At 39.0% G+C, this 144,179-nt stretch overlaps 3 protein-coding genes across 8 annotated transcripts; 2 read left to right on the forward strand and 1 right to left on the reverse strand.

Annotated features, from left to right (window-relative positions):
* Positions 1-332: 332 nt before the first annotated feature.
* On the reverse strand, positions 333-17,868 carry LOC306805054 (mitochondrial import inner membrane translocase subunit Tim23). The gene is made up of 7 exons (XM_079312373.1): positions 17,710-17,868; positions 17,224-17,282; positions 14,137-14,230; positions 13,823-13,907; positions 11,606-11,664; positions 8,909-9,019; positions 333-903 (listed from the first exon to the last, which is right to left on the reverse strand). Exons 1-7 carry the CDS (start codon positions 17,804-17,806, stop codon positions 788-790), a joined length of 621 nt encoding a protein of 206 aa, XP_079168499.1. The 5' UTR covers positions 17,807-17,868; the 3' UTR covers positions 333-787.
* Positions 17,869-17,995: 127 nt separating this feature from the next.
* On the forward strand, positions 17,996-78,660 carry PARG (poly(ADP-ribose) glycohydrolase). 3 transcript variants are annotated; one of them, XM_079312342.1, is made up of 18 exons: positions 17,996-18,269; positions 21,366-21,432; positions 23,813-24,793; positions 25,773-25,959; positions 27,042-27,164; positions 27,884-27,967; positions 29,056-29,130; positions 43,845-43,937; positions 45,971-46,128; positions 56,873-56,952; positions 59,368-59,428; positions 60,074-60,149; positions 62,326-62,473; positions 67,446-67,524; positions 68,319-68,427; positions 71,081-71,186; positions 74,357-74,485; positions 75,245-78,660. In XM_079312342.1, the coding sequence occupies exons 1-18, from the start codon at positions 18,134-18,136 to the stop codon at positions 75,409-75,411; spliced, it is 2,859 nt and encodes a 952-aa protein (XP_079168468.1). In that variant the 5' UTR covers positions 17,996-18,133; the 3' UTR covers positions 75,412-78,660. The 3 variants fall into 3 exon arrangements, with proteins under 3 accessions (XP_079168468.1, XP_079168469.1, XP_079168470.1); XM_079312343.1 differs by having other exon boundaries at positions 25,776-25,959; XM_079312344.1 differs by having other exon boundaries at positions 18,227-18,269; positions 23,768-24,793.
* A 13,469-nt stretch (positions 78,661-92,129) lies between these two features.
* On the forward strand, positions 92,130-140,131 carry OGDHL (oxoglutarate dehydrogenase L). 4 transcript variants are annotated; one of them, XM_079312569.1, is made up of 23 exons: positions 92,130-92,218; positions 96,487-96,721; positions 102,629-102,802; positions 106,015-106,117; positions 109,327-109,442; positions 111,155-111,309; positions 113,896-114,042; positions 114,630-114,720; positions 115,229-115,408; positions 115,777-115,905; positions 116,271-116,450; positions 116,723-116,875; positions 117,619-117,721; positions 118,313-118,441; positions 120,395-120,545; positions 122,570-122,697; positions 128,928-129,106; positions 132,720-132,791; positions 133,594-133,719; positions 134,329-134,401; positions 136,437-136,600; positions 137,154-137,308; positions 139,877-140,131. In XM_079312569.1, the coding sequence occupies exons 2-23, from the start codon at positions 96,515-96,517 to the stop codon at positions 139,998-140,000; spliced, it is 3,039 nt and encodes a 1,012-aa protein (XP_079168695.1). In that variant the 5' UTR covers positions 92,130-92,218; positions 96,487-96,514; the 3' UTR covers positions 140,001-140,131. The 4 variants fall into 4 exon arrangements, with proteins under 4 accessions (XP_079168695.1, XP_079168698.1, XP_079168697.1 ...); XM_079312572.1 differs by lacking the exon at positions 92,130-92,218 and adding an exon at positions 92,736-92,772; XM_079312571.1 differs by lacking the exon at positions 92,130-92,218 and adding an exon at positions 94,901-95,008.
* The last annotated feature ends 4,048 nt before the right edge of the window (positions 140,132-144,179 follow it).

A 144,179-nucleotide genomic window follows, 5' to 3' on the forward strand; every position in this document is an offset into this window, starting at 1 on the left:
TTGGTTTCTAATTGTTGGCTTAATGAGTTCTGAGATATTGGAGCACCCAAATGTTTTGATAATCCACTGGCCACTGTTCTGCAACAGCAACTGTATTTCATCCATAACCAACCAGGTCCTTATGTGTTAGAGGAAATAAGGGACTGAAGTCAAGCCCTGCTATGCCTTACCATAACCACCCATCAGGAGATAATCAGCCTGCTTGTCCACTTCCCCTCACCCACCAAATCCCCCAGGATTTCATCACACTGGTCCTTTAAAATGAATCCATAAATAGGTCACTGGATACAGCACACTTCTGAGCAGGAAGAGCAAAGGATAGAAATGGTATAGAGCAAGTACCACCCTTTTTATTCTGATGATGTCCCTTTTGCTAGCTTGCGTTGTGCTGCCAAAATAGCAAGCCCTGACTGTGCCATGGCTGCTGGGACTGCAGGGAGTACTCCATGGACACAGACCTTACAGGCACCCAACAAACCTGGCAGCGAGCAGGAGCAGCTATGGGGGCCCAGCACGCCCAGCAGCTCTGACCAGGGCTGCTTGGGGAGCATGGCAGGGAGACTTTGTCTCAGTGGCCACTCTGTTCACTTGCAGGTCCAGCAAATATTGTTGCCTCTCCAGCAATTGGCTGGTGGGAAGGGCCAGTCCAGCTACACGGTGTCAAGAGGTTCCTCCCAGCACAGCTTCCATCAGTTTCACACTAATTGTAAATAAAATAGCAAGGGGCACCAGATAGATCTCACAACTGATTTGATAGGTGACTAAGCAAGCATGTCCTCTGCCCTGCTCACAGGGACTGCTGGGCTAGGGAGCCCTTCATGTGCTCCCAGTTGTTGTACAGGGCGTAGAGGCCAGTCAGCGTCAGACCCGCGATCCCACCTCGTGCTATCCCGCGCACTCCACCTGCAGAAAACAAAGCACATCGCACTCGTTAGTGCTACTTCAGAAATGGTCAGTGAACAGCAACTTCCAAAAAGGTGTTTAATTCAGAGGCATCTTAATGAACACTAGTTTCTTCAGTAACTCTCCAGAAAGAGTCCCTGTGCTTTTTCTACCTTCCTCTCAAATCTGATGCTGGGCTCATGGTCACTCATTCCTGATCCTGACACCAATTCTGCTGGAATGACTTCCTCTCAAACTGTGTTAGCAGTACTGCTTCAGGGAACCACTGTGGAGCACTGGAAGTTAAGATGGCTTTTCCCAAGTCCTTAATCTATTCTATCTGTTCTTATTACATTTGTTTTTACAGTTAGACATGTTCTCCTTCCATCATAAAATCTCCTCCAATTTTCAATTATGATAGTTAGCTCTGGGCAGAAGGAGAAAGGGCAGAAGGGAAATAAGTTAACAAAACAGCAGCTGATATGGACACGACATTGGGCTCCAGAGATTCATTAGGGCCATCATGCAAAACCTATCACTGCTTTTGTGTCTTTGGAATTTTAAAACTTTTTGATTAAAAAAATAGGGAGTAGATGAAAGGGATTAACTGGCAGGTACTTACTATGGTGTACACTGAACAGCTTTCTTTATTGTTTTATTAATAATCAGAATTATCACCTTGCAATGGTAAAAATAGAGTCACAGGTTATTAAAGTTTTAAGGTACTGGTGAGTACCTTAAGGTGTAAGGCAGAAATAGAGGGCAAGTTTGGCTACTGCCTGTAGGTAGTGCCCCTGGCTGGAGCTGAGAGTCAGGTGGCATCTTATCTCTGCTCCATCCACACGAGCACGGGGCTGTACAGGGGCACAAGTAGAGACTTCTGTTGCTTTCACTAAATAGCAAAACACTTCTGTGCCTCGGCAGAGCTCCCAGAATGCACTATAGGTGCACAGAACACCTGGGAGTATGACCCTCAATGCTAGGAAAACTTTGGGGAATTTGATTCTGCAATGTTTATCATTGCAGCTGAACTAAGCTAGATAATGTGTACAGTGTATAGAACAAGGCCAGTTTCTGCTGACAGCAAGATAAAACCCCTGTCTGCTCTATTGGTGAAACCAGTAGTGCAGTTCAAGTTCTCCAAACTTGAAAACAAAATGTATCTCAGTAATCAGAGAGATTGTGGTTTTTTCTTTCCATTATGAGCCATAAAGGTGTCTCACAGAATTGACTTTAGGCTTTTAGTGAGGCAAGAAGCTGTTGCCATCAGCTAGACTGACACTGTTACCTGTGCTGCAAGGTTAAATGGGATTCACTGGAGTTGTTAAACCTCCCTGTACTGCCCAGGCATGCAAATGAAACCAAGAAGCTGCAGAAGTAGGACTTGATATTAGAAGCCATGTCTAGCCATAGTTTCTAGAAATTTCATTGCCAGACAAGCTGTGATAATTTGAGAGTTTTTTAGGGTATAAGGCTGAGTTCTGTTGAGAATTCAGCAGTTCTAAGAAAAGCCCTACTGATATGATCCATGTGCCTAAATCAGCATTTAGGAAAGCAAATGTAAATGTCTGTGTTTGCTAATTGATCCTGAATTTGTTGCACAAAAAACTTTTCATATGAAGGGCTTGCAGCTGGGTACACAAAACTAACCATGCGCAAGCAGTGTCTGGCAAAAAGCCACAGGTGAAATTTAAAGAACACTTTGTGCAAAACAAGTATTTGAGATAATCTGCAAAAATACTGACTCCTCATTCCTATTGGGTTAAATGAATACAACATTAGAGCCCAATTTTCTGCTGTTCATATCAGGATTCCAGAGACCACAGCAGGAACCTCAAAGGGAGCTCATGACCACCAGGTGTACAAGGAAATGTGGAACATCCCACAGAATGCAATGCACTTCAGAATTATGACTGTTCCTGTAGTAGGCTCTCTCCTTACCCCAAGTTCAATTCCTCTCCTTTCCCCTTAAAATCCTATTCTTCTTATGCAAGAACATAGCTGAAGGATGATGAAGCCTGGCTCCATATTCTGTGAAGTCAGGGCTGTACAAGAAAAGTGTCATCTTTAATTTGGATTGCTGAGCTGTTTTTTAGCATCTGTGTATGAGGATTTAGACGTGCTGCTCCTACTACAACAAATACTGGTGTTCTCATGTGCTGAGGCAGCAAGGCAAGGATGGCAGCTCTGAACCCACTGGCAAAAGTCAACCACAGGACCTAAAGCCATCTGTAGGCCTGCAGACAACTTAGGGACATTGCTGGAGATGCTTCATAAATAGGGTACTAAACTTGTGCAGTTGGTATAGATACATGACCAAGAGAGAAAATAGCCAAGAAAACACGCAATAAGTGTTTCTATACTAGTATTTCTATACTATGCTTTTGCTACTAAATGTTGGGATTTTTTTTTTTTTCCAGCAGTTGCTCCTGGTTTCTGAATTACCCACAGTAATTACAAAAATAAAAGGGAAAGAAAACTTTCCCTAACTGGTCAGATTTGTGTTTGAGTAAATGTGTCCAGGTCTATGGCAGACTTCAAACAGTAATGCACTTTAGAATGCAGCCCCGTTGCTGGGCAGAAAATCTTAGGGCCTCTTAGAAAATTAATAAAAATAAAAAATAAATTCTCCACTCCCATCCCAGCTGTGTTTGCATGATAGAACATGTTCCCACCCCTCCTCTGCAATCATTCTGTGCAAGCCTTTGATATCAAGTCTGCCCTGACAAGCCCTGCAGAAACATGGCCGTAAGCCCCTAATCTTGCATGTCCCAGTAAGATAAAGGTTCCAGCTGACAGACCCTTCTGGAAGCAGGTATTTTGAGATTAGACACCTTGCACAAGAGTTGAAAACTGCTGTGGCTTCCAAAGATAGATCTGATGCTTTCTAAAGGGGAAGTTAGTTCTCTGGCTTCAGCTGCTGCACCCTTTCACCACCAGTATTGTCCCTCCTCTGTTCATTTTCAATAGGTTCCATCTGTACCATGGCACTGCTCAGCATTGCAGTGCACTGTGCCATGGCACACAGCATCCCAACAGCACAGCACTGCACTCCAGTATGGCAAGAACCACTCCTAACACTAGGCTGCACTTGTCCAGTAAAACCATGAGGACAAAATCTTCCCTTTAGGAACATACTTTCTCTATTTTCAGAATGTTACTCCCAATGTCCTGGGATAGCTTCTGGAAGCAAGAACCATCCAACAGCAAACATTACAAACACATTCACCAAAACCTCAGACCCCCATATGCCAAACAAAAGAAGAAAAAAAGAATCCTTTAAATTGTGATTAGTTTTCTTTCTCCCAATCTCTGATACTCTGAATGAAAACTGCTTTTCTTCCTTACAGGCCTTCAGAAACAAAAATACTTCAAAAAGGTTTAAAGGGCTCAACTCAAGTGTACAAGGCAATCTCAGTTTTGCTCCAGATTCAAGCTCAGTAACCAGACCATCTGAACCACCAAGAAGTCATTTGTTTGAACATCTGTGGGTGGCCTGATGTCATTAGAAAATATCAAGAGTTTCGTCCTGCTGCTCCATGGGGTTCAATTAATGAAATCTTGTAAGCAGTGGGCAAAGTCTTTGGATACAGAAATTACTGAGGAAACTGATAAAGTTCTATTTGGGAACAAGACATATTCCAGAAAAGCATCTTTCATTATCATATTGCTTCAGCTAAGGCAGTATTGTGCTTAGAATACTGAAACATCAAAGCTTAAAAGAGGGAACATTTCCTGTAGTTACTGCAGTATTAAGGTTAAATTCAAAAAACAGTAGGGATATACAATTTAATTTACTGGTTTAGAAGTACTAGAGCTGTTGAAGTTACTTTGTAAAAATTAATAAAATTAGCTGTCTTCTCACTGAGTGAAAGCAGCAACATCTGACAGGACATCAGTCCTCAGGAAACTAAGAAAGCCTCAACAAGCCGTTACCTGTAATGCTGCTTGTACATTGTCCTTACCTCTTCCTTATTTCAGCTTTTTAAAACATTCCTTTCTCTGAACACCATTTGATTGATAATCCTATAGACTTGTTATGTTAAAAGAGGTTCTTGAATTTCTAAAATGCCTGACAGTCCTAAACTTAAGTGATGACAAGCAAGTTCTTTTTTTCAAAATACTGCAAAAAAGTAAGGTATCCCAGGCCTGTACCTGCAGCAGTCCCTCAAAGTTCTTCTTTCCCCCTCCCTAGCAAAGAGAAACAAGAAAACAGCCCTGTCTGACCCAAAGAAAAACATGGGTTGAGCTCAGAAAACAAGCTTTTTACAGCTCAAGAAGTTGTCAACTAACACAGCTGCCATGAACTACCCACTGGATGTCACAAAACTGATCTTTAGCTCCAGCCAGATTTTACTGCTGGCAATAAAACATTTAGTCCTTCCTAATTCATGACATATTGACTTTTCAGGGTTGTGTTCTGAGGTCTTAAAATGACAGCTACTACCTTCAGCTATTGCTAGCATGCAATTCCCTTCTTTTTAGACACACACTATTTTCTGTATCAAATTATGTAACATCTATTGCTCCAAGCCATGAGATGCTGTAGCTAGGATCAGGTTCCTACTGCAAAAAGTAAACAAAGGAATTCAGTTGGCACAAAGAATTAGTTTGCTTTTGTTGCTGTTACCCCTAACCTCCAGAGAGGAAAGAAATTATCCAAGAAAAAGAACATCTACAACCTGTGTAACCCTCAGATAAGAGGTAAAGGTTGGTTAACTTTTCGCTTAGTGAAGTCCGTCAGAAATTCCAGAGAGAAATTAATTGCTGTCACACTGGGTCAGGCCAAAGTCCCACCTAGCACAGTATCTTTTCTTGAGTGATCAATCCTGCATGCTTGAGGAGGAGTATAGGAGCCTCAGCCAGCTGTACCTTGGTGACAACTGGAAACATGCATTTTCATAGTGGGGAGGGTATAAGAGCAAGATAGTGCAAAATGACAATCATTTTTGTTTGGCAGTTTTTTGGTTACTTTTATGACTAATATAAGAAAACCAAATAAAGATGGTCAGTTTAGAAAAGAGGTTGAAAACCTGCAAGGAGGCTAAACAATTGTTTTTTGATATGTTTGTCCTTTGTAACATTTATTAGAAAAAACATCGCGTAACAGATACTAATTGCTGTCTTTGCTTAAAATTGAAGAATAAAGAATGGTATTTTATTAAATGGGAAAGCCATCTTTGTGGACTTAGGATGGTAACAGACCTTTTAGCAAAACCTGAATTGACTGATAACTGTAGCTGTAATGTTTCTACTGCATATGCCACTGGCAGAGGAATCCAAAGGGTTTTCTTCTAACTGTTACCCAAACTGCATGTTCAGTGGTGAACTCCAAAAATTGCTCCTATGAAGTTGTAAGACTGGCATAACAAATTAATATGGACTCTTATTGCTGCATTTGGGCTAAAATCTAGTCAGTAATTGTGGCTTTAAATTTAAATAAATGTGAAAGCTGGAGATCACTTTGGTCAGATGAATCAAGCAGAAATTATTTCAGAACTCCTCACATCAGTTTTCCACTCCCACTCAATAGATGTCTCTTTCCTAAGGCATGCAGTACTGCTGAGATGGAGCACAGCTATCACCTGCTTTTAATGGGGATTGAACTGCTTCAGTCACTTCAGTGGGAAACTTCAATGAGTGATGGCACTGCCACTGAATGCAGAGAGGGGGTTGAATTGCTGAATTGCCACTGTCCTCACTTGCAGAGTTTTCAATCCTCTCTTATCTTCTCCCACACAAGCTGTGTCAAGTAGCTTTACACAACTGCTCACAATCAATGGCTTTAGAACGTGCACGTTCTGTTTGACTGCTGCCATTTTGGTAATGATTAACACTCCTGCAAGGACAAATTGTGAAAACTGGGACCAGTTTGGGGCAACGAATCTCAGCCTTCACAAAGTCTTCCCGCTATTTTTTTTTCTGTCCACTCACCAGATGCTTAATCATAGGTTTCAGAAATTCAAACTAGATTTTGCAGAGTCCACAGAAGTGTTTTTCAGTGCAGCAGAACTGCTGATGTGATTATGTGGTTATGCATGAAATTATAATAAAAGACCTGCCACACATTATCCCATTTCTTCTTAAGTAGTTCCTGATCTCTTTACAAAGCAGGAAAGATGAAAGGGGGAAATCAGTGTTGGAACAGCACTGCCTGCAACTCTGTATCCACCCTTGTGGACTACAGAGCAGCCTTGTTTTGCAATGGAATGTTTCTGTGAGCTTCCTGCTGACACTAATATATGGAGATTTATAACTCAGCGTCCTTGACAGCTTTTATATTTTCCTCTTCTTAATGCCAACATGTCATGACATTCCATGCAATAGAGGTAATTATTACAGTCATAGCCAGATACATGCTAATCCTTTGCATGGTGTAATGGTTTAAATATTCAAGGTTTTAGGTAAATATACACACTACTGCAGTCTAAAGGCAGAACTTGTAAGTTTTACCATAAAGAATAAGAAAGGGTGTTCTGGCATAAGATGACAGGAGAGGCAACTCTCTGCACTATGGCTCATAGGTACAACACACATTTGAAATACAACACTGTAATGAATAGAGATTAACTGACTTAATTTGCCTTTATCAGGGCTGCCATTAGCTCTGTAGATCTTGTGTTACAAAACAAATGTCCCGCTGTACTCTGGTAATAAAAACCTTAGTAGTGTCAGATGACTTGCATGTGACTGGAGCAGTTATCTGTGGTTGCACTGTGCCAAAAAAAGATTATACATATTGCTCTATACTTCTGAAAAGTAAGGGGGATGCTTCTGCTGGAGTATTAGATGATAGCTCTCCTTATTAATAAACTTCTACAGAAAATATTAGGCTTCTATATGCTACCTTTTCCAGCTGTTCTTGGTGTACTGTCATGAAATCCCAAGGAAGAAATAGATTACAGGAGAGCTATGTGTCCTTGCAAAGTTAGGAGTCTCATATTTATGAAGGCTGCTCCAACCAATTATTTTTGGATTCAGGTAGTCTAAGCCATGAGGAAAAGTTATTCAAACTGTTTTGCCCCATACATAAAGCAGGCCTTCAGGAACACTCTTAAGACACTGAGGGTCAGTAAGATATGCAAAAGTACATAGGTTAATTCTTGCATTATCTCCTCCATAAAATGCAGGTGTGTCACGCAGCCAAACATTTACTGAGTTACTTAAAACATTAAACTTTTTTCTATGTCCTTATATCAATCTGTGGCACCCAGCAATCCCCTAAAGAAGATGGTACCTCCAATTGTTAAGCTTGGAAGAAGTGCTGACAGCCATTCTGCTGATGAAACTCAGACCCTCTCTCCTGCAAACAATTCAGTTTGCACCAGCAAACTCACCTTAAATCTATGCTGTTCTCAAATAACCTTGTTTTTGGTTTTGACTGTGAGGCAAAAACAAGAATCCTACCACAAGACAACAGTTCCACGAACACCTAAGTAGCAATTTCATAAATCCATCAATTTCTCTGTGAGCAGGGCTTCTGTAGCTCCAGGTACCACTACCATGTGATTTACTATGGATCACCTGTAGTAAGTTTCATCTTCATGCAATCAAGCTCTATGTTCTGTGTTTTCCATCCCTGTCCCCAGTCACTTTGGAAGGTAGTTCTCATTTACCTGCATCCACTCATAGAGTTGAGAAACAACTAGTTTTATTCCTGGTGTTGCTAAAAACATGGCTAGGAATGAGGTGGGTATGTATTTTATACAGCCTTACCATATATCTGAGGAAATGACTGTTTCTTCAATATGTATGTACAACAGTCATAGCAGCTTTCATGGTTACTATCAGTACTGTGCAGTTGCAAAGAATCAAATTTAATTCAGCTGAATTATTTTTTAGTGCAAGTTTTCCTTAAGTAGCCTCAGTTGGGTGAAAACCACCGTGGGTTAAGGGACATTGAGCTAATAGCCATTTTTACACTGTCAATTTTCAGAGCAGGACAGAATTTAGTAAAAGTAATAAGAATCCTAATAACTAGGATAAGCACAAGAGAAAGAAAAGGAGAAATATTTTGCTACTCTACCAGTGCTTTTGTATAGCATTCCTGTCAAGGTTCCAGCAGCTACGGTGTTCAGGTCATCTTCTGCACCTCGTGTTTTTTCAATGATGACTCCAAATGCACTGTAAAGTAGAGCTGGGGGAAAAAAAAAAAAAATTAGAAAAACTTCTGTGGTCTGAGGCCCAAAGCCTCGAGTCCAGGCTTGGTGTAGCTACTTAGAATATACTTCTGAAGAACAGAACTTCTGCTTATTTGAAGGGAATCCTCTGCAAAATCCCATCTTTGGTGTTTCTTTTCCAAATCTTTGTGTATAGCTATTTCTTCTTTCTTGAGCTATAATTTGGTTATAAAGTAGCATTATTCATGTTATTTTGTGCTATAAAGCACTGACTGAAGTTTAAGCCTATTTTGCTAGTTTGAATTTGTTTGAAAATTCAGGGTTTAAATTTGTACTGGCAGTTTCATACCGTCTTCTGTGGAAAACATAAAACTGAACCCAGCACTTTCTAGGCAGAGAAAATTGCTGTCCATGTGTGACAATGATGAATTGTGAGTTAAGCACAGTATTCAGATCATGCTACCAAGAGCTGGACTACAATAGGCTATGTTTCTTTTAAAAATTACTATTAGAATGCTTGGGATTTGACATTTACAGCTGTTTCACCTCTGCTTGTACATGAAATCTTTATCCCCAGGGGGCCTTTTGATTTGGGATAACTTTAGAGACTGCCCTGGAAAGGACTGGAAAGAGAAATGCATGGGCTTTTTAGCATGGATGCATGAATCATTTATGAATTCTGATGAAAGAAAACACTCCTTCCCCCCCCCCCACTTCCTCTTCACTCCTCATAATTTACACATATTTTATGATAGCAAGGAATGTCATAAATTTGAAGTGATAAAGACAATGCCATTTAATTTGATCTTTGCCCTCCAAGAATTTGAAATCTTTCCTTCTGCTAAAAGGCAGTAAATTCTTCATAAGCAACCATAATAATGTCAATGAGTTAACAGCAGCATCATTCTCCATTCAGCACAGGCAAGGGTATTTTAGCTTGTCTTAGCAGCAAATAGATTAAGAATGAAGGAAGGAAAAGCTGAATTTAACACAATTTTTTGAAACAGTTCCATACAGATGTTGCCTCTGTTCAGGAACAGAATTACAAAAAGTTGTCAGTAGATACAGAATGGCTGCACAAGGTGAAGTAAGATGCAAAAATAATTCAGTTCCTTGAAAGGAATTTCTCTGGTAACTAGGACAAGACAGAGGTCTACCAGAATCCCAAATATAAAGTTCTGCTTAACTCTGTGATTTTGGAGGCCATATTTGTAGAGAAAAATAACAATTTGTTACTGGAATGCACAAACATTTTCTTGAGTAATCTTTCTTCAAACAAAGCCGAAAAAAAACCTGTTAATGTGTCACTTAAACTGAAACCTTGAACTGCAGTGTGTCTGCATCTCAGTTCTCAGACATGTTTTTGTTAGCCTTGGAACAAAAAAAAAAAAAAAAAAAAGAAAAAAATCCAAACAAAAAATAGCCCAGTAAAACTCAGCAGGCAACATTTCTTATAGAAATAAGATTCTTATAAGCATTTCTTATAGAAAAAGTGGCTTTCTTGCTGTAGCTCAGAATCCTACCTCTAACTGTGCCCTCTACACTATGCCTCAAATGCTACTGACTAAATTAAATGACAGCTAATCTGCTCCTCAGAAATAAGACTGAAATAAAATGTCATACATGCAACTTAGCCTATGCTTTGATGCATTTCTCAAAATAATGTAGACTGGGTTATAACATTATCTAGTCTCTGATTTAAATATTGCTAACTTCTATTACAACTTTGTAGGACAACAAAATCCATCATTATTTTTCTTCAAAATAATTTAATCAGTTTTGGATTCCTCCTTTTAAACTTACTGCATCAGTTTTCATTTTTTAAGATTGTGGTGTTCTGGGGGGCAGGTGAAAAATTTGTAATTTCTAGGGTATTAGTTATTTCACTGACTTTTATGAAGTAATCTTGTTTTTCTGAGGCAACTGATGTGATTTTATTTCACAGCCCCATCCCACCCAAACCTCAGTTCATAGAAGTTTTTTCTCATACATCAGGCTATTGGTCAATTTCTTTTCTCTTTTTTTCTAACCCACATTAGTTATGAGCAACATTTAGCTTTAGAGTCAGTGGAATCATGTGTGATTTTTCTAGCTAATGTACCATGATTTAAAGCATAAATCTTTGTACTATCATATTTCTTCTTCTCATGAGCATTTTGTTGACTCTACAGGAAGCAAACATTGGGCAGTTGATCACCTGATCACAGTCTCAATGTAGGCTATTGAAGTTATTTCAGAAATATTAAATTATATGTTTTGTCTTTAGTTGTAATGTAACTGGAAAGCATTAATAAGTACACATCACCTGTAATTTCTAGTTACTTCTGATATAGCTGGAGTTTGTTTATAATACGGTAAAAAAATTTGGTTAAATTAAAGGCTTTTGTCTCCTTATGCTGCAAATTCTATTTTAGCCTTTAATTTCCTTTTTCATGCCTACTGAAATACCCTCAAGCCCCCAAAGAAAAAAAAGCATGCACTTTTTCCTGATGGATTTAATAATGATAATTTAGAGAATACTCTTCTTCACATAATACTCAAATACACTTTCCCAACAATTACATCTTCAAATTGCTTCCCTATTAAGGAATGACTTTACTTACCCAGTGATCCCAGAGTGTTAGCCCATAACGCTCCTTGCCTTGTCACCATATTTAGAATTCTATAAAGGAGTCAAAGATGTATGAAAACCTTTAGCACTCTGTTTACATCAAGGCAATGTTTATGACAGTAGGACTTGTGTGTTTACACTAAATATGTGGTTAATAAAACTGCAATGATGAACTAAAAGCTTCTGAAAGCAAATATTCAGTCCTGTCAAGTCTTAAGAAAACACTTCTCTCTTTTCAAGGCAAACTTGACCCTCCCCAATACTAAAATCTCTTCCCTTCAAATGACTTTCCAACCCAGGTTGTCCTTCCTTACATGGTGACTACACACAGCTCCTGGATTAACCTGATACACTTATGCAGACTTAGCTGAGTAAGAAAGCCTCAGTGCTCCAAGGCCCATATGTCAGGGAGTGTGGGGATGCCTGAGCAAATGGTGTGGGCAACAAAGCAAGTCTGGAAGGAAAGAGACAGTCCCTTACAATCCCCTCCATCCACTCAGCACCCAGCAAAAGGCCAAGAGGTGTGGCTGTGTGTGTGGGTTGTGTGTAGGCTTCCAGACTAGCACTAAAGAGGAGAAAAGAACCTTTAGTGCGCTCTCAGGGAAGCACAATGCCACTTCTTGCTGGCACCAGTTGTTTCCACAATGGTGACAACGGCAGCCAGAAGAAATGACTGATCTTTATCTCCCAGCAGTGTAACACTATCACAGGCATAGTATTGCTCTGGACAGCTGACTACCACTGGAACTTCAGCATTTAATGTCTGCTACTTCCATTGCTTTATGTTCCTTCTGATTTAATTTTCTATTGTTTATCCTTTTTTATAATTTTCATTAGGGCACAGGTCATTACTGAATATGGTTAGGCAATGAACTAAACAATAATGCAACATTTCATTTTGAAACAAGAGGGGAAAAATCTAAGAGGTTAGGGTATTAATAACTTCTCTTTAATTACAACCCCCACTTTTTAACTTTATAATCATCCTGAATTGATAAGAGAAACAGTAATTCTAACAACCATAGCATACTGTGAGGTATTTGGTGACAAGTGAATCACAGCAAAATTAAAATTCAGTAAGAAATCTGTGTACATTAAGGACAAATTTGGAGGAAATCTAGCTAAGCAAGTCTGTTCTCTGCACCTGATGAGGGCAAAACAGAACTTAATGGACTGTTGGAAGGTGGTGACCTTCAGTAGACCTTTGCCTTGCAGAGCCATGATAAAAGCAGCATGTGCACTGACTGCCACCTCCTGGGCTTGACCTGTCAAAGTTTGTGCTTAAAATCAAGGCTTTGTCCAATTCTGCTCATTCAAAACCCTAAAATACAATTCTGTGCATCTAGAGCATGAAAGAGTCAGAATAATAATGGTGAATATTTTGATAAAGGGGATGAATACAGAAAAAAAATTTTTAAAGGAGCAGAGCCAATATAAACGGTACCAGGAAATACTAAATTCCTCTTCTAAAACTCCCTTGTTCCAAAGTATTCCGGGAGTGAAATTTTCCTGTGTTTTCCCTCACTTTTCTGTTCCTCTGGTTTCAAATGTCTCTTTCACTTAGGTTTTCCTATAGCTATGTCTAAGCTACCATGATTTTAAGAAGAGGCATTCTATTGAAATAAATGCTCCTGTCTTTGCTGTGTTCCTTCAATCAGGTAAGGCAAAAACATGGCAATGTCATGGGTGCTCACAGTTGCCACAACCCAGAACAGCTCTCCCTGCAATGCCTGTACCAATGTCATCCCTAATGCAAATCCAGGCAGGCCCAGCTCTGCATTTCAATCTTTTCCTGATTGTGAAAAGCTTGGGAAAGAAGGGACACTTGTGCTCAGATAAATTACAGCAAAAAACAACTCAAAGCAAACATTGCTGCTTCTGGGAATATTTCTACATATAAAAACACTGCTTTGACTTTGAAGTAGATTTTTAGTAAACATCCAAGTAGTAATTAGTTCTTAAATATTTAAGTCACAGGACACACCAATTGTGACTAAATTGTGACTAAAAAGCAAAAAGGTTGAACTGAACATCACTGTAACTAAAAATTTGATCAAGACAAATACTGACTCCCATTTGTCCCCACTAAAGAAAAAAACCACCAAAACATTTATTTTTGCAGTATATTCAGATCTAACCTTGTATAAACTGGAAGAAACAACTCTATCACTAAGAAGTTTTTTTTTTTTTTTTTAGATGGAACACTTACTGTACGTTTCTAGGTTTTGACCATGCCATATTCTGTGTCTCCTTCAAGCCAAGTCTCAAACCATTCAGTGCACCAAATGCTGCCCCTAGTTGGAATAATATCATTTATTACTTCTTAAGAAGCAAAAGAATAAACAATACTAGAAGCAAATACTGAGAATAGAATTCAGTGCACAAACCAAAATCAAATGTCTCTTAACTTAAGACTAGGACAGACAGTGTCTTGCAGAACAAGACATTTACAGTCTCATCAATCACTGTAGTGTATAGGTATTGCCTGGACAGCTGGGAAAAGTAAAATCCACAACCACCTACCTGTCATACAACATCCTCCAATGGTAAAAAAGGCCAGCTCAAATCTGCCTCGAGTTTTGTTGGCTCCTGTGGGCAAGATAAACTCATCTGTGTCCTAGGGGAAAACAAAAACAAATGCTTTTGCATTTTCCAAGTCTGGTTCTAAATGTAAGCCATATTCATTTTTTAATTTAATCAATGCAATAAACTAAAGATGGATGAGTATTTCTGGAAAATTCCTGCCTACAGTAGCACAGAGATGGAATATACTAGGTACATATTATATTAAGCATGAAAAAGGAGTGTAAAAAGTTCAATTGACTGAGTGGTTTTTTCTTCCTCTAGCTGTGCTAGCTTTTCATAAATTACATCAGTCGGCCAAGGAACTAATTTTGTGTGGGTTGTTGGTTGTTTTTAATGACTATTTGCTTAATTATTAGTTACATCTTGCAACAGGGAATAGAAGCCTTCCAAAAACATTCCTGTTGTCTGATTACATAGCACTGTTTCCTCACTGAGCAACCCAGTCCAATACAATAATGCATTAAGTTTCCCATTACTCTGATACTAAATAAAAACTTTTTTTATGAAAAGAGGTATTTCCTCGCACTGAAGTAAGTGACCTATTTTAAGGATGTGAAAAATGCAAAGAATACACTCAAAACTAGAGATGATCAGGCATGAAATATGTGAGCTTGGTTATTTTTTTTGCTTTCTCCCACAGTGGCACGCTTGTGCTCTTATTAATCAGTGGTCTAAAAATCTAGAGAAATGGCCTAGAGAAACTGGTATATGGGTCGAGATAAGGTGTGCCAAGGCACTTCTTCAGGAGGAGACTGTTGTTGATAAGGTGCTAAAGCAGATCTCTGTTAAGCCTCTTCTGTGCTTTCCAGTCACAGTGTTATCCACCCCTACTTACCTGACATGACTCCAACAGCTGCAGGCTCAAGGAAATGCATTCTAAAGGGCTTTACTGGCCCACACTTGACACTGAATGTGAATGGCAACACAGAAAAAAATAGCTCCTGAAATTGTGAGGTGTTATAAATAAAATGAAATTATAATATGGTTTCTATCTCCCCTAGGCAGTTGGAGAAATTCAGTGTTTACAAGAGTTAGTAGTTTCTAACAGTTTTCACTACTGTCCCAAAAGACAGAGATGAAGCAATCCTTGCCTACATAACATCTACGTTTCTAGGGACAACCTCAAAAGCCCATCCTCAAGGCTTCTGCCAAAGGCTGACATGCAAATTTGTAACACCTGTTACCTGCTGCAGGCAACAGCACTGCAGAAAACATCTTGTTCTGTGCCTGCTTTCACCAACCAAAATGTGGGGTTTAAAGCAACAAGTACCAGTGGCCATCTGCTGTTATGGGAAGACCTGAACGAAAATGCAAGATTCCCAACACAAGGCTGACTTTACTGCTGAGTTCTGAAACAGATAGATGGTCTTTAAGCACAAGGAAACCCTCACCTCTCCACATGCCCCTACACGAAAAGCCCAAATTTAAAGGCTAATAATTTAAGTTCTTATATCCCAAAATATTAATTATGTCTTTTTCCTTCAGTATTTAGAATCTTAGGAACATGTGGAGAATGTTTAGTACAACCCTCATTGTTAAAAGAAGGGTCAGTTAGTGCTGGGCACTCAGAGTCATTCCATGTCCTATGATTCCCTAAGGAAGGAGACCTCACAGCTTGTATGGGCAACTTGTTCAGGTAAAAAAGAACAGAATTCCCTTTTATTTCAATGCACTTTGCTATTACTTCAACACACTATTACTAAACATGCAGGGCAGTGAAGTGTTACAACATAGACTGCAGCCTCTAGTGTTACATTAATAGGTATTTTTAGAACTGCATCATGACACTAATGCCACCTTTGCATTTAAAGCAAACGTCCCTTTTGTTTCTAAAATCTATTAGTACACACACACACACTTTGTTCCAAAATCCCTGCTATACCGTTTTTAACACCACCATGTTCTCAGACAAACTGTACTAACTAAACAAAACTACTTTAGAGAGTGCTTTTGAGAAAGTCTGAATAATCTCAGCTTCTTTCTGACCACTCAACAACAGCAGCCACAGTACCGAACCCATTTCCACCAGAGACATAGCCTCAGTTTTCTATCCTCCTAGGAATGTTACATTGTAATCTGGACTACAACAGCTTCTAGGCCCCAGAACTGCAGGCAGAGCTTCCACTTACAAAAGAAACTGACCCAGCCTACCAGGAAACAAGGCACGGAGGTTGGCAGATACTATGCAACCGTTGGCCTTTAAGCACTAATTCTACAAAACTTTATGTTCTCACACAATATGAGCCCTATGTGCAGAAAAATGCTAACTAAATAAAATCACTGACACGCATCCTAATTGGATTAACTTAAACATTTTCTGCTACACTTAATATTTATGAAAAAGGAAAACTTGATTTAAAATTTTTCTTTTCCTTATGATGCCTTGTTTTATATTAACTGATGTTAAGATGAGCAAGTGTGACAGCTACATTACTCTATAGAATAAAATGGGAACTTGTACTTCATGATGGTCTCCCTTCAGCTGGGAAATGACAATGTGATGTGAAATTTGCAGCTGCTGTGATGGCAAAGCCTGTTATCAGGTCTGGAGCTTGGCTGAACACCTCAGTAAACTGATAAAACTTGTCATTGCTCAGAAAACTCATCCATGAAAAAAGGGAAGATATTCTGGCTGCTCTTACTGATAGAAGAGGCTCAATGGAGGTGTGAGCAGTGCCAGAACTTGTGTGTGGTGGTGTTGGGCTGTCTGCTTCAAGGCAGAGAGGGAGATCTCTTTCCAACAGCAGCAGACTTGTACTGACACAACAGCCCTACCTATCCTCTGCATTATCAGTGCCCACTTTCCTCTAGATGTCACAGCACTTCAAGATTTATTAGGAACAATACTTCCTTAGAAACAATACTTAGAAAAAAAATACTTCCTTAGAAACAATGCTTGTTTCTTTCCACGGTTTTTCAGTTCAAAACTTCAGTGCAGAGTGGCCAGCACTGCAGGTTTGAGGTGTTCATGTAGGATCATGTAAACACTGAAATCAACACAATAAATACAAGCCAGCTTCTCACCTGTACTAGGTACTTGGGGTCCAAGTTTAAATACGGTGACAAAGGGCTCATCCCAGTTACTAAAAGGAAAAAAATACAGAACACTTTAACACCAATTTCCGTAGTAACAATTCACATTATGTAAGGCAAAGAGCGGCAGATCTCGTGCGTGGCAGCAAGGAAAATTCTGCCGAGAAGTTAGTTGCCCAGCTCCCTCAAAGGCAGCACGGGCCGGCAGCTCGCCCTTCCCAGGAAGCGAACGGGGGCCCTGGGATGAGGGGAACACGATGTCCCTGACACCAGCCACACGCGGCCCCGCCGAGGCCTGGCAATCCGCGCCCACCCCAGGAGGGCGGGCGGGCGGCCGGGATCGCCTCCCGCGGGCGGCGGCGGAGCCCTCGGGCCGCGCGACCCGGCCACCGCCACCGCCACCGCCACCGGTCCCGCAGCGGCCGGTGCGCGGACACTGCCCCCCGGGCCGGCCCCGCCCGCCGCCCCAGCACTCACGCGGCACCCCGGCCAGGTCGGCGTGCGAGTAGCCGAGCCCGCCGGCGCCGAAGAGGCCGCCGAGCCCGGTGCCCTTGGAGTTCCCGCCGCCCTCCATGGCGGCCCCGCGCCCGCCGGCCTCGCCACCACCAACGGCTGCCGCAAAGCGCCGCCGTAAAGCGCCGCAAAGTGCCGCCCGGCACCGCTGCTTTGCGGGTCGCCATGGCGACGGGGTGAGGCGCGCCGGGCGCCATCTTGCTGCGAGCGCCGGGCCCCGCTGGCCGGACGCCGCTCGCTCCCGGCCCCGCCGCGCCCCCCGCGCCTTGGGAAGAGCCCGGCGTGCGGAACGGAGGATGCGGGCGGGCGCGGTCCTTGCCGCAGCGTCGCGCCGTCCCCGGGGGGCGGGTGCTGGCCGGCCCCGGCGGGCAGGGCGGCCCCGCCGAGGATGAGCGCGGGCTGCGGGAGGGAACCCCCGCAGAAGAGAGCCCGGCCCGGCCCCGGCAGCCCCGGCGGCGGCTCCCAGGGAGAGCGGCAGGAGCGGCCCGGGGGCAGCAGCTCCGCCACCGCCGTGGGGAATAAAGGTTTGTACCGGCCCCGGGGCGGCGGGCGGGTAACGGGACTCGCTGGGTCCGTGCCGCCCCCGCCTCCCGCGGCCTCCCCTTCGCTGTCGGGTGCGGGACTGGCCGGCGGAGCCTGCTCTGGTTCAGCAGCGCTGAGCTGGCCCGGGCCGGGAGCGCTGCTCGGCACCCCCGCCAGCCCGACCCGCCCGCGGTGCGCCTGGGGCTGGGCGAGCGGAGGAGAAGCCCCGGCCGGGCCGGGGGCTCCGAGTGTCCCTGTCCGCCGCCCAGCGCATCTGTGCCGTGCTGCTGCCGGCCTGGGCAGCGCTGCACGGCGGGGCCGCGTGTGCCTGTCCGTGCACGGAGCCTCCCGCAGCTGCCCCTCCTCGCCGGGCTGGAATTGTCTCTAACTTGGCTTCGCGCTGCCAGCGTGTCCCCCGTACCCCAGCCCGGTGGTGTGGTCAGTGCACGCTGCTTCCCCTTGGAGAGGGCTTTGCGTGCAGGATCTTCATACTGCTTTTGTGTTTCCACTAATAGTGCAAATCATTGAAGAGCGAGCGGTGTGAGCCACTAAAGGCTCTCCGCAAGAGAGGGGCAAATACTTATTGCGGGGAGAAAAAGGCTTTTGGCGGGGGTTGTGCCAGGAGTAATGACAGGAGCTCGCAGGAGCACGTGGCTGCCAGCTTGGAGCGCTGCTGGCCCCGCTGGGTGGGGTGGCTTCTCCTCCTGCCGCCTAACAAAGCTGTGTAGACGATGTTCCCTCGTGGCTTCATTAGTTCTGTTTTATATTTGCAACTAAAGCTGTCAAAATAAATTTTTAACGCACCGCTTTTAGGAATATAAAGGAATGCATGGAAAGGGGAAAAGATCCCAAAGAGATTTGCTGTTATCTGCAGCTGATGAGTTAAACCTCACTAACCCCTAACTAAGAGGCAGTTTTGAGTAGATGATAGTTTGGAGTTAGAGGTGTACACTCCTACAGAGTAAATGGGAATCTTCTGAAAATTAGGGTGTTTTCCTCAAAGGTAGATTGTAGGGGATGATTTGTTTAATGGGAATTGTTTGGGGAGCCTTGAGTAGAAATAGAGATTCCATTGGGAAAAAAAAAATGGCAGCAAAGTCTGGTTCTGTTGTTGATGCTGAGAATAAGCATGTCTTGTCTTTTTGTTGGCTCTTGTTTTCTCCACCTTATCTGTAACAAAAAGCCGTGCTGGAAGTATAAAAATGATGTGTGCTGTGTTGGTTGGAGGGCTTATATGGCTGCACAGGTGTTCAGACTAAACTGTTTGTGTTCTGTTCTGGTGCTGCTGCCATCATTTCTATTTATTGTGCTAATGAATAAGTATTTCTTTGTCAGCACAAGTTTACACCTCAAGAGGTAGTCAGCTGCCTTTGAAGAGGTTTATTTGTCCTGTTTTAACACGCCTCTTCAGGTTTTTGTGTTTTGTCTTGTCTTTATTTTTTGTTTGGTATGTTGTTTTTGGGTGGTTTTTTTGTTTTGTTTTTATTTTTTTTCTGTTGGCTATTTATCTGTAGGTAGTTTGGATCAACACTTCAAATGTTAAAAGAAGGTGAAATTTGCTAATCAGAATGACTGCTAGATTTAAATTCAGTGAATCTTTGGAAATAAAAGCATTTTAGTTCATAAAATCTGTCAGTCTGTTTTTTGTGTGTGAGTGGGGTGAAGCTGAGTGTTGGAATGGCTGATGAGGGCCCAGGTACCCTTGTGCTTGTAGCCTACATCCAGCTTGGCACTGCTCCCTGGTAACCCAGTCACATGGTGGCAGTTTTGCACTGTTTTTTGGGCCACTACAGAATAACTGAAAATCATTTTAGTGTTTTCTGGAGATTACTGCTAGTTCTAAAAATTGTGGTATCCTCTGATGAACAGCTGTAAAAAAGTATTCAAGGCCTTGAATGTTAGGGAAACTGTTTATGAAACAATGTATATTAAGTTACCTATGGCCTAAGCTATCTTTGTTACAAGTTACACTACCTCCATTTGCAGAACTCTGCTGAGACTTCCCATGCTCAGGATGAGAAGAACCAGATCTGACTTAGTGGTTTTGAAGTTCTGTAAAACTATTGTTACAAAAGTACTCCAGCTTTTCCTTACCCTGCTGAAAGCAGTGAGCAAACACCTTGCACAGTTAGCAGTGACAGGGGGATGCTTTCTCTTGGCAAATGGAAAGAGGGAATTGAAGCTAGTTGCCAAATTTGTAGAATATCTTTAAATAACAACAACAAAAATGGACACCCCATATACTAATAAAGACTTATTTCCAGTTTTGAAAGAATTACTTTGAATTTTTTCTCCCTATTTTCCCACCAGGTCTTTCCATAATTAGTTTACTTGTTGCTGTTGTATTGAAAGCTTGTCTGAGCTGCAGCAACACATAGATAAGACTGGAATTGTGTTGTTGGTAGTAAACCTGAAGAAATTATGTCCTTCATCTTGTTGCTGTTTAGGAATGTAAGCACTGAAAAGCTGTTCCAGCTGTTCATGGATGGAGGAGAAAGGAAAAAGTCTACTTCTGAGTGTTTGTCACTTCTAGTGTGTGCTATGCTTATATTGAGCCTTATGTTCAAAGTATGCTGCTTACTAATAAAGTTCTTGGATGGGTCCTGAAAGATGCCTTGTTGTTTGTTCTTTTTTTTTGATTTTAAGTTATGCCATGTTGCCTCTTTATTCCAAAATTCAGCAGAAGTTTTTGGGGCTCACTTTAGTGGTGATTAAAGGTAATGACGAAAGCCAGAAAGTTCAAGTTCCTTTGTTTGCTTGTTTATTTGTTTTAATTCTACACATTCACTGTGTATTTTTAACCTTTTACCTATATTTAAAAAAAAAAAGTTGGATGGAACAAATCCCACCACACACCATACCTCAGTTTTATAAAGATTATTACAAAACCCACAGCTGCTGGTTGATACAAATTAAATATTGCATCACGTGTAGTTGTAATACTGCTAGTGTCTGGAAGCACCCTACAGTAGAGATGCTAATGAGGGCTTAATTGGAGGTGTTTTTATCTTCACCCAGTACAAGATATATTTTTTATATACACTGATGTTGCAGTTTTATCATGTTTCATGTAATAACAATGGACTGTGGTTTTTCAGTTTGCAAACAGAGGACAATTACCAGTTGGTTGGAGAATAAAGGATCCAAGACAACGGAGTCCAGAAGGTAAAAAGCACAACATAAAACTGTTCATTAAAAACTTCTGTTCTTTGAGGGGACCTGTGGGAGCTAGAAGTGCAGGTTGCCAATACAGCTGGCTAAATGGTGGCAGCGCCATTTCTGCTGCTCTCCTTACCATGGCGTGTCCTCTTGAGTAACACACAGATACTTTCACTTACAAACAGCTAAACTAGTCCTTCAGCCATCCTCTCTAAACACCCAAGCCCAAACTTACTGCTGACATAGATTCCTGAAGCACCTCACTGTTTAGGTGAATAAATGCTTTGCTCTTGCTAAGCAAAAGATGGGAACCTGGAGCAAGGGAAGGCAAAGTGAGAGTGTTAATTCCAGTGGCAGCCAAACACTGGATCAATTTAGTTGTAATATCAGACTATGTCTTTGGTCAGGTTCTCTTTCATTTTTGTTTGACATAGGGTGCTTACAGTTGCAGATTTGCTCTGAGAGTCCTGTGACCAACTCACTGTTTTATTGTCAATTTACAGACAAAAGTCTGATTTGGTTTATCTCATTGGACTCCAGTTGTTGTTTAAACATTACAGTCAGAATTTACAGGTGCTCAAATGTGCACCGAGGTTTTTCATGAAAGATGTTACAAACTTTTGCTGCTAAATGGTGTCAGGTAATTTTCATCTAATGTAGCCTGTCAGGAGCAGTGATTGCATGACTGCCTTAAAGTCATACTCCAAAGAGTGTAACTGTCTGGTGCAGGGGAATATCAGATAGTATTTTTCTGTCGTTGCAGTTGTAAATGTGCTGGTTTATTTTTCTTTGATATTCACTAATAAATAGAGATCGAAGTCCATAGCAGTGCTAAAAATAGCTGGGAGGACTTGTGGTAATGATTAATACAGAAGTATGCAGGGCTAATTACAGGCTTAGAGGTTCCACTAAATCAAGGATGTTAAGAGGATTCTTAAGGAGGGAATGAATTATTTAATTTTTTTCAAATTCCTGTTAGAGTATTGCTCTTCTAAGCCCTTCTACATCCCAGCTGACAGATTAGAGCCTAGGCAAATTTAAGAGGCAGATTTGTTGTGCAAACATTTCATGTGCCTCTCTATTGCAGTTAACATTCCAATTTTCATTGAAATTTATCTTTGTGTTAGATTTAATTTCTCAAGTTGGCAACAGGTATTGTCAGTACCTTTAATGAGTCATTGAGACGACAGCAGTATCATAACTATTGTTTTTGTTTATCAAAATTTGCAGGAATAAATGCAAGTTAAATTATCATGAAATAAAGCCCTACTTCTGTTTTCAAATAATCATCCTGTCTGTGAAGTTCCAAGCTATCATCTCTCCTTATCCTGAGTGGTCTTTTAGAAGAGGATCTGTTACCATTCATGGAGAAAGCTAATACCTTCAGGAGTCTATAGTCTATTAAAATGTTTAGTGGCTGAATTTAGGATGGTATATTTAGGTGGTAATTGTATATTTTCTTATTTAGTATAAATGGAAAGCTGAGCAGTGATCAGCCATACAGAGTGTAGTATACTCAATTTGCATTGGGAGTGTACAGTGTTGTAACAATACGTTCAGGAAAAGATATTGTTCAAAGTGGTGTATTCACCCAAGACTAGTCAGGTTATTTTTTTTTTTAAATACTGATGTATCCTCTAAGTAATTTTCTTTATCAGTACACTGACACATAAATTAGTATGTAAATATGAAAAGACTGTCTGACATCTGGTCAGAACTCACATTCATTTCCCTGTGTAACCACTAGGATGTGTTTCCATTCTGCCCTGCCTTACATGATGATAAATCAGGTTTTTTTTCTCTTAAAAACCTCCTGATTTAATGTATCTTCTAGTTTTTATTATCAATTTGAAATATATTTTACGCTTGAGCTTTTGTATGGAGTTTTTTTGTGTCATAGGCTGTTTGTAAAAGTAAGGGAGTAATAGGAGACTATGGACTGCTGTGCCCTTTTTTTTGATGAATTTGTAGTTCTGAGGCTATGGCCATAAAACCATTGATATCCCTGCTCATTGTATTTAATGGATAAAAATGAAAGTTATGGAGAACTTTATCACACCTTCCAATTTATTTTTTTTTTATCTGAGAAAATAGCTAAATAATAGCATCATAATGTTTAGATTTTACAATAAGGATAATGAATGACTAGAATCGATTCCTGAGGTAAGCAGGTGATTGATCATCCTTTGGAGCCTTTAAATGGAAATAGTTTATTGTGAGCTACAGTCCCCAGTGCAGTAAAATCTGTTGCTTCTGGTAGTGCTCACTTACGAGTAGAACGAATAAAAATCTATACTTTTTGTTGTTTGTTTATCATTGTTCCTTAAAAAAATATGCACAGAAATTTCATTTGGAAATAAGACATTGTATTCCCTTACTTCCACAGCTTACAAAGCAAAATTAATAACAATACTGAAGCAAATCCTAAGATGACTTCCATTAAAAAAGAGAACTTTTGTGAGCATGATGTGAAAAAACAAGAAAATACTTGTCAGCAAAATTATGCAAAAATATCGGTGGAAGTTGGTGCAAAGCAAGTAAATTTGCCTCAGACAGGCAGCATGTGTAACTGGGAAACTGAGGAAAAAGATGCAGCTTTAGATATAGATCCCGTGCAGGGGCTGCAGTCTGCAGACCTGTTTAAAAATGCCAACATTGATCAGATGAACAAAACTGGCAAGCAGAGAGGCTGTGAAGAAAGCAGTGCCACTTGGACTCAGAGGAAGTTAACAGCAGCAGGCCAGGCTTCAAAAACAGGGAATTCAAAACCTTCTGCAAAAGACGTTGAGACAGATGGACAAGTGGCTTCATGCAATTCACAGAAGCTGAAGAGTTGCAATTCTGTCTGTTTAATGGGTGAGCAAGAGGAAGGGGATGTAGTTCCAGAAAGTCCACTTTCAGATGCTGGTTGTGATGCCTCTATATCTGATCTTGGAGGTCCTGGGAAACTGAGCAAATGTCAGAGCAGTTCAGGGGACTCACCTGCTTTTGAGAAAGAAAGTGAACCAGAATCACCAATGGATGTGGATAATTCTAAAAATAGTTGTCATGGGTCAGAGGCCGATGAAGAAACAAGTCCATTTCTAGATGAACGAGAGGAGGTTAATGTGTCAAAACCCATAAACAAATCTTTTAGACTTCAATATGGGGATGCTGAATTGGAGTCAAGGAAATCACGTTTTTCTGCCAGAGGCTGTGGAAGCTTTGAGGAAGTTGATAATTCTGTTAAAGAGGACAGTCTGCATGCAAAGGCACCTGGGACCTCTCCTGCCCCATCATCAGAATGCAAAGGTGCAAAACAGGGTGTGAAGAGAGACTCCAAAATCACTTCTCACTTCATGAGGATACCTAAAGTTGAAGATAAAAGGTAGTGTTGTGTTTGTCTCTTTATCTGTTCTTTTCATGCTTGGAAATTTCCTCTTTGGTGATAGAATTTCAGAGGCTGGATTGTATAAAGAGCTTTGCAAAATGTATTTTAAAAAACAAAACATCTGATGTAAAATTGAAATAACTTCTTTTTAATGGGGCTCTTTGAAGGATATCTTTGTCCAGAATTCTTAGAATTCTTAGTAGTTTGATGTGTCAAAAATAGTGAATGTGTTTTGCAGAACTGTCAATGCTATTGATGCTTTAATTGAAATAGACATAGAAAAATTCACTTTTGAGAGCAGCTGTAGAGATGTTTGGGTTTTTTTGCTGATGTTTTTGGGTTTGGGTGGGTTTTTTGGTTTGTTTTGTTTGGCTCATAATTTGGAAGAGTGAAGGACTGGTGATTACACTGCAGCAATGGAAACAGGAGCCCTGTGCATGATGCAGGAGTCTGCATGCCAGGTTTTGTGTAAATACAAAAGGATAATCCTTGCTCTGAAGACCTCTGATTTCAGTGGGAGCTGAGAAAGTGAATAAGCATCTAAGGAGTGAACAGAAACAAAAGGACTGTATTTTGATATAAAATGCAATTCTTCGACATAAGTCCTTCAAGTAGGGCAGGAAAGTAGTTTTGCACATCTTTACTGGGGCATTGTCTAATGGATAAACAGATTCTGTTGGGAAGGAGCATGACTCTGCAGAGAAATATCCTGCTTTGCTAACCCACTGCAGTTCTGTGAAGGGTTTAGTCAGCCTGTAGAGATGAGTGTTTTGGTAGACATGGAGCTGTGTGCCCTGGGGAGGGCAAGGTTGGTGGTGGTGGGAGTTCTCCCCAAATGAAGCTTTGGCCTGAGGCTGCAGCAAAGTCTGGCTAATAAACTGACTGCTGTTATTGTAACCCTGGGGTGGAAGTGTGTATATTTACCTGTCCGTTTTTCAGTGGAAATAAAATGTTTCAATGCATTGTATTTTAACAGCAGGAAAGAAAAGTGTGAATTCAAACCCCAGAGGCCAGGAAGGAAGATTGTTAAATACGCACCACCCGCTCTGCCAACCAACAAGAAGTGGTTTGGAACCCCGATGGAGGAGATGAGAAGGACGCCGGCGTGTGGGGCGCGCCTGCCTCACCTGCGGCCCTCGGCCAACCACACGGTGACCGTCAGGGTACGGTAACGCACTGCAGTGCCTCCAGTCACAGTCTGCCCCAGCGCGCAGGACTGTGAAATGACACCTCTCGGTCTTACCCTCTGACATCCTTCTTGTACTGTTTCTTGCCATTCCTTGCAACTGGACTGAGGCAACTGATTTGCCTGAAAATTGGCTATTCTGGTGCATAGAATTAGGATATTAAGATCCAGAAGAAACATAATAATGGTTTTGCTGCCTCTGTCTTGTTAAGGGCAAGTATTTTTGTTTTATGCGGGGTTGTGAGTGCTTCCTTGACCGAGTTGTAAAGTTTGGAAATTTAAATACATCTATAAGTGAAACTGGTACATTTTCATGCTATATTTTCATTTTAATGTGATTATGGTTTGGGTTTGAGACATATAAAAGGCTCAAGATAGTCAAGATATGGAAAAGACAAAGAATGAGGCAGAGTTTTCCTTTAATCCTTTGGAGTAGTTTGCAATCCAATTATTATTGAAACAAAATGTGACTGTAAAACTACGGGGTGATGGATAAATCCCAACCAAAAGAAAGGCATATTGAGTTTAAATACGTATTCCAAGAGACCTAGTGCTGCTAGAGGGCTGAATAGCAAATTAAGTCTTTAAGAATGTGGTGTTCCTTTTTACTTTTCTGATACTCTGTGGAGTAAACTTGAGATATTGCTCTGTCTATGATTCCTCATCCCTTTCAGGATTTGGTTAAAAAATACTATTTCTGCACATGACTATGGTTACATTTGTAACTACGTTTTGAAATACTTACATGAAAATATGTAGATACTTAAATTGATAAATGAGGAAATCTTCAGCTGGTGATTGGATATATAGTAATTTAATATATTATCTTTATTTGAGTGTGTTAAGGTGGCATTCTTTTCAACAAGTATAATGTAAGATTAACAGATGGATTTTTTTTCCGAGTAGCTATCATGTGATCAGTTTGTAGCTTTCCCCTTTCCAAAAAGGATGGCTGTAGATGAGGGCTTTTTAAACTTTATTCTTGCTTACTTTTTCTTCCATTTAAAAACTTGAAAGTAGAGACTGATGTTTTTTTCCCTCTGTCCTTCTGTGTTACAGGTAGATCTCCTAAGGGAAGGAGAAGTACCTAAACCTTTTCCAACTCACTACAAAGATTTGTGGGACAACAAGCATGTTAAAATGCCCTGCTCAGAACAAAATTTATATCCTATAGAGGATGAGGTAAGATTAAGTATTTACAGTTGTGTGGTTAAATAAGTTTGTGTGATCAAATAAGTTTGTTTCCACATAGGTGAGTTTTTAGTTTACTGCATTTGCTCAGTTGTCAGACTGACTATAGAATTAGAAAGTCAAGTCTGAAAAACTGGATTTTGGGGCGTGATGCTTCAGACAGAGCAGACTTTTTTTATCCTGGTAATTATTTTGCTTACCCAATGATTTGATGATGTATATATTTCTGTATTTGTATGGAGTACAAACTTGAACTCCTTATACATGATGTGCTTGTTTACTTATGTATTTATATGTTATGTATTTTGTGTGAAGCAATTTGCAGTTTCAACAGATGTGAATGAATTTGTAAGCACGGTTTGATTATAAAACTGTCAGGTATTGCTGACAGCGAGGTATACTTGACCTTTATTCTGCTAAAACAATTGCAGAGATTATCCCTGCATGGTTTGTTGGTCTGGCATTTCTTGTCACTGCTTGAGAATTAAACATACCCACTGAAATACTTCAGACTAGGGTGAATATAGTCAGCAAGTGTGTCCTATAGTAAAAATTCTATAATGATTATTGATACTCCACTCAGAAACAAATTCTTACAGCCTCTGTTAAATACTCAGTCTTTTCACTTACTAGTTTTACAGGTGATAGTAAATGTGTCTTTATGTTTTGAATAACTTAATTTTACTTTATTTTGGGGTTTTACTTTAAAGAATGGGGATAGAACTGCTGGAAGTCGATGGGAACTAATCCAAACTGCCTTACTTAACAAATTTACCTGCTCACATGATTTGAAGGTAAGCCTGTCAGTTTAAAATCAAGTCTATATGCATATGAATACATTCATTATGTCTGTATACTGCCAGTGATTCTGACTTTGTTCTATTTATTTAATGACTTAGAAAAATAAATTATGAAAAAGTCTCTGCTGCTCAAGGGATTTCCTAAAGAATGAAGGTTCTTAATGAGTACTAAGTGTTACCAGTGAATTTATTCAGATCATTTAAATGAATTGCCATTTTAAAGTCTACCTAAAGTTGTGTTTGCCCAGCAGTATATATTAGTCTGTGGTAAACAGTGTGAGGGTTTTGTGTAGCCAGATGGTCGGGGATGCACAGGTGAGAGAGTTGGAAATAGTAACTCTTCGCATCAGTTCACTCCACTAAAATCACAATTCAAGCTGCTGACAAAAATCTGCAGATTTTGGAGACAAATGCTCTTTTGATAACTCTTACAGTTGTGTTGGCACGTAGTCTTAGAGTAACATGAATATGGAGCTGCTTAGAGTTACTATTATGTTTTTTTTTGGTGAAGAACAATGTAATTTAGGCTATATCTTAAAGACAGGGAAGGAGGAGGATGCAAAAGCCATAGATAAACTTTAAATGAACAAATAGAGCTTCCCCAGCAAAACTGAGACTTCCCTTGATGTTATTTTATTTGGTATTTTTTTCTTGTGAAATTTTTAAGGGTGGTGGTGTTGTAAAGTGTCTATTTAATTTTGCTGTGGCTCTGATTCTTTAAGTTCCTAAACTGGTACAACTTCTGCTATTTTGCTTTTATACCTTAAATACTTTTATTGGTACTGTTAGCAAGAGCAGGCATGGGATGAGAAACATTTATGTTGTTTGGTGGGAGATATGCCTTGCCTTGTTATGTTTTAGGAGAAGAAATCCCCCATAGGCTGAAGCCAAAACAGAGGGCTCAGTATCAAGGATTTGCTCTATATTAATAGAGTAAATTAAGTGTTATGGATTTTGGTAGGCTCTGTGGCAGGTTTTAACCACTAGATGGTGCTGCTGCTTCAACAAGGAAATTTCATAAAATGATTTTTCTTCCATTAGTAATGATCTATAGCCTCTATTTTGTTGTGCTTCTTCCTTAGGAGGCCATATTGAGGTACAATGTTGCTTATTCCAAGAAATGGGACTTCACAGCCCTTACTGACTTCTGTGAAAAGGTAAAACAAGTTAATTTAAAATAGGAAGCAATGTAATACAAAAGTGACTGTTTTACCTATATGTCTCAATGCTTTTGGCTTTATTTCCATTTTTAAGAGTAAATGTTTCCAGTTGTCAGATATCTAAGTGAGCAGCTATTTAGATGGTAGTTTCAGTTGAAACAATAATTATACTTTATAAAGTGGCTAAATTTTAAATTTTATGCATGTAATATGGGTTCTTCAGTAATATCTAAGCCTCCTGAAGGTAAGGTGGTAGAAATGCACTTTTCCTGTTTTGTGGCAACCAGATTTATTAAGAAATTGTATTAATAGTTCCAGTGTAATGAGGTGGTTTTTTTTGGTTTTAAGGAGAGTTGGTCTTTTTTGCCTTTTTTTGTAAAACTTTAATGTTATGTTGCAGTGGTGTTTGTATAGACTGTGCTGTGCTGGCATAGCTGAAGATTTTGCAATTTGGTGAGATGGTGAATTTAAACTATAGAGCCTTTGAAAGACTAGGGTGGGTTTTTTATAGCTTCAAGTATTAGGTATTAGTACTTTGATGGGGAAGATAGAAAAGTAGGTCTCAAATGCAAGCTGGACTACTATTAATGTACATCCTGACTGACAATCAGAAACTATTTTAACTGATGCACAATAAAAGATTAAAAGAGATACAGTAGAAATTGTTGTATTTTTCTTCAACATTTGAGAAGTACTTCTAAAACACACACACTTGTTTTCTTGAGAGGGACTTGCTAAGCTCCGTTGAGACTCAGTGGAGACTAAATTTGATTTGAAGTGAATTTTATTTGTTATGTATGCCAATAGATGTCTGCTTGGGCTGTGTGATCAGAGGAGCTGTTCTGTTCTCTCTGTTGCCTGTCTCCATTGCATGTGGGGAGTGCTCTTTCACAGAATGAATTTGCTTTTGCTTAGAGCACAGTATTGTTACTACTGACAAAAGGCACCTATAAAAATCCCGGTGGTGAGAGCTGCTGTGCCCGCCTATCTTGCAGATTTAGTGCTCCCCTTTCTCATCTCTGGGGTCACTGACATGGCTCCATGGTAGAAGCTGTGGACAGTCTCTGCTCCTATTGACTCTCCTGCTAAGTGAAATTAACTTGGCCTGTTGGTGTGTTACTGAAGAATACATATTTGGAATATTTTAAAGTATGAGTGCTGTTCAGTTAAAAATACGACTCTGGAACGTACCACATTTCTGTCAGATTGCTACAGGCACAACTGAGCTTGTCTTGATGTGTTCACACTGTGCATTTGGGATTTTGGAAATTGTGGGTGATTAGATTGAGAGATCATCAGCCAGGGAGCGTAAGTAATATCAGCTGTCTCCAGAGGAGAGGGAACAATAGGGAAATAAACTAGGGATTGGGCATCAATCTTTCATGAGGATGAAAAGGAAATTTCTGTATCCTGGGAGTGATGGTTTATTTGTGTAGCTCTCAGATGAAGGGAGGAGATCTGTTTCATACACAGATTTTTGTCCAAGTTTAAAGAGTGTGCAGCAGTATTTTAAATAAGAAACGGTGAAGTGCTTGTGACAGAGTCGCCTCTTGTAAACACAGGAGCAAAATCAAGCCCTGTCTCTTTCTTAGTTGAATGTATTGTGTTTAATGAACAGGGCATGTGGAAGGGATAGATTTTTGCAGAGAAATGCTTGAATTTTTGTATTTTAAAGGGATGTGTGAACTTTCCAGGTTTTGTAAATTAACAAGGCATCTTGTTAATTTACAAAAGCTTTCAAACAAGTCTAAGTGAGCAGGTCTTGTGGTGAAAGTTGACATCCTCTGTGGAAATGACCTAAATATGCTGGCTATAGTGAGCTGTAGTGCTTTTGAATTTATTGTATTTGTGAGTTCATGATTAAGGGCTTATCACTGGCCTATGTATTTTCTTGTTTATCCTATGATTTTGAGGGTACAGAGGAGCTGTTTCAGGTTTGCCCAGCCAAGACTGAGGAGGTTGGTTAAAAGGAAGGCTGGCCTGGGTAGTCAGCCCAAAGGGAGTGGCAGCAGCTCAACAGAAGGAGATTCCATGAATATATGTATTAAAAGAAAAATATTAAAGCAGTTTGTGATTGTCAGATATGTATTTATATCATTGGGCACTATTGACTTTCAGTGCCTGCTCAACCAGGGATTTTGCAGTCTGATTTAGAAGGGAGCTGTGTCTGTAAATCTAGTTATGTCTGTTTTGAGGGTTGTTCAGATATTGCTTCAATAGTCTGTGTTGGGTTATATGCTGTTAGTTGTTTTATCTTCTGATTATGGACAGAGCTCACCTCATCTATTAATCTCTTAAATACTGTCATATCAGTCTTCTGCCGGGCTTCCTATTTTAGGTAGTTCCTTGCAAGTTATGCTGTCAAAATACAAAACTATTTTTAAACACTGCTTTATAAGATTTAAGTGAATTTTCTTATAATAACAATAGTTACCAGTTTATTTGACTTAGCTTTATTTTCCCTTAAGATTAAAACACTCTCAGCTATCTTATATAATAGGAAATAAATATCATGTATGTGAGCCAAGATTTTTTTCAGGAACAACACAACCTACAAGTTCTGCAGTTTGGTCAAAGTGTTGTCAGAAGAGGGAGCCCTCACACTTTTCAAAGGATTCTCCTGAATGTCAGTTAATGTGTGAAAGTATAATTCCTCTTTGTACAGTGAAGTAAATTGGGAAGTTTGGATTCTTTTCTTTTCTTTTGACAATTTCATAGAACTTGTACATAGGACATGGAACTTGTTCATAGAACAATGTATATAAAGATCTTGGTGGCTGTTTACTTCAGACATCTGACACTTTTGCTGTTCTCTACAGAATTTCCACAGTCTTATGTTAATTTATTTTGCCATCTGTCTGTTGGTATGGCATGCATACCTAGGATTTCTTCACTCTCTTACTTAGTGGATGAAAGTTATTAGTGCTAATATTTTTTTTTTGAACATGCAAAATTCTTGTCACTTGGAAGTGATCCTTGCATCTCTTTGCCCAGAACTTACTTAGAAGCTAGGAAAGAGTAAACAACAAGTAGAAAAGGAAATGTGAAGAAATCACTATGGATGGAGCAGTATTGGAACCCACAGTGTGTTATAAATCAGCTTTATTTCAGGGAATGATGATGGGCTGGGTATTAATTACATGCTTTTGCTCAGCAGTGCTATGTACTGCAGCAATTTTTATTTTTCTTTCTTCTAGATTTGCCATTCCACTTCCAGGCAAAACCAAGTTATATTTCTTTTTCCCAAGTGTGTGAAATAAAAAGTCAAGTTTGGTCATTCAGGGCTTATGCCTTAGACTGATCTGTGACAACAGCAACTTTATCTAAAGGGAAAAGTAGGGCTGTATTATTTAAGAGAATCGTGTGGTCTGCTGCTTTAGATTGGGCCTTGTGCTGGACATGCTTTGTTTTTATTATATTACTTTAAAGTCTCTTAGAGCTTAAGCATCGTTCTTGTCAATGAGCTCTTCCTCTTATTGTTTGTATCTGTCCTGCCCTTTCAGGAACAGAGGAGTGTTTAAATCTGAAAGTGGCACAGTCTGAAAATTGAGTTTAGGTAAATTTGTATGGCATAGGCAGTGATTGTCTCTGAGCTTCTGCAAGTGGTCTGAAAAATGGATCACAGTACATCCTGCAGGTACATACAGTGAATCCATAACTATATTTTGTTTATTTGGAGTCTTTGTTCGTCTTGGTGGAAAGTTTAGGAAATGGAGAAGATACGGGGAGAGGAGTCAGGTATGGAATAGTTTCCATATGAACAATGTCTAAATAAGTTAGGATCATTTCACCTTTTCATCTTAGTTGAGGAACATGAGTAATGGGTATAACAGTGCTGGCCAAAATAAATATAAGAGTGGGTGAAGAGGAAATTAAATGACTGTCCATTCTTCTAGTACAGGAGTTAAGGGACACCAGATGAGTCTTCTTAGCAGGTAAGGATTTCAACACAAGATGAAAGTAATTATTGAGATACTGAATAGAGGGCTGTGGAACCCCTTGTTCAGAGCTAGAGGATGCTGTGGCCTTCCATCAGGTTTCAAAGGAATTTGGAGAACTTGCTGTTACAAAGATCTCATTGACACTCACGGAGATATTTTGGTGGACTCAGGGCATTTCTGGTACTGATTACAACAAATAGGAAAGTGCTGCTGATTACTTCTGCTTCTTTCTGTTAGACTTCTCTAGGAATCCTTTGCAGGTGTGCTTTCACTGTACTGTTGTTCTGTTGTACATGGAACTATTGTCCATTTTTCTGTTCTTATGGCTTGGTTGGATTGAAGCTGAGAGTTGGGACAAGTGGCCTTGCCATGCAGGGTCTGTTGCTGCATAGTGTGCAGTATGAGATGTTGCTGACAGAAAGGTATGGCATCTATACAATAGACTTTTTTAAGAGGCAAAAATACTAAAAGCCATTGACATTTTAAATGCTCGAATCACTTAAAGCACTTATGCCTTTCAAAATTTGCTTTTCCAGGTCTCTTTAAACCCTTGGTGCCTACTTGACTCAAGTAGGAATACTTAAAGGGGATAAGCTATCAGTATCTTTACAAAGACACTCTCCACTGTGTAATACTCAGTTTCCAGCTGTTAGATTTGCTTCTAGTATAGAAAAAACCATGTCTGTGTCTGCAGTGCCTGTGTATGGGTGCCTTATGGTCTTTGTCTTTTGGGAAAGCTGTTTGAAGACAATCAGTCTATTTAATGGCCAGTACTTGCATATATGCTGTTGATTCCCATGTAAATTCAGCATTCAGGAAATTCTTTTACATTATGAAAGAAGCTGCATAAATTTTACCTTTGGATTTTTCTATGAGATTGAAAGAAAAATTATGATGGTGTCTAAAAAGACCAATCTCTTCCTTCTTTATACTTAATTACAGAAAAGAATGTCCAGCATAAAGGAAGAATTTGCCAGACTGCTTTCTCTGTGTTCTTCTTTCTCCTTTCTAGTCAAGTGTGAGTTCAATGGTTTTAGCCTCAAAACTGACTGTTAGCAGTTGGGGGTTTTTTGTAACACAAATCTCAGCTTATTCTAAAATCTGATTAAAAGTCATGTAGCAAGAAAGCCAAGTCACTTTGTTTTCTCACTTCTAACTGAAGGAATATATTGCTATTTTTCTACACCCTTTAAAAATAGTTGTCTCAGAATTGCAGCTGTTATTAGTTTTGATAAAAGGAGTTCCATTTCTCACTTCTTTCCACCAAAACTTATATCATGGATGCTGCTGCATGCTGGATCCTTTTAGAAGTCCAGAACAGCTGGCATGTGAGACTTTGTTACTGTTGGCTTTTAAATGCAAGTCTCTATTTGTAAGTTTTTAGAACTTCACTTAATGCCGTTTTAAATTTTTCCATAAATGCAATTTAAAAACACATAAACTAAGTAATGAAATAAATATGTAAATAAACTGATTTTTAAATACAACTTTTTCTGTTTTCCACAAATACCACACATCCATATTATATGTGTCTTGGTCTTCCAAAAGTCTGGTTTCCTTTTCTTGCAAAATTGCAGTTAAATCTTGTACTAGAAATTGTTTTTTGTTTTCACAAATCCTTGCCATTTTAACTTTGGCCTAGCAGTATTTATATGGGTATGTGCACACACACTTTCTAAAATACCACTTTCTACTGCAGGTGTTGCATGCAGATTCCAAAATATGAGAGAATATTCCTGAAGTGAGGAGTAATGGAGCTTGTCACAATGAGTTTTGTTAGTCAGTCCTTTGCACTTAAGAATAATTAAAGTAAATAGAAGAATACTAATGTAGTTCACTGGAACACAGAGCACATGTGTGTTGCTGATTGTGGTGCAAACCTGTAAAGCCTGGGATAATATCTATGGAATGTGCTTAATGCATTTTTTGGCCAATGTGTAGTTTCTCATTTAAATGCATGCTACTACCTAACATACTAGCATGTTTGGCCTGAACTTGTTACTTTCAGAAAATGTCAGATACAAGTAATTGAGTTAAGATAGAGCATACTGAATGATAGAGAACTGAGCAAAACAGTCAGACATGCAAATATTGGCAGTGTGTCTGCTTCCTCTCTAAGAAGAATTGGTTGCATTTTGAGATAACTGAATAAAATTAAGAACTTTGTCAATGAAATACTCCAACTGCAGAGTTGCAGACAGTCACAGAACCACACAGCCATTGTTGGTGCATATTTTATCTTTAATAACTTCAAAATTAGCGTAAGAAAAATTTCAAATTACCTGGGTAATTCTGGAAATTATAGTTCCAATATTTTTGCCATTTTTTTAAACTTTTATCTAAAAAAATTACTGTAAATGCAACATCTGAAGATGATGCAAATGCAGTATAATTAAATTGGATTATGGTTGAGCTCTAGATTTTCATTTGAAAAAGACCAAACACAGAACAGTGCTACAGTTAAGCATGTGCATATCCTGGGAAATCTTTGTGTTCTAATAAGGCTTCACCCCACTCCTGTCTCCTTGTAGGTCTTATGAACCATGACAGTCTTTTCTGTTTGTTTTGTTGTTTGAATGACCTGCTTGAAAAAGTGATTGCTGTAATCAGTGAAACTGGAATAGAAGGAATTTTGAAGTACCAAAATTTTCTGGTGACTGGGTTTTTGATAAATAATTTTTATAATTGTCTGGACAGTACTAACAGAAGTGAGCATTGTAGAGAGATGTCAGCACTACAAATGTAGGCTTTTAAGCAAGAAACAGAATGTCCCAAGGCTGAAAATAGCCTATCCATTGCTCCTTGTTGGATTTTACTTTAGTCCAGATGTTTTCAAGCAATTTTCATTACATCAGATTACCTTTTTAAAATCTAAACTGAAAAGGTCTTTTGAGTGTGCAATGAAGGGTTTTCTTTTCACAGCAGCAGAAAGGAATTTATTCCCATATTGAACAAAAGGTGAGCTTTCCTGTGGTGGGGGGAATATGCATCTTGTATACATTCAAAAACATTAGAAACTAAACATTTTGGAGAAAGAGCATTGAATTACAGACTTATTCTTAGTTTTCTGTACTGTCTTGGCAGAACAGTCAAGTATTTTTAAGTGGTGTTTTATAAGCACTGTTGCAGTGACTGTTGAGTTGGAATTGTCAGAGAAGGGATAACTGCACATAGCAGGTGCAGAGATATAACTATACTGTGTCCTAAGTGCTCCTGGATACTCAATACTTTCATAGTACCAAGTTCTTTCATACACAAAGTTCTGTGTAAAGACACACTCTGAGAGTCTCTTTCATAGTTTTTCACTGTATTGAAAACATTTCTGTTTGAAAAACAAAAGAAAAAAGCCCTAGTAAATATAAAATTCCGGCTTTAAAGGTTACCTTCTGATATTTGGCATCAGAGGACTGTTGAATAAATTTCTTTACTTCCATTTGATTATGTGTAATTCATCATTTATCTGCTCACCTATGTATCCAAAATAACTAAGAGAAGCTTTTTTTTTTGTTGTTGTGGGGAGGGTCTTTCCTTAGCTGCTTAGTGCTTCTGGATATTTTAAAAATATTTTATTTATAATGTATTGAGCTGTTAGAATACAAAAGTCCCATGAAACAAACCCTGATGGTCAAAGCTTTCAAGAGAAATCCTCACTGAAAAGGTGAACATGTGGGTAGGGAAGTGACAAAGACACATTGCCATTTTTTAGGATGACTGTGAAGTATAAATGAAGTCTCTTGTAACTATATTCCTGGGTTTTCTTCTCCTTCCTTTTCATCAGAAAAACTGAATTTGTTTATGTGGCTTCTTCCTTGGAGAGTGTTAATCCTGCCATGCATTCTTTGAAGAGCAGGTTTACAAAGGTGGCCAGGTGTGTGCCCTCAAGATGGTCTGAGGGTCTTATTTGGCCAATAACATATTAATTACTGGATATTTTTATTTAATTATTGGTCATTTTCAGCATATGTAATATTGACAGTCAAGCAAAAAAAGGTCTATAATTGGTTAAAGTCTGCAGTGGTATAGTTTATCTTTACTTGATCCTTTTTTTCCTTTTTTTCTTTCTTGTACTTGACTTTTGGTTTTGTTTGGTTTTTTGGCATGTTAAAGAAAATACAGTTTTCATAAGAGTAACAGCTGTGTTGTCTTATGAAGCTTTTTGTGCCAAGGTTTCAAAAGTGGTTGCAGTATGTATTTAGATTGGCAGCTGAAAGGTACTTTATCTTTCCCTCATGTTCCAGCTCTTCTGTAGAGACAAGGTCATTGTCCTCTCTACTCTTCTACTTCCCTAGAATAACTTGAAAGAACTTAGAAAGTCATATTTGACTTTTCATCCCAGGACTCTGCCACTGCTTTGAAAATGGCTCTGATGTTTCTACCTATGACAGAACCACTCTGCAGGAGCATAGAGGTAGAAGCTATTGGTGGCCTCAAGGGTAGTGAAAGTGACTGAGGTTAGATTTCCAGTTCCTTGGAGGTATAAACTGGGCTTCTAAAATCATTAAGAGAAGATTGAAAAACACTCATTCTTCTCTCAGATTTTATTTAGAATGTTTAAATGCTTTGAGAACAAAGCAGCAGTTGTTAAGGATGATACACCTGAGAGATTATTCCAGGGTTAGATTGGCAGAAGACATGAATGAGGCTTTGGGGTGAAAAAAAATTAAACAAAACCAAATTAACCTCTGCCTTGTAAGCTGTCTTCTTTTTTCCTTTTGAAGTGTCAGTTTGTGATTTTGATAAATGTCAGAAGCATTCTTGTTCTCAAATAAGATTCTTCTCTGCATAATCCAGTGTTACGGTTTCTTTCTTCTTTCCTCCAAAGATTACTTTGTCCTTCCTTTTGTTTCTAATCAGACAAGTGCTCAATAAATGGGATGGATTTGACATCTAAGTGTGTTTCCTGCTGAATTAGTTTTGTAAGAGAACTGGAAGGGCTGGATGAGAGTATTTTCTTGCAGTTTTGGAAGTTCATTGACATGATAAAATGGAAATGCACACCACACCCCCCACCCCACATTTCTTCTATGTTTTGGTCTTGTTAATATGTACAGTATTTGACATTATGATGAGTCTGTTTTACAGAGGTATATGAGTTACTGGGCAGCAGCCTGGTGTCTCTGTCTGGGCATGAATACACTGATAGTTGTTGTACAGATTGCCAGTCTGAGGTTAGTTACTTTCATGTAAAAGACTTCAATGTCATAACCAGCGACTTCGTTGCTTTATTGGCACTGCAGAGTTCTAGTCATGGATTTAGACTTCACCTTATTTAAGTGTATGCAAAAAGCATGGGACTTCTGGATGGGACAGGAGAACAAGTAAATAAGTACCAGCTGTTCTGGGAGGAAGAGAAAATGAAAACAGTGCAATAAAGGAGCAGCCACATGTTGTGATTGTTTGAGGACACTCAGGTGTTTAATGTCTCAAAATCATGGAATCATTTAGCTTGATAAGAACCCTGAAGTTTATAGAATTCAATATTAACCCAGCACTGCCAAATCTGCCACTAAAACATGTCCCTAAGCACCACATCCACACGTTTTTAAAATACCTTCAAGGATGGTGGTTTTAGCTTTGAAGTATTTAATGTGCCTCAAAATACCATATGAAAACAAAAAGAGATTTTTTATTTGTGAAAAATTGGAGATAATGAAGAAGGAAAAAGAAAAAAAAAACAACCTGTTCCTGAAATTAGGAGAATGAACCTACTGTAAATAGAGTACATACAAGTTACTTGCCTTGTCCAGTTATTTAGTTCAGTATATCACCTCTAACAATATGACATCTTACATTAAAATAATTTGGAAACTTGTTGCTGGAAAGTTCAATGTAGTAAGTTTAGATGACACTAACACTGACAGCATGAAGCATGATTGCAGCTGTGAAGGAAAAAGAAGGTCAAAATCCATTAGAATTAGGAAATAAGAGACACAGGCTGAAGGAAGCACTCTGGTTTTCCTCTTCAACAGCATGATTCAATTGGTCCTTGTCCTGCCACAAAAGTTAATATGAGGATGTAAAACCAAACAGATTGGAAGCATTAAGCCCTTGCTGTCTTAGTCTGCCTGTTGGCATGATGGCTGTACCTTTCCATGTGATAGATGGAGCTGTCCAAATTTGTGTATCCTACATGCAGTTTGTTTGCTTTGATGAGCTGTCAGATTTAGATTTAAATTCTCTACTATCACTGTCACCCCATGCTACCTCAGATCCTTCTTATTAGGCCTGTCAGGCATATTGGTCTGCTGCATTTTGGAGGACTGGTTTATAGTGACAAGAGGCCATTACTTACAGCTGTGTGTAGTCAGGCCTCTTTGCTGCAGGATAAATGTTCATTTTGCTAAATTGCAATGCAGGTTTGGCCAAGAGCTCTTACCTCTGCTACGGCTCACTGAGCCATTTGCATCTTAGGAATTGGAGCCTTAAGTCCTGTTCATTTAATCAGTCACTCCAGTGAAAATAGTGATGGAATTGCCAAATTATTTCTTTGGTAAAAAGCAAGTCATGCTTTGCAACTCTGACTCCATATACTTTTCCCTCAGGATATAAGCCCTGCATGTATTTAATTCCTACATATTTTGCCTGGTTGGAGCACTGAATAAAGTCAACACTGTATTTATGTTTTTGTTTCAAATATTGAAGGAAGCTATGAAGGACAATAGTGCATAATAAGGAAAGAAGAAACTGATCAATTGTTTAAAACCAAAATTGCTATGGTACTTAAATGTGTTTTCCTTTATGAAAACTTCTTGACAGCCATTTTATATTTTAGAATTCCTTAAGTTATAAAATGAATGTTAGCTCCTTTAAAAATAGAAACTCAATACTTTCTCTTAATGTTTGCAGAGTTGTAGCTTTGAAAAAGTTGTACACAATTAAAAGCACATTAGTGAATTCATACAGACATTCCTGTACTAGCAGATTTACTTTCAAGTGAGGTGCTTTTTTTAACAACTTCATCCTGACTAGAACATTCCTGCTTTTTCAGTGAGAAGAGTTGCAACTGAAATGTGCCTTTTTAACCCATTGACAAGGTTCATGACTCATTCTTTCTCACTTATCACCCACTCTGCACATATCCAATAATGCATGACATTTTGGTAGGCTGCTTCAACTTATTACTGCATGGGCAGACTATCCCTACCTCTAGGTGGTTTTTCTGTCGAATCAGCAAGGTGAAGGATCTCAGAAAACTGTCAGATGAACATAGGAACTGATGAAGTGTGGTGTGTGTATTTGAGGGGATAGAATGAACACATCCCTCTTTCAGCAGCATCAGATATGCAGAATGTGCAATGTCACTCAAAATATGCTGGATTTCACATCAGTACAAGTCACTGCTTCCTGAAGAGAGTTGCCTTCTAAATAAATCTTTCCTCGGTTCTGTGACCAGGTATTCTCTCTGCTGATACTACGTTCACCAGGTTGGCATTTGCATCATGGGATGTCTGCCAGATGTGTTGTCAGCACTCCATGTCCAGGAATTCTTTTACTTTCCGTGACTGAGTGTTCCTTTTTTGCTGCTTTCAAAGCCTGAAAAGACTGTCACAGGTAACACCAGGCTCTGTTGCACTCAGCATAGCTGAGAATATGCAGTGACAGTGGTGGGTCTGCAAAGCTGCCCCTGTGATGGTGTGCTGGCAGAGTGGTCAAAAGGGGCTGTGAGGGCCAAGCAGACAGGGATTTGCAGGTATTGTTTTTCATAGAAACCTCAAAGGAATGTTACCAGTACAGGAAGAGTATATGGGCAGTCAGGGTAAGCTTTAGTTGCATGGATGTGGCCATTTGATAGACAGCAATGCTAAATAGGAGTTTCTTGACAAGGTCTGTAAACACACAATGATCTTATATTTGAAGCTATGGGGTCCTGTGGCACTCAAAACTCTTTTAAATTTAATTTCATTTTCATGTAAAAATAATCAGAAGTTAACACAAACACTTTAGGGCAGTAGCACCTCTAAATGTTGTTGTTTTTCATTAGTGGACATCTAGTAGAGCTCATGCATAGAAATACTATAGAAAAGAAAGCATACTCTGGTACATCATTAGGAAGGTAAGAAGAAGGAAAAGCAGGGTTTCAGAGTACAAGAAGTGACCTTTATAGTTAAGTATTCAGCATCAGAGCTGAGCTGTGCAATTGCTGGTCTGTCTCTGTTTTGGGGAGAAATTGTCTCACACTATTATTATGTTGTTTTCAAAGAAGCATAAAGAAAAGGTTGAAGTCTTGACAGCTGTGACAAAGTCTGGTGCCATAATGTGTCACCAGATAAGTGATACTGTATAGTCTGTGGCAGTCAGCAAAGCACAGCAGCCACTATTTATATGTCAACTTTAGAAGAGAGGAAGTGTTACCCGAAGGGAAGAGAATATCAGAATTTGACAGCCTGGTAGACATCTGAGGTTAAATGTCAGTTTTTGAATAGCTATAACTTACGTATTCATTTTATGGGTTGAGATCTGAAATTCCAGGCTCTAAATGCTCATTTGGTTACTTTATGGCACTTAAAAACGTGCCTAAGAACAGTGCAAAGTTTTCTGCTAGAGCACATAATGTTAAAGGTTAGGTCATAGTTTTCAGGTTTGACTTATGCTGTGTAAATATGTTGGTGCATATGCAGCCAGGCACAGGAGAGAGAGAGAGATGTGTCTTGCTCATTTCCCATCTTAAAAATAAATTTACTTTCAGAAATAATTTGTATATTGTTTGGATTCTTCCTCATATCAAATGATTTTCATGTTTCCTGGGCTTGCTGTTCTTTGTAAGTTCTTGTTTCTTTTTAAAACTTTATATTAAACCCTTATTTTTATGCCTCCACAAGAAGCATACATAATGCGTAGAAAGTAACTGTGTAGCTGGGTTTTGTTATATTTTCCCCCTTTCCCCAAACAGAAGTTGTTTGTGCTTTGTGTTTGTGTTTTGGTTTTTAACTTCCTGAGTACTCTTATCCCTTTATATTACTTGGAGCAGGAGACAACAGAGCCAAGATATTTCTGTAGTTATTTTAATAATCTTGGAAGAGCAGAAGTTGTTAGCCTTCTAACAATATTTTCAGTGTTTATGAGGATCAGTGTGTCTTGAGTCAGAGGCACCATGTTTTCCTCTTCTCAAGATAATTGCAGTGTCTCTTTTATATTCTGAAGTCTATGTGAAACTTTCCATTGAAATGTGAGTTACAAAGCCCTGATAATATGACTCAAAAGATCTCTTCCTGTGATTGCACAATTAGTCTTAAGTAATGTAGAGACTAAAGTTGATAATACCCTCATGCTGTTTCGTCCATTCTGTCTGAGCCTGGTTTTGTGCAAAACTGGTAGCAAATCAACTATTTAAGTGCTATCTGAAAAATATTATTGTGTAATTTTAAAGCCACCATTTCAGAATTTTGAGGATTTTAGTCTAGAAACCGGTAGAAAGTAGTGGTCTCAAATACAGATTCCCTGGATGCAGGGGAAGGAGGGAGGTAGACAACTGAGCTGTGACCTTTGTCTTCTGTTCCCCAGCTGTAGTGCAAGTTGTATGTTCTCTTGTCTCTGCTTTTTGCCTTGAATGCAGCATGCAAATCCAACAGCCACTCACTCTGATGCTGTTATCTGATCCACAGATAACAGGAAAAACTTCCACAGCATAGAAATGTGCTTTTCTCTACATCTCCCTTTAGCCTGTTCATTCAGCAGACTGTGAGAGTTTTGAGGCTGTTGTGCTGCTTCACCTATTGCAACTGTTCCACTTTATGTTGCATTTGTTTTTATAACCTCCTATCCTAGCTTTTCTTAGAAGAGCATTGCCCACCTTGCGTCTTTGAAAAAAAGGTGTGTGGTATATGAACAGGCATATGGGTGGGTTCACCTAAACCCTGAGTGTGGGATGTTGTGCTCAGAACTGGCACTTGCAAGTGAAAGGGAGATCCTGGACTTGCTCTGAATATATTGGCTTGATTGGCTTTGGCAGCCAAACACGTCAGCACTGGGCCAGACAGTGTCAGGGGAGAACTGAGAACGGGACAAGAAAGGTTTGATGTGACTTGTTCTTGGTATAAAAGCTTTGAGAGGCATTGTGAAACATTGGTGTGCCCATTTGTTTTCAGTGATGGCAATTCTGGTCTCCCCTTCTCAGGAAGTATGTTAGAAGAGAGGGTGAGGCAGCTGAAATAGTTGGTAGTACCAGGTGTCCTATAGGAAGAGACTGAAAAGATTGCAACTTCAATATGTGGGTCCTGTCAGGCTGCACCTGCTATATAACAGTGGCTGTAATTCTTGAGGGAACATGGTAGGGATGGACAGCAGAAAATGTCCAGGATTGTATGCTCTTGCATAGGATTTCCTGTTGCTGCTGCAGAGGTCCACTGAGCCAGGAGTGCATTTTATCTGTCCTTAAAAGGAGGATGTCACACTACTTGTCTTGGACTCTGACCTGAATATGAAATTTGAGTAAATCATTCTAGTACTTCTGTGGTTAGGTAGTGATTTTTCAAGTGAATATTAGGTTCATTGCCTTGGAAAGAGTAAAATGATAACTTATTCAGGCTTCCTTTAAAGGGCATTTGGTGACATGTTTTCCCAACTGCAAATTTGAGACTTGTTTCTGTATCTCAGTCAGTGGATTATTGCAAGGTAAATTCAGTGAGGCACTACTGTGAAAGTGTTAACAGATTTGACATGAAGCTGAGTGGACTTGGTATTTTTAATTCTTTTGCATGGGTCCTGTTTTCAGAAACTTTTAATTCAATCATTGTTTTTGAGGTAAAAAGGTTTTTTTTTCCTTTTTAACAGGTTCTTGAAGATGCAGAGGCTCAACATCTGTTCCAGTCCATTCTTCCTGATATGGTCAAGCTGGCACTCTGTCTCCCTAGTATCTGTACCCAGGTAAGCAAACCCAGCTAACAAGTTCTCTGTGGCAGAGCACTTCTCTGCAAATTGCAACTGAGGCTAAGGTCAAAAGGGTCATGTTATGTTCTTAATAAAAGCTGTAATTTTTGTGCTGAAGGCAGATGAGACCTAGGGAGCAGAATAGACAATACATGTCTGGAATTATGTAATATAATGTGAAAAAAAGCAAATCTCACTGTCAGAGCCTGATCTTCAGTAACATTTTCTATATGCTGAAGTTGCTTCTTGTATTTCTTAAATGAAATGATCACACAACAAATCGGGTTGTAAAAACACACTTAGAAACTAGAACAATTGAATAATCCGATTCAATTTTTTTTTAGAATTTTTTTAATCTAGAAGTGGTATTTTCATAAAGCTGTCATTTACTTGGGAACATACTTTATTCTGTTTGAGAATGCACAACTTGCACACAAACTAACTAATTCTATATTAATGCTATGGGAATTGGTTCTGTAAGCAGTAAAGCTGATAAAAGTGAGTAGGGCTGGTCAAGTGAGGATATATAGTAGGTAACATATTAGTAGGGTGACAACAATTTGTAAACTCTTGTTATCATTTTCTAAATTGATTCTGTTTGGAATAAGCAGGGAAAAATCTTTCCCTACTCTTTTATACTGCAAGGGTCCTGAAGGAGATACATAATATTAAGCTATGAATATTTCTTCCCTTTTTTTTGCTGGTAACTCAATGAGGGAAATTGTTTGAAAATGCTATGAAGTTTCTGAGCACTAGCATAAGATCACATACAGCTAGGCAATGTAAATTGTGTCAGACTCATTTTTTTTTGTTAGACATAAAGATAAATTTGTTCCAATATAGCACTATCCAAAATATTCTATTTTTATAGGTCTGTAGAACTTATTAGAGTGAGCTTCTGAGGCTTTTTCCCCTGTCTAGCTGTGTGACTTCAGACATCATGATACAGCTTGTTCATTAAATAGCCAGAAGACAGAATGAGTTTCTGTGAATGCAAATGTAGTGGTTATAAGAATGAAGGAAAACTTGCTTGTTTTCTGGAGTAAACAGAGCTGTGTATTCAACAGCCTAAATCAACAGCAGGTTCTGTGTTCACAATTAGAAGGATGAAAATGTAGCTGTATTGGAGCTAGGCTAATGATGATGGCTGAGAATTTTGGAACCAGGTGAAAACTGTGTTCTCTTTCTTCTGTCAGGTGAGTTTATCGTAATGGTTACTGGACTCAGCAATCAGAATCATGTACCCCTGTCATGCTCCATATTATCACATAATTAAAACAAGAAAATTCCATGAATGTTGTGTGCCACAGCTCAGTATCAGAAGGCTAATGCTTGATAAAATGAAAGATTTATAATACTTCAAGTTGGAGAATTCTTTCTTCTCTCTGCCCTTTATTTCTTTTTATATTAAGGAAACTCTGACCAGAGTAAAATAAAACTTCAAACTGAAGTGAAGTTGAACTTTTTGTTCATTCTAAATAATCACACACTTTCTACAAATACCATCACTGTTATTCCTTCAAGTAGGATGGGAAAAAAAAAGTCAAAGCAAGTCACAGAGTTATGATCTGTGGTATGAGTTCCTTGTTTCCTTGCAAAGTTCAGAGCATGGTTATTGTAGCTGAAAGCATTCCCTAAAGGCTCTTAACTATACAGCTATTGAAAGTGGATTTTTATTTCAGTTTTTAGCATTACCCAGGATTTGCAACATCCCATCTATTTTTTCCCCTCTGCATTCCTGATGGTTTTGTTTGATAAGTTGTTTTTTCCTGATCTTTTTATTATTGATTGGAAATCTGCAGTTTGGCAGGCAAGCCCTTTCTGAATTGTCTTGAATAAGCTGTTCTTGACTTTAACGGTGCTGCTGATTAAAGGCTTTACCAATGGCCTAAATTACTCTTGCTCTAATATAACAAATGTAATTTTGTGCTTCTGTTTTTTCTTTCAAAAAGGGTAGGCTAATTATTCTCCTCTCTCCTTCCCTCCTTTCTCCCCTGCCCCTTCCTCCCCCTCATTTCTTTTGTTGGTAGCCAATACCTCTGCTGAAACAAAAGATGAATCACTCCATCACAATGTCACAGGAACAGATCGCCAGTTTCCTGGCCAATGCTTTCTTCTGTACTTTTCCACGTCGCAATGCCAAGATGAAGTCTGAGTATTCCAGTTATCCAGACATTAACTTCAACAGGTATGGCACTCAGCAGTTAATGAACCTGATAACCATGCCATGAAAATATTGTTTGTCCTTGAGGGGAGGAACTTGTTTGTTGCATATTTATGTCAATAAATGTACTGGTTTGCTTTTTGTCTTTTTTCCTATTACCTGTAAGGGACAAGATAACTCTGCTTCTGTGTAAGCAAGGATCTTGTGCACAGGAAGATATGATTAATATTCCAAATTATTTTGTGCATAAGCATGCACAGACACACTCTTGCTCTGGCATAATTAGATTGATACAATTCCCTGCCTCCTCATAAGCCAATCATCTGCAAATGGTGTATTTTAGTTGTGCTTCAAGTGTTCTGTGTGTATTTAAATTAACGGTTGGCGTTTCCTCGGCCACGTTTCTGTTGTCTCCTATGTCATCAGTGGTGATCTGCACATTAAGTCAGATCAATGGGACTTCATTCAGTATCCATGCCATTATTTTAAGGCAGTTGTAGAGCTGTGTCTTAAAATTAACCTTTTCTTTATGCTGCAAGTTAGCTGAAGAAAGCCATGAAAGGAATTTGCTTAAAGATATTCCAATGTCTAAGCAAATGTTTATTTTTTTGCTTAGTGCTAACTTACAAACAGATTTGTTTAGAAATTTTTCTTCACATCTTTTTTATAATTTAAATATACTTATTTCAGTCTTAAATGAGGGAAGTAGATGGAGACATTTTCTGCTGCTAATCTACATGGACTTGTAGATTAGAAACATGAATGTATAATTTTTTGGCACTTCCATACGAGTGTAGATCAACCTTAATTTTATTAGGCTGAAGCTTGGATAGATTATTGATCTAGAGTTTTTCTTATTCCTCACTGTTAACAGATGTAGTGTGTGTGCTCTGACAGCTGAGATGAAATATAAAACCAGTGTTGCCTGTGATCCAACACACTTGGATGAGTGCATTATGGGAGCTGTATTAGACTAGGGCTTCCCAGAATAAATGTCAGGCATGCCCATGAACTAATTTTGGTTTTGGTGGCTGCTGCCTTTAAGGGCTGTCACAGGTTTGTCCATATTGTGTATTTCAGAAAAGAGACCAGAGTCACTGTCTTGGTTGTTATCCCAAGACTGCAGTGGGTTATGGAAGAGAAGTGTGGGTGGACATTATTATGCCATATAATTCAATGTGTTTTTCTTCAAGTGACTCCTAAGAACAAATACATAGAAGTACCACTGGTACATTTAAAAATACCGATGTTCAGAGCATTGAAAGAGGAGAGGGAAAGGTCTAGAAGGAGTTCCCTTTGACTGCACACTTCTAGCTGTGTTTTGTGGCATTTTTAAAGGACTCTAGGCTGCTGGTTTTTGTTGTAATTTAAACATTTTGTAAACCAAGCAATTACATTTTGCAAGTTGGATGATTTCTTGCCAAGAATCTACAGAATAAAATGCTGTTAAGTAACTGGAGTAAATTCATATGCTTCTCTATGAACATTGCAGAGCAATGTAAGGTGATAGTATTACAGTGCATTACTTGTGGTTGACTCAGGGCATAATATTGCAAACTACTTCTAAATAAAAGACCTTGGCAAATTATTAGGTAAATATTTTACTACTGTGGACTCAAAGAATGACCAGTAAAAAGTATTAAGCATTCAGAATTTTCTGCTCTTTTCCAGTCAGTCCAATGTTGTTTTCTGACTTGGCTGCCTGGTGCTGTCATAGTAAGGTCCCACAATGTTATTTAGAAGGGGAAAAGACCAGACAACCTTCAGGCCTTCATTTTGCATTATGAATGAGGTAATGCTCAGCTTTAAGTCACATAGGGATAGAAAGCCATTTTTAGTTGTGCAAGAACAACAATATTGTTGCCAAACTGAAGAAAAGAAGGGAAGCAAATGTCCTCTGGTTATTGAGGATTAAAAGTGGCTCTTCCTCAGTGTTTGCCAATTTATGCATTTATTAGATAAGTACAGTTTCCTTTTCCATTCCTTTGTTTTACTTAACCATTTGTTGCACCAAATCCACACTCTTACACCTCCTGTATTTTAAATTTGATAATAAGCAGATTAATGAGTTAGAGTACAAGGTGTGGCAGGCAGTGGATAAAATTTGAGAGAATGTGTCAGTGAGAGTGAGACTGATCGGATAAAAGCAAAAGGAAGAGTTGTGGAGAGAGTCCTGCAAGACTACAGTTTTCTGCTACTGTATATAATCTGACTTAGTTAAAATCTAAAATGAGGGGGGAGAAGAAGGATAGATAGTATCTTAAGTCTTTTTTTTTTTTCCTATCACCTGTGTTTTCCTGCCCTGCAAAGTTAGTTCTTTAATGGCAAGGACAGAGTAAACTGTCATGTTCTCAGCTATTGTTTCAGACTTGCACAGATGACAGGATTTGGTTCACTGCAGTGTGTGTTTCCAGCTTTTTTAAAAAAAAGCTTTTTTGGAAGCTGGATGTACTCAAAAGACAGTAGGCAATGACTGAAGTTAAAATATTTGTGACTTTTTTTTTCTGCTTATAAAACTGTTTTGATGTAAAGTCTTCGGAGACTGCTGCTCTGCTCTGTCTGCTTAGGGCTGGGCATAACAGATTGTTCACACACCAACCTTTTGTCCCCACAGTATTATGGTCTGTAGCTTTTTTCAGACTTAGTTCTTTCCTCAGCATAATTCATTTGCTACATGACTGTGAATGAATGACTTTGTTCTTAAGGTATCAAAAATAGTCTGCTGTTGTTCCCTAACAAAGCCAAATTACTGAGTGTGTGGATGCATTTGCAGGGTTTTTCTTTAGCAAAGGTGGTGTTCCTCAATTCCTTTATCCATGCCCTGTCTACATTCATGCAAAAGGCTCCCACTTCTCCCCTCAAATCTCTGAGACTGAAAAACTGAAATTTGTGATTTCTAAGTTAGAAACACAACTGTGTAAGTTTTCTTGTGTTTTTAGGCTTACACAGCAGTCTTTTACCAGGTCACTTTATGCAGACTTAAACATTAGTACTTTTTTATCCACTATAAAATACTTACAGCTTTTACATTTAAATGCTGGTATGTTTCTTCTTTCCTCCCAGTCTTCTCCCTGTTTTAGGTTTTTATGTGCTATTAACCACCATATTGTAAGTTCACCCCTAGTCCCTCCAAGGTACAAATCTGTTTGACTAAACAAGACAGTCACTGCAAGATGGTTTAAAATTTAAGACTCATAGAAACATAAGTGCAGCTGATTGGGAGGAAGGCTGTTGTATGTGTTAGTATTAACATACATCATCTGTGCTTTACCTCTCCTCTCCTGCTGTTAGTCTTGCCAAATGAGAGGAGAATCAATGTGGCCCTTCCTCTTTTGACACAGAAGCACTTGGTTTAATGGTGTGTTGTGACACTGACTATCCATTTTGATTCCTTATCTTGCTGCAGACTGAAAGTCACCTGTGTATAAGTAAATACTCAGTAATTTAATTGAATTCTTCCCTTTCTTGCTTGGCAGGGATGAGCCTATTATGAGTCTTAAGTCATTAATAACATAAATAATTTCAAATGTAGTTGATAAAAAGGATTCATAGTTTAAGAGCTTCAATATTTATGTATTTGAGTAGGTAGAATGACATCTAATCAGTGGCCAAACATTGGATAATACTAAATACCATAAAACATTGCTTCTTTTCTAAATTTAGAGTGTTCAAATTTTATTTTTAAAAAACACTACTATATATGTATGTATACTAGTGTGTATATATATATGTATATATATGATAATAGATTGGGCAGCTTTATTCCAAAATGACCCATCGCAAAAGAAAGAAATAATTAAATTGGCCATTTTATTTATCTTATTGTTATATTTTTCTTGGAAGTGACATTCTGGTTGAATGTAGAGCCTGAATTGCATAGACTCCCTAAATTTATGATGTTGGTTGCAGAGTTTAAAATAGGTGATTGTGGTGATGGTTGTAAGTACACTATAGATGCTATAGAATTTGGTAATTTAGGCAACTGGTTATATGTGAAAGCAAAATGTGAGGACAAAGGTCTGCAATATTGAATCAGTCTTCTGGGAAGGACACAGGTTTGTCAAGGACCTGCTCTGCTTCTGCTGTGTCTTTGACCTGCTACAGATCTGTTTTAGCTGTTGTGTCAAGTTAGAAGAACTCTTTCATTTTCCTTGTTCAAAAACTCCACAGTTCAACTGGAGATGCAATAGCTCCCATTAAAGCTACTGGGGTTGAATTCAGAACTGAAGGCAGTAAGTCTAACAGCATCAGTCTATTAGTTTATTAGTGCATGCTCTGGTCTGAAACCACCAGTATTCCACTAGGACTGAATTTCTTCATCTTTATCAAACAAACCTTTAAAGTAATTTCAAGTGATTGGGAATGAGGAGAAAAACACACTAGTTAAGATGTATTTCTTTTATGGAATATATAATATATGAAAGGAAATGGGAAACTGTATGGTACATTTATGCAGGAGAATTGAAATCTAATTTACCAGTAATGCAATTATCTTTCCATAAACAACATCAATTTCACAACACTAATGAATATTCTCTGGGGAATAAATTATCTAATGACTTTGAGAGAACTTGGTTTGGACTGAGATGTATTGCTCCTCTGATAAGTGGTTCTAGATTTTCTGAGTTAAAGGACACTGATCCTACAAAACTCATTCTGTTATGCCTACTTTGGGTATGTGAACTGATTAGCTATGGATGGATTATATAATTTAATATAATGGATTATATAATTTTATATAATATAATTTTCTGTAAAAAGTATTTAAATCAACATTTGTTTTTCATAAATGTGGAAACACTTTCAAATAGACAACTTAAAAGGACACTATTTTTATGAATCTGGCATAATTACTTTGCTGTAGTGATTAAAACAGTACTGAATCTGAATGTTTTTTAGCTTAGTAAAGATAGTAATGTAGTCCTGAACTTAGTTGTACCATGCTCTTGATTGTCCTTTGTTTTAGATTCCTAGGATAAAACATTTTAACCTGCTATTCTCTGGTGTTGAGTACTTGCAGTTAGCATCTTATAATTTCATCAAGGTCAAATATCAACCTGATGTATTTTAAACCTCAAATCACCAAAATCTTTTGTTAAAACAGATTTATAGTGCACCAAGTTACTTGCCACAATAAACAACTACAAAATGAAAAGCACGGAGATGTGTGTCTGAAATGAAAGATAGTTTTTTTGCATCTAGATTTCCCAACAAAATGACATTGCTCCATTTTTTTTGTTTACAGACATCTTAAAAGTCAGTATTTAATCTAGATATGAAATTCCAATTCAACATAAGGCTGTTGAATAGTGCACTGTTCTTAAATAACTTCTTAGATGACGACAGCTTGTACCTATGACACATCACAGTAAATACGAAATTGCCCATGAGGCTGAAATATTGAATGTTTTTTTTTTCTCCTGAGTGAGATGAAGGAAATTAGAAAGCTCTAAAATGACATCTTTTATAAACTGAGAGAAGGAGGGCAGTTTTAATACAGAAATATAAAATTCATATTGAGTGGGAGAGGCACACACCAGGCACCAGAAAAGCAGAAATGAGGTTGCTGTACTTGACTTGTGTGAGGTTGTGCTCTGTTTTTCTATCAGGAAATGCAAGATGTGGACAGTGGCATTTCCTTTTGTTTTGTTGGAGGGCTGGTCAATTTTCTGCTTTTCATCTCTCTGGAAGGAATTCCTCATTTGAATTATTCTGCTTTTGATTTCCATGAAGTCCAAATTTCATAAAGTAAAGTTGTAATATACTGAATAATTTTCCTTCTAATTCTCACTTAAAAATATTTTCAGTGACTGTAGAACTTTTTAGTAAGGGTTTATATTTTATATTGGTTATAAGAATGTCCCATTTTAAATTTGCTAAGGTTTTCCTCATCTTGTATTATCTAACTGATGTCAAAGTATTTACATTTAAAGCTGTCTATGGCATAGGTGTCCAAACTTTTTTGATCACACATACCTATCAGTAAAACACTTTTGAGCATGGACCCCTAATGTATTTGTGTTTATTTACTTAGGAATTACATGCATGTGCTACTTTACTAATATATTGCATTATAAAACATGCAAAAAATTTAGAAAGAATGAGATAGAGATGAAATAACCACTACTTCAAAATGTTTTTTATTTAATGAATTCTTTCTGCAGGCTAGTGGATTGTCTTGCACACCCCCTGGGGTGCTTTGGAGTCCAAAGTGGGTCTGGGGTATTGCTGTTCACAAAATAGAGTGTAGTTTCCCTTGGGAAGGGAAGCATAAATTATAGCAATGAAACAGTTGTTGCAGCTTCATTCTTCAAGAAAAGTCCTTTACTGGTCCTATCTCCTGTCTTTTTCACTGAAGTGAAGCTTTAGAGATTTAAAACTCCATTTTAAAAGGCAGATATGAGTTTCTGAATGGGGGGGAAACCTCACCCAATATATAATCAACAAAACAATATTCTCAGAAAAGACTTAAGATAAAGGATATGGGTAATTAATGTAATTCCAGATTTTCCTATATGGTAAACAGGTTTGCTTTCATATATTTAGAGAATGAAAATGGTTGTCTGTCCCATGCAATTGTGTGATAAGCACATATAATTGTAGACACATTCCAAATCTTACATGGTGGGCTCCTCTCTCTGTGCATATTAATGCACACAGCTTTGCTTGATCTTTGATACACTAATATCTATAGGCAGTCCTTAATGTGGATGTGATTAAGATTGCCTTGAGCACAATTGAATAAAAAAAGTCAAATCATAATGAGAGAGAATTCTTTTGAAACTGTTTTGATAAGCTGTGCTTAGTATTGGAAGTCAAAGCTCAAAAAAGACTTCATTAGGAATATGATACTGGTTTTCAAAAAGAGAGTGTTTTATATTTCTCGTTCCTGGGACTCCACATTTTTATTTCAAGAGGCTGGGAATTGCAGGAGAAAGATAGAAGAGATGCTTCTTATGTGCTCCTCAGTGCAACTAATACAATCCTAAATGATGAGGCTATTGGACCATTCAACACTTTATTAGTTTTTCCTTTAGGGTGCTGTGTATCAGCCTGAAATTTCAGTGGTGAGGATGCACAGCCACTTAATCAAAATAGCCCTCAGTTGTATGGAGGGCAGTACAAGTTTGACAGTAACATACTTAAGCATATTATTTCCACCCCTACATGTATATATACATCAGGTAAGCATAGGCTTGGAATGCAGCAAGATAGAAAAAGCAAGGTTTATGTGGTTTATTCTCTTTTCCAAGTGTTTTATCATCCAGCACCGTAGACTAAAGCTGTTTAGTGATTAGCTCTGTTCCTGAGGTGGAATGAAACATCTATCTAGTATTTTCATTTCTGCCTTAACTTTCCATTCTTTCCCCTGCCCAGTCCCTTTATGGGTGAAATTCTATCCATATGACTTCCATGTAAGTCCTTCATTGACTTCTATTTGTAGGAGAATATCAGGTTTTGGTAAAATGTTTTGTACTTGTTCAGATGTTCTGTTATCTTTCTGTTCTGTTCTGTTATCACACTAAAATACAAGAAACAACACAAGTGTTTCTTCAAGTTCAGTAGTAGAGACAAAGATACTTTTTAGTGCCTGTGGGGTAGTGGAGGAAAGAGAACACATGGTTAATTGTAGGGATCACAAGCACATAATTGTGTATCCACACTTCTGCAAAAAGGAGCCATGGAATGCCATGGGTTTATGAATGGGAATTATTCTTTGAAGTATGATCCATACAGCAAATTTTTGCATGTTATTACAGTGTGTACACCTTTCTGGGGCTTACAGTAGGTTCCAACTTCAATGTAAGAACATGATTATTTCCTTTGAGAAGAAACATTCAAAGGAAGCCCAGGCTGGGTATAGAAATATCATTATGAAATTACTAAACTGGGAGATTAAATCACGTGATTGTAATGGCTCCTGCTGGAGCCAGTCCTTAGAGTAACATCAGAGGAACAATTTAACTCCTTGGGAAATTAAATTTTGCAGGTAAATACTGTATTTTAATTTTACCTTAATCAGAAATTATATATTTAGGAGCTGTTTACTTAAGCTGGTTAAAATTCTCCCCAATAAACCCCATGCAAGCCAAGGTCACTTTTGTGAAGCTCTTAATGTTCTTAAATAATTTTTCTGTTGTGTTGTTTTCAGTGCACTCTTTGAAGTTCCTTGCAAGTTTGAAGTCCACTTGCCTCAGCACTGGAAGGAGTTGGGAGTAGGTTCTTTGGGGCTTTTGACTCCAGCTTTACAAGTGTTGGTTGCAAAAATAATAATTTTGAGTTGGCAATCAAGACTGCAAAAACCTGAATATTGATTGCACTTTTAAAATGCTTCTTTTTCCACCCCAAAATTTTTAGGAAAATACTTGTGCAAAATATATGCATGTTTTTGTAATAGCTGTTGAAATTAAATGAACTGTTGCCTTGCAACTTTACTGTAGGTTTACTCACAGTTGTTTTACATTTTCTCAATTTTTAGTATTTTATTCCTCATGTACTGAATTTCCCTTCAGAACAATGAAATGTATGTTTCCTAGCATATATGCTGGGAAAGATTTTTCATTTAGCCACAGTGACTTTGCATGAATGATTGTCGATTGTTAAAGCTAACACATCTACTTTCTTATGTTTTAAAATCTCTGGCCTCAAATACTTAAATGTGTCTCTGTGGAGATCTTCTGTTTGATTAATGCTGCTACTCCCCTGGCTTGTCTGGAGCCAGAGGTGAATTTGGTGATCAGTCCTGGAGGCTTTCTCAGCTCCTGTAGCTGAGAAATTGAAGTTACTGCATGGCAGTGGGAATGTCCTGGACAAAGCTTACATGTGCAGTTGCCAGTAAGATTTCAATTACTTCACCTGAAAGGGGACTTGCAGTGCTTTGCCTTTGATTTACAGTGCACTTTATTTGGATGAGTTCTTTAATTGAAATTAATGGGTTTTGGCCCTAGGTGGTTCTGTCAGGAAATTATGTGGTTTCCACTTAGAGATTTGGGTGGATTTTTAGTAGGATCTGTGTCTCAGCACTTGAAGAATAATGTTACTTAATATCTTAGCAATGCCTTCATATAGCTTTATTCTTTAAAATATTGACTTCAAAAGTGAAATTTTCATAATTTTGCCTAATTGATTATTTCAGAAATAAGGTTCAAGGTTACAAGGTTTGTATGCTATGTGCTGTCCTCATTTAAGTTGATGGGCTAGGACCAGGCCATTTTTAAATCATTTAAATATCACTTGCTTTTCCTGTTGTATTCACAAATGTGACTGGTTTTAGCTTGATCTGACTTACTTCAGGCATAGTTCTGCACCTTTCCTGCCCAGCCTGCTCTTTATACTAAATCACATATTGCCTTTGTAACATGAAGAACTCTCCCAAGAGATTTCAATGTAAGCAAGATGTCACTTAGATGTGAAGAGGCAAAATAATTAGTAGAGGCATGATCAGGCTGACAGATAAATTAACCAGTTTAAAGGCTTCATGTGCAATGAGACTTCCAGATAAGAGGTTGGGGTAATTTAGGCAATATCTGCACACACATGCACACATTAACTTTTTTTATAAACCCCTTTTTACCTGTGCAAGCTCAAGGCCTTGACAAAGCTTGGATATAGGCCTATTTTAGAATAGACTGTAAATATCTGGAGTTTACCTTCCTAAAGTCCTGGTTCCCTGTTCAATGAATAATGTGCTAATAAAATTAACCTCTGTGACTTAATATAGATTTTGGATTCAATTGATCACTTCAGCCTGTATATATCATAAGGATTTTTAAATGCTGAAAAAAATCTAGTTCACTTCTTTGCTGAATCTAGTTCAATTCACATCTCAGCATTCTGGTTTTAAAGGCAGATTGTCATTCCACTACACAGAAACAAATGAATAATGTTGTGTCATTGCTTTACTTAGACTGTTTATTGGGGGGGAATATTGTATCCTCAGGGCTTTCAGTAAATCAGACATCTTTTAGTAAACTTCCTATTCAAAGGGTATTATTTCTGAAGTCACTGCTGTTCTTCCTTCCAGATAAATTCCATTTTGTGTTGCCAATAACAATGCCTTGTCACTCTGCTGGAAGTGAAATTAAGTAATGCGTGCTCCATTTCTGGAAGATAGATGATGCAGTAAAAGTATTTCAGCTAACCTTAAAAGAATGCATTCACTTAATGGATAAAAATAGGATCCTTCCTTTTAATGCCTAGGTTTTTAACAAATGCCTGTTAGAATTGTCTGTAACTGCCCAGTGGATGGAGCCATTTCTGTGGGGGGAAAGTACTGTTTTTTTTAGAAATGCTGCTGGTGCAGTGCAGTTCTTGAAAGCAGCAAGGTTGCATTAATTCTTCTGAGCAACTCACTGAGCTGAAAGGAGGGTGACATTTGGATCTTGGAGTACTCAACATACATGTTTTCACCCCTTGGTCACTTAATGGCCTGTTAAATGTTTCAATTTGTTACAAATAAAACTAGTAGCTTTCCAAAATTTTCATGTTGAAATTACATTTTTTGGTGTTAGAAAATTGGTGCAAGTGGGAGAAGCATTCACTTGGCATCTTCATCAGAAATATAGCAAGTTAATAAAGTCATTAGTCCTAAAATCTTGAATTACAGAGGGGCGGTCTGGAGAGTTCTTTCTACAGTACTTAAATGCAAGGCTTATGAAATGTGTGCATAATAATTGCAAAAAATCAAATTGCAATTAGTAGGTAGCACTAATTGCTCTTCACTGTATCCCTGTAATCTAATTGTTTGCTTTCATTTCCTGTTTTTCAGGTTGTTTGAAGGGAGGTCACCAAGAAAGCCTGAGAAACTTAAGACCCTTTTCTGCTATTTTAGAAGAGTCACAGAAAAAAGTATATCCTTTAATCTTTTCTTGAACTGCAAAGCAGATAGATTAAAAATTTAATCCCATTAAATTTAGAAGTGGCTACACAGCCATGATGGAAATATTTAATAAAAGACAGCTTGCAAAGTATACTGATATTCATACTAATGGCACCATATGTATGATGCATGCAAGCAAATTATTTGCCCAGAGCTCATTCTGTTTTATTTTTTCTGATATATTTATATGTATGTGTGTATGTGTATATATATATATGGGGTATGTGTAAAATACAGAAATATATTTTTAATCCCCTGTAGATATATATATATATATAAAATGTGTATGTAGATGTGTAGATATAAGTATATGTATTTATATAATGCTAGTAATATATGCAACCACTTGCCTCACCACATCAAAGTGAGGATGTAGAGGGAACTTGGCACCATACAGTCATTAAAATTACAGGCTTAAAGATTTTGAGTCAAGCTTCACTTTTCCTGCAGAATGCATGTTTAGTCTTGACTATAATGTTTGTAGTTCTGAGGTATTTTCCCCTGCTTGTGTTGGTATTTCAGGTTTTTTCCTTCTGTGGTTCCAAAGCAAAGCTGTTTTTAAGTTTGCCCAGTTCATATAAAACAAATGATAGCAAGACTTGAGATATCTCCTGCTCTTGGAGAGTTTAGTGTAGAGTCAGATCATCTGTTATTACCACAGATTTGAACATTTGCATAAGCTTTCAAAAACAAATTTATTTTTGTGATAACTACTATAGCTTATATATTGCATTTTTGCTGTAGTAGCATGTATCAGATCTGCAGCAATACCCTTAAATTAGTCCTTTTTTAAAGAACTTTTTTTTTATATGGTCAGCATTTTACTCTTAACTTCATACTTTCTCAGAAGGGTTTGTTTTAAAAGAAAGACAGATTTAAACTGTTAAATATAAAAGCCCCTTTTTGGTTCTGACCATCTTCATCATTTTAATTCACCACAAAATAAATGCAGCTATATCCTATTCCAGCTGTCAGACTAAGCAATATCAATAGAACTAAATCTCAGAGGTAAAAAGTAACTTGTGATCTATGTGTGGAACAGAGAAGAGATATGGTGTACCAGCTTTGTTAATACTCCAGTAATAATGGCTTTGTGCAAACCAAATCCTAAATTTAGGCAGCTGTCCCTGAGCCCCTGAGCATGTGAATTCTGATGAGAACACGCTTTATGAAACTACTATATTCAATTTCCTAACATTATAACTTTAAATAATACTTAATGAGATTCTTGGATGTTCTTTTCATGAACTAAAAATTCCTATCATACCTTTAAAATACTCCATTTCTTATTCTCTTTTTTGTCCCAGGAATCAGTAAGGCTGAAGTAATTTAGCCCTATAAATTACAGTAATAATTTTGCAACTCCTTTTATTGTAAATAGTAATTGAGTTCTCTGTAAATTAACTCAGGGGATACTGAAGACTTTGTCCTCAAAGAGTGAATGCTTCATTTGAAGAATACCACAACTGATACCAGAATTCCCTTGTGAAAGAGAACTTGATTGCTATGCTTGAGAGCTATGCACTTTTTTCAGAGAAAGTAACCCTTTTTTAAACCTAAATTTTAAAGTAAAGGTTAGGACCACTTAAGGCTTTATTATAAGGATGCATTTGTGCTTTACATAGTGTTCTCAATGTTTTCACAAATCCCTGTAGCAGAAAAGTAAGTCTTAATTGAAGTTTTTATTAAGATGATGTCACCCAATAAAAGGTTGATGTTTTCTTCCTGTTGCAAAACTGAACTGTTTTGAGTGAAATAAGGAGAAACAATGATACTGCATCCTTCTTACAATGAGCAACAGCTCCTCTTGTTCCCTCAGGGACAGGAGTCTTTTCTCAATTGGAATACAGTGAATTCCACATGCATCCTGGCCAGGTTAAAAACTGCTTGATTTGGAATCTGCTAACACTGCATGCTTATTGACACAGTTGGACTTTCTTGGAAATATGAGCTGCTGTTTAATTCCTCCATAGATTGAATACTCTCTGGATTGTCTGTTGACACTGAACAGTAGTTGATTTAGATGTTTACCATCTCTTTTGCTCTAAAGCAGCACATTTTACTTCAACTACTGGGTCTTTCTAGTAGTATTTAGTATTGTTAAAGTGGAAATCACTTAAGAAATAGATTTTCCTAGGTCTGGAAAAACTAAAATACTCAAACTGCGAAGTGGGAAGAGAAGTCATATTTTGGTCATCATGTTACTTTGTCTTCAATTAGAGCATGGGCTGTCAGGAACAAAAAGCAGAGTCACTTTTGAGGAAAGTTAAGCTCTTGGTATCTACCAAGAGTGTTTCTAGTTTTCAGAGTTTGCCAGTTAAGATAATCTAAGGGCTAAGCTCCCACACTTAATACATTTTCCTTTGGGGTTGGTTTGCCTGTAGAACCTACGGGATTGGTGACGTTTACCAGGCAGTGTCTCCAGGAGTTTCCAGATTGGGAAAGGTAAGTCAAACATCCTGTTAATGTAAGAAATTTCTTGAGTCCACAATAACTGAATGCATTAATTTGGAATTGATTCAGGTTTAGAAGTACTACAGAAAATAATCTTTGCTATGGACTGTTGCAGAAAGAAATATGGAGGGCAGTGGTGAATTGTCACAAGTAGTTTGTGTCCTGAGTTTTCCCATATGTTTGTCTGTAAAGCAAACAAGTCTTAGTTAAAGTTTTAGAACAGTAGCATATCTTTGGTGCTGTTGATTGAGTGGGGGGAAAAAAGAGAGGGATGGCTTGATTTAAGAAATGGAAGGAAATCTAATGAAGTATGGGTGATGACCAGCATGAGCACAAGTATTGCAGCTTCATTGATGGGGAACAAGAAAAACTTAGAATTTCAGATTTGGGGTTTTATGGTAAAAGGTGAAGAAACTGAACAAATGACTCTGTTAAACTTTTCCACATTGTTTCTGCAAGGCAAACATGTTTTCTTTAACTGTCAGGGTTTTTGGTTTTTTTTTATTGGTTTTTTTTTTTAACCACCGTATTTTTAAGGTGTGTAAGCAGTTTGGATGAATTTTGTTCTAAAATGAATGTTTTTTTGTGGGCGTTCTAAAATGATCCTTTCTGTACAATATTTTTCCTCAATGGTAGATCTCAGAAAAAACTATCTAGACTGCATGTCACCTATGAAGGCACCATTGAAAGCAATGGACAAGGTATGCTACAGGTAAGTGCATATAACAGTTCTTGTGACTTTCATGTCTTGGTCATTCTTTCATGGTCTGCCAGCTTAACAAAGTTACTTGTTTATCCTCAATTGACTTAAATGACAAGATGTTATGCAGCTTAAAAAAACCCATCAAGATTAATTCCATGGGCAGTCTTAGAACTGTCAATGCTCCCCAGCTCATCTAGGTAGCACATGTACCTGTTACAGAAAGGGCTGACAGAAAATCACAAATCCTGGACAGCTTCAGGTCCTGGTTCAAGCCAGGATCAGAGACTGACAAGGCAAAAGCTTCAGTCTGTGATCTTGATGACTTGTCAAGGGTTTCAGTTTATTTTAAAAAATTATTCTCGTGCCCCAGACAGTGACCAGGTCAGTGACCCAGGAGACTTTCATGATGCTGCCAGCAGCACTGTTTCAGTCTGGGAGGCAGTCAGCAAAAGAAAGTCATAAGGAGAATGTCCTGTCCATATCTATAGAAAGGAACACGTCTGAGTTTTCAAATTAGTTGTTTGGTTTCTGTTTTTCTTAAAAAAAAAAAAAAAAAAAGGAAAAGGTCTGCCTTCTAGAATTCTTCTACAAAAAAAAAAAAAATTAGAACTTTTTAGCCAGGGGTAAGTACTTCATTGGAAGAGAAGGGAGGAAATGAGGAGATTTTTTTTTCTGCAATGCTTTTTGCTCAGATTTTTAGATGTCTCATAACTTTATGAAACTTGAGCAGTCAAATGTGTGCTGAAATTATCAAGATCTCAGCAATTGCTCGTTTTTCTAGTTTTGCACTCTATATAAGGAAGTATTGCCTAGGATGTGATATTTTTCCTCTTGGCTATTTCAAGTCTTAACAAGGAAAATAGCTCTGCTCAGGTGAAGAGCAGTCACTCCAGCAGGGAGCAGGATGACCGAGGCAGGACAATGCAGGAGTCCCCAGTGACCCCAGCCCCAGTGGGCAGGGATGGTGGCAATCACAGTCCCTGCTGACTGGTTGGTGGCCATCAGACAAAGCAAGGCGGTGAATCAGGGCACTAAGGACAGTGAGAGATGTCTGGTGAGCACATGGGCATCAGCAGAGCACAGGGCTGGGCCTAAGCCCACAGGTGAAGTGTCTCAGGTGAGGCCCAGGGCAGGGCAGGTGTTTGTGCAGGACAAGGTTGGGACCCCAGGGGAGGCTGCTCAGCACAGTTACAGTGCTTGGGGCCCTGGCACATTGCACATGAGTGGTTTTCATATAACTTTTTTTATCATAGTCAAGATTAGCAACTCTTAAGCAACTGAAATGTGTTGGTATTCCCAGGATAGATGAAAGGAACACATATTGCTCTAGTGGCTGGCTCTTGGTGCTTTGGACTCTTCCTCCTGGGTCAGTTTGTAATTTACACATGTAGATGTCCCCTTCCTGTACCTGTGCTCTCATCAGCTACCTAAGTAAAAGCCAGTAAGAAGCTAATAGCATTTGAAACATGAAGTAACTTTTAAAAATTATAAATTTATATGAGCAGTTAATTTGAATAAAAAAATTTAAAACTGTTGTTTGTATGAAACTGTAATTTGCAAAGTATGTACTATTGCAGCAAAAAATAGTCCAGAGCTTCTCTATTTCAAGCAGAAACCTTTATAGTAAAAATTACTCGCCTTGTTCAAGTACATTTCAAGGACAATTCATAAAAGGTTGTTAGTACATTTCAAGGATAATTTGTTAGAGGTTTTTTGGGTATAGAACTGTTACAGGGGCAGTGCTAATCTAAAGATACTTCAATGAAGACTGGGGCAGAGTGCTTTCCAAAGGACAAGCTAATGATTTTTCAATGTCCCTAAAACGAGTACTGTTTTCATCTTTCACATTTACTGAAATGTGTTTTAGTCTGAAATATATGCCTCTTCAAGGGAAACCCACACAACTTGGATTTGGAGTGTTTGAGATGCAAAATTTCTTTTGCTGTGTAATGTCTCATTTGTCATAAGTTTTCTGAGAAGTTGAATGGAAAAAAAGAGAGAGGCATGATCATGTTTATCAGTTTCTCTGCTTGTTGTTTGAAATGATAGCAGCAGATTTTAACACAGTAATTGAAATTGGTGCAGGACTTTATTTACTCTGGTAATTAAAGGTTTGTTTTTTGGTTTTTGTTTTTTTTTTTTTTTTCTTATCCTATCATAATCCTCTTTAATGTATTTTTGGTAGGTTGATTTTGCAAACCGTTTTGTTGGAGGTGGTGTGACCGGGGCAGGACTAGTACAAGAAGAAATTCGATTTTTAATCAATCCAGAACTGATTGTAGCAAGGCTCATCACTGAAGTCTTGGATCATAATGAATGTCTTATCATCACAGGTTAGTCTTTGCAGAAAATGTTTCACATCAAATTCTGGTTCTATATGTACAACTTCAAGTTGAAGTTTAGTATGTTTAAATGCTGTAAGGATTTTTAAAAAAGGGAAAAAAATTGGTGTTCATTTGACAGAGAGCCTCCTACTTCATCCCACCTAACACCACAAGGGACACTGTTCCATAGAGGTTTTGTGAAACGAAAAAAATAAACAACAGAAGAAAGCAGAAGAACTTATTTTATCCCCTGTAAATGTGTTTGAGGGTCTTGGTGTCTTTAGCTGACAAGAAGGAATGGTGATGGGCAATATAGGCAACAGCCACAATTTCCAGCTATTGGCTGATGCTGCTTCTCTTATGTTAAAGGATGTGGGGTTTTGTTCCTCTCCTGAATTTGTAACATTTGATGTGATCAGTGGGATTGAACACTCTTAAGAAGAGGAGCTACCTTCTGATTGCCTAAAAGGGGAGAAAGTGGAAGGGTAGAAAATCTGCATCCATTAGAAAAGGGTAGAAAACTAGGAACTGTCTCTGAAGGATTTTGATTTTGTAGGTTTCACATACATGTTTGTGTTACTTGTGGGTTAGTTATGGGTTCCTAATTGCATCAAAAACAACCTGCTTCTCCAGTATGTTGCTGAGAAGTTGTGAATGGAGATGTCTTGTCTGTCCAGAGCTTAGCTGAAAGGATTTTTTCTTTTGATTCCCACTCTGTCATACATCTTGGATTGTTTTATTATCTATTGGATTAAAATAGCATGAAAAACCAAATGTCACTGTTAAGAACTGGAGCAGCCCAGGTTGTGCTTTCATGTCTCAGTTCTATACATGACTGATCATTTTTCATTACTGAAGAAATAAAATTATGCTATAATACTACTTTATTTACACTAAAGAGCAATTGTAAAGAAAAAGGATATGATCAGAGAGGTCCTCTCTGGGTAAATATTAAAATAGCCTATGTTTATATTTTTCAGTTTCTATAGCAAAAATATCGAGTTTAGTTATCTGATCTCTCTCAAAAGTTTCTGTAGGTATTAGAACACATTTCTTGGGAAAATCCATCAATAGGACTTCTTTCTCTCACATGCATACACAGTAGAAATTTGAGCTTAAATCTTGCAGGTCTTACTCTGTCCTGAGTTATTGATTGTACTGGGCAGAGCATCTTTTGTTTTCAGTCTTATGCTTGGTAATCTTTTTAAGACAGTGTTTTATTTTGTTTTTCTACTGTGCCAGAATTAATGCTTTTTCTGTGAAAAGTTTTTGATAAATTGGCTTTTGTGATTGCATTTTTTAAAAATGAGTCAGAAAAAAAGTTCTTGGCCATCAGAAACTTCTGTATTTTGGATATGATACTATATAAACATAATTTAAGCACTCCTCTGGGAGAGACTTCTTTGGGAAGGGTGAGAACAGAGGAGACCTATCAGTCTGGGTAATAGCTGATTAGGGGGAAAAACTAAATTAGTGTTTTGAAAGACCTTCTTCCATTCCTCTGCAAACAAAAATGGAGATTTGGCATGGACAAATAAAGGTGAGAATGTTTTTTCACTGCAGCAACATTTTGTCTTTCTTGATATTTTATCTTTCAGTGTTTTGCAATTAGTATTTGGAATATGGAGTTCTTCTGTAATGGAAATATCCATTCCATCATTTTTATTTAATCCCTGGGGCTTTTCCACCTTGGTTCTTAGCCAAGTCTCCTCTGTGTCACGATCCTCTTGATAAATTGCATTCTTTGTGATGCATCTTGACTCAACGGCCTAATGCATATAACTGTGTAGCTTAAATTTGCAGAGGAGCCCAAGAAATTGGGAGATAAATTAAATTTGTTGTGATTTCACAGTATCTGGTTAAGATCACTGCTGTAATGACTATGAAACTGGTCATGCAAACAGTCGAGTTCTTCAGCACAGACTCTCCCTACAGAGAGCAGCACCAGATTCCCACAGCTGCATTTCTGGTAGAGCTGTGAATAAGTGTGAGTGGTTTTCATTCAGATTTTTTTTTTTCTTTATTTTTTCCCCACTGTTTCAGCTCACACATTCTCAGGCAGTGCTAAGAGCAGATGAAGCTGTTCCTTGTTTGCTTCAAATCTCCAGATCTCTCAAGGGTCAGTCAGGACTACATCTTAGCAGGGCAGTTTTGGAGACTTCTGTCCACATTAGCCATGCAGCAAATGAGATGAGAGAAGATGAGAGGAGATAATTGGTTTGGCTGGAAATTTACTCAAAGAGGAAAATTGGTTTTCAGCTAGATTTAGCAGGCTGATTGTGCCAGTGTTGGGAGAGCCAAAGACTAATGGTGGTACAAGATAAGGATTGGGAGAACTGATTGAAAGGGAAAGAAGGACCTTCCTCTCACTTATGCAACTAAATATGCCTTTATGTTGGTGACTACAAAACTAAACTCTTGCAACATCTACTTTTTATTTAGTGCTAGTAGTCCTGCCTCTTCAGAGGTATAATTTCTAGCTCATTAGAAATACTAGAGAAACAGTGTTTTTCCCAATCCCTGGAAATGTTATAATGCTGTACAGATCATATGCAAATGTAAAGCTGGACTGTGGAGTCTGAAAAAGGTGTATTTATTTTTAGTAATAATTGCAAATCTAAGTTGGTGAGGTCCCATAAGCACCAACACTTGGCAATTTCACCTTTTGTCTGATGCTATAACTTTTACAAGTCTCACAAAGGATAAATTTTTGAATGGTACTTGTATATACATCTTTTGACTTTAGGTAGGCTTTTCTAGGTTTTGTAGCTTGTTTTTAAAATTTTGTTGTAACTTTATTCGTGGTTTGCCCTTTTTTACCTCTATTTTTTTAAATAGGAAAAAAAAAAAGATTCACCACAAACATTAACATATCTAACTTTATCCTCTACTGCTTCTATTTTCCCAACAATAGAAGTTTGTATCCCAGTAGTTCACAGGCAGAAATATTGCCAGTCAAATAATCATTTTTGTCTGAAAAATTTCCAGAGCTTCACTTACGAAAACTCATTGATTTTCATTAATTTTGGGTTTCTGGGACATGACTTTAGAGTCTGTGTGATTTCCTTGAGTTTCTCCAGTATTGATTTTTTATATAGATACATGTGTGTATATGGGTATATTTGCTTGTTTGTTTGTTTATTTCCTGGTGCTTTTGTCCTCAGACACTACACTTCCATAAAAATTAATGAAAACAATGAACCTTGAAAAAGCCATCCTAATACTTTATCATTTTATCTCCCTGGTACAATCTCTCAATGACCTAGATTTCTCTTTCCCCATCTTAGACACCAGAGGAAATGCTTCCTTTTTCAAGCTGGAAGGTTTGCTAGGTTGTCTTCTAAAGAGAGCTCTCAAGAGTCACATACTTCCCTTATCTGTCTTTTCTTGCTCTGTGCTCAGACACTTTTACCAAGCATATCAAGAGAACTGAATTTTACTCATGTCAGGAAAAGTCTTGGTGAAGGCTGATAGCCTGCAATTCAATTAGAAGACTGATTTCTGAATATGGAAGCTGCTGTAGTTGTCCTTTGTCTGAGGGCATGGGTGTGTGTGAATCCATAGGCATATTTTGTTATCCACATTTTTCAGATGATTTTTTTATCAGGAAGTGAACTTGGTGAGCAATCTCTTAACATCCCACTCATTTTGCATAGCAACTTTTCAAAATAGCCTTGAGTGAGATTTGTGTGCCCTCAGAATGATTAATCTTCTAGACTAAATAAATAATGAGTTTATAACAGAGCAGATGAATTCAATGAGCATTGATAAGTCTTGTCAGTTAAAATTAATATGGGTAAATGGGGAAGGTATCTTGATGTATATGCATCATTGTAAACAGTTTTTAACAGCTTGTTTCCTATGCTTGAGACTACTGCAGGAAAACATTCAGATTTCCTTGTCAGTGAGGTTTAAAGTTAATAGTTTTATGGTTTTAATTGTTTAACTTCAGTTACATTTTTATTTAGGGATTGAAAAAACTCAGATTAAATTTAATAATTTGTATTCTCAGGGTATTACTTATCTGTGTTAGGCAGTATTCTTGTCTTAAATCAGATGCTTTGTGCTGTCAGCTTGCATTTCTTTAAAACTTATTTTTCACTGTTCTATTTATGGGCATAGCTGGTATCAAAAATTAAGGGATTACTTAACAGTTCTTTTCTCACTCTTACTGTTTATAATTGTGCCAAACTATACCTGCCTGAACCACCAAACAAGTCAGCTCAGTTTATCAGAGCATGGTGCCAATAATGCCCAGGTCATAAGTTCACTCAAGAATTCTACTCGATGATCCTTGTGGGTTCCTTCCAACCCAGGCTATTCTGTGATTACTTCTGAAACTCAGATGTTGTGAGCTCAGAACAGGCAGAAAAGGTGTGATTTTGTGGCATTACTTCAGGGGTATTTCTCTGAAGCATTTATGCAATGCCCAGGTTTTGAAGCAAGGTCCTAAAGGTCTGTAAAATGGTATGAAAGACAATCTTTTAGAAAGGTTATGATCCTTGTCTCAGTTAAGATACACTCTGTCTTGGGATAAACCTTTGAAAGTGAGTTGGTATAGGAGAGCATAGTAGCTAAAATTATTGGTGGCCTTAAGGAGCTGCTTTCTGACAGCCTTTAGTACTTGCCAAGATACCCTGTTGGACCTTTTCAAAAGTAGGCAAGTATGTTCCAGACTGTGGTTCTTTGGGTTTTTGTTCTTTTACAGAGGTGTTTGTTGGTGCTGACCACTTCTCATCATATACTGGGCAGCATACATAGATCTGCACTCATGTTCTGTGGTGGGTGCTGCTCCTCACCTGTGGGAATGGAGCTTTGGAAGGAAATCTTGCATTCATGGTGCAAATACAAATTCCATGTGTCCCATTGCTTCTGAGAGCTGCATGTTCATTTGGAGAAGCAGTAATTCCTATCAAAGATTTGCCAAGTGAAAAAAATATGTACATATTTTACATGTAATGTGGAAAATAATTTGTTTCAGGTACTGAGCAGTACAGTGAATACACAGGCTATGCAGAGACTTACCGCTGGGCAAGGAGCCACGAAGATAAGACCCCTAGGTAAAGTTCCACATAAGTATTTTAAGTGAAGGAAGAAGTAAATGTTAGAAATTTGAAAACTTTTAAATATTTCCTAGCATTTGCCTTAATAGGATATTTGCTTGATGTTGCTCTCTTCAGTAGAACAAACTAAAAAAGTGATGCTATATTGTAATGCCATACTAATGCTAATAAGTGGTATCTCCTCTTATGTTGATTCTTTGACCAACATCTTTTGCAGTTTAGAGATATACATGTTTAATGCACATTTTTCTTAAGATACTGACTGAACTATGGTTTGCAAAGTCACAGGAAGTTTGATAACGATACCTCAGATGCCACAGTGCAGCTGATTTGTGGCAAAATAAGAATCATTACCATGAATCTGAGTAGAAAGCTCTGAGCTCTTGAATTTATTTCTCCAGCAATGTCATTAGAGTGTATACACAAAATTACTCATTTGGTATAGAAACATACACAGTGTACTCTCATTTAAATGTTGGAGGAAGACAGAGAAACACTGACCTTGCAGTGTTCTTACATACTTGATAAATAGTGCTGTGTAATTAGATTTGTTTCACGTTCATGCCCAAAGTCTAGCCAGAGTATTTCTAAATTTATGGGGAGGGCTGTCTCATTTCTGATTCTGCTTTCATTCCCAACCCACAAAGAAAAAGTATTGTCTGTTATGAGTTCACCTTTTCAGCTGCTTCTAACAGAGAAGCTCTGAAGGGAATTGCTAAATTTGAATCTGGTTTATATGGCTGATATTAAACAATTAATATCTTCTCCTTTTCTTCCCCCTCCGATTTTAGGGATGAATGGCAACGACGCTACACTGAAATTGTTGCTATAGATGCATTTCACTTCAGACGTTTCCTTGATCAGTTTGGTCCAGAGAAAATTAGAAGAGAGCTCAACAAGGCCAGTAACTTATTATAACAGCCTGCAGTCTAATGTTTATAGAGCCTTTTCAAATATTTTTCTGTTGTCTTCATCTAAGGAAGTTCTTGCTTGGTTGTGTCTCATATGACAGGGCTTTGCTGTCCGATATTAAAGCAAAAGATTGTCAAATATATTTCTTGTCCTTTGATGTGCTATTCAAAGGTGTATTTTATGTAACTTTCAAAAATACAATGAAACTTTGGTATACATTTTGTTAACTCTTCCCTGTCCTGCTTCCAAATGACAGGCTGAGAGTTGGGGTTGCTCATCATGAAGAGAAGGTTTCAGGGAGACCTTATTTTACTAGTCCAGTACCTAAAGGGTCTAAAGAAGTGAGAGTGACTTTTAGTATAGGCAGATAGTGACTGTACAAGGGGCAGTGGTTTTAAACTGACAGAGGACAGGTTTAAATTGGGTATTAGGAGGAAGTTCCTTATTATGAGGGTGGTGAGGCAGTGGAACAGATTGCCAAGGGAATGGATGCCCCATCCCTGGTAGTGTTCAGTCCCAGGCTGGATGGGACTCTGAACTGCCTGAGCTAGTAAATGGCATGCCAGCCCATGGCAGGCAGGTTGGAATGAGGTCCTCTTTAAGGTCCCTTCCAACTGAAGCTATTTTGTGATTCTAAATGATGAATCTAAGTTCTGTCCCTATGATTTGTGCTGTTGAATCCTACTCATTTGTGCAGTCAAGGTGGAAAAGGTGGTGCTTCATGTTTCAACATATTCGTAAATATGGTGCCATTTGCTTTTCTTCCACCTTTCTTCTTTGCTCTTGGGGTATTGACATATTGCCTGGGAGTTTACCTTTTCCTGTATTGATGTCTTCTTTAGATCCAGCTGCTCATAAATCCCCTTTATTGTCACAATAGCTGTAAGGTCTGTTGTAACTACAAGTGTGTAATGATACCAGTCAGAGCTTACAATCTTCAAGAAGACTGACAATGCAGGCCAGTTTTCATCCTTCAAACAAAACTTCTGGGCTGGCATTCAAAACTAGCACACTTCCTACTAATAGTTTTTTCATATAATTAATCATTATCATTATATCATAAAGTTGTCAGTCCTTGACCCTGGCTTAAGTCAGTTTAACTTTGCAGTGACTGTGGTCCTTGATAATCTCACACATCAAAGTTTCCAGGCTGAAGAGCTCATTGATAGGGAAGCTGGAACTATGGTGGACATAATTTTTTTCTCTTCTCTGCCATCCCTAATTTGGGATCTTGTCCTTAAGTAAAATATTTGAGATATTTCCCAGTCTTTGGTCTCTGCCCTGGATTACGTGCTGCATAATGTTTGGGAACATGAGGTTACTTTTCCCAAGCTGTGGCAGGTGCTTTATCATCTGCATAGCCAAGGTTCTCCTGTCACTTGTTTTTATTCTTGTTTTGCTGCTGCTCTTTTGTTGAAGCTAAAGCAGCCTTTTCCCAGCTTCTAAGGTTGTACTTTTAAAGGAAGTATTAATTGCCATCAGTGAGCTGTTTATGGTTATGAGACTTAGCTTTCAACCTGTGCCAGTGTTTTCAAGGCCTTTGCTGTTATCCCATGCACAGATTTCATCTGGAATCAGTCCCCAGTTCACAAAGCAGATTCTCCTAAGTTAATAAGAAGGTTAATGGGGCAGAATTAGGGCCTTGCATGGTCAGCATAAGGCATAGGTAGTGAGAGGTGTGTGGCCTGTTCTAGCAGTGGCAGTGCTGTTTTTACTGGGCAGTGGAGTACAAGAATGCTTATTCAGTTATAATCTTCTAGTGTGCCAGTTTTTGGGACCAAAATGTGCTGTTGAGTCTCCTCAGTGTGATTCTGCATTTACAGATGCACTGGGCCTCTGCTTTAGCTTGGGTATTGAATATAAGAACTCAATGCTACTGTTGTTAAAGCCTCCTGCTTTCTGCAATACAGGAGGGTATAGAATAATGTAGGATGCATTTAGAATAAATTCAAACATGGGAACACACTGCCCTAATTTTCAGCTGGAAAGGGAATGCACCCTCTTGAAATGGTGTACAGTGCTGAAGGACTAATTTAAATTAGTTGTGAAACCTTAGCATCATGACTAAAGTCATATTTATCAGCTTGTTTCTTCATGGTTGGTAATGAAATTAGCCCTAAAAAAGACAGTTAAGTACAGTTTGTAAACTTCACTGATATCTTAGTACCAAATTCCAATTACCTACATTAGTGAATTTATGATCTGCCTACAATTTTCAGTGTATTGATTTGATTAGAATTTTTAAAATGAATTATGGTAGATCACTGCAAGATTTATAAAGTATGTTGGTTTGGCTGATGGTTTTTAATGAGGACTGATTGGTATTTAAAGAAAATTTCAAGTCTTGAGATAATTTTCTATTCAGGCTATCCTGAAAAGTTTTCTGTGGTTGTGATGAAATGCCTGGGACTCAGGACCTGTATCTTAATTTTTAACTTTGGTCCAGATAAGGCAAAAGTCATCCTGCCTTCAATTTTTTAGTTATTGATGTTGAATTTAAAGGAAGACAGTTGGTGTATTGAAGTAGTTTGAATTTGGTATTGCTAGAAGACAGTACTGATTTTTTGTTATCATTTTATTGTTTGAAAGTATTGCACCAGCTTGTCTCTCAAGTCCATCTCTGACTCTTGTGTGCCTGCAGGCCTACTGTGGCTTCTCTCGACCCAACGTTTCACCTCAGCACCTCTCTGCAATAGCCACAGGAAACTGGGGATGTGGTGCCTTTGGAGGGGACTCCCGATTAAAAGGTGAATTGTAGCAATTAGCTAATGTTCAAATTAATCAAATAGCTCACATTTTCATCCTGGGCTATATGTTTTTGTGCAAGTACCTTTTTTGCTTTTGTTCTAATTAATACATTTTTGCCAAGAAATGGCATTCTATAGAATTGGTTTGTTACTGCTGATCTTTAGGCCATGAGTAACGTGGCCTTAAACAATAAAAAAGCATTCTACTCTATTCTCTGTGCTTTGGACTTTGATGCTATTTTCAGTTTAAAGCTTGGGGCAAGCAAGTGATGGTGAAGTGCTGGGTTTGTAGGGACTTACAGCACTGAAACTTTCCAAAATACAAATGTGCAGCTTTAGTTCACAGAAGAACATGTTCATTGCAGTTGTCAGTCATATAAATGACATTTCTGGAGCAGTCTTTTTAGATTCTGCCTAACATTCATATCTCAGCAAAGCTGTTTAAAGTACCTGGTAATTTGCAAGGCTTCACAAATTTGCTGCCAATGGTTAATGTTTGGTTTTATTCCTTAATGTATTGCTGTATGCCAGAGAGGTTTCCACTCACTCAGTCATGCTGCTTTCTTTCCTGACTTGCCTGCTATATCACTCACTTTCTCATGTTCTTTTATATTTAATTAGAGTATTTATAAGGCAGCAGATATCACATGCCTACATTCATTTAAGACCTTCTCCATCAATTTAAGAACTGATGGATCTTGACATATAAATTCATATCCTGGTTCATATAATCCTAAACAGGAATTTCCATTTTTTGTTGTTTCCAAGCATTTGGAGAGTATTTAAAATTTGCTTTTCAAAACAGATGTAGGTAGCTACAGTGAGACAGTCATCAGGCTACCAACTTCATTTCTTTCCTAATGTATTTAATTCATAAAGCATCTATGTTTTTCTCAATAGTCATTGAGTTCCTGGCAGGTTTTTTTTTTTTTTTTTTAATTTCCATTAGATAAAATAGGCTGCCAAATGCATATCTTATCAATATCAGGATTAATATTTACTGTAGGATCTGAGCATACTTGATTTGTGTTAGAAAGGTTTAATAAATACTTCAATTTGCATAAGATCTGGGATCTGAACTGTAATATCTCATGTATGTTTTTTAATGTAGAAGATGGGATGTCAGTACAGCCATTGCCTCAGGTACAAGTCCAGAAGTTAGGTGGGATCAGCCAGGGGCTCAGACCCATCCAGACCCCAGTGCCACAGGCTCTGTTGCTCTTCCTGTGATGCTTCTTTCTGTATCAGTGGCCTGCATGTGGTATTGCATATCATTAATGTCCAGAAGATTGTGAAGTCTGATTCTTGACAGAAATTTTGATCCTTGTTTCATAAGATCTATAGCAATTCAGAATAAATGGTAGGATATTTTTAATATCTTGTAAAGTGAAACTGCATTTTTTTGGGATGAATAATAAGATTCATTAGGTTCTGTTCCCCTATGCAAGCTAGTTAATTAGACTCTTTAAAAGCTGAACTACTGAAGCTTTACTAAATCCACAGCTGGTTCAGTAGTTTAATTAAAATATCATTCCCAGATTGAGATTAATTTCACATGTGAATCATGTAATTTATAATTTTGGCTGTGGGTTTACAAAAGGAGGGGGGGTTTTTTTGTGATTAAGGAATGCAGTGTTTTAATAGGTCTGTGTTTAAAAATGTGAAAGATCTTTGAGCTGAGTTCTGAACAGCTTTCTATTTAGCTTCCACTAGCAGGTGGTAATGCACTATGTACACTGTTTTATTTAAAATTAATCTTTACAAAGACAGTATTAATCACATTTTAATTAACTCTACTTACTGGGTAGAAAAAGGAAGTATTAATATCAGAGCTGCACCAACAGGCTGTGAAGTAAGACAGGCTGCAGCAGATGAAATAATTGCTGGGGTCCATAGTTTGGGCTGTTGTAGTTCCCTGAAATGAACTTGTGATGGATTGCATGCCCCTGTGACACTCCAGCCTGGCAGTGCTGGCTGGTGAAAAAGCTGCACTCTTTTAAGTTTGGTGCTGCCTAAAAGGGTCCTGCTTTTCTTCTCTTGCTTTGTTGTTTCTTCTCCTCCTTTGGTGTTCCTGGCTCTGTGGTCTGGTGCCCTCCCTTGCCTCAGCTCTGCCTCTTACCAAACCCTTCACTGTGCCAATTCTACTGCCATTCTAGCAGAGAACAATTAGTTTTTATTCTTCATCTATAGCTTTTCTGCCAGTTTGGTGAATGAAATTGGCACAATGATATCTGATGAGCACCAGAGAGCTGCAGAAAAATCAGGAGCTGGGTGAGAAGTGGACCAGAGCTACTTTCTCCAATTACAGTGGGTCATTTGCTTGGCTCAGCAGCACTGCTGAATCAGTAGTCCAGATGATTTCTCAAGATCAATCTTCAAAAACCTTTCCAAGATAGAAAACATTATTCTTTCTTTTGCATATAGAGAAACCACGTCTGTCTATATTGTAATGTTAGCTGTTGGCAGAACTTGGGATGCAGCTTGGGCCAATGAGTTGGACAGAAAGCTGGAAGTTAAATAACATGAATTGCATTGCTGATATCACCCCTCACAGGTCAGAATAAGCCATCATATTCCATGATGCATACTTCTATTGTAGGTATGATGGGCACCTTAAATTATGCAGGAAGAAACTGCAGAACCATAGTTCTCTTGGAGCTAAAAGTTGGGTCAGCTCTCACTTTGCAAAGTTTTCCTATTGAAAGGATTGGTTCCCTTCCTTCTTACAGCTGGCACAGAATGGAAATTGCCAAGTGCTCATGGGTGGTTTTTACCCAGCTGTCTGTGGCTGTATGGCCATCACCATCCAGATGGAAGGTGCTGCTTTGTTGCCTTATGCTGCCACAAGCATTTATTGGCTAATTAATGGCTGCATGCTGCTTGGTGGCAGACACAGACCAAAATAAACCTCTCTCAGTTTTAAGCACATTGTTTATCTGTTACTAACAGCTCTAGCAGAATGCTTTGACATCTTGACCTGCAGTGCGCAGTGTTCTTTACTTTATTTAAAAAATTGAGGCAATACTTATCTACCCATTGTTTGTACTGCTTTGCAGCATTCACATGGAAACAGATGCTATGGTTGTTTGCTGTAAACTTAAGCTGTGGTTTTTTCCTTCAGCAAATTATTTTATCCTGTGTTTATGTGTAATATTTTTTTGTTGTTTCAGCCTTAATTCAGATACTGGCAGCTGCTGAGGCTGGACGTGATATTGTTTATTTTACCTTTGGAGATGTGGAGCTGATGCGGGACATTTACAGCATGCATACTTTTCTCTGTGAGAAGGGCCAAACTATTGGTGAGCAAAACTAAATCCTTGTGTGCACAAAAGAGACATAATCATCTCTATAAGTAGAAATTCTCCAATATGAATTCTTGCCATCAACTCCTGAACACAAGCAAATGGGTCTCAGTTTATTTGTGCCTGTTTTCAGAATGGGGAACTCTTCTGATTCAGGGTCTACTGCACAGTGCTAATCAGTTAGAAGACTTCTAGATGTTTTTCTGACTCACTTAGGAGTTATGCTGTAGAATTTGAAAAATGCAGATACATGTGGTCCATAGAAGATTGGCAAAAGCTTTTGATATGGCTCAGTAATGCTTTGTAAAGGGAAAACATGCTTAGGCATTCTTCATATACATTTGTCTTCTAGTGGTTCTGCCTTGATCCTGCAAGATATGGTCTGACGTGTTGTCCAGTTACAATACAAAAAAAGCAGTGTATCCATTGTCCTACTGTAATTATTATGTGTTATTTAATTTCTGGGCCAGAACAACAAAGCTGGGTAATTAGCAATACTTTTGTAAGTAATGTGTATGCAAGCCTAATGTTAGGATAGCTTGTGTAGGAAGTTGAGGGAGCCCATCCTATGTTCTGAGCAGCCTACAGACATTCCCATTACACAGTCATCTGCCTGCACTGTCACTGCTCATTTAGAGATGTTCCTAGCCACTATCTCAGTGTGCATGTGCCTTTCTAGCCTTCCTTTGCAATCATACATTGCTCATATGGCTTGTTCTTACATGGTGTTTAATGATTTCTTTTTTGTTTTTGAAGGGGACATTTATAGGCTGCTGCTGAGATACTACAATGAACAATGCAGAAGCTGTTCTACTTCAGGACCAGATGTCAAGCTGTACTCTTTCATATACAACACCATTGAGTCCTATGCAGATTCTACTGATGATGAGGATGAAGAAAAAGGGTTGTGTTTTGAAGATTAAAATAAATGGATTTGATCAGAATTATGTTTATATCCTCCCACTGGTATATTGTGTGAATTGCTGGACATAATGAATGAGCTGGCTTAATTTATATTGATGCATTGGTAGTTATGTATAACACCCAAACAAAAAACCCACAAACACCTTTGAGAGATGAGATTTATTTGTTTGATGGTTTCATACATGAAAACCTTGTTCATGTGTGTACAGAAGAAAATTCTTTGGTAAGTCTGGTTTGCATTATACCTTGTTAAGTAGAATATTTTGGTACACATGTATATTTCACTGAGATTGCTGAAAAACTTCAGATTTTCCTGTACTCCTTTGCCTTTATTTTTCAGAGCTCTTAGGTAGATTTCTTATGGAGGCTTAGAGCTGGAGTACAGACAGCCATGTAACTACTCAGATGATGTTAGAGAGAAGAATTTTGATGATTATTCTTACTGAAAATTGTCATAATAATTAAGAGTGCCAAGGTAGCATCGGTGTTCTTACCAAAGTTTTCATTCATTTAATTTAAAATGTCCTGGGTCTAATTTATTTTTTTAATAAATGGTTAAAAATTGAAAATTTCTGGGGGAGCCAAGAATGCATTTCACAACTGCATGGTCTTTACCAAATTAGACATAAAAGTTAGCATAAAGAAGTAGGGAAAAAACAGCAAGAGTGGGAAAATGAGAAATATTACCAAAGCTAGAAGCAGAGGGAAAGATTTTCACATTAAACTCTTGAATACCATTTTGTTAGTGCTATCTGTTACCACATTGAACAAGGTCTTGGACACGTTAGTCTGTTGGAGGTTTCTCAAGGTTCAGTGCTGCTGGCAATATTTGAGTTAAGGTCTGCTAGTTGTGTTTATGTTGTCATATCAGTTCTCCCTTATCTCAGTATGCATATGTGTGAGTATAAGATCCCCATGGGATATGTGAGTTTGAAATAAATCACATATCAGTGGGAGGAAAGTCTGCAGGCTACAGTTAAGAACATGAGGTCTTGTTGGGAGTTTCTGCCTGTGTCATTTTAGACATGGGAATAACAGCAAAGAATTGGCAAAACATGTAAACCCCACACTTTTACTATCTGTGAATACCAAATTAGTGTTGCTGTACATTAAAAGTTTGCACAAAACTGCAGATACATCTGTGATAAAACTTTTTCAGGTCTGTGTACCAGGCAAATCCAGTGAGACTTTTGTCTATTTGTAGTTTAAGTCCAGTTTAAGTTTCAACACAGATTCTTAAGTTTAACCTCTTCTGTGTTAGATTTTTTTTTTTTTTTTGTCTGTCATAGTTGCTATTACAAGTTAGCAATACAAGTGAAAACTGCAGCAGAAAATGTAGTTTCTTAATCAATGAATCCTTTTGAGTTATGTCAGATAAAACTCTCCAAACCTCAAACACACCATGGTAATTAAATGCTGGAAGCTGTTGGCAGTCTGGCTTAGAATAAATCACTACTTGATCTGCTCTGGGGGAAGCAACAGGAAAGTGTCTGGGTCGTTTAAACACTTTCAGGCTGCTGTACCTTGGCATTAATTCTAAGTGGGCAGCTTGCAGGTGTGTTACTTGGGAAGTGATGGACATGGAGGTATCTTCCTGTTCTTCCCACCAGCTTTAGTTTTCTTCTTCCCCATCCATTATAAGGGAAAGATTTTGGCTAGAATTTCAGTCTTTTTTCTGTGTTTGCAACCTGTGTCCTCAGATTTAGCAGAAATCTTTTCTCCTGCTCCTGGTGTTTCAGTGTTGGCTCAGATTCTGGCTATAGGAATAATTGTTTTATTAGCTCTTATTTGGGCATTTAGGTTCAAGTATGATAGTGCTTCTAGATGCATTGCTGATAATAGATGTACCCTGTGAATTATGACAAGTGATGGAATACTGGTGCTATCAGCCAAACCTTTTTCACATTGCTACTCAGGATCTCATATAGAAGAGATGAACAGAATTTATTCCTAAACAACTGGAAAAAAAAATACAACAAGCTTTAGATGGCTAGAAATGACCTCCCCTTTATTATATATAAATACTTCTTCATTAGTGCAATATTGTCATTGTGAGAAGTGATTGGTCAGGTATGAAAAATGTACCAAATATGATGGAATGAAATTCTACTTCAACTCTAGAAAAAGAAAAATTCAACTTTGAAGAGATTCTCTGATGATCATATTATAGGTATGCAGTTAGAAGAGTTCTTGCAGTGTCAAGTGCTTCCAGGATAATCCTAGTCTTTTTATGCAGTCTGTAGTTTCAGTGATACTGAATGTTTTCCATATGGGTAAGAATGCCTTTTGTTTGAGATCATTCATTAGAATATGTTTACCCTACTTTTTTCTCTTGTGAATTATGCTTGTATGGACAGGAACAAAGGAAAACTCCTTTTCCATTTCATGTGTTGTCTGAAAAAGAGTGATATATCCTGGATTCTGTTATTTGTTCCTGATCTCATAAAAGGCAACATTGTAAGAATGCTTTGAATATGATTTTGATCACAGGTAGGCTGAAGATTATTTTCTTGTTGTTATTTGTTTTGGGTTGGTTTTTTTTTTTTTTGGTTTTTTTTTTAAAGCAAAATAGCCCAGAATTCGTTAACAGTGATGTTACATTCCCATGATGTTCTAGTTCAGTAAAGAGGTGAACTGCCCAGATTGCTGCATATCAGCCCAATTCTTTTTCTCCCCACCCACCACTCCCCTTTTCCAAACTGCCTGAAATGTTTCCTTAAGCTGGAGCTGCCTTTGGTGCTCTGGGGGAAGTAGTGTGGAATGGAGATGCCAAAGATCTCCTTGTACAGCCTAGAAAGCTTCAGTTTCGCTCTTCCAGGAACCTGATGATGGAGTATTCTGGGTTTGGGATTTTTTATTATTTTAGGGATGTTTGCTATATGATTTCCAATAAAAATAAACTTCCTACCAAAACTTTTGTTTTATACTTTTTAGCAGCTAAACCGAATGCTTAATATGAAACAACAACAGGCAGTCATGTAGATTGCAATGTTGCCTCCATAGTCAAGTTTGGTCTGAGCACTTCTGTTGTTCTACAGCTCTTGCACCTAAATTGTTCAGTTTTGAGGTTTCCTTATCCAATGAGGAGTATCCAATACTGTAAATATTAATTTATAAACTGTTAAAGTGTTCCTGACATTCTTCTAAACTTACAGTTTATGCACCATTATATTGTATTGATTTTTCTGGACCTGTATGCTAATGTTTACATAATTTTGTAGGAATACAATTAAAAAATTCTGACTGAAGACATGTTGTGTAATTTTTCACTTAATGTACTTTCCAGGACAGAAGAATTTCAGCACATTTGAATGCATGGGGCATAATACTGCAGATAGTTCTAGCAGTAAATTGACACATAACACAGAGCTGAGAATTCTTCCTGTACAGTATTGTGGTGGTTGCTTCTGTCTGCATAGCAATGTAAAATGCAATTTTAATTGGAAGGGTGTAAATTGGAAGGGTGTCAGTGTGAGTGTGAGGTTTCATCCATGGGTCTGGCCATATGCAGATATTCTGACATTCCCAGGCTTTTGGTAAGCAACTAGGTGTTGGATTATTCATTGAACTTCATGAAGGAAATGTCACTTCATAAAAGCAAATATCCCCTAAAAATATATAAATAATGAACGTTACATAAGGGTTTTTATGTTTGTAAGAGTGGGGTTGAGATCCTCCTAAATAAAACTGTTTCAAACTTTTTTCAAAATGTTTTAAGCCAGTAAGGAATTCATTTTTTTAGCATTACAGGAAAATGGGATAAAAATATAATTTGATTGCTTCTAAGGTTTTATATGTAGCTGTGCTTATGAAGTTTGATGTGTTGATACTAATAGATTTCATCCATCAAACAGCAGCAATGGAAGCAAAGATGGGGACTGACAAACACATCTGGGGGAGCAGGAATGAGCAGGTGGATTGAGCAGGGAGCTTCCTTCACTGTGCCCAGATAACTCTGCTCGTGGAAATAGCAAAGGGATCCCTTTTTCACAAGCAGTGTTTGGGTGAGCTGGGGTGGTGGGCTTTGGTTCCGTGACAACTGGGGAGGGACAGAAGGGTTGATGCCCTTTGTGTTGTACCTTGGAAATCCCAGGTGCAGAGGAGGCAGAAGGTGCTCCCATTGTCTGCTGCAGTTCAGAAGCAGCTGCCAGTCTGTCCCAAGCTGTCACTGATCTCACTCTAATCAGCAAACACCCTTAGGAATGAACTTTGCTAATTCTTAAAAGCAACCACAGCCTGTGGAGATAACCCTGAGGATAAAACACAATTGCAAGGGTTGCATCACCATGGACTTTTCCTGGTTTTCTCAATTGTTTCCTCACCTACCTCAGTGTTTGGACAGAGGAATTTCAGACATCTGAATTTAACAACTTTACATGTTTATGCACACAATCTACATCCTCTCATCCTGAGCAGCTTTCTATGACAGAAGGATGGACAGATGGATGTCATACCATGGGATTCCAAAAGCTGTTACAAACTCTGTCAGGCTCAGTGAGGTAATTGTATATTAGCCAGTGTAGGGTGATGCAATGTTTGCTCTGGATGGATGACTTGGGTTTTTTCTTTCTTTTCTTTTAATTTCTTTTTTTTTTTTATATCTTCATAAAGTCATCTTTTGTTTTGTGGCACCTCTGTGACAAGAGTGAGAACATCCATAAAATCATGGAGACTGCAAGATGCAACAGCTGTCTGAAATGGTTGGGTTTTTTAAGCTCAGAATTGAGTATTTATGATCTTGTTTTGTGCTAACAGTGTTTCATGCTCATTTATCATTGCTTAAGTGAGTGTGACCTGGAAGTTGCATAGGAGGTATTTGTCACTGATAACTCCATTACAGCAATACCATCAATTTCTGCTGAGCTGAGCTGTCAGCCAGGCTTTCATTGCGTGGTCCTGGTAAGTGGCACTCGGTCTGCAGTTAAAGGAGGCACTGGTGTGTTCCAAGTCCTCCTGGTGACACTGTGGGACACTGTGGGATGTGTGTGGGTGTGTGCACTCTGTGCTGTGCATGCTCACACATTGAAGAAGCTTTAAAGAAGCTGCCATGAACTACTGGAGTGGGAACCATTGCTAGTGTAGCTTATGAGCTGTAAAGGTGGGAAGCAGGGAACAGGAGCCTAGAGAGAGACTGCACTGTCTTTACAAGCTGGCTGTGCTTTCTGGCTGTGTTCACACACCTCAGCCTTTTGCAGTCAGCTGTCCTCTCTCTATATGTATTGTACTGAAAACTCTTTGCCTAAAAATGACAAGTTTTTGTGTAGTGGTTTTTATTTATTAATTAACAGTAAATTGAACAAGTGATTTTAAAGATATGCATTTTTTTACCCTTTATTTTTAATTGTTGAGTAGCTAAGAAGACCACTATGATGTTCAAATTTTTTAAGAAATGGCATACAATATCTGCATTGGGTCTAAAAGAGTATGCCTGGTTGGGTAAACGTTACTGAAAATCTTCATCTCCTTTTCCCCAAGTGATAAGCATTGTTTTGTGTAAATCTGCTCTTGGAAAATTCATGTAACATGCAGATAAGCTACTTTCTCTGTACAGAACTTTCTACAGAACACAGGCTTTGTCTATTCTGCTCTCAGTTGTTTTTACTTGAAGGCCCAGCTCAGTAATATCTCTTTTTTTTTGTTTGCTCTTTAGGGATGCCTTCTGTAAATTATTGGAATTTTTATACCAACTACAGCTGCTCCCTTTTGTAATTAATATTATCAAAATTAGATTCTGCACAGATAAAAGCTGCATTTGCCAAATAGGAAGGAAAAAAAGGATCAGTGAGACAGGTTTGTTCTAAAAGTTCATGTTTAGAGTTAACAAGAAACTAGAATGCAGTGCCACATATGATGTTACTAGTTTGGATCTAAGACATCTGTATGTGTGTTAGCATCTAATCACTGTTCCTGTGCAAATCCTGAACTTTCATTCTAAGGCTATTTTTGTAGGGAGGCAGTAAAGACAAATTACAAACTGTTTTAATATATCCACGTGTCATCACTTCTTTAATATGTCTGGCCTTAGTAAATATTACAGGCATTATGGGTGTTTTTGCCTGGAAGGAAAATGTTTGCTAGCTTTTATAAACTCTAATTTACACTCAGAACAACATCTGGAGTGCATGAGGAATTAAACCCCTGTAAATCCTGTCTGGATGTGCTCTGTAATGGCTTTTGAGCATCTGAAATCTTTTCAGGGTGGTGGAGTGTGCTGGGAGGCTACAGGGGGAAACTGCAATCTTCTTGCTTGAAGATGGTACCTTCACCTTTCTTTTGCACTTGATGGAGATAGAAAATTATTTTTATTGTGGGGGAACCATTAAATTTATTCTAAGAAATTGCTAATAGTACCTGTTAAAAAATAAACAAAGGAAAGAAAATCAGGGGCACACTTCAGTGTTTTCAAATTTATTACAGTGATCTATTGTCATGCTTTCTAAATATGATGCTTAGATTCTCTCAGAAATCATCATCAAGACCACCTATAAGGGGGGCAGGGATGTATGTTCCAAATTAGCCTTTCCTTTCAAAGTTTGCATGCCTTTGAAAAAAAGGCAGAAAACACTTTCAGGAGGCAATTGATTTTTGTTTCTGTGTTCCTATTTGTTGGGTTGCCATCTCTCAGATGTTGTTGTCCAAGCTGGTGTCCTTTGGTGCCTGTTTCATTGATGTTTTTCATTTGTGAAAGACTATCCTGACTGGATCCTGATAGTAGTCCTGCTTTCCTTATGAGGGAGAAAAAACACAATGGTGATTTTTTTCAGAAAACACCAACCATCACCATTTGGTGAGCTCTGACCATAAGTGTCTGAGTAAGTCATACCTGTTCTGGAGCTGTGTGGAGAAATGACAAAGTTAAGCACCTTACATGTGTAGAATCTTGCAACTTTAGAATTGGAATAAGAAAAATATGGAAACTTTTCTCCAGGCTGCCTGGTTGGTTCAAGTTGTTTTTCAGAACTGGCTGGGGGAAAATACTGTATTAAAGATCTTTTCCCAGGAGTTTAACTCACTCCACTTTTGTGTATTAATCTCTTGTGCTATTTCTACATCAGGTGTTGCCTAGAGCCACTTAGGAAAGTTCATGATCCTGAGCTGTGTGAATTATCACTAAGCAGAGAGAAGGGCATTTTACTTCCATTTGAAAGGGAAGGGAGTTGTATCAAATCAATTAATTAATTGTGTCCACTTAAGATTTAGATGTAGTTTATGACATCTGCTTTAGAGATGCTTCAGAAGAATCCTCTTCCATGGCCTTGCATCAGTGAGGACTTGGCTCTTTGCACATGTACAACTGCCTTTCAGCTGGAAGTTGATGGGAAGTGCTGAATTTGCTAATTTTTTTTTTTTTCATTCATCAAAGTATCTTGGCATACCAGATGCAATAAAGGCACGGTATAGATCAAAGTGTTTCATCATGGCACAAAGTTAATTTGGCCAAGATTTGAAGACTTACCTTTTCAAAATTAAAGATTAAGAAAATTGCTGTGAATAGCTAAATCCTGTTATTGAATAATGACAAAATTTTCTTTAATATACTAGGAATTGATTGGATCTAAACCAAAATGTCATGACAATAAATTAAGGTAATTGTAAGTGTTTCACACCCTTTTATATAACGGATAAGGTCCTAAAAATTGTATTTTCAAATCCAGAGTTATGTCTGTCTGCAAAATGCCTGCATTGTTAGGTAATTATCTCATTTCAGTTTTAAGTCATTATTTTTGCCTTTCGCCTGAGGAATTTTTCAACAGAGCAGTATTAATAAGATGCCAGGAGAACAAATTTCATAACTTAATCTCTGTCATAAATTGAACTCATATAAACCAAGTGGCATTTTCATTCATAATTAAATGACCTGCAGCAAATGTAGGTCAGGAGTGAAGGGATGCTTGATTTTACATTCTGTGGAAAATCAAAACTTCTGCATTTTGAGGAGAAAGATGAGAAAAAATACAATCAGTATCTTCTGGACATGGATTGAACTTACCACATCTTTGAGAAAAGGAAGTTCCTAATTCATCCACGTTGTAAATCTCAGCTAAGGGGCATTTAGACTTTATTGTTGGTGATGACAAGAATTCTCTGGGCATTCAGGTGGAAAAAAAAAAAGACCACCTGATTGACTGAGTCCACTCCTTCCTCATTCTGCTGATTCCACATACACAAAAACCAGCAGCCAAACCCAGCAGATTGAATTTAAAATGCAACAGTTTTGGAGCTTTTTTTTCCTTACCTGAAATTGGGCTACTTGATTGTGAGCAATCATGTGGATGAGATGTTTCTAATGACAACTAAGTACCTCCTGAAGTAATATGACTTCAGCATCTGTGGCTCTAAGTCTTTTAACTGATTTTTTTGGGGTTGTTTTTTTTCTAAAGTTTTTGAAGTCTTAAAATTGTTTTCAGTCATTGGCATGAGACCTAGAAGCACTCAGATGAACCTGCACCTTCTGCATGTCAGTTTTGGAAGGGGTTTGTTACCCTGACTTACATCAGGAACCTTCTTTGCCTACTAGCAAAGGCTTTGCCCCCAGTTGTTTGCAGGGTTTCAAGGCAAATCGAATTTCTGTTTGCTTTGGACAAACATCTCCTTCTTTTTGCCTCAAATCTCGATCACATGTGACCTTCAGAGAGCCTCAAAATGTTAATAAATTCCTCTGAGACTGGTTTTTGTTACAGTCCAATGTAAAATTGTACCCATGAGAAATACCTAATCTATGACCAAAATAAGGTATTTGTATACTTAAATGAGTAAGGGAAGGCTTTGTTGTTTTGAAAATTCATGTGGCAATGACCTGACAGAACTGTGTCTTAGGGGAATTAAATCTAACTTTGAATTCTGATCTCCAGGTCAAATAACTCCAGGTATTCTCTGCTTCCTTAATATTTCTCCAGGGCTGAGAGACAAAACACAAGCAGCAACTAGTGGCCCAAGTATCATAATGTAATTGGTGGTTTGTGTCTTAAAGCCTGTCCAAAACCGGGTATTGGTAATGTGCCCAGGTGGGGGGAATTCTCTGAAGTGAGCTGAAGGAAAGAACGAGCCAGGGGAAGGTGAGGGATGTGTGTAAGTGTGCCTTGTCCCTTGCCGTACGTCCAGTCCCGGTGGCTGTGTGCGTTTTGTCCCACGCTCGAGAAGGTGTTAGTTTCTCTCAAAAGCCTCTTTGTTTACTGCAGTGCTTGCTTTCTGTTTGTGTCCTGGGTCGATGGCTCCTGCGGCTCCTGCCGATGCGCTCAGCCTCGCCCAGAGTTCGCCCTGTGTCCGGAGGAGCCGTAATTCAGGCTTTAGAGCACTGGCTGAACCGACAGATCCAAACTCATTTACTTCACACTGGGGCTAATCGCAGTCCCCAAAGTGCCGTGCAATCCTTGCTCTTCATAGCTAGATCCTTCCCGACTCTAAGGTCCGAGGTAGTGATGACTGAGGATTATGATTTGCTAGCGGGATTAAGAAATGACAGGTGGGATTTATTTCTCACTTGCCAGACAGCTTTACAGACTTTTCAATATTTTTCCATAATTGGCTCCAGTGACAGCCTCCCGCAGGCACTATACATATCCAGGGAATGGGTCTATGCAGGAAAGGTCTGTTTGTTAAGGCAACATCTGTAATTGCCTTAGGCTGTCACAGCAATAGCACTAAAACTCCGAACCTAGCATCATTACAGCCAAAAGTCATCTCACTGTGGGTCCTGCCTTTCACTTAATGATGCTGTTCTTCATGTAGTGTTCTGTGCATTGAGATATTATGATTCATCAGACTGGGTTTTCAGGCAGTTCAAAATCCTTCAAATGGAGCTGTAGAGGTACCCTTTTCACACACATGACACAAGCACAGATACCCGCTGGTAAGTGGGCTGCAGAGGCTGGAGTGACACCATTATGGTGCTGTGTGCTGAGCTCCACACCTGCCTCGTGCTCATGAGCATTAGAGCAGTTCAGTGAGCTCAGCATCCATGGCTGAGGACTGTGTAAAATAGGGGGTTCTCCATAATGTGACATGGACTGCACAGCAAACTGTTCTGAAAGGAATTTAGAGCAGAGTTAAGACAGTTGATTCCAAGATGATAAAAGAAGCCCAAAACTACATACTGGGGACAAGTTTGGGGTGAGTTGTTGCTTTTTTTTCTATGGCACCAACATTATTTTTATGGAAATATATTTGGTGATATGGTGGCTGCTAGTGGGTCAAGAGTCTCTGTGAAGCATGAACAGTAAGCTCACCTTGGTAACTGAGATGCTCACACATCTACTCTGTTCAGGTGTTCACAGTATCACAGGGTTGGAGGAGACCTCCAAGATCATCAAATCCAACTCACACCCTAAGACCTCAACCAAACCATGGCACTAAGTGCCACATCCAGTCTTTTTTAAAAATACATCCAGGGATGGTGACTCCACCACCTCCCCAGGCAAAGCATTCCAATACTTTATTATTCTTTCTGTAAAAAACTTTTTCCTAATATCCAACCTATATCTCCCTTGGTGCAGCTTAAAGCTGTGTCCTGGTGGTTCTATCAGTTGCTGCCTGGAGAAAGAGACCAACCCCACCTGACTACAACCACCTTTCAGGGAGTCATAGAGAGTGGTAAGGTCACTCCTGAGTCTTTTTCTCCCGGCTAAACAACCCCAGCTCCCTCAGCTGTTCCTCATAGGGCTTTCCTCTTCACAGGTAAACAATTGAACAGTTTGCTGGTAACTAAACTTAAAGGAAGCACAGAGCTGCTTCATCTGTGAAGCAGAATCACTCTCTAATACTGTCCAGCTGAGTTCAGCACCATGAATGTATTGTTTCCAAATGGCCACTGTCAGGAAAGAAAGAAATTATTGTGACTCTACATCTAACAGGTTTGATATTCCCAGGCCACCTCTGAGCCCTTGGGTATTTTACATCAGTACTTTTGCAGATGGTTCCTTTGGCTCTGGCACCAGAAGAGAAAGGGTTGGGAATGCCAGAAAGAAATGATGGAGTTTTAACTGTACAACAGGTTTGGAGTGCAGCTCCAAAGAATCCCATTGAAAAACATACGTAAATTTTTACTTCTGAAAAACAGAAGTAAACAGAAAAGCCTATTTAGTTATTGCAGAATAACTCAGTAGGGACAGTGCTTCTAAGGGAACTCTAGCTTTGAGTCACAACGTGGTGTTGATTAGTGCAAATAAAGCTCTTCAAGAGTCACCTTTCAGCAATTACAATCAGACACTGCCACTGTGGCTTCAAAAGCTTCATTAGCAAATCCTGCTCCTAGTGAGAGCTGTAAATCTCAGATACTCCAGAAGTTTTAGCTGATGGAGAACTGTCTTACCTTATTTATTTTCTTCCAATTGAAAGATAATTACATATTCCTTCATCTGGATAAATAGCATTGAAAATCAAGAAAAGATCCTACTGAAGAAAACACAGTCAGTGGTACAGTTTTAGAGAGATGAGGATAATTTTCCAGTTGAGTATGATGAAGTTAGGGCACCTTAAAATTTTGTCACCTAAAGCAACAATCTAACAAAATGCTGTGTGTTTTAGATGTAGCCAAATGAAAGGTATCAAAAATAATTCTTTTTTTTTTCTTTTTTTTGGTTATAATTCTCTTTTGAAACACCTGCAAATACTGAGAACAATTTTCTAGCAGTTTTCTCCTAATCCACTGGTAAAAAAGAAGAAGAAGATATTTTCAATTCTTTCTTGGTTGAGGAGTGGGCAGTTGTCAGCACTTTGTTCATTGTCATTGTGCCAAATGCTGGCAGGCTCTTTTGCAGTGCCAGTGGTGATCTGTTTCCACAGTTAGTGGGAAGACTTCTTGCTGTTTTGCCTGCCAATGTATTAACCTCCCATTAAAATAGTGGGACAAATTAAGTTTAGTGCTCTTGTTTATTTCCACATGAATTCATTATTTGGCAGCTATAATGAATGTTATATGCCAGAGTTCCTCCTTAACCTACGTATCTTACTGACTGGCTGCTTTGTATATACTCTAGTTAATTGTTTACTCTAAGAATTTAATGAAAATACAGTGAGGTATCAAAGAAATAATTACAGCAACAGTCGATTTTGTTCTTGCAGCTGTAATGGGCTAGTTTATTAGGAAAGGCTTGGGAAATCACCAAGTAGAAGTTGTGTTTTTCTGATTTTCAATCAGTTCTATTGTCTAGCTTGTCTCTCTCTAACAGATCTGTGGCCAGACAAATGGGCTCCTGCAGTTTGATTCTATCCAGAAATATGTTTGGAGAATCAAATCACTTGAAAATAATCTATTGGACAGAATCAATCAGGGAGCAGTCTTGGGTGTTACTGGTCTTCCAATAAAACACTCTGTACTTGTGCCTGTTTTCTCCAGAGCATCACAGACTGAGATTTTAGAGCAGAGGATAAGTAAACCCAAGATAGGTGTTAGTCAGATTAAACTGTCAATATGAGTTTGCCTGTTGACTAAATAATGATGCCCTGCTTACCCCTAGGTTTGACATGATTTCTGTTGTGAAACTGGTACAGATCAGGTGCTTCAGTCAGGTTGGAAGGAAGCTTGGAAATCATCCAGGGCTCAAAGAAGAATCAACACTGGAGTCCCACCAGGCTGTCCAGGGCTTTGTTCAGATGGATCCACATGCCTCCAAAGATGGAATCATGTTTCTGGGTCTCCTTTAGGATGTTTTTTAACATCTGAGTGAACAATGCTTTTCTTGTGTCTAGACTGAACCATTTCTATTTCACCACTTATCCTCCTGCCATGCAGCACTGTAAAGAGCCTGGCTTTGCTGGCTCTGTCTTCCTGCTGAACTCCCTTCCTCCAGGTTACCCCTGTGTCTGAGGAAAGGGCAGTCATTGCTTCCCTCCAGCTCCTGGCTGTGCTTCAGTTGGCACAGCCCAGCATGCTGCTGGCTTTCCCTGCTGCCTCACATTTAACCTGCCCAAAGTAAGGAGCTGTGTGAAACTGGGACTGACTTTTCTGTCCCTCAGACATGCAGCTGCACATTTCCTTTATTACAGCAGGTTTATTCACAGAAGTCAGGGATATTACTGAAGCTTATGACACTTAGAGGCAAGGTTTCAGAAAGCAAAGGGAACAGAAATAACCCATGTGGAATTCCTCATATGAACTTTTCTGCAGGAAGTGTCAGATGTATTTAAAACACATCTCTTATGTAAGACTGGAGAGGGAGGAAATCTTGATAAATTATTTGGTGATTAAAAAGGGTTTTGGCATGTCTTTCTAGGGAAATCCCCAAAGCCTCTCCTTTGCAAACTGAGTGAGCCATTTGTTGTGGTTTTTTGGTCTGGGGTCTAAGGTTTTTAGGTCTCAGATTTAAATGTTAGACAAACATAATGACCTGTGTGACATCCATGTTAGGCTCAAAGTGAGAGCAGGTTTTACAGTTTCCAAATTGCTTTGCTTTGAGAAGAGATGATGCTTTAGATTTGAACCTCTGTAAGTTTGTAGTCTGTGTGTGTAATAAACACATGGAGAAATAAAGGCAAATGGAGTTTCTGGCTTGGCTTAAAGAGAACTTCTGGTCAACATTGTCTCTAGTGGAATTACATTACCAACAACAATGAAGAGTTGCCAAAAATACATAAATGTATCTATCTCAGGAGGGGAAACTATTAATGAGATTGTCCTTCCATGAGTAATCCTGTACCCAGACCACCTCCTATGAGATTACCCTTTGAAAAAACAAGCCCACTGAGAAGTCATGCTGTGTTGGAGAGAGAGTTGTGTGGAGCAATTAACTGCAGGAACTCACTGCTGATTGCAAGTGGCTGCTGATCTGCCAAGGAAAACCCTCATGCCAGACCCAAGTGAAGGAGCAGGGCGCTAGAGGGGTGTGCAGCACCATTACCTGCAACAAGCACATTGTGCCCTGAGTGGGCAGCACAGTGAGTTTCCAAAACCAGCTGGGTTCTAGTTTTGTTAAAACATACTTTAGGTTTTTTAAACAGGTTCAATCTAGTTTTGCCAGCTCATGTCTGAGTTAAGACAGAAATGAGGCAGAAATAAGTAAGCAAACCTGTTAGATTTCACACTAGTGTACTACAGGACATAAAGAAAAATATAAAAATAAATAATGGTGAGGAAGTGTGTCTTTCAGCACAGCAGGCAATTTCACCTCTGACAGCACAGGGGTGCTGTTGTGACTATCCTGTGCTGTGCATTTTATTCAGTATAAAACTTTTCTAACACATAACACTTCCTCTTTATGGAGCTGGCACACCTGTCTCTGTGTGTGCTGGGAATTGCAATCTTTATAGAAGTTTTCATTCTGCTGATGGATTCCCATTCTAGCCAATTTCAAAGTGTGATGGTTTAGCAGGAAGCAAAGCCAATGTGGATCTCCCTTTGGCTGGCTGGAGGGAGAGGTAAGTATACAAGTGGACACATAAATGGGCAGGTAAATGTGAATTGTAAAGATAAGAATTCTTAAGAATTCTTACAATTTTTCCAAAAAGGAATCATGAGCAAATAGCTTATTGTCTATCATGGGCTCACTGGAGAGCAAATGGATGAGTGGCAAGCAGGTGCTGGTCAGGGGTGCAGCTTAGTGACAAAGTGACACCAGAAACCAGCAGCAGTAGGCAATAGCTCAGTACAACAAAAGCTCCTGGGGCAGGTGGGTGGGACGGCCAAGTTACAAATAAATATTGGAGAATTTGGAAGCTGCTAAAATTCCAATAAATTAGAATCTTGCTGTTTCAAGCACACACCTTCTCATTGTGTGAAACATTTAAAAAAAGCAAAAGAAAGAAAAATAACATAAATTTGAAACTAGCAGAGGCTTTTGGGAACAACATAAGAACTTGAAACATACTGTAGTATCTTAGTGTCTATCCAGGCACGTTTAATTTGTCCTGTTCACTCCAATGGTATTCACAGTCAGATTTGACATGCGGGTTTCACTCTAAAGTGGTGGGGAGGTCTGCTTGTCCTCACTATAATTTTAATTGAATTTATGTTCAGTCAGCATAACATGATTGCTCTAAAGATGGCTTCTGTCTGCCCATAATAAGGTTAAGACTCAATTAGTAGTTGCAGCATCTGACAATGTTTCACCACTTGCCAGAAGGCTCAAGCAGCATCTGGCCAGCGTCAGGTACGAGTTCAGCACCCATTTCCCTCTGCAGGGGCGCTGGGCCACCCTCCCCGGGAGCGCTGAGCAGGGATGGGCTGTGCCGGGGGCTCCCTGCTCCATCTGCTCCCTGCACTGAACACGGTAGCACCAGCCTGTGCACGCATCATTCACACCCTCGCTCTGCAGTGCCCTGAAGGTGCACAGCTGCCAGGAAGACTGCTGAGATGATAATAAGGTTTTTGATGTGTTTATGTGAGGATTAAGGAGTTCTTTTTTCTTGAAGAAATTAATTTTACTCTAATCGACAATTGTATCCACCAGTAAGCCTCAAGAAAATCTGAGAGACCGTTAGGTGACAAGACCCCAGATGAAGTCTGTGTTGTTCCTTCCTAAGGTTTTCCCTTTCCATTTCTCCCCACTTCACCCTGGTAAACTCATTTTTGCACTATATCCTTAGCACCAAACAAATTATAACTCTTTCTCTCTTCCATCCTTTTAAGGTGTGTCCAGTTTTCCCATCAATCTTATTTTATTACTTACCCAGAAAGTTACCAAATGTTGGAATGTGTGTGGTGCCAATAGTTATCGAAATACCAATTTTACCATACGTGTATGAGCATTTGATCTTAGTTGTAACTTGATTAAGAGCAAGTAAATAAAAAATACATCATTTCTGATTAACGAGAGAAAATGGACAGACATACAATTTGAAGGCAACCAGGAGAAAAGAGAACATGAAAGTTGTAAATGAGAATTCCACTAGCAAAGGAGCACTTAAAATTGTATTGTCATGCAAGTCAGATGCAATGATTTTCTCAAGGTCTACTACATTCAGTCTACCTTATGCATAAAATTTGGAGAGCAAACGTGTGTGTCCTTGGGACACTTTGTATCTCCCTTGCCCAGCTTGTCCCGCCCAGGAGCGGTGCGCGCAGCTGGCCCACGGTTCGCTCAGCCGTTCGCAGTCACCGCGCGGTGAGAGCCCCGGGCGGGAGCGCCCGCCGCGCCCCGCCACACCGACCGCACGGGAACGCCACGGGGGCCGGGGGCGGCACGGGGCGTGCCCATATCCCGGGGTCTACCCCGGGGTGTGTCCGGCGTCTATCCCGTGTCTATCCCCGTATTTCGGGTTGTGTTCCGGGGTGTGTCCCGTGCCTATCCAGTGTCTATCCCGGGTGTGTCCCGTATCCCGTGTCCCGTATCCCGGGGTGCATCCCGTGTCCTGTGTCCCGTATCCCGTACCCCGGGGTGCGTCCCGTATCCCGGGATGCATCCCGTGTCCCGGGGCGCATCCCGTGTCCCGGGGCGCATCCCGTGTCCCGGGGTGCATCCCGTGTCCCATATCCCGGGCTGTGTCCCGTATCCCGGGGTGTGTCCTGTATCCCGGGGCGCATCCCGTGTCCCGGGGCGCATCCCGTGTCCCGGGGTGCATCTCGTGTCCCGTATCCCGGGGTGTGTCCCGTGTCCCGGGGCGCATCCCGTATCCCGTGTCCCGTATCCAGGGGCGCATCCCGTGTCCCGTATCCCGGGGTGTGTCCCGTGTCCCGGGGTGCGTCCCGTGTCCCGTATCCCGTATCCCGTGTCCCGTGTCCCGGGGCGGTGGTGCCGGTGCAGCGCCCGCGGCCCCGCCCCGCCGTGACCTCAGCGCGCGCGCCTCCCGTGACGCAGGTGCGGCCCCCGCCCGCCGCTCCCTCCCGTCCCTGCCGTCCCTCCGCGCTCCGCCGATGCGCTGGAGCCGCCGCAGGTCTGTGCGCGCCGGTGCGGGGCGGGGGGCGGCGGAGCCGGGCCGGGCCGGGCCGCGGGGCAGGGCCCGTGCCCCGCGCAGGCCCCCGGCACGGCGGGGCCTCTCCCCTGCGGCTGAGGGGCCGCGCCGCAGGCCGGGCCGGGCCGCGGGCGTGGGGCGAGCGGAGCGGCTCGGCCCGGCCCGGCTCGGCTCGGCTCGGCTCGGCTCGGCTCGGCTCGGCTCGGCTCGGCCCGGCTCGGCTCGGCTCGGCCCGGCTCGGCTCGGCTCGGCTCGGCCCGGCTCGGCTCGGCCCGGCTCGGCCCGGCCCGGCTCGGCCCGGCCCGGCTCGGCTCGGCTCGGCTCGGCTCCGCTCCGGTGATGCCTCAGCCCTGCCGCAGCCCGGAGCGCCGTGCCAGCCCCGCGGCTCCGGCCGCGGTGGGCAGGGTGAGCAGGACGCGGTGTCCTGGCATCGCGGGGAGGGGCCGCAGCACAGAGCCCACCCTCCCCGGGCTGCTGTGGCCTGGAGCCCGCGGCGGTGCCGTCCCTCTGGCACCCGCTGAAGGCGTTCTCTCAGGGTAGGGTAATAAACCCGCTAAGTTCTATTGCACCGAGACGCCTCCATTGCCCAGGACTCGTGCCGTGCACCTTGCTGGAAAACCTCCTTTCTGTGTGGAAAATTGGGGCTCTCTATACAGCACGGCATATCTGTGCTGGGGGAAAAGAAGCATTTAGTGCATGGAGGTGTCCCTGAAGTAGCCTTATTAAATAAGATTATTCCCTACATCTCTTATTTAAATTATCTATAATAATCTTTTGGAGAAACTTTATCACGTTAATCCATTTTTTTCACTGTCAGCCTTGTTTTACCTGAATTACTCAATCTTAAAAAAGAACTTTAAGAGTGAGCTGTGTGGAGAATATGGGGGGAAATTACCATGGTAGTGAATGAAGAACTATTTCTATCAATTATGGACCAAACTTTGTAACCATCACTTCTGTGGAGCATAAAGAACATTTGTTAACATTGACAGCAGGACTTCACATGTTTTAAGAAACTCAATAAAGGGCACTGGCAATACCGGGAGGATATTGATTCATATGTGCAGTGTATTTATACTGAAAGTTATCTTGAAAAGAGCTGGATAAAAACTTTGTTATCAGAAGTTTCTGCTCTCTGTTTCCCACATGCTTCTGTGACTCTCCAGAAACCTGGGTAGAATAATTCCCAAGACTGTCCATGACCTTAGGGCACTTCTAGAGGTGGAAGTGCCAAGGTGAAAGCCTGGTTGTCAATTGAGACAGAACAGCTGCAGGAATTTTCAGCTGCTTAGGGCTTTCATCTACTTCCACCATTTTGAGAGTGCTGTGGTGCATTAAATATCAGGTTGTTCTTGTGGTTCACTGCTTCTTTCTTATTTTTGACCTCCGGTAGAGATTTAATTAATACCATTCTGTAGGTTGCCCTTAGCTCAGCTTGATCCCTTTCCAATCACTGTTTTCATTTCAGGGGTGGTTTGGGAAACATAGTGAAGTGGAACAGTTCTAGCTCTTCCTAACTCCTGTGTGCTGTCCTGGGTGCCAATTTCTGACTGACAGTCTCAAGGCTGAGTGGGCTGGGATGCTCTGTGATCACTCTGGTGGTCTCTGGTTTGTTTAGCTGCTGACAGCTGACATCTGTGCTGAAGAGTGATGTGTGCAGAAGGAAAAACTAGGAAGAAGTCAGAGGTTTTGAGTCAGATTAATCTGCAACTGAATCTGGCTGGAATGACATAGCTTTTATGGATTGCATATTCAGTAGTTACTGCTTGAAGTATGGCTCTGACCCCATTTTGAAATTTAAATGGAACCAGAGGGAAGTGACTGGTACCACTTACAAGCTCTTTGTTTCTGTTATATATTATGTCATTTGCACTCATTTTCCAATCTCCCTGATATATTTATCTTATTCTGTGTTCTTTCCTAACTTCTAGAAGAAAGAGCTACACATTCTTCAGGCAGACACATTATAAAGAAAAAATGTAAAATTACCCCAGCTTAAGAAGCTTGCTGCTGCAGTATGATAAACTGAGAAAAACGTTCCTCTATTTCCCTTCTCTCTCAAGTCTTTACAAAGCACTTTAAGTGAGAGTAGGTAATCCCTTAGGAATGACTGTATGTGGCAGAGGGAGAGATTTGAATGCAATAAGGTAGGTGCAACAATGATTTCTATGAGAATTGGCACAGACATAAACTTGTGCCATGGTGACCTCTCTGTTCTTACTGTTATAACATGTTGAAGTCTCACCCAGTTTTGCAAAATGACATCATGCATACTTGCTGTTAAATCTTACAGAGAATTATGTATGCAGATAGTATATGAGCTCTGTCAGTGCTCTTACAGTCACTGAGCTCTTACAGGACTTAATCTGCTTCCAAAATGGTGTTTGTGTTTCTGATGGTGTTTGTGTTCCTCCAGTTACCTGGGAGCCCTGGTCAGAGATGGGTGTTGACACAGGTGTTGTAATAAGCTTTGAATCTGTGAAGTGGGAAGGGAATATAAGCTGGTAGGAAAGAACACTGGTGAGTGGGGATTCAGCATACCAGTAGCCCAGCTGTTACCAGTTTGCTGCAAATGCCAGGTGAAGAGAGAAGAGTGTGTGGTTTTGGGGAGCTCACAGATTTAAATAAGGACTGGGTGCTGGTTTCAGTGATGCTGCCTTGAAAGAGCAATTTCCATATGTCTGGGCACATGGAAAATATGGACAAGTGCTTTTTAGCACATCCAGTAGGATGATGGCTGCTGCTCTTAGGAGCTCCAGCTCAGGTCTGCTGGTGGGTGAGAGTGAAAAGGCTGCAGAATCTGTCTTGATAGAGTAAGCAAGGGAATCTGGTATGATCAAAAATAGTTCACTGCTGGGTTGATACAATTAAAGGTAGTGACTACGAAAAAAGTCATCAGCTTTTGAAATAGATATAGAGCTGAAAATGTGATGCTAGAGCAGAACAAGCTCTAATACTGTTTTGTTTAGTAGGATCCCTTTTTCTTTTCTTAAAAGTTCAATATTAACTTTTAAATTTTATGCTGAAAAATATAACTATTCCTATCCCTCAGAAAATTAGGCATTTTATAACCATGTATTTTAGTTTTTGAAAGAAGGCTGTAAGAGGAGAAACAATGAAAAAATAATTTATGGGATTTTTATACAGAACATGTTTATGAAATTTTTATGGTATCTATTTTTGAATTAGAGATAAAGAAATCTTAACATGTAGTAGGCAACATTATTTTTTTTTTCTATAACTCAAAATAACAGTTTGTTTTTAAAAAAAAACTTAAAAGTTAATTTGGCAGCTCAGTACTTTTGTTTTTAGCAATTGTTCAATCACACCAAGCAACAAAAGATCTTGGGTTTTGCCTTGGACCACCTAAATTATTTCTCCAGATGAACAGCTAAACAAATGTGAGGTACTTTGGAGTTAAATCTGAATTTTACTTCTTGAAAATTAATACCTTATCCTTCATGTTATTGTAGCTTTCCAAATACTATTTAAATAAAAACAAAATAAACAATTTCTTTTCACATTATTGCTCTTTCTTTGCAGTTTGAGCAACTTCAGCACTAAGATTATATTATTTCAGGACTAATTTTAAGATGCATTTGTTCTTTTTTATTTTCAAGGTGAGCTCTGATTCCCTTTGCTAGCACTGGAGCTGATGGTGTTCAGCATTCAGAAGATTCAACCCTTATTGTGGGAAATTGAATTGGAAAACTGAATTTCTTAATTCAACTTTGCATGGAATCTACTATCCTTGTTACAAAGATCATTGGAAGCACAAGATAAATGTTGCCAGTTAGGAAAACAAATTAAAGTGAGCCTTTTCTCAGTGTTTCACTGTTGGTTGAAGGCTAATATCAATATAAACACTTGACTAACGCTTCTAATTACTTAGTCAGCTCCATTAGTCGTGGCAGAAATTTGTTTTTTTTTGTTTTCCACAGGACCTGAGTGTCACTGTTTGCTGACCCCACCCCAGCCCGACTGGGCAAAAGGCCAGAGCTTTCCACACAGAGAGGGTTGCCCGGAGCTCCGGAGTGGTCAATGATTAGCCCGTTTGTTCCGGGACTGGCCCGGGGGCAGGCGGTGCAGGTGGAGAGTGCCTGGGGAGCAGCAGCCTCCCACTGCTGGGACTGCACACTGCCTAGGCCTCAGCTTGTAGCCAGAAACCTCGGGTTTTGCTGTGAGGCTGAAATGTGTCTGCAATTCATTGGCACTTTTTCTGATTAAGTTTGGTTTTATTTTATTAATAGACTTGGATCGTCTGGCTAATAAACAAACATGAGTCATCTGAAGTTGTTTGCAGCTGTACTGAAGAGGCATGGCTTTAAACTTCTGGAAAAGCAGGATATAGCCAGAAGGGCATTTTTGCATGGCCAACGGTATTTTTCATCAGGAACCTCAGAGCCATTCCTGAGTGGGAGTAATTCCAATTATGTGGAGGAAATGTACTATGCATGGCTTGAAAACCCTAAAAGCGTACATAAGGTAAGTCTAAAACTTGACTGTAGTGCTGGGTTAGGAGTGGAATAGGTTTGTTTTGCTTTTTTAATAAAAAGTTCAGGAAAAGGTCTTGTGTGAAATGACAAACATGAAATTAATTTCCCACCTATTGATTGGTGTAAGATGTGATATTGCAACTATAAAAGTATGGAGGAGGCACAGGCATGGTGAGCAGAGCAGAAAGAATGAGAATTCCAGACCAGAAATAGAAAGCTCCTCTGAAACTTTATTCCTCCATGGAAGTGCTGGTCTACCAGTCAGTTAAGTAATTAGTTACATCCAGAAGACCCAAGAATAAAATAATTTTTTGGTTTATAATAATGCTGTATCAGAGAATGTGCTAAATTTAAATAGTATGTGTTGATGTTGGTACTTCTAAACTGTATAAAGAAGATGAATGTTCAGTTGCCTTTGGATTAAATTGTGGAACTTGTAACCTTAAAGCCAAATCTGAAATTGTCAGAATATTCTTCTGAAGTGTATTGAAAAATATTTTGTTTTGTGTCTCTCCTTCTCTCTCCAGGCAATAGACATTTGTTTGCTTTTCTAAAAACTCTATTACCCAAATCCTTTATTGTGGACAAAGTACATAGACTTATTTTTTAACAACCTTTCTGCTGACAAAGAGGGTTCTGTTATGGTGATACATGTATAGTAGCTTAAGAAGTTGGTGAGAAGTCTGATCAATTCGAAGTCAGACAAGTCATTTTCCAGGAAGTAATGTGAATTGTGCCCCAAATGTTTACCAAATTGGTTGTCTGTTCCCTTATTCTCAAGGCACGTATATCAAAATGTCACTTAGAAGTTGTTGTTCTAAGTCTGATGATCTGTCTGAAGTGTGAGGAAGTGAAGCGCAGAGCCCGGCGCGCCCGGGAGCTGGCCAGGGTGCTGAACCGGGCGGGCGCACACCTGCGCCTTGCCATCGCTGCTCGGGGTAGGCGGAAATGCTGAAAGTCCTGCACAAAGCCCTCCGACTCATCTGGCAGTTCAGGCGCAGCCTGATCATGGATCCTGTTGAGGTGATGCGGGTTGTGGCTTGAACAGCAAGCAATAAATCAGCACCATGAGTTGACAGAGGAATGTAGGGTGTGGCCTAGGGAGTGGGTACCAGGTGATCCAAACACATTCTTTTTGTGGTTTAACCGCATCTGGCAACGACGCAGCCACTTGTGCTTTCTCACACACGTGCGTGAATGGGGGAAAGAATCAACAGGATAGAAGTGAAAAAACTTGTGAGTGGAGATAAAGACAGTTTAACAAGGAATGCAAAAGCTTCATGCACAAGCAAAGCAAAACAAGGAATTCATTCACCAGTTCACTTGGGCAGGCAGGTGGTCAGCAGGGCTCCCACATGTAATGGCGACTTGGGAAGAGAAACACCACTCTAGATATCCTCCTTCCTATTTCTTTCCCCATGCTGAACATGATGTGGTTTGGAATATCCCTTAGGTCAGCTGGGGTCAGCTGTCCTGGCTGTGTCCCTCCCAACTCCATGTGCACCCCCAGCCTCCTCACTGGTGGGGTGAGGAGCAGAAAGGCCTTGACACTGTGTAAGCTCTGCTCAGCAATAACAAAAAGTGTCTATATTGCCAACCCCCCGTTTGAAATCCAAACTAGTTATTGCACAATTAACTACCCCAGCTCAAAACAGCACAATTATAAAACTCTGTGAATTCTTTTCTAGGTTAACTGTGTTTAATAAACTTGTGACAGTAATAAACTGAAGTAAATTCACTGTGTCCCTTATTTATGGGGCTTGAAAGAATGACATGGATGAAAATAACAGATGACAGCTATTCTTGACTAAATTATTAGTTTTTCAGAGCCTGTGTAAAAAGGGGAGGGGGAGAAGAATGCCAATTAATTTTTACTTTGTTTCATCAACATAATTAATTTTTGTTTTCTTGAAAACCATCTCATTTCATTGGCTGAAAGCTGCAAATACTTTCCCAAGACTTTTGTTGTCAGAAATTGTTCTGTTTAAGTTTTCATATAACAAGTTTAAAATGTTAAGGGTTGGAATCACCCTGTTTTCTTTAAAATACAGAAAAATTTCTGTTGTGATTTTTGACTGTAGAGTTGTGTATTTGTTATTCAAGTATGGAAAGGAGAGGAAGTGTTAGAAGATAACGTCAAGAGATGTTGCCAAGTGGTGTTGATTATGATTTTGTTAATGATTTGGCTCTCTGCAGGCCACTTGTTTTTGTTGTTTTATTCAGTATGTCCAGCATGGTCTAGAGAACAAGGCTGTGCATTTAGACATTGCATTCTCTTTCCTCATTTTCCTTTTTACACCCTTTTCCTCTTCATTGATAACTTCATTTCTTCTCAGATAACCCCTTTTCAGAGGCGATGTGCCTCCTCATTTGATTAGGTAGAAGAGCTTGATTTTTCCTGGGCTTTAAAAGTCATACTCTATTCACTTGCACTTAAAAAGTCCAACTAATCAGGTCTCCTGAACTGATTTTCCTCTCAGAAGATTTGACTGGACATGCTTATTTACAGCTGTTTGAAATATGGCTGTCACATTCCAATGACTATATGCAGTGTTTCTAAGAATTTCTCCTTTTTATATATATCATAGTTGCATATCAAGGAATATGCATGTGTGTGTGTATAAAAGAGCTTTTATTCTTTGTACAAATCCATTTCAGATGTTTTCCTGCTTTTCCTTGCCTTTTGAATTTCCTATTGTCAGAGTGGCCAAAACAACAATCAGAATAAAATGATGTGGCCTCTGAAAAAGGCATCATTATTTCTCCTTGAAGCTTGGTGTCAGGGCCATAGATCATAAGAGAGAAGCTTGACAAGGCTCAGTTATTACTATCACAAGATTAATTACAAAACTGCATGGTTGGCTATGGAGTACATAATGCCTGCCATGTTATCCTGTGTGCAGCCACTCTGCTGTGAGTTTGTAATCACCTCCTTGTTCATGGGCTAGGACAAAATGTGGGGGTTTGTTTTGCTTTGACTTTATTTTATTAATCTTCTTTTTCAAATAATATAGTGGTGCTCAGTGTATGACTTCTAAGGTGTTACTGTCCTCACTGCAGTTGATGAATATTGTGATGGCACTAGGAAAAAAAATCCCAAACCATCAAGATAAAGCATATGTTACTGGTTATTCTAATAGCAACACTGTTTATTATGTGGCAGTGAGGTGTTGCCACTGAATCATGTGAATTACCTTATATTACTTGAGAAATAATGGTTAACTACAATATAGATTTGCTGGCAGAAGGAAATAAAATGTATAATTTATTGCTATAGTAATTTTTTTTTTTGGTAAATATATTTTTGTATTATAAACCCCCTCTGCCATTTTTTGGAAGAACTTTACTAATTTAGTGGAGAAACTGCAGGTTTTCTGTGAGAGTAAGTTGGTTTTCTATCTGTTTGGTCACATGGCAAATGCTGTTGCCAGAGACTGACGTTGATACACAGAACTTGAAGACTATAATCTGGTATCAATCTTGAAAGACACTATAGAAATTTGTAAAGGCTTTGATGGATGTGGATCTAGTAAAAACTAATTTTCTGTAGCCAAATGATGTATTTTCCCTCCCCTCTGATTAAATGTCAAGCCTGTCCAACAAATCAATAAGTTCAAAAATTTGATGGGAAAAAATAGTCTGGGTCCATTCCGTCTCAGCTGGCTGCATCTTCAGATGGAAACATTTTTGTGATATTTGTGAGTTTGCATGAAGAAAGGGCCCTATACTGATTCTCCTTAAACAGATCACTTGTTGGGCAAGTCTGTTTAACAACTTTCTCAGCAGAGCACTTGCCTAAAGCACATTCAGTTGTTTGTGGGACTGTGCTGTGATAACTTTTATATTTAAATGAAAGTTTTACAAATAAATAGTTATCATCATTGTATATGTATCTTGGCATTAGAAAAAGTAAGGAATAAACCTTAACATAAGCAAAGCAAATTCTTTATTAAAACCTCGAATGTGAGAGATATCATGGACCTAAATGTGTGTTTAGAATTTCCTCATTTAATGTTTAGTGAAAATTTATAACTGTATTACCCAAATAATTCCTCCAGTCTAAGTAACTTTAGTAGTTTTTAAAAGGGGTTATGATTGTTTTTCACTGTCAGGGGTCTCCAGACTCTCAGACTGGGTGCTGTGTGGGCATGGAATAACAATGCTGCTCTTAAAACTGACCAAGAAGCTGTATAGAGAGAATCCAAGCTGAAATCCAGTCACACTAATAGTATCTTGTAGATCACTTATAGGATGTAAATTCAGACTTCTAATCTCAGTGTGGCTGCCAAGATGTCAAGGTAAGGAGAATATAGGAAACAGGCATAAATAAGAGAAGGGAGGAGGAATGAATTCTTCATTAGTGTGTGTGGAACTGGCCACCACACATGATCTGTCTGCCTTAATTTGTCAGGGCAAATAAAAGTCAGGCTATGTGTAGATAAGCCTGTGTAAAAGCAGGGTGATAAATTAAGTGTACTGTATTTGTACATGAAGCTTTGTATGAATAAAGAAGTAAGAGGGGTGCATTTAAGCAATGTTTCTTGGCCTCATGCTAATGATGAGATTCCCACCCACAGGTTCAGGGAATCCCCCCACTTCCACAACTTGACCTTGGAAGGCTGGGTGATGTGTAGCTCCTTTATGCTGCCCCTTCTTGTGGTCTTTCTGAACACCTTAGAGCTTTTAGAAATTTCATATGAACAGTACAAAGGAATGAAAACAGAAAGGATTTAGTTTTTTGTTTTTTTTTTTGTCATGCCATGCTTGTATTACATAATTTTGTTTCTTTTGTGGGTTCTGTAATGCATTTATTAAGTAATCTTTTAAGAATAATTGCTTTGGACTACTTTTTCTTTTTTTCTGGCATTTGGTTCTTTGAAGTGTAATGAAAATCTGTGGGGCTTGCAGCCTTGCAGAAATTTCTCGTGCAATTCTTCTATTCCAGTCACAAAGACATGCAAGTTTTTAAATAGCTTCCTTTTTGTTTTCTTAGGTTAGCTGGCTGAGGGAAGTGTTTTGCACAGACTTCCTTCTTTGCTGAGTAGAGGTGTCTCATGTTTTGTCACGTTCTGTTGCTCTCTGTTAACATCTGATACTATTCTAACCTGGCCCAGTGACCAACTCATCAGAATGAAAACAGTTCAGGAAAACAAGATTTGGGCATGTGTGAGTGAAGTAGCTTGTGTAAAAGCATAGGAGGAAATAAAAGGATCATTTGTTAGTTTTTACTCAATTTCTGAGATACGTACTTTTCTAAAATTGTAACTTGCACCTGAAACCAGGCCTGTAATTTCTTTCATGGTGAGGTAACCTAAGCTGGTGAGGTAACCTAAGCTGGTGAGGAAGGCATCTTTGAACAAAAGTCTCACTCAAAAAAGCTTTAATTGCTTTTAAAGTTTCTTCAAGAAAAGCTATTAAGGACTGATTCTGATTTAGCATCATCAGTGAGTGTCTTGAAGTACCATAAATTCTATAAGTGTCATTAAAGTCACAGATTCATTTAATTTATCAAGGTTCTTTGTTTTATGGGCTTGATAGCTTTTTACCAGCAGCATTTTACTGTACCCATTCTTGGCTGCCTGAATAAACAGCACAATTAAAAAGAGCTATGTGAATGGATAATACATGAAGGTGCTTTACAGATCTGTGTGCTGGAGAGTTTTCTGCTGAGCAAGCTCGATGTAAGAAATGAGAGGGAAAATGTTCTGTGTAAATATAACACACAGTAGCTACTGAGACTGGGACTTAACAGTGCTCTTTTTTTTTTGCTATCTGTTAATGATGTTTAACACTGTAATGCAGTGAGGTTCCATTTGCATCTTGAAAGAGCTGCTTTGGATTAGACTTCTGTTTGAGGTAGTAAATATTTCTCTTTCTTCTCTGTACGTGTGTCCAGTCGTGGGATGTGTTTTTCCGAAGTGCTAACGCTGGCCCAGCAGCCCATCTGCCAGCTCAGCAGGAAGGAAAGGCATCATTTCTGCAGAGCCATGGCCTGGCCCCCACACCAGGGAAGACTGAAAAGCTTGTTGAAGACCACCTTGCTGTGCAGTCCTTGATAAGAGCATACCAAGTAAGTGTATTTTGGGGTAGGTGTGGGAAGGCCTCTTTTCTGCAAACAGCCTTCTTCCTTTTTATGTTCTTGTTTGTATTCCGGTCTTAACTGTTGTCTTGTTTCTGATCCAAAATGCCTTGAACTAGACTAGACTAGACTGAGCTTTTCTTTCCAGCACAGTGTCTAAACATGGAAGTGTTGGATGCAGACTGGGATGATCATCTGATCTTTAATAAACTCATAATTCAGAATACCCACAGACCTGACGTTGGCCATCTGAGTTAACCTGGAAGGAGTTTATAGAGATGGCAGTTTGTGAAAATCTGCCTTCATCTCTGGGAATGTTTGTACAGCAGTTCTAAATGTTACTGCCATTCTTTAAGAGAGAATAGAATGTAATTACCTTCTCATACATCTAAGCTGAATCTTGAGATTCCTGATTTGAGTGGGATTATAGGTAAAAAGAGAGAGGAAAAATGATGAATTAACCAGAAACTGCATTTTGGGAAGCTGACAGCACTGAATTTGGGTTAACTCTGATAGATTCTTTTAGAGAGCTGTTCATCAAAATTGATTTTGTTTCACACTCTGATTTTTAACCCTTTTGTTAAATTAATAAATTAAGTCTAATTTCATTTTTTTTCCTCTAAAAGAAGAAGGAATTAGGCAATAGGACAGTGGATTTTCTTAAATGTTTTTCAAACGAAAAGCAAGTTTAAATATTTTTATTTAGACTTGTATTTGAAATCTTAGTTTCAATTAAAGGCTTGACCCCCCCCCCCCCAAATAACCAACCATACACCTAGATCTGTATTGAATAAAATATTTCACAGATATTTTTTAAATTGGTAACTTCCCAAGAAGTTTCCTACAGTTTGATTTGAGCAGATCTGTTCCTACCTGCCCTAAATATTTTAAATCCTGTTTGGTGTTACGAGAGGAATAGAGGAGAACCTTCTTAAAAGATGTTTTTTTGTACACATTGCATTGCAATTGCACATTGCACTCACCATTGAGTTGGAAGGTTGTTGTGAAAGAATAGAAATGTTTGTGAATATAAAGAATATGTGAAATTTGCTTAGAAATAGATAAGTGGAAAATAACCAATTTTGCAGTAAAATTTTGGTGAAGTATTAGAGAAAAATGGAGAGTGTTTGGCTGCTTTGATACAATTTACTTGAAAATAGTTCAGGGATTGCCATTTTGCTCCCTGTATTTTTCAAATGATGGAACAGAAATGTCTGTAGAAATGGCAGGCACCCATGTGTCTGCAACAAACAGCCACAGAGGATTGCCTAAGGCAACTGTCTGCTTTTAAAAGGTATTTAGTACCTTCTAAATTCAGTGTTGAAGGGGTATGATAATTTGTGACCTTCCTTTCCCTGATAATGAAATGAAATGGAGAAGGATACAGAATTTTCATTTCTCAAACCTGTCAGTGTTTTATGGATTTGTGGTAACCTGTTTTGTAGTCTGTTGAGCTGGACTTTGAGAAGGCAGTTAATCTATTGCTTGCTCTAACAGAGAGCACTGGGCACACTGAAAGAAGGATTTTCAGTGGAATGTGTGTACTTAACAAAAGTGAGGCCAGAGAAATCAAGGTCTAGTTTCTGGTAGCCTGTACTTGCATTTTCTCCTGTGGCAATCAGTGAAAATTTTCTGTGTATGTATATTCACAAGGTTAATCTCTGATTTTTGCAGATGTTACTATTTTCTGAATTCAATGAAAGCAGTAGAACTTGCTAAAAATGTATTGATATTGTGGAAAACAGTTTCTTTTAAAGACTAAACTGTTCCTGGAATAATATGGCATAGCATTTACTGATCTGCCTTTCTGGATTTTGGCATTCCTGCTGATCATCTTCCTCTTCCTAGTAATACTGAAGAGCAGATGTACCTTAGGGAGGTGAATTCTTTGCTGTTGATGATGTTTGAAACAGAATTGTTTGCTTTGTTCCAGTCAGATAAACTTAGTGCTGCTGTAAACAGTCAGATGGCACAGATGTTGCTGTGGGCATCATTTGGCCTGTCAGAGTTTCATTACTGGTGATTCATGAGATACAAAGAATCACAGAAGTCAGGCTGAGTTTATAGGGCTGGTAGTTCCAAAGAAGATGCTGTATTTCTTTTTTCTTATGACTGGAAACCATTTTGTTATAAACTCTCCAGCAAATACAGAATAATTGAACCATGTTTTTTACAGGTCCTTTCTTGATGAACCACATTGTAATCATATTCTATTACTATGTGATGCATTTTACTGTTAATATTGCACTTTATAATTTTAGGTTTTTTTCCTTAAAAAAAGGGATGTTGGGGTACTAGTGTGAATGAAATTCTACCCAAGGGATGCAAATTTGTTGTGAAAAAAAATTATAAGGAGAAATTATTAATATACTAATCTATACAAAGCTTTTAATGAGTTAATTTGATTTATGAGAGTCACACATGAGTAATATTAAAAATTGTTCTATATTTGTGACTCTCTGTGATTAATTAGCTATTTCTTCTGTAGTGATGTTATATGATAATTCACTAGTTTATAGCAACTTGTGGCATGCCTTGACACCAGTCACAGTGATCTATGAAAGCTGGCTGAATTCCTCATTCAGTTTGTGTTCTTCAGTGTCTTCAATATCAATTCTATCAGATCAAATATTTTGAAATTTCATTAATGAAAACAGATGCTGTCAGATGCTATCTGATGTGGAGCAGAGCTCAGGAAGAGTGATCCCTTCACTGCTGATATAAACTACTTCAGCACCAATCTGTTTTAAGTCAGCAATTCTGTTTTTAATATTTTAGTATTTTAATATACTGCATGTGCATAAAGGAGGATTCAGGCAAAAATACAAAATGACTGAGTTGTCAAATTGTAAGATCTATAGGTTCATCATAGTTTCTTTCTTTTACTCAGAGACTGAGTGTACTCTTTAGTAGCCTTCTTCACTAAAACTTCAGTGAAATCTCAGTTTAATTGTGTGTCAGGCATGATAAAGATTATGTTGTAATGTATAATTTTTGATAGAGGTATATATGTAATCAGTGATGTAATGCTTATTTTTGTTCTTATGGGAAAACTTGGGGAATATGTAACCCTGTTATCACATTAGTGGTGTTTGCTTGTTCAGGTTAATGGCTGATATACAAACTATGGAGAGATATTACTGACTTTTTTCCTTTGACTTCTAGTGTGATTTCATTTTGCTCTTACTTTCCTCCTTTTTCAGATCCGTGGCCATCATGTTGCTCAGCTAGATCCTCTTGGAATTCTGGATGCAGATTTGGATTCATTTATTCCATCTGACCTTATTACCACAATTGACAAACTTGGTATGTAAGCTGTGTGCCTTCCTATTTGCAGTGCTTGTGTGTCACTGGACTGAGGTGATTTAATAAGGCATTGCACAGATTCATAGAAAGGCTTGGGTTGGAAGAGATCTTAAAGATCACCTGGTTCCAACTCCCCTCTATGGGCAGAAGATTTCAGGGATGCTTCTACCTTTTCTGCTTGCTGATATTATGACATAGAGCCTTTGAGCTCAAACTTCAGGACCTTGGAATTTCTACTCACAAGTGAGGTTCCTGTGAATTCATCTTCTGATGAATGATTGTTATAAATGCTCTATATACCCCCTAAATATTTTATTTTTGAACCACACCAGAAATTAATACTAGTCAATACATTCTGATAATCTAAATTACTCTTGCAGCCTTACAGTTCATACTTGTTTGAATCTGAAGGCTAGTCAGAAGAGAAACCAACCATTAAAGAAAGCACTGGTCAGAGGAACTTAGGGTAGATTTCATACCAAATTTGGAATTTAATGTCTGATACTTATTCCTTATGTATATCTTCAAGAAGTGTCTTTGAAGTTATCAGAAGAAAATGTGGAAAGCATGGAATTCTTTAGCTGTGGATATAATGAAATGGTATTTATATTTTCTAATATAAACTTCACTTTGCTACTGAAAGAGTGTAGTGCACTGGGTTCTGCTTTTGCAAAGGTTCTTCTCATTGTTAGGAGGGCTCGTGTCTGAGAAATTGGCACTGGTCAATTTCTTTGCTTCTCTTTACTTGAATAAAAAACCACCTGATTGATTTTTTTTTTTTTTTTCTGCTCTTCAGTCTACCTGGTTTGTTTAAAATCTGGTTTTCTACTTGATGAAGACACTGAATCAAATTTTCTTTGATGTGTGAAGCTTTTTCCCTCAGACATAAAACATAGTGCAGGATGTAAATAAAACACTCTCTGCTTGATTTTACTGTAAGCATATCTACTGTCTCTTTGCTGCTCTGTTATCTATTTCTGATGTAGGGAAAGAAGCAGTTCTGATCATATAAAGGAAGTGGATGCCTAAGACTAAAGAGAGAGGTGCTTACACAAGTTGGGTCATCTTTCTGAAGTTTGTCAGCTTTAATTAAAAGAGTACCTACTAGAAAATACATGAGACATTTACTGAGCAAGTAGAATTAATTTGGAGCATGGGTAATTACTAGCACATCAGTACACATTTCTTTAAACTCTACAGATAATTTAGTCCAGGCTGTTGTGACTGGTCAGAAGGCATCCACTGAAACCCTCATGCCCAGCTGAAAAATATGCCAGACCTCTGAATGAGACAAGGGGATGTGTTTGAGAGTGTAATTGAGGAGATTTCAGTTTGTGAGGGGAAACAAAATTTCTAACCCAGTCTTGGCACTGCTAAAATAGAGGAAGATCTCAAATGCCTACCCTTGAATGTTCCAAGGAGGAAGCTTACAAAAGGTCTGGCAGGACAGAAAGTATTTTAATGTTTGATTTTTCTGTGCACTTTCTTTGTCTCATCTTCTGGTTTCTTTTTGAGAAACCTTGTGATAGGAAATTTCTGAGGGTTGCTTCTAAAATTGCAGGTAGTTACAGATGTACCTACTGCATGAGTCACAGTATAGAATTGTTTTCAGGGTTTCAGTAAGGTTGTATCTCTTTAAACACAACATGATGCTTCAGTAAATATGTGCTGTGATACAAAGCACAGATGTTCTGTGTGCCCAAATCACTCCTGTATGTGTTCTGGTTTATGCATGAGAGAATATCAAGAGCCTTTGAAGTCTGAGGGAAAGTCAGCAAAAGCGAAGAAAAAAATGCACTGCTTTGTTTCAAGTGACATTAAATGCCCTGTCATCTCCTGTGTCACTATCCCCTCCTGCTGGGAAAAAGCCTGTTATACCAAAAAGGAGAAGTAGTGCTACCTATGCTTTTTTTTGGCCAGTCCAGGTTTGAAATTTTAATATATTATTAAAATTTTAAATAAAAGCAAGATTAGCATTTTAAAATGTATTATTTTTAAAGCAAAACCCATGTTGTTTACTTACAGTGCTGTATAGTAAAAGTGGTAGCAATGCAATCCTGTCTTCAATTCTTAAATTCTGTTACTATTTCATCCTTAATTTGATGTTTTGCTTTTATCTTCAGAAGACTTTTAAGCACCTTATTGATTTAAGAGTAATGTGCATACTGTTGTGTTAAAGTGGATGTCTGCAGCTTATCTGGAACCAAGATAAAGAGTTCAAAATTAAAAATGGGAAAACTATTTTTAATTTTCAAGCATTTTTACATGTGTAGGAACATATGTAGTTTTAGTGTATATATAAGGTTCTGTAACTATGGATAATGTGTATTATAAGTGTTAAACCTTTGCTGTTTACAATTATAATAAACTGTTTTTCCTTCCTTCATTTAACCAGTCTAAATATCTTGTATCATACAAGGCCTTTAACTTGCATTGATACCAGTCTTGCAGTGTTGTCTGTTATGCATTTGGCTTTTGAAACTGCATAATAGTTAGCTTCAATATTTTAAAAAATAATATTCTTAGCCAGAACAAGTTTAGATATGTCCAAATCAAGATGGATCAATGTGGTAAAACAAGTTTTAGATGTTAGGGGTGTGGAAATCTGTGTATTTTGTAAGGGGTCACTGCCTGGGAACTAGAGATGCTCAGGTCATTACATGGCTATTTCAAACTAATTTCTCTAAAAAGAGGAAGAGTGTGAATAGAAATACCTTGAAAATTCTCCAGAGTGCTTTTACAGCATTTTACTGAACCTTTGTACATTCACTTGCTCTGTCTATTAATGTAAAATACTTCCAACCAACTGGTTCTGTTGGTGAGAAGGGATTCTTATTGTGTTTGTTGCTTATGATAGTCAGTTTTTTTATTAAATAATGAGCTGCATGAAGTAGTGTGGAAAATTGATTGCATATATCTTAATATGGTAAAATATAAAAAAGGCTTGCATGCTTCTAATTTCAGTTGTTCCATCTGAGCATTTAAGAAAGAATCAAATAATGACTATTTAATTCAAGCAGTTTTTTAAAAATTCAGACTAAAGTCCATTTTACTAATAGATACCTTCAAAATATTCACACTTTCAATTTCTAATCTGGTACCTTCTTAATGGTGCTTTATTAAATATAATTGCCGTGGCTTAAAAAACAATGCTGCTTTCCTTTTTGTCTCCTGTTCTACTTTGCAAATCAATAACATGCCTGTTGTAGGGTTTTATGGTTTGCATGAAACAGATTTGGACAAAGTCTTTCAGCTGCCAACAACCACCTTCATAGGAGGAAATGAGAACAGTCTGTCTCTGCGAGAGATCATCAAACGCCTGGAGGTCAGTGGGACGTGTTTCCATTTGTGGTTGTTTTCACTCAGACCAAAGGGAATGTTTCCAGGTGTCAGTCACAAATCCCCCTTATCATCTGCCAGTTATTAACAGAGCATCTAAAGGATCCCAGCAGCACTTAAAATAACCTTTCTGCTGTTTCTAGAGGTAGCAGCACCACTGGTGCAATTAGCTGGATGTTGGAAATATGTAGATTAAGGATGAGTATAAGAGGTAAATATGGTAGAATATTAATGTCAGCCCTCGTTCTGGAAAGAACTAATATTGTTTAAAAGGAGTGTAGAGCCTTTGGAAATTATCTTTTAAAGGTTGTACCACAGATTAAACACTGGTGCACACAGTGCTCAGGACATTCAGTGGTTGCTTTCAGGTCTCCAGCTCTAGTGAAACCTTTACTTGGGGAAAAATATGAAGTCTGGCTACCAAATTCATGAAAGCTCAGCTGTAGCTTATAAACAGTGATAGTCCTTGTTTTCCATCCCCAGTCTTTTTTCTAGAGTTTCATTATCTGACAGGTGGCATGGTTTATGTCATAGGAAGTCATCAAAGGTAAAATAATTCAAAGAAAAACTAATTTGAAGAAATAAATATCATTAGAGGAGTACTCCAAATAGCAAAGCAGCAAGTAGAAGTGGTAATGAATTTGTAGACTGCCTAGTGAGTCATTGTTGGATATTCCCAGCTGCTTGACATTTATGTTGAATTAGCTGAGGCATGGTAAATTGTTAAACCACATTATCTTTGTTGTGCATTTGAACTCTATATTTGGTTGGGGTTTTTTTGTTTGTTTTTGCACTTCTAGCTTATCTGTTAGCAATAATCCTTAAAATTGTAATGTGAAAATAAAAGGATAAAATCAATTGCAAAATCTGAAAACCTTAAGGAACTGATTTATATTAAGGAGAGATAACCCTCTGCTTTCCTCTTCTCTAGAGCTTTTGATTTTTATTTTTTTTATTTTTCAATAGAGGTTACCATTCAAATTCTTAAAGGCAGTAGAGAGCACACACTGTGTTGAGGATAGTTTTTCCCAAACTCACAGTAGGTCTTACTTCTGCTGACTTGCGTTTTGGACATATTTTTTTCTAATGAAATACTCTTTTTAATGTAAGAAAAAGAGAACCTAAAAAATTAACAAGGAGATAAAATTTCTGCTGTGTCTTTGCATTTCTCCCTGTCCTTTTTCTGCTCTCAGCTGCTTGGATTTTTTTTTCATGTTTTTGGGTTTCTGAAACTTGACAGTTATCAGATAATACATATTAGACTTCATAGCTGTCTTCTCACTGTCTTTATTTCTTGGTTTAAGGTGACACTTAAAAAAGATAAAAGACACAAATTTTGATAAATTACTTGAAATCTTTGCTGGTGCATCTAAAGAAGAGTGTACTATGCCTGTAAGAACAGCACTGAGTTAGGTGAAATGTGCCAGTCAGTGTCAGGCAGGTTTGTTGGCCTACTTTGAGTGTAGCACCAGGTGAGAATTTTCCAGTTTAAAAATTTTGAAATTTTACTTTGTACAAAACTAGATACAGTAAAACAATTCATTCATTTATAGAATTGCTTTGGGGGAGATATTGTGGAAGCAGAAGACAAGGTAGCTTTCAGGAGTGAATAACAGAGAATGTAATTTTAACAATATATTAGTTTCTCTGTGGCCCACTAGCTCCAAAAGCTTCTCTGTTGGTGTTTTCACTTGCTAGCATACATACTGCCAACACATTGGCCTGGAGTTCATGTTCATCAATGATGTGGAGCAGTGCCAGTGGATCCGCCAGAAGTTTGAGACGCCGGGAATTATGAAGTTCTCCAACGAGGATAAAAGGACGTTGCTGGCGAGGCTGGTGCGCTCCATGAGGTGAGATGGGCTGGGACACTGCTCCCTGGCTGTGCCTGGGCTCTGGGAGCTGCTGGCATGGGGGGACAGTCTCTCTGAAATCTGGAGTCAGGTGGGTGTGGTTAACCTGCCATGGCAAAGGAAGGTGTGTGCTGTGGGCAATCTGTCAGGTCCTTGTTGTGACTTAGTACTTTGTTATTTTAAAAGGCCTTTAGTGGCATGCCTGGCAATGTTTTTATTGACTTGAGCAGGGAAACTAGGCAAAAGTTGTTTCAACACACTAGTAACATATATACTTGTGTTAAAAATTTGTAGCCTGTTTCAGAAAAGAAGTGTCAGAACAATGCCGGTGTCTGATTGTATGTCCTGTTTCTGCCCTTTTCATTTTGAGATGGGCCAAGATGTGTTGTGCTGAAGCATGACCTGGCAGCAGCAGTTTTAGTATGTAGAATAAATGAAAGCACATTTGGAAATAGCTTATTGACTGCTCCCATTGTGGCTGTGGGGAAATACTGTAATCCCAGAGATCAAATTATCCTCTTACTTCTGGAACAAGCTTCTCAGACACAAGATTTATTTCAGTCCCTACAATCTGAAACAGTGTATATGTCCTTTGTTAAACACAAGAGTCAGAGATCTGTAAAGGCACACTTTTTGGTTAAGATTCTGTATTCAAAGACCTAAAAATGAAGTGCTCATGGAGGTATTAAAAGATATTTTTGCCAGGTGTTTTGTTTGCCCGTGTTATAATGTCTCATTAAACGTTTCATTTAAACAGAAGCTAACATTACACTTAATGGTCAAGGGACTTGAGTAAGTTTAACAGACCCTCAGTACAAACCATCTCCATTTATCCTAAGACAAGAATTTGTGCTTTTATTCCTGCCTAAGCTGTGGAAAGATCTGAGGTTTCTAGTGGTATGAAGGAACCTAATGTTCATCTTCTGCCAAATTAATTGTCTGCTGAAGGGGGAATAAAAAAAGTTTTACAAAAATTTCTATCCAGCTATCTTTAGAGTGCTTTTTATTTTATTGTTTGAAAATGACCTAGTGTAGTTGTGTGGAAAACTGATTGTCCTCTTGAGATTTGTGGCTTTGTAAAGCAGGTTTTCATTGCTTTGCTCAAGACTGTTTTTAAATACCTTCATTCCAAGAACTACAGAGTTCAGGTACTTGAAACTGAATTTTAAAGTTGGTTTTCTTATCCCTTGTGGTTTTCACTGATAGGTTATAGAACAGAGAGTAATTTTAAACTCCTCCTAATGTAAAATACTCACCATATGTTTCTGAGCTACTTGGTGATGCATTAGTAAACATGTTAGACCATGATATGGAGCCTGATCTGGGCAGGATCCCTTCTGAGGGCAACCATCTTCCACCAGATGTTTTCCTCACTGGTACTGAATGCATGCAGTGACACAGGCTGGGGCTCTGTGACTCCCAGTGCCATGTGGGGGACTGGCAAGGTGGGACTGAAATACTGCAGCTCTGCACACTTAATGGCAGTTTGCCTCAAGTAATGAACTTGCTGCTTGTCCAGTACTGGCTTGACTTGTTGCTGCAAAGAGGAAGAAATCAGCGTGTGCTCTGCTTTCCTTCAGCCTGTGGGACCTGCTCTCACATGGCACAGTGCTTGCCCTTTATGTAAAAACTGGCATAGCCCCACAGACTTCCCTGAGGAATTCTGGCACAATAGCTCAGTTGAGGATCTGGCTTGTTGCTTGGATTGTATGGTATTGATGGGTGAGCTAGGAGAGACTTTTGGCAACAATTCATATCACTGCCTTTAGCACTTCAGTGTAAAGAGGCAAATGTCAGGATTCTAAGTGAGGAATAAGCTGAGTATTAATGGATTATGGCAGTGTTATGAGGTGAGGCACTGCACAGATGATGTAACCAATACTTACTTTCATGAAGATTTATTTTCTTTGCCTTTCCTATCTCCAAGCTCTACAATGTATAATCCTTTCAATGTTTGTTAAAAGGTGTTTTTTAACCACTCTCATTGCCTAGGGCCCAAATGCATTAAAGAATGAAAGAGCTTAGAGCTGTCAGGGATTTACATCATTCTGCTGCTGAAGCTGAGGCAAAGATACCAGTGTCCTGCTTCTTGGCCTGTTCTTAAGTGTTACATCACACAGTCTGAGAAGCCTTGCTATTGCATGAGACCTGTAGAATAGGTGTGTTTTCTACTCTGGGTTTTTTTTTTTACAAGTATTAGAAAATACAAATTGTCTGTTATATTTTCTTCAGTTCATAGAAGATTCTTTGCTGACACTGCCTTCCCAGTGGTCAGATTTGTGTACATGAGAACAGAGTTTAACTTGGGAAGTGAATTTTTTCTGAGGTGGAGACACTTAATTGTTTCAAAGTTCTTGTAAATAGTTTTCAGATAGGGGAGAAGGAAGACTGAATTCTCTCCTGTTTCCCTCCTCATATGTGACTTAATTCCAGAGACATAACTTGTATTTAATGCAGATGTTTTAAAACAGTTTAATATAACTTGACTTGCTATAAGAAGATTAAAAAACAATTATTTACTACAATACCTTAGTAGAAAAAATTTCTCTTTGGTTTTTTTGTTGTTGTTTGTTTGTTTTGGCAAAGATTTGAAGACTTCCTTGCTCGCAAGTGGTCTTCTGAGAAGAGATTTGGTTTGGAAGGATGTGAAGTAATGATTCCTGCACTTAAGACTATTATTGATAAATCCAGTGAAATGGGAATCGAATATGTTATAATGGGAATGCCTCACAGGTAATGCCAATGGAAACACCCCAACAAATGGGCTTACTGTGTTGGGACCAGTTTTGGGTTCTAGAATTTTATTTAAAAAGTTGATATTAGAGAAGCTGAGGTAGGAAGAGTCAGTCATAACAAGTAATGGGAACACAGAACTGTAGCAAATGCCAGTCAGTAAGAGGCTGCAGGCTTCAAAAGTAAATGGTAGAGAAACTCCTTGGTGTACTTTGAAGCTGCAAAAAAATGTGGCAGCAGTCATGGTTTCTTTGCCATTGCATAGAGTCTCTAGAACTGGGAAAGTTTGGTGAGGTAGCTTTGAATTTACTTTTGCAGTCTGCCTTAACTAATTTCTAATGTGATTATTTAAAGATTGCTAGGTAGCTACAAAATTCACTTGGATAAAAAGGTGTTCTAAAATGTCTGAGGAAATGCACTGGAGGAACTTTGTAATTGGGGAGAAGGGTTGAATCAAGGGTTTCAGGCTCAAAAGTTTGAAGAGAACATGTGCAAATTTCTAACAGGGTGGTTTGCAGATTTTGTAAGTTTTATACTGTTGACTGTTAGTACCATTTTTGAGACAACTGTATTTGGAATTTTCTTAGAGGTCGGCTGAATGTATTGGCTAATGTAATCCGAAAAGAGCTGGAACAGATATTCTGTCAGTTTGATCCCAAACTTGAAGCAGCTGATGAGGTAAAATTTTTTTTTTATTGGATCTATATAGAGAGGTCAACATTCAAGATAGTTTTCAGTTGTTTTGGTCATGGTTACTATGAAAACAGCATTATCAGCTGCATTGCCACCTTTTCTAGTTTGTGGAATGTGTTTTGGTGAAATTTCTTAACAAATTTAAAAATTATATTATACTTCCATCATGCAGAAGGTCTCTCAGGAGTGACTGTAGATAAATAAGTTCTATTTGGTAGAGTTCATAACCTCTAAGCATCTCTTTTTTGTTTTATATGAATGAACAGAGTATTAATATGCTGTAAGTATTTATCTAATGTTTGATGATAACAATGAGATAATAGAATAGGAGCAGTGTCCCAGTTTGAAATTATGGTGTCAAACCCATAGTGCACACTGATGTTCAGGTAACCAGATGCATTTTTCAGGCTGAAGCACAAATTTTAAGCCCAGTGAATCAGATGGAGCAGGTCTGAATGACATTTCTGAATTGTGATTATATCTTTCTTGTTAGGGATCTGGGGATGTAAAATACCACCTGGGAATGTACCATGAAAGGATCAACAGAAAAACAAACAAGAAAATCACTCTGTCCCTGATGGCTAACCCTTCTCACTTGGAAGCAGTTGATCCTGTCGTGCAGGGCAAAACAAAAGCTGAACAGTTTTATCGAGGGGATACAGCAGGGAAAAAGGTAAAGATTGTTTAACATAGTAACTTTTAATTGTAGTTTTTCATGGTATTTCCAATAAAAATAGTTCAACGGTAGTTTCATATCACAGAATCTTCCCCTTTTTCTCCTTTTTAAAAGGGATTTATCACCTGTTGAACTAGGTGAGGTTTCTGACATGAGACCTCAAGGGTAACTTAGGAAATAGGCTTTAAGCTCAGTTTCCTTTGCAAACTGAGAAAAGACAGCAGAATGCTGAGAAATTTATGGTTTATTATAAAGTTACTGTTTTATTTTATAAACACTGCAGAAATATGGAGCCAGGAAATCCTGCTGAGAAGCTCAAGTTGTGGGGTTTTTTTCTAATATGTGTGTACAATTCTCCCTCTTAGGTTATGTCCATATTATTACATGGAGATGCCGCCTTTGCAGGACAAGGAGTGGTTTATGAAACATTTCATCTTAGTGACCTCCCATCCTACACCACAAATGGCACTATTCATGTAGTGGTCAATAACCAGGTAACAAGTACAGCCTTTTCCAATCAACTTCTCTGCTGAATGTTTGCCCATCTATCTCTTTTTATTGTTTGTTATCAACTGGGTTCCTTGACCCCTCTGGTTATTAGAATGGTGGAGATGTTTCTGATAATGATTCTTGTATCTAGCAACTCTTGAGCGGATAATATTTTATCACTTATGTGTATTCCATTCAATTTTAGTACTTAACTGGATTAGGCTTGCTTTGGTTTTTAAGGGAGCAAAAAGAAGCGAGCTAGCCAAAATGAAAAGCTGATGCTGTTGCTGTGTGGATGGCTATTAAATGCAAACTTCAAAACAGAATAGAGGTGCCGAAATTCTTTTAATAGAAGTCCCAAAATGTTTAGATTGGCTTCACCACAGACCCCCGTATGGCCCGTTCATCTCCGTATCCCACCGATGTTGCTCGTGTGGTCAATGCTCCCATTTTCCACGTGAATGCTGATGACCCTGAGGCAGTGATGTATGTGTGCAACGTAGCTGCAGAGTGGAGGAACACTTTCAATAAGGATGTGGTCGTTGACTTGGTAAGTCTTGGTTTTCTTAACTTTTCATTCCTTGCATTATGCACTACTATTTATTTTTTTGCGGCTTAGAAGGTCCAGTCAAGAAACATATTTGATTTTAAAGGCCTTTAGTTTCTTTGATTTTAAAAAAGCAAGCAACTAATTGGCCCACAAGAAGCCATGATTTTTTTTTTTAATACAATAAATCTCTTAAAATCTTTGTAAAAATATGAAATGGAAATATTCCATTTTACATTTTTCCTTATCAACAGAAGCAATCTTTCCCTCTGTAGGTTTGTTACCGTAGGAGAGGGCACAATGAAATGGATGAGCCCATGTTCACCCAGCCTCTGATGTACAAGCAGATCCATAAGCAGGTGCCAGTTCTGAAGAAGTATGCTGACAAGCTGATTGCAGATGGGACTGTGACACTGCAGGAGTTTGAGGTACATACCAGCAGAGTTAGAGGGAATCTAAGGAGCTGTAAGGAGAAAAACCCAACTGTCACTGTATGCTGCCTGCTTGAAAACTTCCTTACTGTGATAAGTCTTTACACATTGATAATTTGTGATTCAATTTGGCTTGGATTTTCATGTAAAATACTGTTGCTGTAACAAAAGGACTGGAAGTGCTCTGAAGTAATTAATATATACTGCATGTAAAAAATTGCTTCAGTTCTGAGGGAGAAGGTGATTTAATGAGAACATTGGAAAATAGAGGCATTTGTCAGCTGTTCTTCATCTCTAAAACTTTGATTTAGCAGCAAGACAGTATTTGAACACTCCTGTTTATGGCTTCATACTGAGACCCTTGGCAGGCTTGTGTCCAGCAGTGAAGAAAGAATCAATTTAATATTTTTGTTTTCTTGCATGCATTCATCCAAGTTCAGAGATCATTTGAAGTGTTTCAGAAAGATGAAGTATAGGGCTCCAATGCTTGCAGCTTCAGCTCTTGGTACATTTCTCTGTAACACCTGTCCAATGAAATAAATTATTTATTTAGAGTAATGTAGAGCATGTTTCTAGAAGGCAGTTTGATCCTAGATAAAATAAATTTTATTTATTTGCATTATTGTAACTACATTTTCTCATGGAGTTAAATACTGGTTTTATTGTGCTGAATGAGAGGTGTAATCTGTAAGATATGAGGGTGTTATGTTTATCCATTTTAAAACTTTTTTGTTCTACAGGAAGAAATTGCAAAGTATGATAGAATATGTGAAGAAGCATATACTAGATCTAAAGATAAGAAGCTCCTTCATATCAAGCACTGGCTGGATTCACCTTGGCCTGGTAAAGAGTGTCCTTTCACTTATCCTAGTGTTACCCAAATGTGCTTTTATTTTGAGTCCAAAATCTGGGATTCAAATAGATTTTATCAGACAGCATTCCTTTAAAATGGTGTATGTGACCTTTTATTTGCCCCTGTTAATAGTAAATACGGTATTCTGCCAGTTCAACTTGAAATAAATGCTTTTGTTAAAAAATATGCAAAGTAAGCTGTGACTTTGAAAAAACCATTTTCCAGTTTAGCAGAGAAGTGGTTTTCCTGTACTGTTAACTGTCTGGGCTGTCAGGAAGAAGTAATATGTCTCATGTTATTCATTCATTTATTATTTTTGAGGGATTGAGGTGCCATATGCCTTTTATTGGCTGCCTCTGCCCACATAGTTGGACTTCACAGGGAGTGAAAGCAGAAACAAAATAGATCATTGTGTGCCTGTAAGATCAGCTTCTGTTGTCATGCACACGATCAAAACTATTATCCCAGCAAAAGGGGAAGAGCTAGGCTTAGTCTGCTGCTTGAGTTGTTGAATAAATGGTAGGTGATATGCATGTTTCCTGAGCAGTCCTTGGACATCTCAGCACACCTTTTCCTGCCAGGCTTCTTTAACGCGGATGGCGAGCCCAAGAGCATGTCTTGTCCTCCGACGGGCATTTCGGAAGAGATGCTGACGCACATTGGCAATGTCGCCAGTTCAGTGCCTGTTGAAGACTTCAAAATACACTCAGGTCAGCTGAAGGCTTTGTGTCTTGCTCCAATTCTGTGCTTCCATACAGAAGTTACTCTAGGGCCATTTCTCAAAGAGGAAAATGCCTGTGACTTTTTTTACTTTGACTCTTCCACTCTATGGGTGAGGAGAATGTGACATTTAACTTTCTGCTACTTGTTCTCAGTATAATATTCTTTGAGTATTACACCACTTCTGTTTCATATCTCATTAAAATAAATTTTCCTCTGAGGGAGGTGAAAGTCTCTTTGCAACCTTAAGTTAATAACTCCTTTCATTCTTAGAGTCCTTGAAATTTTTTTCAAAAAGTCTTAGCTTTTATTATGAAAAGGTTCAGGCCTCACTTTGGCATCTATTACAATAAGTGCTGTCTCACTGGGGAGCCCCAACACTGTGTCAGAGTTCTGAGATAGTTTTATTTCCTGGGCAGGTTGAAATCTAGCAACTCTTGGGAGCAATAACCCCATGGGGAATATAATTCCATGGAGAACCTTTGTTTAGGGATCTTTTTTCTTTTGTTGACTTGTAGGGTACATACTAAGGATAAGAAATAAAAAGCTTTTTTCTCTTTAAAATCTCCAGAGAGAGAAAGCTAATCCTCTGTAGAGTCATCCATCAAGGAATAAAGTTTGTCTTCTGTAAATATTCTATGTGTTTGTGTTCCTTTGGGAAATGAAGCACAAGTAATGATGGTAGGGCATTCTCAGTTATTAATTGCAGGCTTGTTGAGCAGATACAATTAATGGATAAATTTAACTCTTCTACACATTTGTGCACTTTGTTGTGACACTGATAAATTAAAAATTATAGTTTCTCCAATAAAATTTAGTATTAGACATTCTAATTAAAAAGGCAGATTGGTCTCTTGTTAGTAAGTTGATTAACCATTGACACTAGAGAACGCTTGCCAGTATAAAAGGTAGATTTATGGTTCAAAACAATTATGGTGTTCTAGATTCTTTTCTGCAGTTAAAAAGGCCACAAGAGAGAATTTGTGGAGAAATAGAAATTTGAAGTACTTTGTCCTTTCAGTAGAATGAAACAGCTTAATATCATAGTCTTGCAACCAACAATGGGAGTATAATTTTTTAACAATTGTTCAGTATATTCTAAAAGGAAAATTTTCAAGTTGTTGGTTTTTTTTTCTTTTGCTTAAAATGAGGCAATTTAAATGAGAGTTTTATGTGGAAGGAAAATGGGGAATTTTTCTGTAAAATTGCAGCAAGTAAGGAAAGGGATATATGGGGAAATAACATATGGGACAGCTTACCAAAATCATCAGTGCATATGTGAAAATAAGATGCTGTCAATTGTCAGTGAATACAGGTGGCTTCAAAGCTGGAAGCACCTATGTGCAGCTGTAAAGTTTTGTTCCCACTGAAAGTTACAGTGCTGTAACTTGTATTTTGGCTCAGGAGGTTATAAAATCTTTACTGAAAAGTCAGCTACTGATTATCAACTGAAAGTCCATTGGCAGCTGATAGTTTTTTTTTTTTTATTTATATGATATTCATAGTATTGATCAATCCTGTTTCACTATATAACATCTCCAGAAGTGCAATAAAACAAATGCTGAGTAAAAATAATAAAAGGAAGGAAGATAAAAATTCAGAAACTAAATTGCTATTTTCAGTCTCTTACAAAACAGTACTTGGTGTTAGAGATGTGAAAATAAATCTTGAGGAAGAAGAATTTCACCATGGGTCTTTTTAATTGTGCTCAGTAGTTTCTGACACAGCCAACCTTACTTTCTTCTACAAAAACAAGGTATGAACATTACACTAATGTTTGCTCAGGAAGCAAGTTGTTTTATTTTGCCAGTTCTATAAAAACAGTTTGTAGACCTGATTTGGTATCTGTGTTTAGCTTCACCAATGAGGAAGGAGAATGGTGAATGCAAGCAGGGAATTTCTCTGAAACAGATCCTTCATTTCTGATCTTTACTCCAATGTAGGACTCTCTCGGATTTTGAAGGCTCGCTCGGAGATGACCAAGAACAGGCTTGTTGACTGGGCCTTAGCAGAATACATGGCTTTTGGCTCTGTTCTCAAAGAAGGGATCCATGTCAGACTGAGTGGGCAGGATGTGGAGAGAGGTACTTTCAGGTCAGTACTGAGATAAATGTTAAAACTGTTTCAGTCCCACACTTAGAGAAACAACTTGGCATGTGTTTAAAAAAAGTGATCTTCTGCAGGGAAGGGGAATTTGGGGCTCTTTCTTTGGCATTAATCTGAATGTTAGAGGTTCTGGAAGTCAGTAGTAATCAGCTTTTCTGTGTATATGTAAACAGTATTTTAAAGTCAGAACAGACATTTTTAGATACTTTATACCTTTTCTTGCTGGCAAGCAGAAATGGTATCTTTTCCCCTGTTTTGTAACAAAAAATACAGTTGCATTCCATTTAATTGGTGGGAAGTAAGAGAGGATACTTGCTGCAGCAGATCCTGGGTCTTTTAAATGCCATTCCAGTGATGGTTGCTTGGAACTTGTGTACCCTGTGAACAAGCATGTTGCCACTTGGTGAAGCCTGTAAAGTGAAATAAAGTCCTTTGTACTGAGACTTCTAATGCCTATGGGGCATGTGTTAAGGCAGGATCTCATCACTTGCTAAAATATATACATTTTGCTGCCTTACCTGATTCTCTGTAGAGTGAAATGTTAATGATGTATTTAATGGAAACCTTTGATGTGATGCCAGTTCCTGGGGTGATGCTGCACTGTGCTTCATTGTGAATGCTTACAAAAGAGAGAAATAAATTTTGGTGTCTGTCTTCTCTGGTACAGTATTGGCTAGAATTTGGGAACAACTGAATGTACCATGGTGTCATAATAAAACAACACAATTGGGTGTTTTCACTATTTTGGATCTTCTAAAGAGATGTCTAGAAAAAGTTCTTTCTTTCAATATTCCATATGCTGGCTTATTTTCTTCCTGTTTCAGTCCTCACCACTATCAACAGATAGATGAAGCTGCAGACAGAAGCACCAGACCCCTTCTCTTGTAGACAAACTCTTGAGGATGGAGGGAAGTGGGGGCAGCCTTGATTCTGTACTGGTTTTATGCCAGTAAATCTGACAATTGAACATGTGCAAATTGTATGTCTGTATATTTCTGGCAGGCCACCTATGCTCATCATAATCACCTTTTGCTAGGGAAAACACAAAACTTTGTACTCAAGAAGCTCAATGCCTAGCTAGGTCTTCTGTCATTGGCTTAATGAAAAAATCAAAATTCCAGTGGCAAAAATTATTTCTGCCAAACAACTGCCTGGCGTGTGAATTTTCCCCTTTCTTTCCACTTCCCTCCCTGGGCTGCTCTTTGAAAGTTCAGTCTTTTTCTGGCCTTACATTGCTGAGTTCTAGGTAAATTTCAGAACTCTTTTGCTAGCATTTATTTTAGCAAAGGGAAGTGCAAAAAGATTCAGACTTTACTGTTGGCAGCTCTACAATACACAGTATTGTTGCCAGTACAATAACTGGTTGTAAAGCTGAACATATTGGTGTGATTCACTCAGTCTGCTCAGAGAGTTAATGGATTGCAGTAATTGCTTCAGTCATCTCTGTTTTGGTGGTATGCCTTGGTGCACCATTCTAGTGCTGATTAATGGTGTTCTAGGAACTGCAAATGGTGCATGTGAATGGAAATAGCAGGAAAGAGGATACAACTCCTTTAAGTTTCAGCACTGAAATTAGATTTGGTTGCATTTTTTTCCATTAAAGACAAGCAACAGTTGTTTCAAGGAAAATGTTAGAATTTGTGAGGAAGGCAGAACTAAATGTTTTTAAGGAAAATTTTGTTCTTCTGTATTTCTTTAATAATTCTGTTTTATAGCAACAGCTTCCCCATTCTTTTTCTTTTGTCCCAGTTCTACTAGGATGAGATAGTTTCAGTTTCTGTGAGTGCTTGAGAAGCATGGATAGTCAGTGAAAGTCATTACAGTGCAACAATTGTATTTAGACATGTGATTGTATTTCCCATGGTTTCAACCAGACCAGGGTGTTGTGTCTAGCAGAGATAACCATGATGCTTTCTTGCTTTCCAGAACACAACTGATGCTTTAGCTTTGAAAATAGCTCTGTTAAAGCCCCAGTGATTCTAGGCTAATAAATCTCTTTAAACTCTTTGCAGCCATCGCCACCATGTGCTTCATGATCAAGAGGTTGACAAGAGAATTTGTGTTCCCATGAATCACCTCTGGGAGCAGCAGGCCCCCTACACTGTGTGCAACAGTTCCCTCTCTGAGTATGGGGTTCTAGGTATGTCTTGACCTGCCTTGATTTGGTAGGGCTGCTAGACAAGGAGCAGAGCTCTGTAAGGAAAAAAATGTGGGGAAAAAAAAAAAGCTGTAAAGTGATCATATATGAAACAGGTATCAGAGTTCTTCCTCCAGGTTCTGGTGTCCCTTCAGCAAGCATCCCCACATCTTACAATTTGGGATTCAGCTAAAAGCATCCACTGGCTATTGTTGTCCTTGGCAGTGCTGGAATGTGCACTTGATACTTTCTTAAAAGGAAGGGAACTGACAAGAAAACCAGAGACAGTTTGTCATAGAGATGTAAAAAATCCATCCTGGCCTTATCTGAACTGCTATTCTGAATGTGCTATTTCAAGAAAACAAATTCTTTTTAGTGATAGCATTAATCATAGTGAATTATTTTACCTTCAGCCACTGAGAATGGATAACCTTACTCTGACATGATGAGGGTGGCAAGAGGAATGTGGAGCATGAAACAAATATATCTAATAATTTATCAAAAGTGTTACTGATTCTATGGATAATAAAATATCATGTGAAGGAAAAACTTGAAATGTTATAGTAGATAAAGGTGGTAGTTAATAGCTGCTTGCTTCAAAGTTCCAGAAATATTTAGTTAGTCAATTTTGCAATAGTACATATTACCTATTGCTAATAATATTAAAATTGAAGTGATACAAAATTTTACAGTTGGAGCATGGCCTGAAGACCAGATTTTTAGGTATTTTTGTTAGCTCTGTGGCAGAATTGGTGTGAACACAATCACGTTTTTTTTGTATCGTTAACATGTAAACTCTAAATAGGAGAGTGCAACCAAGAATGTGTATAAACAGGAGACAAATAATTGACATAGATAAAAATCAAGAATTCAATTTCAGAGAATGATTGTTTTCAATTTCCTGTTGTTACTCAGAGTGTGTTCTGGGATTTCTTAATTTGAGCCTGTTTACAGTGTTGCTGCAAAACTTGTGGATAAGTGGATCATAGGTTTCTGGATTTGGCCTTTTAACTTTCCAAAAGGAGTCACAAATATCTGGATATAGCTGAAATCTGATTTTGTTTCAAAAATAACACCTCAATAGGAAGCCTGATGTTGTTTTGGCATGAAGGCAATTCTAACTGTCACATTCCATTCTTTAGAAAACTAACCAAGTGGGGTCTCTTTCTTTCTCTTTCTTGATCTCATCCTGCTCACTACTGCCCTTCCACCTCACCTAGCAAAAGACAGGCGAAAGTTGATTTAATAAAATTCATTGAATACAAGCAATAGGGTAAAATAGGGTTTTGTTTGTATGCTGAAAACAAGAATACCATTTCTGGGCACTTACGATTCAGCAGATGGAATGATAGGTTTTTCAAAACTAATAATATTGATACTTTTAATTGTCAAGGACTTTAAATCCCTTATATCCGATTGTTTTCTAATATTAAAGGAAATTAAATTGATTCAAATAGTTGATAAGTAATGTGGCTTTTTATGTGTTTGTTGAGTTGGGTTTTTTTAAACTAAAAATGCCATGTTCTGTGTTGAAATGATTTTGTAATGAAGTTTCTGCTCTCTTGATGGCTTTTATACATTGACCTTTTCCAACATGTTTACTCTTGTGTATTGCCTCCATAGAGAGGCAGTTTTGGGATAAGCAGCAGTGTGTGAACATGTCTCTTCTAATTGAGGCTCTGAGTCAAAAAAGAGCTATCAGAATTGATATTTATTTGGCTGGTAACATCACTGGGTCTCCTTTAAATACGTGAAAGAATAAGTGAAGGCTTGCACTTCAGGGAGTTGATTGTTCAGGAGAACCAAAACCCCTGAACACTTTTTCTCCAGCTGCTGTTTCTACTATCTAATTCTCTTAAAGGAATCAGTTTAGAATTAGCACACTGAAGTGCTTGGTGGCTGTAGGGAGAGTTGTGAGATAATATAAAGGGGAAATAATGGTGAAAGAATGTTAGGAATTTATTCTATGACTGTGTTAACGTGCAGCATCTCAGAAGCATTTTGGAAATTCCCTTAGTTTCTCTAAGGAAGAGTTATGGATTAAAAATGGATTAAACAGCCCAGCATGATGTAACTACAGATTATTTCCTCAGCAGGTACATAAACCAAGAGTTGGTATCTGTTCAGAGCTGTGAGCTTTGCACCAAGTTATAGTCGAGCCAGTTAGGAACACCTGGGGAGCCATTGCTCCATTAAAATGATCTCTGGCAAGATTGATTTCACTTAGAAAGAAAACAAAGGCAGTCTTGTTCAACTGTAGTTCAGACAACTGCTTATGTTTTGTCTACAGGAAGCTCTGGTGTGTCTGTAACCTGGGCATTAAATCAGAGTACTTAACAATCTCTGATAATTTAGAGTATTTAACAACCTCTGATAATTTTGTTTGACATCCTATGTCTACTATCTTTAGTTACACACAGATTATTATAATTTAGTTGTGTATCCACTTGCTTTATCATAATTTTTTCCTTGTACTGAAACTGAGTATCTGGAAGTATACCTGATGGCTGTGAGAAGTCATTTAAGCAAAAATGTTTGTCTGAATTTATTTGCTGATTAGGATAGAGGAGAAAAACAAAAGTAACTTACAGATGCTCCATTCTACCTTTTCAGTGGTCCTTAAATAGTTGAAAGGATTTCCTCTTTTTCTTTATAGCCCTCAGAATGACCTGTATAGTGTTGAGTCTCTATCCAAGAGGTGAGGCTATTTGTCAGATTCAGTACTGCCTCTCAGAGATCTTGGGCTCAAGATATTTCAAGGAATATCAGGCACGACACACTTGGAACTAGTGTGTATTTCAGGAAATTCCTGATCCATAAGACTTGAAGTATAGTTTTTCAAGGGGAAAAAGTCAAGTTTAAAGCAAAAGATGAAAGGAAGAAGACAGGTATAATGTAAAAATATTTTTTTGCAGTGCACACCTAGGCTGAAATATGTAGTATTATTGCTCAGTCAAAACAATGCATTCTTAATGTTGGGGGTAGCAAATACAAATATACAAATACCTGTTAGAAATTGTGTTAGGAACTAGGACAGACTGTAGTAATCAATGGCATCTGCATGGAGTTCTGAGAAGGCATCAGTCTTCCTGCTTGATAGAGTCAGCCTCTACATGGATATTAACTTCACTTTGTCCTGAGCTGTTTAGGTTTGTGAAGGATGCATATCCCTCTGTAGTTCCTGTAATTAGAATTTCTGTTAAAGATAGCAAAAATCTGTCTTTGTACCTTTCTTCATTCTGACATAAAATCCCTGTACTGATAAGCCCTTTTAATCATTAGTTAACATTCATGCCCTAAGTCACTATAAAATCATGCTGAATTAAGTTATGGCTGTAGTCTTACTTACATTAATGGAAAAACAACTATTCTTATGACAACCATGAAAATGTTGTGGGGAAAAACACAGTACAGTGTGCTGTGTAAGCTGCCACTTTGCTTGACAACACTTCTCTCTGTGCCCAAGTGACAGAAGAACAGTGAGAGAGCACAGCAGGCACTGGACTAATAGAAACAAGCATTTCTGCTAGGTCTGTCATCCAGGGACCATAATGAACCCCAGCAATTGAAACATTAGTTTTGCAGCCTTAATCAAGTGCTGTGTATTTTTCTTTCCTCTGTTTCCTCAGTGTAGAAGTTTACCAAACTGCTGTGCTGGTTCCTGGTTCCCTGTGCCTTGGTGTGCTCTGAGCAGCTCCCTGCTGTTTGGAGTTGGCTGGTTGCTCTCCAACACCCTTTGGGTGTGCAGATTCCTTACCTGACATTGTTTGGAAGTTGTCCTGCTGCCTGGTTGCCTTGGATTTCCTCACAGCTTCAACCTGTTCTCTGTTTCTAGCTGTGTAAGAGTTTATCCTTTAAACCCACAAAATTTGCACAGGATTTTAAGAAATGTTTAGTTCATCTGCAGAGGCAAACAAAAAGTTTTCAAGGTCTCTGCTGTAGTTTTGTGGTTTTTTTTTTTTTTTATTACTTTTTTCTGGTCAGAGTTTGAGCTCTCATGAAGGACCTGGGTAGGAACCTGCTCCCCTGAAGTTCATGTCCCAGCTCTAGAACAGTGGAAACTTTCTAGTTCAGGTCACATTCTCTGACCTTGGCCCTGGTGCCCCAACAATTCCCTTTCAAGAGAGCACCTCACCCTCTCCTGGGCTTTTTACCTTGCATCTGTGTAGATCTCTCTCCACCAGTATTTTTTGCATTTAGCAATTCAGATTTTGTTCTTTTTTTCTCCCCATGAAGGTAGTAGTAGTAGCAGTAATTCTTCACAGACTCTTTAGTCTGTCATGAGTTAAAGCTATTCCACTGCTGCAATCACAATTGGAATAGTTTATTTTAGTAACTCTCATTGCCATTTCCCTGGTGGAAAATTGAGTTCTGGTATACCAAAGATATGTATACCACAGACACATGTGCCATGAAATAGAAGTCTCAACAACATTATTCTCAAAATAATAATCAGATACATTTGGGTATATTTTCCTGAACATTTTTATAGCTGTCAGAAAACTTGCAAATGGTATCTGTGTTAAAATCACACTTTTTGATGCAGCTTCACCTAGAACATTGTTACTCTGTAGAGATTAGCGTGAAGTTGTCAACAAGATAGGAAATGCGAAATTATACTCCTTTTTCCATGTGAATTTTATGGGAGATCTTTTGTATATAAAGTAGAATTATGTGTGTGCTGTGACCAGATTTCACATATGCACTGAGCCCTATACTCTTGGAAAAGCACTCTTTGATTGTTGATAACTGAGTGTCAAGACCTCAGTTTGTGCTTCTCTAAAAGCTAGATTACCCCACCCTTAAAGAGAGCAGCATATGCACAAATAAGTCTTGAACATATTGCATATTTTCTCAACCATGTCACCCAATCAGTAGAAATGGTCTCTTAATGCTTGTGTAAATTTAGAATGGGATTCAAGCCTATCTAGGGAAATCTATTTTTCAGATACCTTTGGGAATATGATTGAAGGAGTTGTGTAAATTTTTCTGAAGTTTTCATTGTGTTAAGAACAATGGAATTATACAACAAGGAGGCCAGAGATAGAAGAAAGACTGAAGAAAAGGCTTTTCAGGCAGTCAGGCCAAAGGCAAGACCAGCAAAAGTCATTCTCTCTGATAATGACCTGTCATGGGGACTCACAGATGAAAGGCTGTCTGACTTCACAGTCTTCTTCTGGCCTCTAATGTATCACTTGCCTTTTGATGGGAACATCTGCTGGAGTCATGGATGGACTGCTCAGAGATCAGTAGTCCAAAAGCCAAGTGACTCAAGGATTTCTTGCCATGGGGATGGTAAGCAAAACCTGGGTTGGAATTACCCAGGAGTACACTGTGAAGGCCCAAAAGTTAGTTGATCTGGTGGGGTAAGCTTCAATGAGAGTATTCCCATATTGAAGTTTTGTGTTTGGAACCAGATCATTATATTCTGTGTAGAGCTTCAACATGAAATGTATCTATCAATTAGATATTTATTCTCTGTGTGTATTGAATCAGTTTTGCCTCAGTCAGAGCCTCTATACCCAGAGCACTGCTGTATAGCTCTGCTTTTTTCTGAGAGCTTTAACCATTTTGGTTTTAATCACTCCAAACTAGAGGTGGATAATCAGAGTACAGGTATTCATTCAGAACTCTAGGCTCTGCTATATCAGAGAGTCAAAGGAAAATATGAACAGAAATGAAATATTTTAACACTGAAGCAGAAACCTAAAGGGTCCTTAGCCCTGCCTAAGAAAGGATGGTTTATCCAGATGTGTTTGCCATGCAGCTGTTATATTCAAGCTTTTTGGAAGATCTGAGGACTGGGATCATGTCTGTAGACTGAAGATTGATGTCAATAGTAATTTTCTTTATCATCAGCAAATGAGAGGGGGAAAGAAAGATGATGTTGTGTAGGGCTGCAGAAATATTAAAATAATAAAGAACTCTTGAACTGGGCTGTAAGTGCATTTTTACTTCTCCTAGGGAAGCATACTAAAGTTGGAATGGATAGAAGGGGTTTAGTTTGTTTAAAAACTCCTCATATTGAAGTGTTTGAGGAAAAGTGTGAAGGATTGAAGTCAAGCTTGGGAACGGTACTATTGAAAACTGCATGATTTGTAATGGGGCTCCAAAAATCCAGTTCATGCTCTAATTTGGGATTTGCTTTATTTTTAATTTTTAATGAGGAATGATGAGAATTTTCAGGAAATAATCTGTTTATTTTCTAATTCTCCTATTTGTTTGCCTGTCAGGTTTTGAGCTTGGCTTTGCTATGGCGAGTCCCAATGCCCTGGTGTGCTGGGAAGCCCAGTTTGGGGACTTCCACAACACAGCTCAGTGTATCATAGACCAGTTCATCAGCTGTGGCCAGGCCAAGTGGGTTCGGCACAATGGCATCGTCCTGCTCCTGCCCCACGGGATGGAAGGAATGGTGAGTGCTGCTGCCTGCCACGAGCAGGGGGGACTGCTGCCTGCAGTGCCTTCTCTGCAGCTGGAAAGGACACACAAAGGTGGCTTGGGGATCCAGTGGTGATGGGAACCCAAAGGAGGAAGGCACTCTTAAGCATGCGGGGCTGCCTCAGTGCTACAGAGAAGAATGTAGATGGATTGCCTGGTGAAAACAAAAAAAAGCCTGAGAAATACTTCTGAGCTCTTAGCTTTGTGTCCTTCTTAGTGGCATGTACCACTTTTCCTCATTTTTCCCTTTTTTTCCCTTCTCTTTTTTGATGTCTTTTGCTAAGACATTGCCTTCTTTCCCTAGAAAGCTGCATTCTCAGTGTTACAATAAGAAAGAAGTCATGTCTAAGAGTGCTTGCTTGGTTTTATTTTGCATAAAGTATGTATGTGTAAACTCTGCACTAATTTCTCTTGCCATGAAATGGTGTAAACAACTGTAAAATTTCTTCAAAAATAATTTACCTTGGTTAATTTTGATATAAGGAATCTCCCTCTTTCTGGAAAGGAAAATGTTTCTACTAGCTGTTGACTGTCTTTTCTTTGGTGGCTAGTAGGAGGAACTAGACAATGTCTTAGAGGGAATTGGCGTGGGCACACCCTGTGTATAAAGTTACATGAAGTTCATATCAGCAGTGGAATTGTTCTTCAAATATTTTCAATTATTTTTAAGACTATATGAATGTCATGTCAGGCAAGGTTAATTTTCTCCTTTTCAAATACATTAGCCTTCATGAATTGTTGCATGTATGTTTCTAGTTTTCTATTTAAAAGAGCATAGCGTGTGCCACAGTGGCAATCTCCATCTGTATAAATGCTTTAGACCTTTTCACCACAAACTGTGTCATTTCTATTCTCACAAACAATTTAGTTTATTTCCATTCAAATATGATCCTGTCCTGATACGCCGGGGTGCATTCATGTCTTATGAATGGCTTTCCACATCCATTGTGCTTAAAGAATAAAGGGTCTGATGCTGTTCACAAGGGTTTTGATAAATTAATTTTTTTAACTGTATCCTGAGGGAACAGCCTGAATGAGCCCTCAGCAGGGGGTATGGTCCTCTGCAGGGAAGCACTCGGCTTAAGGGGCTGGTTCTCTGCTGCTTACGAGACATTTAGTCTTTGTTTTCCCATAGCCACTTGGCAGTGAAGATTTGTACAGGTCTTCTGAAACATGTTTATTTTGCTACTAGTGTCAGCTTATTTTGGAATATTCAAGAATCCCACCAGGTTGTTGAAATCATCTATCCTCCCAGAGGACCTTTTCATTACAGGAGGACTAGCCTTTCTATAACTACAGTGTTTGGGACAAGATGATTTGGGGAAGGATTCTTAATGGGATATGGATCCCTTCACCTCTAGGTCATGCATTCACAGGCAAGTTGGCTGTGATTGAAAGACTCTGCAGCCTAATGGCTCCTTGGGGACTCATCTGAAAGTAGCTAATGGATTCAGTATAGGTCTCACTGGATAGGTGGTCACAGTAGAAATAAACCCTACCCCATCCCACGCAGCAGGTGCTGGCAGTCTGATTGGTGGTGTCAGCACAGAAACCGAAGATGGATGTGAACATTGAAGTTGTTGCTGGGTCAGTGTGTGAGTGATGGGGAAGCCTCACCTGCCTCTCCTGTAATTGTTTGCTGGTAACATCTCTGTTCCCAGTGTACTGACTGCAGTGTGCTTGTGAAGCATGGGGTTTGTGCTGTCTATGCCATACTTAGTGCAGGATTTAATTTGCAGCAAACAGATGTGAACAGCAGAGGTGCTGCAATAAACTGGCTGTTGTGGTGCACCATAGTTCTGTGCAACTTTGTTCCTTGCTCTCAAGTCCTGACCTGTCTGTGACCAGATTATTTAGCACTCAAAAGTGGAGGCAGAATTCAAAGGAGCAGTGATACAAGGCGCAGTTGTTTCCAACAGAACGTTTTTTTCCTTTGAATTCCCTTAGTCCATGGAGCAAACTGAATCATGGAGTCATAGAATGGCTTTTGTTGGAAAGGACTGTACAGACCATCTAGTTCAAACTCACTCACCTTGGCAGGGAGCCTTTCACCAGGGGCTGCTCAAAGCCCCTTCCAGGCTGGCCTTGAACACTTCCAGGGATGGGGCATCTACACCTGCTCTGAGCAACCTGTGCCAGTGCCTCACCACCCTCACAGCAAAGATATTCTTCCTTGTATTAAACCTAAACTTGCTCTCTTGCAGCCTAAAGCCATTCCCCCTTGTCCTATTGCTAGTTGACCTTATAAAAAGTTGCTCTCCAGCTTTCTTGCAGGTCCCCTTTAGGTACTGGAAGATGCTGTAAAATATTTCCCTGTAACCATCTCTTCCCCAGGCTGAACTATACTGAGTCTCTCAGCCTGTCTTCACAGGAGACTGAAGTCCTCTCATCATCTTTGTGTCCCTCCTATGGATCTGGAATTGTGCACTTGAAATTAGGAAGGATGATGTGTTCAATCAAGGTGGACTACTAGTTGTCAGAATAATGACTGATTTTGGAGATCGCGTATTAAGATTTCAACAGAGGAAGTTACAATGTGAGATATAAAGAAAAAAAATCTCTTTATGAACACTATTAGCTTAGCAGACATGGAGAGACTTTAGAGGTGTCATATTTTTTCTTAGAAGTGTAATAGTTTGTCTTTGGGTTAAAATACTTTACAGCTATGTGCTAAATGAAAGTTCTTCCTTGGTCACTTGAACCAGCCAAGGCTGTCAGCAATAGCAATAGATAAATTAGCACATTGTATTCTCACACTGCTTACAGCTTTCTCTGATCCTTTAAACAGGGACATGAAAAGGAAAAATAACAGATTCTACTACATTCCTTATTCCTGATAATTTCTGTGGCCAGCATGCATGTTTTGCTGATGTAAAATGGAGCTTGGAGTGTTTGTGCAATTCAAGAAATTGCCATGGGTACTGCAAGTGAGACATTGGATGGGAGTGTGCAGTAATGACAGAACATAAAATATCTCCCAAGGAGGCAGAGATTAATCATAGGTTAGTGTGGCAGATAATGTGTGTGTGTATTTTGATCCATTTTAGCTAAAGCATTCATCTAGATATTTGGTCCTGTACTGAACAGTGAACAATAGTAGGAGACATCCTGTGCCTACTTTTGTTGCTAATACAGCAGAAGTAGGCAGCAGTTAACTTTGTGCTTGCTCCTGTTCAGCATGCATGAAGTGTGAGTCACTGCAGTATTCTGAGGCATTCAGTTTCTCTTGCTGACATTCCTTGTGTTTGTGTTTGCTCTGTATTAGCAAGGTCATTGTTGTGCCCACATGGACCCACTGTCTTTCCACTGGTTTTCATTGTGCAGCTAGATTGAGGGTAGAATCACTTGCAGCTGGTAGAAACATTGGAAATGCATGTTAAACCCAATCTCCTATGAAAATAGAAGATGAAGAATTCCTGTCCTCTGGTGTGTCCTCTCTCCCACTGCTGCTGTTGATGCCTTTGGCTGGGGGGCAGGTGTGCAGTTGGTGCAGAGGGGACAGGAGGTACTATGCAGTGAGTGGCCTAGACTGATGTCTAACTGCTCATTTGGCTCTTTAACATTGTTTTAAATGATTCCTTTATCAGGGTCCAGAGCATTCATCAGCCAGGCCTGAGAGGTTTCTGCAGATGAGCAATGATGATTCTGATGCCCATCCAGTAAGTAGTTTTGTCCTTTTCTTGCTTTTCACATCCCAGACATTATTTGTTAGTAGCATCCTTTTAGCTAGGTATAGCAGGTTAGGATTTCGCTTCAAGTCTTGGTGTAACATTAACTTGATCCCAGTAAAAGTAATGGAAGTGTGCAGCATTGCTGTTCATTGCAAAGCTGAGGTCACATACAATTAATCTCTGGCAGCATGATCTTTTTATGGCTGTTCCTCAGGGCCAGTGATCCTGCTTGTTTATATTACTGTGTGTACTGCAAATACGTGTCTCTAGCCAATTTCTAAAGGAGGTCAAGTGAGACTACCCTGGATTTTTGCAGTGGAGCTAAATTGTACTGCTAGGAGCATGAAAATAAGCAACTTCTAATTTTGATTGGGCTAAGACTTTCATAGATTGGTTGTTCACTTCTACAGATAAAGTACATAGCTCTACAGGGTGGGAGAGAGAGAAAAGCTGACTGTACACTCAGAAATTGAATTATAGTTTGACATTCTTTCAAAGTGATTCTATTTTGATTCTTTGATCTGCTGATGTCCTAGTCCTCTTCAGTGGAAGACTTCCTGGACTTCCCATCTTTCTGAATTAATGGAAACTTTTTGTTTATATTTGCATACATTTTTAGGAAGAAGTAGAAACAGAGAGGAATTGTTTGTATGGATGCTTCCCTAGCTAATAAAACCATCTCAGCTGAGAGCCACTAAATAAATTTTTTGAGGAAGAGAGTTGCTGAGAATCAGAAATAGAACAGTGGCTTTCAAGCCTTTTTTCTGATGCCTTTAAATGTTTCTCTCAGGAGTTCACTGAGCAGTTTGAAGTTTCCCAGCTGTATGAATGTAACTGGATTGTGGTGAATTGTTCAACTCCTGCCAATTACTTTCATGTCCTCCGAAGGCAGATCTTGCTGCCATTCAGGAAGCCGGTAAGGTTACCTTCATGGACTTTATTCCAGGTAAACTAGCCCTCAGACAAGGAGTGGCCTTTGCATATGACACACTGCTGAAAAGAATAAGGATTGTTGGTGAAAAACCCTAACTGAGCACAGGCTGAAGTTGCCACTTTGATGGAAAAAAGCTCAGCTCTAATTTACTATGGCTCTAAAACTTGATTTTCAGCTTTGCTTCCATCTGGTTGTGCAGATCTTCAGATGAGCTTGTCGAGATATGAATGATGTAGCTAGCACACTGCAGGACTATAATCTGCATGTCTAAGTGCTGGAACTTCAAAGACCCAGGATACAACTGTTGAATGTTTTACTGCTTCATATGTGTAATTTGATTTTGTTGTCAAAAAGAAACATCAGCACTGAGTTTTGAGAACCTGTAAAAGGAGTAGCTACCTAAATCTTCTGAATAATTTTGGAACTTTCATGGCTCTCAAAACAGAAAAATAATTTACTGTGTTTGCTATTCATATTAATTTATTCTATATCATATTCAGTTTGTGGTTTTTGTGTGCACAGTGTTACAAATGTTGCATGTGTAATGGAGATAAAGCAGCTTCTGAGCGTTGGAAAATTTCTGTCTTACAGCTGATTGTTTTGACACCCAAGTCATTGCTGAGGCATCCAGAAGCTAAATCCAGTTTTGATGAAATGGTGTCTGGTAGGTCACCTCAAAGTATTGTGGGGAAATAATTAACTATAGCAAGTTGCATGTCAGATTGTGAAGAACGGAATCTGCTCTGCAGAGTTTGTCTTTTGGCATAATTTCTGTGGAGCTGTCATCGTGAGATCTAGCAGGGACTTTTTCTGAAAAATTTGTTTTCACGTATAGATTCTTAATTTTAACAGGTTTATCTTGTAACCAGACATTAATCTTAATGGAAAGTACATTTCCATCTCTGCAGGAAGCTTTCCCTCAAGAGGCCACCACGTCCCTCTGCTCTTTGTCTCTTAATGTAAAAACTTTAGTTGTTCTTTGTACCTCCTGTGCCTTCTGACCCCAAGACTGAGAGATAGGTTGTAATTACACTGGGCCCATTTGGAAGAATAATGTGCCCAGTTCTTGTCACAGTGCTTGGTTTGGGGCTGCTGTGTCACACCAGTGATCTAAAGTGAGATCAGGGAGTTCAGAGCTGTTGTTGACATGCTATCAGCACCAAGAGTTACACAGTGACTGCAGGGGGAATACCAAGCACTGCAGTTGTTTTGTCTTGCTTTGCACTGGTTAGACCCTCTTGAAGTGGCATCAGGAAATGTAGTGACATGTAATGAGTGAGAGATTAAAGTGACTGTTCAGTGTGACAATGTGGGCATAGGTGTGCTGATCTATCTCAGTTCTAGTGAGGGTCCAAAGAGAGCAATTGCTCAGTTTTTTAAAAGCAACTTACATTGTAGAAGTGTGCTTAAACATTGTATTATTTTATTTTTGTGTGTAAACTTTGCTTCTCAAGAAAAGGCATTTACTGTTTTTATTACAGTTTAAAAGCTTTGTAGAATGGGTTGGAAATTCTGTAGGCTTTGTGATTTGTCACTTGTCTTGGGAGTCCCCTCTACTTCAGGCTGACCTCAATACTGGCCAAACAACAAATTAACATTGAATTTTGGCATGCTTTTATGTTTCTGCTGAAGAGGACAGCAGGTAATAAAGTGTTTCTGACTCTCAGCTAAACCTTTTTTGCTCTGCTTTTAATAGAAAGCTGAGACAGAGGGAGACTGACTCCAGCTGACCCAATGAAGCACAGATTCAGTCTTTTTTAATGATGAATTCTGCTTTTCAGTGGGACAGGATAATTCTGACATAAATCAGTTGTGCTTTTATATGTTTGTGCTGTTGCTTTTCTTCCCCAAGATAAATGGTTCAAACAGGAGCTTATTCTCCTGATAAGTGGGTGTGTTGATTCAGAATAGGAGGTCGAGCTGCTGTCTGCTACCCTGCAGTTGTTTAATGTGGAAATAGTTCTACTCAATCATATGTGAAAAGGATCTTTTAGACCATCAACTCCCTCTTCCAGCTTCATGTATCCCAAGAAAATTTTACTCCTGGGAGGTGGTAGCAATGAAGATGTGCATCTGAAATTGTACTTGTACATTAACATTTATACATATGGCTCAGCTCTGTGCTAATTCTTGCTTTGTCTATTGCTGTTTTATCTCTCAAATGGAGGTTTAAATCAAATATAGAGCAGTAATGTGTGTGCTTGGGTAAATATTTCTGTAGTTGTTAGATTTAGTTGCTTTACAGATATGTGTTTTGTTTTTATAGAATATTCTGAAATTTGCAAAGCTGTATTAATGTTACATGGTTGAGGTAATCTTGGAAAGAAGAAAGTATTTCAGGTGGTTCTCTGAAAAAACCCCAAAATTGAAGCAAAGTTGAGCTGTTCAATCAATTTAAAAGTAAAGATGTAGTACACAACACAAAGCTGAAAAACAGTCTGCTGTTGATATGATTCTGCCTGTTAAGTGTGGTGAAAGACTGGATTACTGACAATCTTCTAACTTCTTGAGACAGAATTGCTGAAAGGCACTTTAGCCAAGTTACCAGTCTGAAAAGTAGGACCAGAGAAGCAGGAGAACCCTTTGATCACTGCAACCTACGACTTGCTCAGTAAAGGACTAAGGGACTGTTTCTTTGGCTGCTTTATTGAAATGTCAGGCCCACTGAGAGCACTTTCTTTAATTTGTGCTCCAACTAGGTACCACTTTCCAACGTGTGATCCCTGAGAATGGGCCAGCAGCTCAGGCACCGCATGAGGTCAAACGAGTGATTTTCTGCACAGGAAAAGTCTACTATGACCTTGTGAAAGAGAGAAAGAGCCAAGACCTGGAGAAACAAGTAGCTATAACCAGACTTGAACAGGTGAGCTCCCTGATCCTCAGAAGACAGGGCCATGGGGGATTCCTGTGCTTTTAAATAGACACCCCTCCTAGAATGGATGGTGATAGATTTTTTTTTTCTAGCACTGAACATCTTACAAGACATATTCTAATCCTTTGAGGCCTTGTGGAGAAGGAACACATCAATAGCATACTGGACAATGAGATCCAGAAAGCTTGATGACTTCCAGAACAACTTAACAAAGTGAAGATGACAATACGATAGCACCTTAAATTTGTGTATGCAGTCTGTTAGGTTTAAATGTTGTGAATAATACACTTTGAAGCTGTATTGTCATTCACTCATTAAGGACATGCTACAGCTACTTCACTAAAAAAACTGTAGGGGTGCAGGTGGTCTGGACTACAGCCTACTTCTGTTCATACTAATGCAACTATAAAATACTTTTATATTCATTTCTGACCATTAAATCAATTAGGGAAACATGAGTCATTCTCCATGGAAAAGTAATGACTCACCATGGGCTAATACCACATCAGAGAAAGCCTTGACAGTTATTAACCTCTTTTTCCAGATCTCACCATTCCCCTTTGACTTGCTGAAAGAAGAAGTTGATAAGTATCCAACTGCTGATCTAGTCTGGTGCCAGGAGGAGCACAAAAACAGTGGATATTATGATTATGTCAAACCTCGTTTCCGCACTACCGTGAACCACACTCGACCCATCTGGTATGAGACTTTAAACAACTGCTCTGTCTCCTGGGCTGATTTGTTTGCTTTTAAATTTGGTTGGGGTTGTTTTCAAGTATTCATGGGTAAGTCAGGTTCTTCACAAATCAAAACATCTGAGTCTGGCTTCTTGGGTATAGGAGGGAAAAATCTAGACTACTATTTCTCAAATACAAGATGCACAAATTGCTTGTCCTTGTAGGTCTAAAAGAAACCCAGTAGCAACTAGGCCTGTATTTATTGCTGCTTAGCACAGCACTTAGCTCTCTGTTTTCTATGATTCTGTCATTTTAAGAATTTCCTTCCAGATGTTAGGTTTCTGCAGGAAACAGCTGTTGTAAGAGCTCAGTCCAGGCAACTTTGCATTTATTTTAGATGCTTGACTCTCAGATCTACCTGTGCAGCTGTCAAAGGAAAGAGTCTTCATTGCCAAAAACAAATTATCTAATTATGAGACAGTGTACCTGGCTGCTCTGCAAGGGATGGGGAGAAGACACAGCATAACAATGATGGAAGGGAGGAAAGAGAGGGAAACTGACTAGAAGGTCTAACTTGGTACAACTTGGATTGATTTTTATTTAAGAAAGATTGATGACTAAGTATCCAAATCCTCCAAGCTGACTCGAATGTTCTGGTTTAGGGTAAATTTGGGATAAAACTTTTGAATGGGTGTCATGGTGTGACTTGGGTTTGCCAATTTTAATGTATTTAGTTTTCTTTAGAGATAGGATTCAGGAGCAGAGGCAAGGCAGACTTAAAATTTAAAAGGGTATAAGAAGAAATTTATTAATAACCCAAAAAGAATTCAGAATAAGATTTCTAGATTATTCCCTCCTCCCCCTTCCTTCATTCCACGTTTCTTAACAACAACATACAGAGAACACTTCAGTCAGTTATCTACTTAAATAATGATTTCAGTTCACTCTAGAGAGAAAAATCCCTTTTTTGGTTTAGGATTAGGGAGTGTCTTCACCTTCAGAGTCTACATCTGCCTGGGAAAATACTGCAGATTATGACTCTCCTCCCATCTCCACAGCCCTTCCACAGCTGTGCAATGGGTTATGTTACACACTTGGGGTACCACTTTTAAAGGCAAGCTGCTGAAAGACAAAATTCTCTTAATTTCTTTTTCTATTAAATTCTAAATTCTATTAAATGTCTCTGTCCATATTTCCAGTCCTAAAACAGAGAGCCCCATTTCCTCAAAGCAAAAAGGTCTTTTCAAACACTTAAACCTCCCCAAGTATATTTCACAGTTTAAAGGAATTTTAGTATAGTCACAGTCCCCTTATAGCCCCACAAAAAGGTTTTCAGCTACTCATCAGTTGCATCTTTTCAATCTCTTCCCATCAGGAACTTTATCTTCATTCTGCTGATTTCTGTAGACTCCATGCTTTATTTCTTGTCATTCAGGGGAGCTCAGGAGATCAAGAATCTTATCCAGGCATTAAAAAGTGTTAAAATTGCATCCAGAATGTGAAGAAGCCACATGGGCAGCTGGAGGCCTCTTCTCTCAGAACGGGTTGGGGGAAAGGGAGAGCCTTTGGTGGCTCCCTCAATCCCCCACTTGGCCATCCCACGTGGAGAGGGGAGCAGAGCTGAGCCTGGGGCCACCAGGGCAGGGGCCAGAGCCACCTCACCTCCAGAGAAGCCTGAAGCCAAAAGAGAGCAGCCCACCCCCCACCAATGTGATTTATGCAAACAAAACAACTCTCTCCTTGGCCACCTGGGATGCCAAACCAGCCCTCTGATGGTCCCTGCATCCCACAGGGGAAGCTCCCTGTGGAACAGCCCCTCCATTCCCCCCAGCAGCTCTGCCCCACACCCTTCCATGTGGAACCAGCACAGTGGGTTCTTCTAGGAAATAGATTCAAGTAGTTTTTCTTTTAGTTGGTTTGGGGAGATACTTTTTTTGGAGAGAAAAATGAAAAAAAGCCTATTTATTTAACAGGTAAAATACTTTTTAGCACAAAAATGATCAATACTATGCAACAAAACTTTTAGTTGTTCTGAAGAGATGACAAATTCAGAAGAGTTTCTTTTGTGGGTTTTAGTTTGGCTCACTCAGTTTATCAGTCCTTCTGGTGCTGGGAAATGCCATGGTTTAGGCCAGGCCCTAGTGGGCCACAGGTGTGAGCTCCTGGTGCTCCTCTGGGTTTTCAGTTTAGAGTAGGTTTGAACAATTTCAAGAAAAAGGGGAAAAAAAAAAAAAAAAAAGGCACCACAGTCAAGGGAGCTTCTTTGGCTTAGCTAGAAACTACCCAAGAGCAAAGGAGAACTCTCTCCTGCTGTCCACTGCAGACAGCACAGTCTGTGTGAAGGATGCAGGGGAGCAAGTGCAGTCTCTAATAACAAACTCTGCACCTCTTCTCTCCCCCTTCACTCCTGGAACCAGTCTTTAAGCTGCAGAACTCAATATTCAACACCAACAGAACAGACCATTGGGGATACAAGCATTATAAAGTCACCCCAAGACAATGCCTTAAACAGCATGTTCTTATGTTTATTATTGTCAAAATAGAGTATCTTCTCATCTAATTTGTCTGCCTAATTCTTTTTCTCATGAAGGTATGTTGGCCGAGAGCCTGCTGCTGCAGCTGCTACAGGCAACAAGAACATGCATCTGGTGTCACTCAGGAGGTTCTTGGATACAGCTTTCAACCTGGATGCCTTTGAGGGAAAGACATTCTAACTGCAGGGCCCTGACCTGTCTCTGGCTGGTAGTCTCTCAAAACACTGCATCCAAAAGGAAAGTGGGGAGAATACTGGATGAACAATGTATTTTTGCTTTACCAAATAAAAGGATTCAGCAGCTGACTTCATTATTCTGTACCTCACTCCTCAGTTTATAAGGAAAAAACCATTCCAGCTTACCTTCTACCATTTTTGTCACTTTTCTATTTAAATTGGGACCTCTTTGACACAAGAAGCTTCTCCTGTCCCAGGGTGCAATGTTGTGGCTTGGTGAGGCTTGTATCTCTCTCTGTGGGCACTAGTTAATTACTGCAAGCAGAGCAGGCATGGACAGCAGCATAGTTATGCACACTGGAGGTCTTACCATAAGGAGAAGAAATTACTTATTTCTGTCTATATATCATAAAAGAGTAAGGAAACTGAAAAGCAGAGTTGGTAGATGACTTTGGTAGAGCTGTGTTTGTTGGAAGGAGATGGTGAGGTAGCCTGGAGATGTGAGGAGGAGGCTGGAAATAAGGAGTCACATTACAAATTTGTTCAACTGGGGGATATCTAAGTGTGAACCACTTAGATATGAGGTCAAGAAGGGTAGAAGTAAAAGGGACCAAGAAAAGGTTGTCTGGGGATATTTGAAGAGGGAAGAAGTGTACATGAGACCACAGCTGGCAGAGCAGTGGGTGATCACCAGGAGAATTCAGCAGCAAATGATTTCAAATGTAAGAGGTGCTCTCGCTTCCTGGGCTGCCTGCTTTGATGCTGTGTGGTATTAGGGAACTCTGGAGTCCTGTAAACATCCTTGTTTTGGATGAACAGTCTTCCCCTTTCCATAACTACTAAGATTTGATTTTCTTTGACCATTACAAGATTGTGTTTGGAGGAGAAGTCTGTTTTTGCAACAGGCATTGGGTGTTCTGCTTTGTCCAGTGCTATTCCCTACCTTACATCTCCTTGCTGATACTAATTCAGCTCTGAAGTGGCTGTTCCTTATTTACTCACCCTTTTTTTAGGGGAAGGTGGGCAAGCAATAGCTGCTGATCTACCAAAGGCACATGCTGTGGTTTTGCACAAGTAGTAATTGATTTTTTTTTGATCTCTTACTAATCTGTCAGTTAGGATCTCAATGGCCATGTACTTTCAGTATGGACAAGAGCTGCTCTGTGTAAGGGGGCTGATGTCCAACAAGTGCTGGAGGGGAGAGAGCAGCAGGGGCTGTTTCTCTTGCTTGGCTTCTGGGGAGGCACTGCATGCCAGGGTGGTCTCTGAACCACTGCTTGAGCTTCCTCCACAGTGCTAGAAGGCAAGTAAGCCCAGCTTTCCTCTCTCCTCTTGACAAAAGAGCTAGTATTGTCAGAAGTCCTGTTCCCTCTGCCCCAGAGAACTTGGCTCTGAATGACTGCAGGTTTCTGCAGCACTAACCTTTGTAGTGGCAGGAGATTTTTGCCCTCTTTGAACTGGCTGTCAGAGGGAATGGTGAGGTGAGCAGTGCCAGTGGGGTGCAGAGGGATGGCCATGCCTGTGCTGTGCAGGGAGCTGGAGGCAGCTGCACCAAGGCCCTGTGCCCCAGCAGTGCCCTGAGGCTCAGGCTGGGTGTCCTGAGCAGCCACCTGGAGACAGCATGACAAGTGACTGGAAAGCACAGAGAGGAGGCTTCACCCAGTCTCCACTTCCCTGTCCTGAGCATGCTCCTCAGACATGCTTTTGCTCTGGGAGTGCATTTTGCCCTGTGCTGCTGTATGGACTGGGACAGAATGAAGCATGGCAGTTGATGTCTGATTCAAAGAGTTGGGTGATGCTGGAAAGCTTCTTGTGTCATCCAAATAAAAAGCTGTATTTAAAACTTTAGCTATGATCAGATACCACAGACCCAGGCAGGTTTCCAAAAAGGCCCTGTGTGCCTTGTATTGTCCTTTTATTTGGCTTGGAAACACGATGATGGTGAAGAAACAATCCTGCTGTCAGAGCACAGAACTGATGTGGTAAGGTACTTACCATGGCATCCAGAGCTGAACTTAGTCTAATGTTTGTGAAACTCTAGTATCCTTTTAAATCAGACTGGTTGCCCTGGGCTTTTTCTCTGATTGAAGCATTTAAGCTAATTCAGTCTTTGAAAACCTAATGAACTTGGAAAGTACTGCAGTTGACAGCCACAAGTATTTTGTCTCCTGTCCCTTTCTATAGCTCAATACATTAAGCTGATAGACAATAACCATCACCTAAAGTATTTTAATGCTTTTATGAATGCTTGTTTCTGTAGCAAGAATTGAGTGCAGCTAAATATTGCTGGCTCTGTTTATTGTATTCTCAGTTTGCATAAGACAGTCAATGCTGCATGAAATATGATAAATGCACTTTTGCCACAGTATATGCAGAGGTAGAAAAAAATTAACATAGAAATATAAATGGTAAATGACAGATTTTCACTCTTATTGTGTATCATAGATTGTGGCATAATAGTTGCATAAAAATTCCATCAAAGATGTAAAAAAACCCCAATAAAATAAAAGTACGTAAGAAGGAAATTCTGTTATGGCTGGTTTTTTTGATGATTTCTCCTTTGAGCAGGGACATTAACATCCCATTTAGGGTGTTAGGACAGCTTATTTTTCTGTGTTCTGTTTGTTTCCTCAATGGTGGCTTATTTAAATATAGAAGAAGTGAGACAGCATTTGGACTAGCAAAAGATAATTATTCGAAGCCATTGAGTCAAAATTGGTAATAACATTGAGGTTATATTAGAACATTTTGTTTTATTATTTGCTAATCTTTTAAATAACATATGAATGCATTTTTATTTCAAAGAAAGTTTTTAAAATACTGGAATTAGACTGGAATTAACATCTCTAATTTCTAAGCATTGTGTAGATAATTTCTCTAAACATGTTGTGTCTTCAGCTTTGAGATGGTAGATGATTAAAAGATTCATCTTTGTATAATGTTTGACAAGGAACTGAAGTATTATATAGACCTTGTGAAAAAAAGTGGCACTGAAATTCAAATGCCATTTTTGCAATTTGGAAGAAACAACAAATGTGAGAGTGAGTTGACTTCATCTGCTTGGGGGTAGACCATGCTGTGCATGCCTGTAGCAGCAAGAATTGCTAAGGCAATCAGCTTCTGTCACTGTTCATTCCTGACAGACTGCAGGAATGTGCTTGATAGAAACCTTTGCTCTGCCCGTGGCAGAGTCAGTCTGTGCTAGAGCAGAGGAGTAACCTGTTCTCCAGAAAAGAAACCATTCTGTTTGTTTCCAGGTGGTAAAAATTATTGCATGAGACTAGACAAAAGCCAGGAATGTGTGTGCAGTGTTTGAACTGAGTAGATGAAAGTGTGTGCCTTGGGGGGTGCTGTCTGTTTCTTTTCTTTGTTTTGTTTTAAGTATCCCTTGCTAGACTCTGGCTGCTGTTCAAGAGCTCTGGGTAGCTCTTACCTGGGTGCACAACCAGCAGATGTGCAGCCTCTGATAACAGCTGGAATACCCACTGCTGCTAAGAATAACAACAGAATGAAAGCTTGGGAACCCCTACTCTATGCTTTCACACCTGCATATATATATTGTGTGTATGTGTATATTTATATTTTCTTTTAATTGCTGTTGGCATAGATAACACCGAACATTGTTCAAAACATGAAATAGAGGCACACTCAGTACTCACATAAAGCCAGAATGGCCATAAAAGCAGATAGAATAGATTTGTAATGTTAACAAGTCTGGTCAAAAATGGAAGAAGACAGTCCACTGTTGTCTTTTATATTGGTTCAGTGAATTCAGAATGTTTTGATTTTCCAGGCAGCTCCTCCAGCTGGTGCTGGGCTCTGGGATATAATGAGGGGCATTGTGGGAATTTTAGAAACAGGGAGTTTTGAATTTTATTTGTTGTTAGGTATTGACTTCTAGAAGAATACTGCTTTTGACTTGAGGCTTTGGAGAAGGCTTCGACAATTGAATGACAGAACTAGAATCACTGGTGTGTAGTTTGAATAGGAGTGTGTAATATCACATGGTGAAGGGTTTGGAATTTGGGGTTTTAGACTATAGTAATAGGTATGGGACAAGATGGAAGTTTTAGGATGGAGGTTTTCATTCTTCTTGTCCCTCTTCTCTTGGGTTTAGGTAGTAGTTTTTAATTGGATAGGCAATACTGCACTGCGGGTCCCCGGTGTTTGGTCATTGGGTCAA

Source organism: Erithacus rubecula (assembly GCF_903797595.1).
Source record: "Erithacus rubecula genome assembly, chromosome: 9".
Taxonomy (NCBI): Eukaryota; Metazoa; Chordata; class Aves; order Passeriformes; family Muscicapidae; genus Erithacus; species Erithacus rubecula.

Coding starts and splice junctions, on each gene's coding strand:
- LOC306805054 (XM_079312373.1), bottom strand. CDS start 17,806: ATGGAGGGCGGCGGGAACTCCAAGGGCACCGGGCTCGGCGGCCTCTTC. Junction 9,020..11,605: donor TAACACTCTGGGATCACTGG/GTAAGTAAAGTC, acceptor TTTTTCCCCCAG/CTCTACTTTACAGTGCATTT. Junction 904..8,908: donor AATGCTATACAAAAGCACTG/GTAGAGTAGCAA, acceptor TGTTTTCTGCAG/GTGGAGTGCGCGGGATAGCA.
- OGDHL (XM_079312569.1), top strand. CDS start 96,515: ATGAGTCATCTGAAGTTGTTTGCAGCTGTACTGAAGAGGCATGGCTTT. Junction 115,409..115,776: donor GGGATACAGCAGGGAAAAAG/GTAAAGATTGTT, acceptor TCTCCCTCTTAG/GTTATGTCCATATTATTACA. Junction 137,309..139,876: donor AACCACACTCGACCCATCTG/GTATGAGACTTT, acceptor TTTCTCATGAAG/GTATGTTGGCCGAGAGCCTG.
- PARG (XM_079312342.1), top strand. CDS start 18,134: ATGAGCGCGGGCTGCGGGAGGGAACCCCCGCAGAAGAGAGCCCGGCCC. Junction 29,131..43,844: donor TTACTGACTTCTGTGAAAAG/GTAAAACAAGTT, acceptor CCTTTTTAACAG/GTTCTTGAAGATGCAGAGGC. Junction 46,129..56,872: donor CCAGACATTAACTTCAACAG/GTATGGCACTCA, acceptor CCTGTTTTTCAG/GTTGTTTGAAGGGAGGTCAC.